The 121896-nt window shown below is 49.2% G+C and overlaps 1 long non-coding RNA gene and 1 other non-coding gene across 3 annotated transcripts; one reads left to right on the top strand and one right to left on the bottom strand.

The window, feature by feature from the left end:
• The first annotated feature begins 234 nt into the window (after positions 1-234).
• On the top strand, positions 235-98160 carry LOC140425192 (uncharacterized). 2 transcript variants are annotated; one of them, XR_011947784.1, is made up of 4 exons: positions 235-331; positions 83549-83656; positions 90205-90325; positions 96803-98160. It is a non-coding gene; the product is annotated as an uncharacterized lncRNA (long non-coding RNA). The 2 variants fall into 2 exon arrangements; XR_011947785.1 differs by having other exon boundaries at positions 96367-98160.
• Positions 90029-90133, bottom strand: LOC140425917 (U6 spliceosomal RNA). Its single transcript, XR_011948070.1, has one exon. It is a non-coding gene; the product is annotated as a U6 spliceosomal RNA (small nuclear RNA).
• Positions 98161-121896: the final 23736 nt, after the last annotated feature.

The following is a 121896-nucleotide window of genomic DNA, read 5'->3' as shown; positions in this document are numbered from 1 at the left end:
GCTGTCAGACCCTGCAAACTGCTGAGAAAGCTACTTGTAAAGTACATATTGTGGCAAAGAGCCTGCGAGTGTGGTGGGAGTTTCAACAGCTCCAACACCTGGTGATGATTATCACTGATCCTTACAGTTCAGGAATGGGCTCAACCTTATCATTGGCTGTGTGTGGGGGTGGGGTGGGTGATGTAGAGAATAACGCCCAGCAAATGCCTCCTGAGTATTTGCACATATGCCCTCAGCAAAAAAGCAACTACAGTTATCGAGCAGTATTGGGTTTAAAAGGTTTCTGTCAGTATGTGTTTCCATGAAATTTGTGGTGATCCTAAACCTCAAGGTAATTATTTTTTTAAAGTGCATGAACTCGCAGCAGCAACTCAATACATATTACTTAACTTGCAAAACTGTAGTGACTGAAAGGTAGGGTACACGATAAAGTCAATGCGTTGAGCCAAAACTAGTTATTTGCAATCTATGTTCGAGATGCAGTGATCTGGTACCCTGGCTTCAATTGTTGCCAGCAAGATTAAGTGTAATGATAACCGAAATTGAAAATTGATATTCATTTACAAAAGAGAAAGGTCATGAAACTGGACATGGCTCCAAACAGATATGGGGATGTCAGTGCAGTATACCCCACGCCCATTCCACCTAATGCAGACGGTATGCATGATTATAGCATGCGGGTAATGCTAAGAGCACTGTTGATTGCCTGCAAACCCAATAAGGGGAACAAAGCAAAGAGAGGCTAGTTAAAGCTAGCCTGAACGATATAAAGTCAGCCTGTGCTTCTTAAAGGGGAGATGCGTTGTGGCTAGAGTAGGTAGTGAAAGTAATCTGAAAGTGATTTGATGTGGGGGGCATAGCTGGTTCCAAGAGGGTAGCAAGGTAGCATAGTGGTTAGCACAGTTGCTTCACAGCTCCAGGGTCCCAGATTTGATTCCCCACTGGGTCACTGCCTGTGCGGAGTCTGCACGTTCTCCCCGTGTCAGCGTGGGTTTCCTCCGGGTGCTCCGGTTTCCTCCCACAGTCCAAAGACATGCAGGTTAGGTGGGTTGGCCATTCTAAATTGCCCTTAGTGTCCAAAAATGTTAGGTTGGGTTACAGAGATAAAAGGGATAGGGTGGAGGTGCGGGGCTTCAGTAAGGTGCTCTTTCCAAGGGTCAGTGCAGACTCGATGGGCTGAATGGCCTCCTTCTGCACTGTAAATTCTATGACTTTCTATGACTAAGACTACAAAATATTATATTGGGGGGTTGGTACAGGAGGTGAAGGCCAGAAGAGGTATTATCTATGTGCTGTGGCCCAGGAGCCCCTCCAGACAAATCAGACATGCATAGTTGCTAATGCCGGGGTCCTGGGGAACCTCTGACTTCTCTTCCTCACAGGACCCCCTGCTGCGGTATCAACAGTGGCAACTGCTCCCAGTCGAGCTGCAGGACTGCAGAGCTGTTCGCCCCCACTTGGCCATAAGGCAGGATGTCCTGGTGGAGAATGATTGTCAGAGGTGGACTTATCATGAAACACACAGCGCTGCAGCACAGGGCCCCAGCCATTGGGAGGGCCCCATTATGAGAGATGGCTGTGGTGCGGCAGTAGGAGCACCAATCAATGTAAGTCTGCCTCGGCTGTCGCTATGTTTTGATCATGACTGAGTGACTCTTGAAGTAAGCAGTTGACCACCGATTATAAATTTAAAACCAAAGTTACATGGTTATTAAAACATGCCTTACAAGCAGGTTCTTGAGCTTTGAAATGAATCAATGCTTTACTGAGTACCCTCTCCATGCAATTACAGTCAAATGTTATAAATTAAAGATGCACATAATAATGGCTGCTTGAGGATTCAAAACTGTTGCGAGATTGAGGTCAAGGAAAAGAATACAAACAGGCTGGAACAGCTCGTTTTTTACACGATGATCCAGTGAATTAACACAGGCGGGAAAGAGAGCTGCAACCACCAACTGCCACCTCGAACGGGAGTTGAATGCCAAATGTGTATTTATTTACACAATATTTTTATTTTAAACCATAGAAACACAACGGGATCAGTTTTAAATAAGGGCTAAGCATCTTGCCGAACGACAGAAAGTTTATGTAATATATACACATTTATAATGTTTTTTTACACGGAGAGTGAGACGGTAACCAAGATGTGTCTCGGTCACCAGGTGGGAGTTTTAAAATTTTTCAAATTTTAAATATTACACATGCAAAGAAAAATATATACATTGGGCCTTTTATTTATTTTTTGTTTGTTGTGGCGGAAGTGCTTGGCCCCGAGGTTTTTTTGTGTGTGTGTCTGTGTGTATCTTGCTTCTAGGCCCCAAAGCTCAAATGATTATAAATCAATGTGAAGTGAGAGAGATATTTCTTTTAATTTTATGGGATGGCTGCGGGGTGGAGGTGGGGGTGGATTTGTCCTTTACTATTATTTATTTTGTCAGGTGACGATTATTTATTCATCTTTTCCCGCCCTCGGCGTACAATGGCTGGATGGAAAGAAAAAATCTCTCAGTCAGGAATTTCAATTCACAATGTCAGTAAATAGAAGTCCACTTTTTAAAGTTCTTACCGGCTTGTAACGCTGAGGTGTGTGTGTGTACGTGCATATCTGATGGGGAGATGGGGAATGTTTCATTTGTGTGTATGTGTGTGAGGAAAACTCAGGAAGGCCTGTGAAGCCTCCCCTTGGGCGCGATTCAACTAATTGGGAATAAAGTCCCATAGCAAGCGCGTTTAGCCACATGTTTCCTGGCGACTTGCGTTGTATAATGGCCCTCAGCTGGGAATACGCGGCAGAGGCTGCACACAGCCCCATTTTGTACACTGGGAGTGCCGCTCGCTGGAACTCCCCAGTGTAGCAAGAGATCGGACCACCATTTAGGATCTTGAATCAGCCCACTACTCCCCGAAGCCGAACACACTATGGGAGGGTCCCTGGCCCCCAACTCAAACACCCCTGTCCTGATTGAACATGCGCAAAATATGCTAACTTGGCACCATGGCAGTGCCAGGCTAACACCCAGGTGGCACTGCCAGGGTGCCCAGGGCACCAACCTGCCCAAAGTGCATGGGGCTGGGGCCCCCCAATCCCCTGGGAGACCCCCACAAGTGCTGTGCCATCAGGTCCCCATTTGTGGGGCCCAGCGCTGAACAGCACTCACCCAAGATCTTCAAGGTTAAGAAGATGAATCCCAAAGCTTCAGGTACCTCGGGAATCTGCACTTGAGTGAGGCTTACTGTCTCACTCGAATATGCAGATTTGCCAAAAAGTGATCCCATCCACAATGGCCGGCATTTACATTGCAATGTATCGTGAGATTGCGGTAGATTTCGCGAGGCTTGCGAGCCCGGTATATCTGAGGGGCGGGGTCTCCCGGGTTTTAATGCCCACGCTGCGCCGCACTGAACTGCTTTTCGGGTGCGGCATGGCTGTTGGATCACGTTCTCTGTCTTTTGGCGGTTGAGCAGCCGGCGCTCACACTGACGGTTTGAGTTCTGACAGGAGGATGTTTTGACATTTTAAAACCTCCCACTCAAGTGGGCTCCTCAACAATGGGGTGTTGGTGTTGTGGAATTGTAGATGTCAATTTTTCCACCCTCGCTTCTACATTTTTCTGTCTTCCTAGATTCACAGAATCCCTACAGTACAGAAGGAGGCCATTTGACCCACTGAAAGAACACCCTACAAATTTAGCATGGCTAATCCACCTAACCTGCACATCTTTGGACTGTGGGAGGAAACCAGAGCACCCGGTGGAAACCCACACAGACACAGGGAGAAAGTACAAACTCCACACAGGCAATCACTCAAGGCCGGAATTGATCCCCGGACTCTGGCTCTTTGAGACAGCAGTGCTAACCACAGTGTCACCGTGCCGCCATTCTTATTGTTGTGTGATTTCTGTTGCTGCCAGGTTGGGCCAGGTTGTAATTAGTAAATGATATTTGGTCCTCAGGTGTCTGGGTGGGTGGGATCAGGAGGGCATCGATGTCATTGTGGGCAGGGCTTGACATAATTTGGTGCGTGACACCACCTCACCAGAGGGCGGGGCATGATGAAGGGGCCCGGCAAATAGAGAGGGGGCAGGGTCTCCAAAAGTGTAAGCCCTCCTCTAATGAAGAGCCCTTGCAGCCTAATAATTAAAGGCCTATCAGCCAAAAAATTAAAGCAAGTTGAGCTGGCTAAGTAGAGGCAGGTTTGCAGATCCCTGCAACCCCTGATCTTTACGCTGGGATGTGGGGGAGCTTGCTCTCAGAGTATAATCCAGCTCAAGGGCACTAATAGGTGTGCCTCAATATACTATGAAACTGGCTAGCAAATACAAATGAAGTCGATAATTCCATTCTGTATATTTTTTAAGTCACTTTCAGTTATTTAGAATTGTGTGACTCAGATTATAGACAAAGTAATCTTATCAATAATGCTATTTTTGTCCTAAACCCTTTTTGAGCTGTGTCAATAAAACCGCTCTAGGTATCAAGGAATATTTTTTAATGCAACAAAATTATGTTCCATAACACTGCCCAACCTACAACGTCTCAGGGATGATTTTAAATGCAGGATTGTGTTAATGAGTTTGATCAGAAATTTTAACCATGAAATCAATTTGGAAAATTAGTGGAGTTTTGACTGCAACTTCCATCCTTATTGCCACCTCAACTTAAAGCAGAAAGATGATGTTAAAACCTGAAGCTGACTTTGAGTTCTGACAGTCCCGAAACTGACCGAGATGAACTCGTTACTGAACAGGGAGTTATTTTCAACCATTACAAAATTCTTCAGCCTATCACAAAAGGACTTAAATTGCTAAAAATACATCAAAGACACGAGGAAAATGAAGATGTGAAATAGCTTGCCAGCGATGTCCCATATGGCAATGCAAATTGCTGATGTGGTTAGTCAATGTCTAATACACAGAAAGTGTTAAGAGTCAATGAAAGTACATGATAATCCAGTTTGTTGCAAGATATGACATAGTTGATATTGGCTTACTCCGCTGAACTGCAGCAATGCATGGGACAAGATAAAATCAGGTGCATTGTCTGACTGACCTGAGGTTACCTCCAATCCACGCAGGGCTATTTTGTCTTTGTCACTTCAGTGCTGTGCATTTAAAACAAAGCAGAACAGTTTGTGTGCCATTTCAACTAAAATCACTGTTTCAGCAGCGACATATGAATTAGGAGCAGGTCATTCAGCCCCAAGGGTCTGCTCCGCCATTCAATAAGTTCATGGCTGATCTGATTGCAATCTCAACCCAACTATCCCCGACAGGGACAGAACTTGTACTGCATCCGACAACCTGCCATTCCTGTAATAGTCTAGTAAACCTTCCCTGAACTATTTCTAACACATTTACATATTTCCCTAAATAAGATGAGAAATATTGTACACAGTGGATGGGATTCTGTACTACATCCAATGAGCTAACCAGGTGACTAGAGGGTGGAGCTTCCTCCCAATGCGGGGAGTGTAGAGGAGTGATTGACGTGTCTGATGTGAGAATAAAGAGAGTTGTATCCTGTCAACTTGGCCTCTTGTGGAGTCTTTGCCTCCATCTACAACAGTGTTTTTCAAACTTTTTTTCTGGGGACCCGTTTTTACCAACCAGCCAACCTTCGCATCCTGCGCTGGCCGACCTTCTCGACCCACCATTTTCACTTACCTTTAATGCGACAGATGAGCCTGCTTGGTCCACACGACATCAGTTGCTTTGTTATTCAATGTTACATTTCTGTATGGGTTGTTCATCAGAGGTCCTGGAGCTCACACCAGCACTGCTTTGTCCTGTTGTGGACTCTCCTGAACAGCTCACACCACCACTGCTTTGTCCTGTTGTGGACTCTCCTGAACAGCTCACACCACCACTGCTTTGTCCTGTTGTGGACTCTCCTGTACAGCTCACACCACCACTGCTATGTCCTGCTGTGGATTCTCCTGAGCCACTCTCCAATAGGTTTAATTGTGAGATCCTGGCCTGTTTGTGACTCTGGCCCTCTCTTCCTTATTACAAAACAATCCATTTTAAATTTTACAGTCCTGTTGCTTGCTTGCTCCTAACAAAATGGAGGAATTGCAATCGCGCCCAGAGCATGTGATGTCAGTGTTTGGAACGTCTGACCTGCTCTCTGCCGTCGCTTGAGGCAGGAAGTCTGCATCAAATTTTTTTTAAAAAATCTTCTCCTGGGTCAGTGCACTGATGTCAGGAGGAGGCGGTCTTGCCCACTGGGCTCCAGGCCTGCGCACTGATAAGCGGGCAGGCATGCGTGGCACGGCCAGCATTCTGAAAGCCGGTCGCAGCCGTTATTTTTTAAAGCTGATCGCAACCGACATTTCTAAAAGCCGCTGTGGTCGCTGGGCACTGCTTCCCACAATCGGGAACGCATGGTCACACGACCCTCCGGACACCAGCCCAGGAATCTATCTAGCTCTGCCTCAAAAATATTAAAAGACTCTGCTTCCACTGCCTTTTGAGGAAGAGAGTTCCTGAGACTCAGGACTCTGTGAAGGAAAGAATTCTCCTCATCGCCATCTTAAATAACTGACCCCTTATTTTTAAGCAGTAACCTCCTAGTTCCAGATTCTCTGACAAGAGGAAACATCTGCTCCACATCTACCCTGTCAATACCCTCCCGGATCTTATAAGCTTCGATCAAGTTGCCCCTTACTCTTCTAAATCCCAGTTGATACAGACCAATCCTCTACAACCTTTCCTCATAAGACAACCTGCCCATTCCTGTAATAGTCTAGTAAACCTTCCCTGACCTATTTCTAATGCATTTACATATTTTTCTAAATAAGATGAGAAATATTGTACACAGTGAATGGGATTCTCCGGCCGCGTGCACCCGGCGACCGAAGAATCCCACCCGACATCAATGGATTTTTCCATTGTATCCGTCTGCCTGTGGCGTTCTTGTGGCAGGCAGGGCGGGAGAATCCAGCCCAATACTCCAGGTGTGGTCTCACCAATGCCCTGTACAACTGAGCATAACCTCCCTATTTTTGTAATCAGTACCCCTCACAATAAATAATAACATTCTATTAGATTTTCTAATTATTTTTTGTACCTGTATACTTGCCTTTTGTGATTCATGCACAATGGCACCCAGATCTCTTTGCTCTGTGATCTCTCACCATTTAGATAATGACTGGAACTTTCTGCCCGTTGGAATTCTCTATTGATGCCGTGTCATGAGAATGTCGCTTTAAGAAATGTCTGTTTGCTCATGTTACTGCAGTGATGTCAGATTGTGGGTGGAGCTGAGCTCTGGTTCTGCTTTTTAGTTTCACTTTGAGAAAAGTTTGGGTGTGTCTGACTTTTTGGTTTCGTTTTTGAGTGTGTTGCAGCTGAAGTCAGCCAAAGCAGCTGTATTGTTAAGCTCTCTGCCATGAAGGACTATCTCTTAAACATTTGGTGAATTCAGAAGTATAAATGTTTTCAGTATTGAATGTAAGCTCTGATGTGCTTCTGTTTAAAGGTTTGTTATGTCTTTTGTGTATAAAAGGACAGCATACAGATTACTTAATGTTGTATTCTTTGGGGGTTATCTTTGAATTAATGGTTGCTAAGATATTCACTGTTTGTTTTAAAAAGGTTAACTTGAGTTCATAATATAAACACTGTTTTGTTTTTAAAAATACTGGTCCATTTCTGCTGTACCATACCTGTAGAGTGAGCCGTGTGCTCCCCATACCACAATCTATTAAAAGTTGTGGGTCAGGTGAACTCCATGATACACTTTGGGATTCTCTAAACCCTGACCCATAACAATTGGGGGCTCGAGGGGGATACAAGTCTATCCATTGGATTGGCTCAGTGAACGTGAAGACAGTGAGGAGTGAGCATATTGTGGTTGCTTTTCAGGTGTGGTATTTTAGTTTAAGTGCAGATGTGTTGTGGACAATGGCTCTTTCAGAGGCTCAGAAGTTTTTGGGGGTGGAGATGGTCACACGCAGTACCTTACGGACAGAGACTAAAAGCAGACTGTTAGATTTGGCAAAAACATTGCAGTTAACATTACCTGACAAAATGTGAAACGGTGAGGTAATTATGGCGGTGGCTAAGCATTTAAAGTTGCCTGAGATACAGTTTGACTCATTGGAAATGGCAAAAATACATTTGCAAATTAAATGGAACATGAGAAAGAATTAAAGCAGCTTGAATACGAAAGAGAGAGAGCGGAAAGAGAAAGAGAGAGAGAGGAAAAAGAAAAGGAGAGAGAAGAAAGGAGAAAAGAAAGAATAACCCCAGCAGAACAAAAAGAAAGAGAAAGGTAGATACAGATCAGGAAAAAAGATAAAGAGAGAGAGTTTGAACTTCAGAAAATGGCCATGAAACATGACAGTCAGTTAAAATTGGCAGGCGTAAAGGGAAACGTACAGTTGGATGATAGTGATGAGGATAGTGCGAAAAAGCGTCAAAGTCGAAGGCTTGGTGGGAATCTATTTAAATATCTCCAAGGTTTGACGAGAAGGAGGTGGAAGCCTTTTTCATTTTACTTGAGAAGGTAGCTAAACAAATGAAATGGCCACAGGACATGTGGGTGTTACTCATTCAAACAAAGCTGGTAGGTAGAGCTCGTGAAGTGTTTGCATCACCAACGGAGGCGGTATCTGGGACGTATGAGGAGGTGAAAAAATCCACCTTAGGTGCATATTTGCCTACAGGCAAATGTTTAGAAATTTAAGGAAAGAATTTGGTCAAACATACATGGAGTTTGAAAGGATCAAACAGAGTAATTTTGATAGGTGGATAGGCTTTGAAAATAGACCAAACATGTGAAGCTCTCAGAGAAATTATACTTTTGGAGGAGTTGAAAAATTCATTTCCTGATGTAGTGAGAACACATGTGGAAAAACAGAAGGTTAAAACTGTGAGATTACCAGCAGAAATGGCAGATGATTATGAATTAGTTCATAAATCAAAGCTTGGTTTCTGACATCAGTTTCAGCCTGTGAGGGATAGAAACTGGGGACATGAGAAATACTCAGGTGGTAAAGGTAAAGGTGATCTGATGGTAGATAATAAGGAGAGTGTAACTCAGATTAAAAAAGAAATCCAGGACAGCGGAAAAGAAATGAAAAGTTTCAAATGTTTTCACTGTAATAAACTGGGCCATGTAAAGTCACACTGTTAGTGGTTGAAGAAAAGCACTGGGAAGGCTAATGTGGTAAAACAGGATAAGACAGTGGGGTTTGTTAAAGTGGTAAAGGAAAGCCCAAGTGAAGTGAAGGAGGTGCAAAAGATTGGGAGTTATGCAGTTTGGGAAGAATGTTGCCAGAAAAGGTGGTAATATGTGGAATTCAGGGTGAGAGGAGTAGTGTTCCATTATATAAGGTAAGGTTGGAAAGTCCAGTGAAGAGTGGTGAAGTGGTAGTAGGAGTAATCGAGAAACTATCTTGTCCAGGAATACAGTTTATCTTGGGTAATGATATAGCTGATTCGCAAGTGGGAGTGATGGCTACTGTGGTTGATAAGCCAGTGGAAAATCAGACAACTGAAGTGCTGAAGGATGAATATCCTGGGATTTTTCCGGATTGCATGGTAACACGGTCGCAAAGTCACAGGTTAAGACAAGAGGAGAAATCAAAGAATGAAGATGAAGTGGAAGTGCAATTATCAGAAACGATTTTTGATCAGATGATTGAAAAAGAACAAGAACAGGTGGAGGATCAGGCGGATATTTTTAGTGCAGGAAAATTGGCGGAGTTACAACAGAAAGATATAGAAATAAAATGGATGTATCAGAAAGCATACATGGAAGAGGAATCTGCGTGTATACCAGAGTGTTATTACCGTAAAAGTGATGTCTTGATGACAAAATGGAGACCTTTACATATGCAGGCGGATGAAAAGTGGGCAGAAGTTCATCAAGTAGTATTGCCGGTAGGGTAAAGAAAGGAGGTGTTGCGAGTTGCAACAGGAGGTACCAGTGGGAGGTCATTTGGGAATAAGGAGAACTCAAGCTAAAATACAAAAACATTTTTATTGACCTGGACTACATAAAGAAGTAGTTAAATTTTGACAATCATGTCACACATGTCAAGTGATAGGGAAACCTCAAGCAGTGATAAAACCAGCACCCTTAATACCCATCCAGCATTTGGGGAACCTAAGGATGTGTCTACTAGGTTTCCAGAGGCCATTGCAGTACGTAATATTACAGCTAAAAAGATTGTGGAGGAGTTACTTAAATTCGTTACGAGATATGGACTACCCATAGAAATACAATCGGATCAAGGATCAAATTTGACCTCAAGGTTATTCAAAGAAGTTATGGCTAGCTTAGAAATAAAACAATTTAAATCAACTGCGTACCATCCAGAATCGCAGGGAGCATTAGAAAGGTGGCATCAGACATTAAAGACAATGTTGAGGGCTTATTGTCAAGATTATCCAGAGGATTGGGATAAAGGAATTCCATTCGTACTGTTTGCAATTAGGGATGCACCGAATGAGTCAACCAAATTTCGTCCTTTTGAACAAATTTTTGGTCATGAGGTTACAGGACCACTTAAATTGATTGAGGAAAAATTGATGGGTTAAAAATCAGAACTTACGTTATTGGATTACGTGTCAAATTTTAGGGAATGATTAAATTGAGCAGGTGAATTGGCGAGACAACATTTGAAAGTTGCACAAAATGTGATGAAACGGGCCGTGGACAAGAAATCCAAAGTTCGTAGTTTTGCCAGTGGAGATAAAGTTTTAGTGTTGGTACCAGTGGTAGATGAGCCTTTAAAGCTATGTTTTGTGGACCTTATCAGATTGAAAGGAAATTAAGTGAGGTGAATTATGTGGTAAAAACACCAGATAAAAGGAAGACTCACCGAGTGTGTCATGTGAATATGCTTAAAAGGTACTTTGAAAGGGAAGGAGAGAAAAAGGAAGAGGTTTTAATGATTGTAACTCAAAGTGATGAACCAAATCTAGATGACTGTGAATTTTACATACCTCAAATTAAATTGGAAAATGAGGATGTTCTTAAAAATTGGGATAAATTGTTGAGTTATTTTCCAGAGGAAAAACAAACTGACCTGAAAGAGTTATTGATATCACATGGGCAAGTTTGTGGAGATAAATTGGGAATACTAAAATGGCTCTCCATGATGGAGATGTGGGAAATGCTGTTCCTATCAAACAACATCCATACAGACTTAACCCTTTAAAATTGGCACAGGATAACAAAGAGATTGAGAGTATGCTTTGGGATTCTCTAAACCCTGACCCATAACAGCCAGCAGCGACCCCCCGCCGTGGGTTTCCCTGCCGCGTGGGGTGGCTACAATGGGAAATCCCATTGACAAGCAGCAGGAGTAGAGAATCCCTCCACCAGCGAATGGTGCTGACGAAAAACATGCAGCTGGGGGACCAGTGAATCCAGCCCAATAAGTTTATTTTTATTCTTCCTGCCAAAATGGACCATTTCACATTTATCCACATTATACTCCATTTGCCTGATTTTTACCCACATACCTAACCTATCGATGTCTCTTTCTAGCCTCCTTAGGTCCTCTTCATAAATTACTTTCCTACCTATCTTTGTGTCATCAGCAAATTTAGCAACCATGCCTTCATCCAAGTAATCTAAAGAAATTGTACAAAGTTTAAAAAAAATATTTAGAGTACCCAATTCATTTTTTCCAATTAAGTGGCAATTTGGCGTGTTCATTCCAACTACCCTACACATCTTTGGGCTGTGGGTGTGAAACCCACACAAACATGGGGAGAATGTGCAAACTCCACACGGACAGTGACCCAGAGCCAGGATCGAACCTGGGACCTCGGTGCCGTGAGTCCGCAGTGCTACCACTGCGCCACCGTGCTGCCCTAAATTGTACAAAGTTGAGGCCCTGTGGCATACCACTTGTTACATCCTGCCAACCACAAAATGACCCATTTATGCCATTCTCTGTTTCCCATCGGCTAGCCCATCCTCTATCCATGTCAATATGTTATCCCCGACACCATGAGCTTTTATTTTACTCAATAACCTTTGATGTAGCACCTTATCAAATGTCTTCTGGCAATCTAAATACAGTACGTCCACCAGTACCACATGTGGAGAGCCTGGTGCACAACGTCAGCAGCATGAGGGGTGGCGTCCAAGGCGTGGCTCAGTCAGTGACTGCTGTAGCTAAGTGTCTCGGCAGCATGTCCGACTCACTGGGAGACGTGTCCCAGTCCAGGGCCTTTCTGAGTGCTGTGCAGCATGCTCCAGTCCCAGTGGGCATTGCTGAGGCACTCCAAAGCATACCCTGGTTGGTGGAGGATTTGTTCTTGTCACAGGCGGACCTTGCTGGGGCGCTCCAGAGCATGTCCCAGTCACTGAGGAGCATTGTCGAGAGTGTCGACATCTTGGTGCAGACATAGGGGAGCCGCCAGGGCGGCCAGAGCCAGATGATGCAGGGGCAGCTGGACTGAGTCCCACTGCCCCTCCATCCCTAGGTGAACCCCAGGACGGGCAGCACGGTAGCACAAGTGGATAGCACTGTGGCTTCACAGCGCCAGGGTCCCAGGTTCGATTCCCTGCTGGGTCACTGTCTGTGCGGAGTCTGCACGTTCTCCGCTTGTCCGCTTGTGGGCTCCGGTTTTCTCCCACAGTCCAAAGACGTGCAGGTTAGGTGGATTTGCCATCATAAATTCCCCTTAGTGACCAAAAAGGGTAGGAGGGGTTATTGGGTTACGGGGATAGGATGGAAGTGAGGGCTTAAGTGGGTCGGCGCAGACAGGATGGGCTGAATGGCCTCCTTCTGCACTGTATGTTCTATGACCCGATGGGCACCAACTGGGAGGAGGGGGGTGCTGAATGCCAACCTGGAGCTATCCTATGGAATGGCGACAGCGACCACCAGTTCCCCCGAGATCCTCCCCCTGACAACGGCACGTCTCGGAGTTGGCCCCGAACAGGGTGACGCAGTGAGGCATGTCAGCTGGCAAGTGGGCCAGGACCCTCTGGCCCCAGGGCTCCCAGAGGATGTCCACCAGGGGCATCGAAGGCTATGGGATGCGGTAAGTAGCAGGCTGCTTCTACCCCTGATGTGCATCATGACGACACACCTGGACGCAGTGGTAGAGCACAGAAGTCTAAGCAGGTCAAAGATGACTGGGAGGGCATGGGGAGAAGCGGGTGGGGGTTGAGGGAGGAAGGGGTCAGCAGACAGCCAGGACACAGACTATGGCATAGATTGATGAGCGCTAGCACTCAGCTCCCAGGTGTTTATCATTACCCTCCCTGCCTTCAACAATGACCCATTAACAGTGCAGACACTGTCCCGTCACCCTGGGGTGACGTTACATAGAATCTGGGAGGGTGGAATAGAGTGGTGGGGGTGGGGTAGGGGGTGAGATGTCAGACAAAGCTACATCCTGTGTGAAGTGGGAGAGGATGAGAGTCTCTCTGGCCTTCTGGGCTTGCTGGATCCTCGCTGCTGTCACCTCCGACTGGTCCTGCGGGTCCTCCTGGGGTTCGTCCTCCAGCCCCTCCTGATCTGGTGCCTCATCATCCTCCTCCTTGGCGGTGGCCGCATGATCCTCCCACTCCACCTCCAACACGTCGTCCTGCTGCTGTACCAAGTTGTGGAGGGCACACCAGACCACCAGGAAGCGGGTGACCCTCTGCGGCGTGTACTGGAGTGCACCACTAGAGCGGTCGAGCCATCAGAACTGCATTTTGAGGAATCCGATGCACCGCTCAATTATAGACCGGGTGGGTGCATGGACCTTCACATCAGTCACCAGCCTCCGTACTGGCGTCATTGGTCAGATCCTGTGCGCATACTGCTTATCCTCTCAGAGTCAACCGGTCTAACTGGGGTAGTCCTTAAAGAGGCCGGGGTTGTCCGACTGCCCCAGGATGTAGTTGTCGTGTACGCTCCCCGGGAAGCATGCACACATGTGCATGACCTTCATGTGCTGGCCGCACATGAGCTGGACGTTCAGGGCGTGGAACTCCTTCCTGTTGATGTACGGCACTCCCTGATGCATGGCGTGTGCAAGGAAACATGCGTGACATCTGTTAGCGTCTGGACCTGGGGCATCCTGTCGATGGCGGAGAAGCCCGCTGCCCAGACATCTTGGTGGACCTGGTCAATGTCAAAGTTTATATAGTTCGCTGCCCGGGCAAATAGGGCATCCATGACCTCATGGATGTATTTGTGGGCTGCAGCTTGTGAAATGTCGCACAAGTCCCCACTTGAGCCCTGGAATGAACCTGAGGAGTAAAAGTTCAGGGCTGTGGTGACCTTGATGGCCATCGGGAACGGGTATCTTCCTCCTCCATGTGGAGCCAGGTTCGCGAGGACATGGCACAGGTGCTCACCATCTCCTTGTTGAGGCGGAGCTTGCTTCAGCACGAGCTGTCCTCATCTGTTTGAAAGACCAGCGAAGCCTGTGCACCTTGGGCCATTACCGGTCTCCCCTGTGGATCCCTCCCTGGCCTGATGGGTGGCTGGGTCCTCCTGGGCCCTGAAAATGGGCCGCTGCCTCGAGCCTCTGTCGACATTCCTGTCACTGTCTTCTCTGATGTCTGGCCGCCTGGGATGACAACAGCACCGTGAGAGATGCCTCCACAGAGTCCAAGATATCATCCGTCCCGTGTAATATCTGTAAGGAATTGGAGAGGGTGTTAATCTGGTGACCAGCCCGGCACCCTCCATTCCCTTATGGTTCCCCTCCTCAATCCCTCCCATCTGACACACCTTGATCACCCCCTCCCCCCAGCCCCCGATTGATGCCTTCCCCCATGGTGGCTTTTCCCCCGCCCTGAGAACTGGGGAAACAACCCCAGTGCCTCTGCCCGGGGTCGAAGATGGCTACTCACCTGCTCGGATCCCCAAAGCAGCCATTCCGCCAGCTTCACATATTTAAAACGATGTACTGATTGCGGCCTGTGCGACCAGTGAGGCGTTTCAATCACGGGAGGCCAGCCGTTAGATAGGGGGTCGTTCCCGTTAATTTGGAGATTTGTTTTAAAAGATGATTATTGATTTCACAACACGCCATGGCAGGGTCCTGATTTTGCCAATGGGAGCTGGCCAGTTAGATTGCAAACCTAGCGGCGCCCTGCAAGGTTCCTGATTTTGGCCTCTCCCATGATCTAACGGCCTCATCGCGCTCTTGCTCAAGCGCAACACGGCGGTAAAATCGCAGCCTTAGTGATTTGTGTAAGAAAGAGTACAACTCTAATTGAATCAAGTTTAACAAAAGTGTTTGCGTGTATGGGGGTTTTGGTTTCTGTTCAAAATGTGTTTTTGTTGTGCTGAGAGAGAGTTTACAACTGGAAAAGTAAACATGAGCTTGGCGAAAGAATGAGGGCCCGTAAATTCCGCAGAGTTGCAATCGCAGTCTGATTGCCACTCTGGACGGACTTACCTTCATTGGGATTCCGAAGCCCCTGTCTCACCCAACCTTCCGATCTCAGGCTGGGTAAGACAGGAGCATCAAAGAATATCCGTGGCTGCATCGGTGTGAAGTAACTAGGGCACAGAGAAGTAAGAAATGCCCCCTTTGTATGTTACTAGCTGCCATAAAAGGAGGTGTTTAAAGGTACAATTCAAAGGTAAATGGTTCAGACAACAACGAGGGGACAGGAGAGTTCGTGTCAGATCTCAGAGAGGGAGGGAGGAGATGGGGCAAGTGGGACCAGAGAGAAGAGAGTGGGGTGGAGTGGGGGTCTCACCAGAGGTAGGGGGAGGGGGTGTCAGGTCGGACAGGAGAAGCGGGTGGCCAGGTCAGACCGGAGAGTGGGGGGGGTTTCAGTCTATCCGGAGGGCACGTGGGGCGGCGGCGAGGGTGGTCTGGTCAGACTGGAGTGAGGAAGTTGTCAGTCCGGAAGAGGGGGTGGGTTTGACCTGGAGCGGGGGAGTCATCGGATAAATGTCAGTCCTGAAAGGGGCAGGGATGTCAGTCTGGGGGTGGGAGGGATCATTCCGGGGAAGGGGGGGGGGAAATCGGACCAGGAGGAGGGTGTTCAATTCAGGAGGGGCGTTCAGTCCGGGAGGAGGGGAGGTCAGACTGAGAGAGAGGTGTCAATCTGGGGAGGCATCTGACTGGGAGAGGTTGGGATAGCACTGGAGAGGGGTGGGGTCAGTCCAGCAGAGGGGAGTCAGTCCATGAGGGAGTGGGTTCTTTTTGGGAGAGGAGATGGGAGGTGGAGTGTTCAATCCGGGCAGGGGAGGGGTGGCACCTTGTCACAATGGGAGGGAGGATGGGGCTGGACCAGGTCTCACTGGAGGGGAGGGGTGGGCTGCAGGTTGGTCGGGTCAGGTGATGGGTTGAATCGGGCTGGGGAGGTGTATGTGGGGGGTGTCCCCTGCGATTGAGGACTCTGGGTTTGTATTCGTTGGAGCTTAGAAGGATGAGGGAGGATCTTATCGAAACATTACAGGATACTGTGAGGCCTGGATAGAGTGGACGTGGAGAGGATGTTTCAATTGGTAGGAAAAACTAGAACCAAATGGCACAAACTTAGACTGAAGGGACGATCCTTTAAAACTGAGATGAGGAGGAATTTCTTCAGCCAGAGGATGGTGAATCTGTGGAACACTTTGCCGCAGAAGGTTGTGGAGGCCTAATTACTGAGTGTCTTTAAGACAGAAATAGATAGGTTCTTAATTAAGGAGTTATGGAGAGAAGACAGGAGAATGGGGATGAGAAAAATATCAGCCATTATTGAATGGCGGGGCAGACTCGATGGGCCGAGTGGCCTAATTCTGCTCATATGTCTTATGGTCTTATGCGAGGCTGCGTCGGGATTTTAAAAATATTTGCTCTGGAGTTAGAAGTGATTCTTTTCCTCTAACTGTTTCAAAGTAACTAGCATGGTAGAATTGGAAGCACCTTCCGAAGTAATGATTTAAATGGCTTCTGCCGGATGGTTCACAGCCCAGTGTAATTTCTAGAGGAAGTTAGCACCTCTGAGCAATTGCCATGTAAACCCTTACGTGGAACTTCCGAGAGGGATTCCCCAACACATCATTGGGGCATCCCCTAAGGGCGACGCTGGGGAACCAGGAAGGTATGGGTCGAGATGTTGTTTAGCAACAAGGGCCATTTTTAGAGAGAAGGCCTGTTGAGTTTTATTGTTTATCTGGATCAAGGCAGTTGGGAATAGGAAGCTAGAGAGGGATCATCTCTCCGCACTGCCAGAAGCAGAAAAACTATACAACGGAGTAATGGGCACAAAGGAAAGCCTCTAGAGAAGCTAAAGGAGAGTTAGTTTTAGAAACTAGGACCCAATTGAACGGCCTTGATTGTCCGATTCGGGACCCAACGACGCCGTTCAATCTCACGAGATTTGCAATCTAATGTGATCTCACAAGGTGTCACAATCTGGATCTCGCCGTCACTGGGGGGGATCGAGATTTGCATTTTTAAGTGAGCAGTTAGGCTCTCTCAGATATATCTCCATCGGAGTCTCCCAAGGCTGGGTATTGAATGCCCTGCCTGGGAGACATCGTAATGGCTCCATTTAGCACTTATCCACACAAACATGGACCAGGCATAATAGAAACTCGGGGTTCTCCCAGGCTATCAGAGGCCCCCGGGTGGTCAGGCACTGGGGAGGGTGGTACCCTGGCACACCTGCTGGGTGCCACTGCCATGATACCGGGTGGCACTGGCAGGGGCGCTGCCACAGTGTCAGGTTGGCAGTGCCATTGTGCTTGGGTGTCAGGTTGGCACTGCCAGAGATCAGGCCTGGGGGTGCCCTGCCCTTATGAGATGGGGTGATGGGGAGGGGTCTGGAGGTTGGGGTGTTGGGGAGGGGTCTGGAGGTGGCAGTGGGGTTGTATAGAGATCAAGTTGATCAGGGTGGCATTTTTAAATGCTCATCAGGAAATGAAGGTAAGTGCAGCCTTAGCAGAGCGTTCCTCGCTGAGGCCCCCCCAAAAAATCAGAATCCTGTTCGCTAGCGGGGTTCATCTTGGTGTTGCAGGTGGGGAGAAACACCCCGCTAAACGTGCCCAAAACCGGACTCTTTTTTTTCCCGTTAAATTGCACCCTCGATGTTTCCAGGAAGTTTGAAGTTAAGAAAAAAAAGATGAATTGGCATTGGAACAGATTACTGGTCACTGAAGCTAAAGACAGAGCTGAAAGTGCAGACCTGGGTGAAATTGGCCAGGAAAAGCCAGAATCTGAGGCAATCGTAAATTTAGTGTCCTTATTTCCAGCCTTTAAAAACAATGCTATTCAGTTGTGGACTGAGTACTGGAGCTTTATGTAGAGGTTTGAATGCACGTTGCAATTCAAGACAAAGGAATACTGAAAGGAGGGTTGGAAAAGGGTTGGACGTTGATCTTTGTAAAAACAGCTGAGAGAAAGTATTGTTTGAAAGGATAATTGTAAACCTGGAGGTGGATCCTTAATGAAAACAACTGAGGGAAAGAATTGATTGAAAGAAGACATTAAAGCATGTTTCTTTGAGAGTGGAGTTTAGAAGCACTCATGTGACAATCATTTGGGGGAAACTTGAGGAGAAATCCACAGAAGATCGATAGGATGGCATCAACCACTTGGCTTCAGAGTGGGCTGTTGTCTGACCACAGGTAGTCTGTTGCGTTACAGGGACTGTGTGTTGAGAACATTATAGCATAAGATATGTCATGTAGCCTGTGTTATCGTTGAAATCTGGGTACATTTGTGAAGATAAGGGGTGAGTGAAGGAATATTGTATTGTTGTCGAACTTTTCATGTTTAAGAATTTCCCCCCCCTGTTGTTAATAGCTAGTGGGCAGGAGTGGGCAGGAACATGTGTCGGCATGGGAATTGGGTGGAAGGGGGGGGGGGGTGCGAGGGCTAGAGGGCCAAATTCTCTTTATTACAACTTGGACAAAATCTCAAAGCACCAAAGTGCACGTTTTAAACAATCTGCTTCAGCAGACCCTGTCACTGTTTCTCGGGGGGCAGTGGTGGGAGAGGGGGCACTCCAGCATGTACCAGCTCCCTCAGAATTAAAATCTGGCCATTCAAGGTTGTTTCTCCCGAGGCAGATGCACCAAGCCAGGAACTCTGGCTACCTGCCTCAGGAGCACATTTCCATGCCAATGTCCCTTTACACAAATCTTATTCAATAATTAGATACGCTTTTTTTCAAAAAAGAGTAAAAAGAAATTGCAGCAAGCTGCAATCTCAAAGTCGGGTTGCAAGATAGTTGGTTATTGTTTTATTATGAGGTTGAATAGCTATTTGTTCCAGATTAGTGTTATCAGATTGAACGGTTCCATTCCTTGACGTTCAGTGAGTGATGGGATTCCCTCCACGTCCCCGTCCCCCCCACCCCCCCACCCCCCCAAGAGCATTTTCTTTGCAGAGTAATATGGACAGTTTGCCAGAAAGCAAAGCAGGAAATCAAGGAAAGCCTGTTGTAAATTTGAAGGGAAATTTGATGTTTGCTCTGCTGTAAAATAGATAATTATCCAATGATTATGGGTTTATATTTAATTAGAATGTGGTGTCTCATGCCTGTGCTGGAAGGGGCTAGTGTGACTGCACATTATATCAGTCACCACATTGTGCCAGGCGTTTTCAATCTGCTGCATTCAGAGCTGTTTTACCACAGGAGAATTTAGCCGTCATTCATTCACCAGTGGAAAGTTAGAATTTCTGATTTCCTTTCTCACTGTGTTTACTGTGCCTCCCCCGACCCGCACCCCACCTCACCTTAAATGTTTAAGGACTGTCTGTGATGGGAAGTTTAAAACATGTTCATTTTTTTCTGAAAAGCATGGAGGACGTCTGAAATGCTAACTGTTCACTATAAAACATAAATAGATTAATACTGTTATGGGTTAGGTTCACTGCAGAAAGATACAAAGTTTGTAAACTAGTAACAAAGTTTTGTTGGCACTAATTAAAATATGTGTAACCCTTTCCTGGTAACTTATTTTTGCTTGAAAGGGAGAATAACAAAATACTCCCAAGAAGCATCAAGTGTCAACAGTCAAAATATTCTTCGAAGGTACATGTCGCCAGACTGCCACAGAAAATATATCTGTATCTGCAGTACGGGTATTTCCCTTTTGAAACTATGGAACCAGAATGGTTGCAGAACTATTTTTTGCTCCACGTTGAAAGTTGAGTAATATCAACTCTATTTAAGGCCAGCTCATATCTCGCAGTGCTGTCAGTATAGTTAATAAGGCTGCAGATCCGGGAGGGCAGAACATGATAGTGGGAGAAGTCTTAGAGGGGAAACCTATGGTACTGGTGAACGTATATGCAACAAATTGGGACAATGTATCATTCATGAAAAGGTTGGTAGCAGTGGTGCCGGACCTGGACACACAGCAGCTAATTTTTTGGGGGGGGGTGATATGAATTATGTGCTAGACCTGAAGGTAGATCGACCTAGGCCGAGACTGCTGGCCCCGGTTGGGATGGCGAGAGTATTGTTCATGGAAGAGGTAGGAGGGGCAGACCTGTGGAGGTTAGCCTACCCAGGGGAGAGGGCATTCTTGTTTTTCTCCACGGTACAGAAAGTGTATTCGCGGATTGATTACTCCATTATAAATACAACCCTACTGGCTGGAGTTAGGGTGGCTGAATATTCAGTGGTAGTGATTTTGGATCATGCCCCACATTGGGTGCAGCTGGCGCTGGGAGTGGGCCAAGAGCGCCGCAAGGGTTGGCGGTTAGATGTTGGGTTGCTGTCGGATCTGGGGTTCTGTGGGAGGATTTTGAGGGCCATACAGGAATGAATTACGAATAATGACAATGGAGAATTCTCTCGATTTTATGGGAGGCACTGAAAGTGGTGATTAGGGGAGAGATTATAGCAATGAAAGTATATGCAGATGCGGAAACTAGGGAAGAGCGACAGAAATTGGTGGATAAGATTTTAAGCGTGGATCTTCAGAATGTGAGGGATGCGACCCCTGAATTGTTGATGTGCAGGAGGCAAACTGCAAATGCAGTTCGACCTGATGTCAATTGCCAAAGCGGTGCGGCAATTTAATCGAGGAAAAGCGGTAGTAAATGAATATGGGGAGAAGGTGAATCGGCCTTTGGCTTATCAATTAAGGTGACAGGAGGTGGATAGGGAGATTGTTCAGGTTGAGGACTGAGAGTGTGAGTTGGTCTCAGATCCGGAAAAGATGAATGGGATGTTCAAGGCTTTTTGTGAGAAGTTATATCGGTCGGACCCACCTAAAGATGGACGTGGGATAAAACCATAAGACCATAAGACATAGGAGCAGAATTAGACCATATGGCCCATCGGGTCTGCTCCGCCATTCAATCATGGCTGATAGTTTTCTCATCCCCATTTTACTGCCTTTTCCTATAACTCTTTAGTAATCAAGAATCTTTCTATCTCTGTCTTAAAGACACTCAGTGATTTGTCCTCCACAGCCTTTTGCGGCAAAGAGTTCCACAGATTCACCACCCTCTGGCTGAAGAAATTCATCCTCATCTCTGTTTTAAAGGATTGTCCCTTTAGCCTGAGATTGTGCCCTCTGGTGCTCGTTTTTCCTACAAGTGGAAACATCCTCTCCACGTCCACTCTATCCAGGCCTTGCAGTATCCTGTAAGTTTCAATAAGATCCCTCCTCATCCTTCTAAACTCCAATGAGTACAGACCCAGAGTCCTCAACCATTCCTCATACGACAAGCTCTTCATTCCAGAGCTCATTCTTGTGAACCTCCTCTGGACCCTTTCCAAGGCCAACGCATCCTTCCAAAACTGCTCACAATATTCCAAATGGGGTCTGACCAAAGCCTTACATAGCCTCAGATGTACATCCCTGCTCTTGATTTCTAGCCCACTCGACATGAATGCTAACATTGCATATGCCTTCCGAACTACTGACTGAACCTGCACGTTAACCTTAAGAGTATCTTGAACAAGGACTCCCAAGACCTTTTGTGCTTCTGATTTCTGAGCACTTCCCCATTTGGAAAATAGTCTATGCCTCCATTCCTCCTTCCATTGTGCACAACCTCACACTTTTCCACATTGTATTCTATCTGCCATTTTTTTGCCCACTCTCCCAGCCTGTCCAAGTCCTTCTTCCGCCCTCCTGCTTCCTCAATACTTCCTGTCCCTCTACATATCTTTGTATCAGCTATAAACTTAGCAACAGTGCCTTCAGTTTCTTCCTCCAAATTGTTAATGGCGGAGTTTCTGGGAGGTTTCCCAGAGTGGATGGTGGGTTGCGGCAGGAGCTGGAGCCCTTGCTTTGTTTACAGGAGTTTCAGGGTGCGTTGAACCCTGGAACTCCTGCAGATGCAATCAGGGAGGACACAGGGCTGGATGGGTTCCTGGTGGAATTCTATAAAAAGTTCATGGATCAGTTGGGCCCATTGTGTTTGAACATGTTTAAGGACACTTTTGAGTGTGGAGCTCTCCCGGGGGCATTGAGTCAAGCATTCATTTTGCTGCTTTTGAAGAAGGACAAAGGCCCCAAAGAGTGTGTGTCACACTGCCCGAACTCCCTGCTGAACGTAGATGCCAAATTGCTGGCCAAGGTGCTGGCTTTAAGACTGAAGTCGATCTTCCCTGAGTTGACCGGGGAAGATCAGACGGGGTTCATGAAAGGGTGGAGGCTGTTGGCGAATGTGCGTCAGTTGTTTAATGTGGTGCGATCAATCCAGCACCGGAGATGATTGTATCTCTGGACGTTCAACCAGGTGGAGTGGGGATACCTCTTTACAGTATTGGAGAAGGTTGAGCTGGTTCTGGGATTTGTGTCATGGGTGCAGCTGCTGTATGCGGCACCATTTGTGAGTGTTTACACTAATAATATGACCTCTTAGCCCTTTTGGTTACATCAGGACGCGAGGCAAGGATGTCCGCTGTTTCCTATGCTGTTTGTAATGGCAATTTGTCATAGCATTGAGGGCCTTGAAAGAATGGAATGGGATAGGTGGTGACGGGGGGGAGCACAGGGTATCGTTATATGCTGACGTTTTGCTGTTATACATAAGGATTCCGGACGCATTTATTGGGAACATCATGGCCGGGTCGGAGAATCCCCAGGGGGATTCACGGGCACCCGTGGGATTCCCGCCGCGCCAGTCAGGGGTTGCTGTAAGCGACCCCCCCTCCCAGCGATTTTCCGGCCCCCAATGGGCCAAGTGGCCGCCGAATTCAGCCGAGTCCCGCTGGCATGGGGTACTCCGGTCCCACACGGCGGGACCTGGAAGGTGAGTCTGCGGGGGCATTCCTGGAGGGGGGGGGGGATCTTGTAGCCACCTGGGTTGGCCACTTCCCGACTTAAAATGGAGAACCGCAAAGACTGAAGGGAAATTCAGCCAACACAGGCAAAATTGAGCAAGTGCTGAAATCATGTGTATCGAAACTTGCAAAAACCAGACAGCACTGAAACCAGCAGCCATCTACATAGTAATGAGCAATTCCAAGGCACAATTGCAACACTCAAGGTGAATAAATCCAAGCCAGACTCCTCGGCGCCAGCAGGAGCCACGACAAAGGAAGGCCAACGGACATTTAGGGACCGCCCAGTGATCAGGGAACAACTCCAGTATTGGAGAAATCAATCCAAATGATCGGAACGCTGTCCAATCATTTGGACCAGGTACGGGGTCCGCCCCGAAGGGCGGGAAGCCACTGGGGACTATAAAGTTAAGCCCCCAAGTTCAAATCGTCCTTCTTGGCAGGGTCACTCAACAACGCGAATCAACCCCTGAGAGTGAACTGCCCAAGCGGCCACGCCAACCAAGTAAGTCTCCAGTCAACGCTCGCTATGAGATAGGTGCTCCTAGCTACAAGTCCACACCAGCTTTTGAATCCTGCAGACTCAGGACCTGAACGAAAGGCCATTTGTTCCCCTGACCTGGTGGGCCAATTCCGAAGCTAAGTATAGGCCTTTTAGTGATAGAAATAGTCTAGAAAGTAGAGTTTAAGCATGAGTAGTGATTTACTGTGTATAATAAATGTGTTTTGATTTGAATCTTACTAATTGGTGTGTTGAGTTATTGATCATTACTTGAACTTGAACCTCATGGCGGTATCATAAAGATACCTGGCGACTCTAGAGCAAAGGTTAAACAAACAGAGCAAATTACGATTTAAGAACCAACCAAAAGTTAGCAACATATTACTGGCGATATCCTGACGGGACCCGACTTAGAAGTGGCTTAACCACTCTGGGAGAACCCAACATTTGTTTTAGAAATCCAATTGGGAACAGAAAACACCACAAGTGTTCAAGCAGTTCTGGTCAATCCTCGTAATTTGGAAGTGTGTTAATGCATGCGGAACTAACAATGTATAAGGTAAAACTGATAGATTTTTGTTGCGAAAAACTGTCGGGAGTTTGTATTCCGGAAAATAGCGAAAGCGGTACCCGTAATTACAGCACCGCCTTAGTACCCCTCGTTCCAAATTTTAAGAGAGTATTTAGAGAGGAAAGATGGCAATGCAGGCAATGCAACGCCTCATGAACCCTGAAGAATTCGTGGTCGCAACGACCAGCAGTAGAGTAGGTCAGTGACCCGTTTGGGAAGAGGAAATCAGGAAATATCTCAAAGGGAAGGGATGGCCTCTTTGGAGTGAGTTCTGTGACAATGAGGAAATAGGACCCGGGAGTATAGGACACACTTGGTGGGAGAATCTGTCAGAGATTCATAAGAAAAGCTTGGGAAAAGCTCGCAAGCTGATGGCAATCGTGTCCTGTCTGGCACAATTGCGAGGCACAGAGGCGGTCGTTCGGACGCTCCGGAAAGAGATAGGAGTACATCGAATGAGCAAGGTCGAAGTAAGTGAGGTTGAGAAAGAGAACATAGAGTTGAGAAGGAAGTTAGCAGCAAAGGACGGAGAGGTGGATGATGCCAAGTGGGCACACCAGTCTTGTGTGGCGCATTTAAGCAGCTTCCAGACACAGTACGAAAAGGCCTATCAGGACACGCAACGTGCAGTCCTGGTAAGAGAGGTAACAGAGAAACAGATAGAGGCATTGCAAAGGCAGTGTAGCGACCTGAAAGCAGCATTATGAGCACTCCATGCTACCACCACGGAGCACAGACAGAGCTTACTAGATCATGCGAAGTGCAGGAAGCAGATTGCAGAACTGCAGTCTTTGCTTTCAGTTCAGAATGGATTCCACAGCACCTTTGGATCCCAATTAGATACAGAAGACGGCCCGGATTGGGAAGAATTAAATGAGACCACGCATAGATATGTTCAGGGAACATGTGCGCAAGGAAAACCCCAGAAGAGAAAAGCGCCCCAACCCCCACAGAGCAGATAATTCAGGCACCAATGAATCCAGTAACCACCCACCGCACCGTCACATCGGACGGAGATACAGAATTTCTTTATATCACCCCCTTAACCGTGACCCAATTACGGGATGCGTGCGAGAAAATCACACCGTTCCTCCCCACCTCAGAGCCCCACCACTTTTTTTGCCAGAGTAAAGCAGCAGGCGACCATGTACGGCCTGGATGAGCGTGAGCACGTGAAGCTCACAGTTTTGAGTTTAGACCCTTCAGTCGTAGCAGCTCTTCCCGACCCACAGAATGTAGGAGGAGACACCCTTGCAGAGATGCATGCAGCGATCCTAGACATGATCGGCTGCAACAGAGGTGACCCAGTAGAAGGCCTGAATAAGTGTAGGCAGAAAAAGACGGAACACCCCACAGTGTTTGCTGGACGCCTGTGGATTCATTTTACAGCCGTTTTCTGTAATTTAGACCGCGCCCATTTGTCCCAAGATGGTATGGCCAAATGGACCCGCACCCTTATCTCCCATGACACAGAGGCAGGAAAAAAAGCCTGTACCAACTATGACCCCTCAGAAGAAGCGCATAATGAGAAATGGGTTTTAAAGAGATTGTCCCGCACCTGGGAGCAATATGTCCAAAACAAAGCCGCAGTTAGGAAACCCGAGGAACAGCAGGCAGGAGCAGACATCCAAATGGAGACAACACACCAGAACCCCGCATGGGTGAACGAAGGCAGGAACAGCCCCCTACAAAAACCACAGGAGTGTTACAACTGTGGACAGTTGGGACACTTTGCACGAGAATGCAATGCCCCACGAAAGCCACAGAGAGCCCAGCAGGCAGGCACTCTGAATAAGAATAGGACAGAGCCCATACATAGTGTGAGCACCCGTTCAGACCAGACAGACATGAACGGAACGGACTGATGGTGTTCGGGCTCCCCCAGTTGGGTCTGCGACACCCTTTGGGATAGGTCCGGACGACCGGTAGTTGCAGCAAAGATATGGGGACAGCCCATCGAATTTCTCTGGGACACAGGAGGGTCCCGCACCACAATACATTCCTCCACCATATTCCAGAAAGACACGTGGCCTGCTACAGCCACGATCACCCTCAGCGGCTTCACAGGCCACTCACAGCAGGGACACATCACAGCCCCTGTACCCATTCAGATTGGCAATATAACAACAAAGCACCACATAGTCTTAGTCGACCTACCCCACACAGCAGAACACATTTTGGGAATTGACTTTTCAACTCCCACCACCTTTCATTTGATCCGTTAAACCAGTGTGTTTGGAGAATGGCAAAATCTGCAAGAGTCCCCGCAACGCTCACAATAGGTGAATACGCAAACAAGATTAACACAGTCGGCGATTTCTGGTTTGACCCGACCACAATTAGCACAGACAAGCAGGTGAGGGCAGTTCTGCAGAAGCACAGGACAGCATTCGCGACCCACAAACACGACTGTGGCCGGATGACTGGTTCCGTTCAAATCACAGGACCCTGACCCTAGACCCCAAAAGTAATACGGATTTCCCCAAGAGGCAGAGGGAGAAATCGCAAAAGTTATCGACAGCTTATTAGAGCAGGGCGTACTCAGATCAGTAGCCTCCACTATTAATGCCACGATTTGGCCAGTGAGAAAGCCCGATGGATCATGGCGACTGACCATCGATTACCGGGAAATCAACAAAGTCATACCCCACAGCAGCCCCCACGGTAGCCACAAGTCCCAAGACCATGCTCAAACAGGGACTCAACTCACGATATTTTATGCTTTTGGACATCAGTAACGGATTCTGGTCCATTCCATTGGCAAAGGCGTGCCAATACAAATTTGCCTTCACTTTTAAAGGTCAGCAGTACACGTGGACATGCCTTCCAGAAGGATTCCACAACTCCCCCTCCATTTTTCACCGACAGCTGGCAAATGGATTATCAACATTTTCTCGCCCCGAATGTCTGGTCCAGTATGTGGACGACCTATTACTGCAGACAGACACCAAGGCAGAGCACATCGAGCTTCTGTCCGAACTCCTGGAACTCCTGCAGAAAATTGGTTGCAAAGTAAACTCCCGAAAGGCCCAGATTTTGGAAAACAAAGTGATATATTTGGGTACGATTATCACGCACGGCAAACTCGAGATCGAGCACAAAAGAATTGACTCGATTGCCAAATTGCCCCTTCCCCAGAATGTTTCAGCCCTCCGGTCGTTTTTAGGACTGGCTGGCTACTGCCGAAACCATATTGATGGTTTCGCCAGCAAGGCAGCACCCCTCTCGGAACTCCTAAAGAAAGGAGCCCCTTGGGAATGAGTCCGCAGCATACGGATGCTGTGAATGCTTTGAAAAGAGCCCTCATTGCAGCCCCTGCACTATAAGTTCCAGATCCGCTTTCCCCCTACGCTATAGAGATAGCTAGCACCGACCGCACCCTTTCAGCCGTGCTCCTCCAGGAATGGCATGAACAGTTAAGGCCCGTGGCTTACGCCTCCAGATGTTTAGATCCTGTGGAGCAGGGATTTTCGGCCTCTGAAAGGCACCTGCTCGCAGTTTTCTGGGCAATTCAGGATTTTTCCTGCATAACCGGACTAAACCCCATCACAATCCTCACGGAACACACCCCCACCCAATTTTTACTAGACGGACGACTCAAGGCCTGTACAGTTAGCCAAATTAGAGCAGCTAGATGGACCCTTCTTTTGCAGGGACGGGACATCACCGTTAAAAGAACCAAGACCCACACTTTCTTAGCCGATAACCTTCAGTACCCAGGCACGCCCCACGAATGTGAAATCATCTCACCACACCACAACACAGGCCCCTTTATCGCCAAAACACCCCCCAGAAAGATAGGTAGTTCACCCCAGAGCCCCCAGCACACAGACACGTGCACACCTTTAAGGATTTATGTGGATGGTTCTTCCACAGTATTAGAAGGGAAGCGCATTACAGGATGCGGCATATATGCCGAGGAAGCACAGGGTCGTGCCCTAGAAGAGATCTCCTTAAAGCTACCAGGCCACTTAGGCGCGCAGGCGGCAGAACTAGCAGCCGTTGCGTATAGCATAGATCACCCAGATTCCTTCCCCAGCCCAGCAGACATATACTCGGACAGCCTCTATATCTGCAACAGCCTTACAGAATTCCTACCCCTGTGGAAAGCAAGAGGGTTTGTTTCTGCAGACGGAAAACCCCTCCCTTCAGCCCCATTGCTCCGCCACATTTTAGAGAAAGCACAGGACAGGACCTTTGGTATTGTTAAAGTTCGCAGTCACCACCATTCCTCCCCACCTGGAAATGTAAAAGCTGACGCACTGGATAAAGCAGGTTCCAGGCATGGATATTTTTGGACACCCCCCGAAAGCGCACCAGTGAATGCAGTTCCGGTCTCGCAGACTAATATCGAGGATTTAGTGTAGGCCCAGAAGCAGGATAGCAATCTCAGGGAGATTTTGAAAGGAAAATTTACGGCACCTTACGTTAGATTTAAAAATGCACTAACCACACATGACGGTGTGGTCCTAAAAGACACCCTTTATGTGGTTCCTGAACAGGACAGGAATCAACTTATTTGTTTATTCCATGACAGTCATGGACATCAGGGAATTGATCCCACTACAGCCCACCTCAGGCAGCTCTGTTGGTGGCCAAGTTTCAAAGAAGATATAACCCACTATGTTGAGAATTGCCTTATCTGTGCCCAGAACAATCCGGACAGATACGCAAAGAAGGCTCAGCTTAGTCACACCCGCCCCGTTAATGGCCCCTGGACTAACTTCCAGATCGATTTTATAGGACCATTGCCCCCTTGCAGGAATGGTTACAAGTACGTATTAGTCGTCATAGTCACTTTTACGAAATGGGTAGAGGCATTCCCATCCAGAACGAACACGGCAAAGACCACAGCCAAGATCTTAACCCACCACATCTTTACGAGATGGGGACTCCCCCGCAGCATTGAATCCAACCAAGGTTCCCATTTTACGGGACGTGTCATGAAGAACGTCCTCACGATATTTGGCATTTACCCAAAAATTCCACATCGCATACTACCCCCAGTCGAGTGGTATCGTGGAGCGCATGAATCGGACCCTAAAATCCACCCTCAGAAAAATGGTCCAACCAAACAAAACCACTTGGGATTCAGTCCTCCCTTTTGCACTGATGTTTTTGAGAAATACTATCTCAACTTCCACAGGTTACACCCCACACACAATCATGACCGGACGCCCCATGAAAGGCACAGAATTTTTATTAGGATTGGACTTGACCAGCCCCGAAGTGATGGCCCTCCCACACAAGAACGCAGTCAAACAGTTAGTGGAGAATGTGAAAACGGCTCAGCTAGCAGCCGTAGTAAGATTAGGCACAAGGAAGAAACAGAGCAAGGCCTGTTTCGACAAGCCAGTGCATACGACTGAGTTTGAGGTAGGACAGCAGGTCATGCTCTCAATTTACGACCCCAGCAGATTCCTGTCACCAAAGTATTTGGGTCCGTACTCCATTGCGGACAAAGTAAGCCCCTCAGTGTATAAAATTAAGTACCCCAATGGAAAGACTGCGTGGTTCCATGTTAACCAGCTTAAGGCATATGGCCCACAGTCCAATCACGCACATCACGTCATGCTCGACGCAGCAGACCACACCCTGCCCACAGCCAACCTATCCCTACCCTCCCCAACACGCCCACCACATCCACGGACTCGCCCTCGACTCCACCCCCGACCTCTAGACTCCACCCCGGAATGCCCACAGACAGCAGCAGCAGCGACAGCGACTGTGACTCAGACAATAGCCACAGCACGCCTCCCTACTATCCCCATGCAAGAGGACCCACACCCAGCGAATCTGACCGCGATTCGAGTGATCCCTTCCTCATCACTTTCCTCAACAAACCCCACCAAAGACCACCGCCCTACAATGACAATTCCGTCCCCACAGAACTAGCCACCACCTTTTGGCACCGCGATAACTCATACAGGCTCGTCCGGAACGACGAGATGGACCCCAAATCGCACCATGCAGCCCTATCAGCCCCTATACATTCGAGAGTATGGCATCCGGGAGAAGATGACGACTTTGAGTCTGACTCCCAAAGCGAGAACCCCTTTGCAACCCTCTTCGCAACTGATAACTGAGGTGTCCAGATGATGTTTTAAAAGGAACTGCTTGGGAGAAACGGTGTTCTTTCTGATGGAACCTGCAGCATGTTGTTTAATGTTGTTTGTTACTGTTATTGTTATGTATTGTATGTAAGATCAGAAATTTTTTCCACGGCCCCACGCCATATTTGTCGGTCGAAACCTATAAGAACTTGCCAGCACGCTTATCGGCAGAAACCGCTGAGAGCTTGCCAGACCCCCGTTCATAACTGCTCTTCTGGTTCGAGGTTGAACCAATACGGCAACCCCCCACGATGACTACATTGCTTGCCCATTCTTGCCGGTTGCTCAGGCAGTGGAGAAATGGCATTGGTCTCCACCCTGCCTGAGGACCCCCATCTGGTCAGCTACGTTCGGGTAGAGCACATACGCCATTGATTACCGTCCTACCTGGGGATCCCATCCAATTCTTACCCGTCGCGGCCCATACGCACCTCATTCCGGCACTCTTGGTTCAAAAAGTTTTGTTTTGTTTTCCGGCAACCCTTAGGTCGCCATCCCTATGCTATATTTACATCCTCAAACATTTGGATGGTAAATTGCACAGCCTGCGAGACGGCTCGCACTGTTTCAGTATTTTTAAGTGTGTCTTGTCCTGAATATTCGGTTTAAAAAAAAAATGAGGGAGTCACACATGGTGACAAATTGTAAAGGGACAATTGGCACTAAAGGACAGACATACTAACGCACGAGATATTAACCAAGATAGTAACAGACACTATGCTTGATCCATAGAACCCCAGAAGCTCTAGGAAAAGATACGAAACAGAAAGGAAGAGACAAAAAGAGACAGGAGAAGAACAATGAGGACATCCTCCGTGTTGATCACCACCATTATGATGTGTATTCGGTTGCGCACGAACGCGAACCCCCTGACCCCAACCCACCCCCCCTCACCCCCCCCGGCCATTAATGATTCACTTTCCCAGAGCACCCAGAGCCCAGTAACAGGCAACACCACACTATCATGGTGTGATAAGCTCATAACATTGTCCGCCCTTTCCTACGTAGGCGAATCCCTATTAGTGTTGGCGATACTCTGCAGCATCGTGCAGACTATCCGCATGAGGAAATGGCGAAGGAGAGCCTACCGCTCTCACACCCCGGTATACAGAATGAGATCCCCTATTTTCGGTTTTCACCAGGCCTCCGAACCCCTTGATCAACAATAAAGACCATTTGTGTTGCATCTTTTGTAAATAAAGAAATGGAAATATTGTACACCCCTGTGCTTGACTGCCAAGCCAGGAAAAATGTAAATGCTGCTATTATTTTGTATTGTTTAGGAAGTTAATATGACTGAATGTTTAGTGAGTGTAGTTTATTGAGGACGGTTAGAGGTACCGTTTTTTAAATTTTGTAATGCATGTTCCTGTTTTGACATAGCGCCACTCAGAATGTTAGTTAAAAATTTTCATTGCATAGTTATGGTCAGTGTAGAGGCCATGGAAAAGTGCTCGCCGGGTCAGGGAATGAAGACAATGCAGTTATGTGATCCTTCACGCTTGGCGTCAGGGATCACAAGGAGGGAGTGTAGCCACCTGGGTTGGCCACTTCCCGACTTAAAATGGAGAACCGCAAAGACTGAAGGGAAATTCAGCCAACACAGGCAAAATTGAGCAAGTGCTGAAATCATGCGTATTGAAACTTGCAAAGACCAGACAGCACTGAAACCAGCAGCTATCTGCATAGTAATGAGCAATTCCAAGGCACAATTCCAACACTCAAGGTGAATGAAGCCAAGCCAGACTCCTCGGTGCCAGCAGGAGCCAAGACAATGGAAGGCCAACGGACATTTAGGGACCGCCCAGTGATCAAGGAACAATTCCAGTATTGGAGAAATCGATCCAAATGATCGGAACGCAGTCCAATAATTTGGAACCAAGTATGTGGTCCACCCCAAAGGGCGGGAAGCCCCTGGGGACTATAAAGTAAAGCCCCCAAGTTCAAATCGTCCCTCTTGGCAGGGTCACTCAACAACGCGAATCAACCCCTGAGAGTGAACTGCCCAAGCGGCCACGCCAACCAAGTAAGTCTCCAGTCAACGCTCGCTATGAGATAGGCGCTCCTAGCTACAAGTCCATACCAGCTTTTGAATCCTGCAGACTCAGGACCTGAACGAAAGGCCATTTGTTCCCCTGACCTGGTGGGCCAATTCCGAAGCTAAGTATAGGCCTTTTAGTGATAGGAATAGTCTAGAAAGTAGAGTTTAAGCATGAGTAGTGATTTACTGTGTATAATAAATGTGTTTTGATTTGAATCTTACTAATTGGTGTGTTGAGTTATTGATCATTACTTGAACTTGAACCTCGTGGCGGTATCATAAAGATACCTGGCGACTCTATAGCAAAAGTTAAACAAACAGAGCAAATTATGATTTAAGAGCCAACCAAAAGTTAGCAACAATCTGACCCTGGGGGGTCCCCCACGGGGCCTTCCGATCGGCGGGCGGGCTGGCTCCGTGGGACCTAAGTTCCTCCGCACGGGGCCCCTGTAGGGCTCTGCCATATTTCTTTGGGGCCAGCACGGAGAAGAAAAGCCCCGCGCATGCGCAGATCTACAGAGGTGAGATAGTCTCCCACTATTACTGGCGAGTTGAGTTCAATCGCTTGGAATGAATATATTGCCTAGTTTCCTATTCCTGTTCCACTGCCTCCCAGTATTTCCCAGAGGGGCCCTCTGGGTAAGGATGGAATCAGAGTCAGTTAGGGAGATGAGCTTGGAGGCGCTGGTAACGGCGCCACTCCCAGTAGTGCCGATGAAATATTCAACATATTCTGTGGTGGTGGCCACCCTAACAATTTGGAGGCAATTCGCCATAATTTTGAATTGGGGACAACATCATGGCTGGTTCCCATCTGTGCCAATCACTTATTTGAATTGACAAGGCTGGATGCCATATTTAGTGTTTGGCAAGAGAAAGAGTTGGAGTAGGTGGGAGATCTATTTTTGGAGGGGCGGTTCGCTAGCTTGGAGGAGTTAAATGGGGAATATAGGCTTTTGGACGCAGGCGGATTTCGATATCTTCAGGTGTGGAGCTGGGTTAACCAGTTTTTTCCGGCCTTTCCGGTTGTTCAGCCGTCTACCTTGTTTGAGCGGATTGTATCCTGCGCAGGTTTGGTGGAGGGTAGTATGTCCGGGATGTACCAGCGTACAGCAGGGGAGGAGTTGGGTTCGATTGAGGGGACGAAGGCAAAATGGATGGAGGAGTTTGGGCCGATACTAGGGGAAGGGGTATGGTGTGAGGCATTGAGGAGGGTGATTGTGGTATTGTCTTGCGCAAGGCTGAGCCTCATTCAGCTAAAGGTAGTTTTTCGAGCTCACCTCACTAACACGAGGGTGAGCCATTTTTTTGAAGAGGTTCAAATGTTGTTCAAGAGGGACCTCACATCACATTCACATGTTCTGGTCATGCCCCAGGTTGGTGGAGTTTTGGATCCTTTTTTGACAGCACGTCGGCCATCCTCAATGTGGAGGTGAAACCCTGCCCACTAGTGGTGATTTCTGGGGTCTCCAAAGTGCCGGAACTGCAGATGGGTGCAGGGGCTGATGTCCTGGCCTTTGCTTTGTTCGTGGCTTGGAGGAGTATCTTATTGGGCTGAAGGATGGTGGCACCACCGAAGGCTTCATCATGGCTAGGTGATTTGATGGAGTTTGTGTGTCTCAAGAAGGTCAGGTACATCTTGAGAGGGTTGATTGAGGGGTTTTATCAAAGATGGCGACCGTTAATAGTATATTTCAAAGATTTGGTCACTGCTGCAGTTTAAGGTGTGAGGGGGACTTACTTGTTTATGGGGGTGGGGGGGGGGCAGCCTGGGTGGGGCAGGGGGAGGTGGGTGGAGGTGAGAGTCTTTGTAAAAAGTATTTATTGATGGAATCTTGTTAAAGAATCTTTGTTATGGCTCATGTCTTTTGTATTTTGTATGAAAGGTTACAAATTTAATAAAAAATCATTTCTAAAAAAAAGAAGGCTGCAGATTTGAGATTAACATCAGAATGGGGAAGTTGGAAAAAATCTTTCACACAGAGGATTATTGGAACATGCAACATTTTACCACAAGTGGTGATTGAGGCAGAGACTATTGTGCAGCATATCGGTGTGAGCTGAAACATATTTATGCTTCAGATGCCGAGGCTTCTTTTGATCACTTCCCGAACGTTAGCCTACATCCACTAATGCAGGACCACTGTGCTGGAAGTACACAGTGCACAAGAATGCAAGCCTCAAAAAATCCCAGTACAAGGAATGAGCCCAAGGCTCATTAAAGTTTCAGATATAATAGGGATAAATGGAATGCCCCATAATATTGCTGCAACACTTGAAAATTGCTCCTGTCTTTCAGTGCTTATTTAAACAGGTGCTTCAAGGAAATTAGAGAATAACGTTTACTTTCTAGATGATTCTCTCAAACCCTTTCTTGCTGGTTTTGCTGCAGCTTCATTCACTAATCCAAGCTAGGGCCATTCTTTCCATAACCACTTCAATCCCACTAAGAGACAGTGTTGGAGATTCCTGAACAAAATGATGATTTGATATTTGACAGCTTGGTGCAACATCATGCCCGTTTATCATAGATTATCATAGAATTTACAGTGCAGAAGGAGGCCATTCGGCCCATCGAGTCTGCATCGGCCCTTCAAAAGTGCACCCTACCCAAACCCACACCTTCACCCTATCCCCGTAACCCCACCTAATCTTTTTATTTGGAAACTAAGGGCAATTTAGCATGGCCAATCCACCTAACCTGAACATCTTTGGACTGTGGGAGGAAACCGGAGTACCCGGAGGAAACCTACACAGATACGGGGACAACGTGCAGACTCCGCACATATAGTGACCCAAGCCGGGAATCAAACCTGGGACCCTGGAGCTGTGAAGCAACGGTGCTAACCACTGTGCTACCGGCCGCCCATCAATTTGTAACAATGTTCAAAATAGAATTTGATAGCGAATCAGAGCATGTCGAATGACTAATGCAGCACAAGTGAAATAATAAGAATCTTTTATTGTTGTCACAAGTATGTTTACATTAACACTTAAATGAGGTTACTGTGAAAATGTGAATGATCATTTTCTCATCGACATTTTGGACTTAAACTGTTTTGGGGTTGCCTTTTGCTAGTTTTCAATCTGGTCATGTATGGTGAGATTTATAGGGAACAGTGGAAATCAATCTCTTTACTTCACTGCCTTTCTCTTTTATTTGTCCAATAAGTGCCATGGCTATGATTCATCGGTCCACTAGTATCTAATTCAAATGGCAAATCTTCAAGTACAGGCCCTATCAATTATAATCCGCAGGCCACTACAACCCATCCGCCAGCTTCAACACCCACTCCCTCCACCACCAATGCACAGCAGCAGCAGTATGTACTATCTCTAAGATGCACAACAGCAACTCATCAAGGCTCCTTAGACAGCATCTTCCAAACCCATAACCTCAATTCTCTGGAAGGGAAGGGCAGTGGGAACACCACTACCTACAAGTTCCCCTCCGAGACACACAGCATCCTGATTTTTTGGAACTCGGTCACTGTTCCTTCATTGTCGCTGGGTCAAAATCCAGAACTCCCCCCCCCCCCCCACCTCCCAACAATACTGTGGATGTACGTACACCATATGGACTGCAATAGTTTAAGAAGACAACTCACAACAACTTTCTCAAAGCCAATTATGGTTTTGCCAAGTTTTTCATAATAAATAGTAATAATCCTAACCCAGCAAAATAGAGTGAACATTAACATAGTGTAAAAAGAGAATATACAATAGCAATTGACTAGACGTGACCCCACGCGCCTCAGTCTTCCCATACCCTTCCAACGGAGCACTCACCCCCACTCCCCTACGGGTCGCTGCTGCTGACGTTTTAATTTTCCCTGAGAAGCCATTGGACGGTATTATGCCCCCGCTCAACAGCAGCAGCTCTTTACACTTGGCAAAATTATTTACACACATAAGTAGGCATCTGTTCGTGGTGTTGTCGTCCCTTGCTTCTCCCAGACGGAGTTCGCTGCCGTTGTCCTCTCGTTCCGCTTCTGCGCACTTCCGCTTCTGCGGCCCTCACGTCTTCCCCGTTTTCTCTGTTCCTGTGCACGTTAAGTTTGTTAACGTTTCCCTGCCTCCCCCTCCCCCTCCCTGGCTCTCCTCTATTGTTCCGTCTCTTCCCTCTACCCCCCCCACCCCTCTCCCAGTCTATCTCTCCCTCTCATGCTTTGGCTACTCTCCCCTGTTTCTTGGCTACCTGGCTATTCTTCTGCTTGTTTGTTGGCCACAAACAGGTCCCGGAACAATTGGGTGAATGGCTCCCACGTTCTGTGGAAGCCGTTGTCTGACCCTCCGATGGTGAATTTGATTTTCTCCATTTGGAGAGATTCCGAGAGGTCGGACAGCCAGTCTGCAGCTTTGGGTGGTGCTGCTGACCGCCAGCCGAACAGGATTCTACGGCGGGCGATCAGGGAGGCAAAGGCAAGGGCGTCCACCCTCCTCCCCAGGAATAGATCTGGCTGGTCTGAAACCCCGAAGACCGCCACTTTCGGGCATGGCTCCACCCTCACCCCCACCACCTTGGACATTGCCTCAAAGAAGGCTGTCCAGTACTCCACAAGTCTGGGGCAGGATCAGAATATGTGGGCGTGGTTGGCTGGGCCTCCTTGGCACCACTCATATCTGTCCTCCACCTCCGGGAAGAACCTACTCATACGGGCTCGATAAGTGGGCTCTATTTACCACTTTTAGTTGCGTCAGGCTGAGCCTTGCGCACGTGGAGGTGGAGTTGACCCTATGCAGTGCTTCGCTCCAGAGTCCCCACCCTATTTCAATCCCCAGGTCCTCCTCCCACTTCATTCTTGTTGCGTCCAGTATGGTGTCGGCCCTTTCTACCAGTCGGTCATACATGTCACTACAGTTTCCTTTATCTAGGACGCTTGCGTCCAGTAACTCTTCCAGTAGTGTCTGTCGTGGTGGTTGTGGGTATGTCCCTGTCTCCTTTCATAGGAAGTTTTTTAGTTGCAGGTACCTAAGCTCGTTCCCCCTGACTAGCTGGAATTTCTCTGTCAGTTCGCCCAGTGTTGCGATCCTGCCATCTGTGTATATGTCCCTGACTGTCAGTGTCCTTCTGTCCTGTCCCTACCTTTTGAAGGTGGCGTCAGTCAGCGCTGGCGTGAACCTATGGAATTGCAGATGGGAGCTTTAGGTAAAGGAGAGAAGGGAGGGGAGAAGAAAAAGGGAAAGGGGGGGAAAGGAAAGGAATAAGAAGGGGGGAGGGAAAAAAAAGGGGGAAAAAATGCCAGAAGGGAGCCAAAGCAGAGGGAGAAGGGGCACCAAAGGCAGATGGGGCAATGGATGAGCCAATCAGCGAGCAAAGCGGCAGAACAGAAGTATCGCCGCATCAAAAAGAGCTGGGCAGACAGGTGTAGTCTCCCCCGGGGCCAGGGGGGAGCTGGAACTGGAAGGCAGCCTTTGCCGATGGGGTGATGGAACATCAGCAGGTAAACAAGGCAGAGGCTAGGGCAGACATAGAGGTCGCAGTGCAGGCAGCAATGGCCAAGGCCCTGGCAGAGGTGTAGCAGGCCCTGGGCAGGGCAGAGGAGAAATTGGACGCCCAAGGGAAGAAACTGGAAGCCCAAGAGGCGACCATCAAGGAGCTGGAGAAAGCAGCGACTGACGTGAGCGACCGGATCACGGCCCTGGAGAGGGAGGGAGCGAGACTGGGCACAACATAGGGGAACCTGAAGGGCAGAGTGGATGACCAGGAAAACCGCTCGAGGAGGCAAAATGTCAGGATAGTGGGCTTACCAGAGGGGATCGAGGGTAGAAACCCCACGGCATACGTGGCCGAGATGCCTATGATCATACCTGAACATAAATGTAAAGTAAATCAGAGACAATCTGGTTTGTATGGCTTAAAGTTGCACCAAGTAATGCCACTTGGCCTAATCTAAAGATAGGTATGAATTGAATGAGTTTTATAATTTAATTTGATGCAGTTGGTGGAAGTACCCAGGGCGAGATTCTCCATTCCCGCGCCGGTTGGGAGAATCACCTCGGCCGCCAAAATTTCCCGTGACGCCGGTCCGACGCCCTCCCGCGATTCTCACAAGCGGCGGGAATGGCCCCGTCGAGTTCCGCGGGCCGCAGGGCGGAGAATCGCCGGAGACACCCAAAATGGCGATTCTCCGGCACCCCCGCTATTCTCAGGCGCGGATGGGCCGAGCGGCCAGGCCAAAACGGCGGGTTCCCCCCGGCGCCGTCCACACCTGGTCGCTGCCATCGGGAACAGCGTGGGAACGCTGGGGGGGCGGCCTGCGGGGGGGGGGGGAGAGGGGGGATCCTGCACTGGGGGTACCTCAAATGTGGGATGGCCGGCGATCGGTGCCCACCGATCGTCGGGCCGTCCTCTCTGAAGGAGGACCTCCTTCCTTCCGCCGCCCCGCAAGATCCGTCCACCTTCTTCTTGCGGGGTGGACTCGGAGAGGACGGCAACCGCGCATGCGCGGGTGACGCCAGTTATGCAGCTCCGGCCGCGTCATGTATGTGGCGCCGCCTTTATGCGGCGACAAGGCCTGGCGCGTGTAGATGACGCGGCCCCAGTCCTAGCCTATTATCGGGCCCTGAATCGGTCGGGATAGGGGCCGTTTCACGCCGTTTTGAACCTCGACGGCGTTCACGACGGCGTGGGCACTTCGGCGCGGGAGTGGAAAATCCCGCCCATGATGTCAGGTGTCAATGGAGTACAAATTAGAAAGTTAACGATGAAGAATTGCTTAGTGTTGTGTGTGTATGAATTCTCTTGCATGCAGGGATGGCACGGTGGCAGAGTGGTTAGCACTGCTGCCTCACGGCGCTGAGGACCCGGGTTCGATCCCGGCCCAGGGTCACTGTCCGTGTGGAGTTTGCACATTCTCCCTGTGTCTGCATGGGTCTCACCCCACACAACCCAAAGATGTGCAGATTAGGTGGATTGGCCATACTAAATTGCCCCTTAATTGGAAAAAAATAATTGGGTACTCTAAATTTTTTTTTTAATTCTCTTGTGTGCTCACAATAGGCAATGCTTGGTGTCTAAACTGTGCAAATGGACGATTTAAACCTCAACTGAGAAAATAAATCTAGTAAAAGAAGAAAACCCTCTTATGTGTGTCTGTTCGTGGTGTGAAAAGGTAGTTCTGCTGAAAATGCAGTCACATAAAGATAATATTGGATACAATTAGTCAAATAAGGAATAAGAAAACAAGAGACCTCTGTTAAAAAGCTGGAACTTTACAAAAAGGCAGAGCAACCAAGAAGTGACAAGACAACATTACAGCTGAGTTCCAGTTCACTACGTGAGTTTACTACTAATTGAAATATTTCAGTGCCAATGGAGGCACCCAATTGGGAAGGACTGAAATGAAGAGATTTTGTATAAATTGGATCTCACTGCACCCATTTCCTATTATTCTACCCATCAAGGTCAGAGATATTAATGGCAGTAAATTAAACATTTGGCGGGGGAGGGGGGAACTTAAGGAGCCTACATGAACAGGAAACGTGTGAGTTGAATCAACTGGGCAGGAGCTGAAGTTTTGATTTCCAAACAGCAGGTTGAATGTAGGGATGAAGTCAGCAGGTTGGGCCTCATACCATCCTGTGGTGGGTTCCCACTTGTAATTAATTTGTATGCCATGAAAACTCATTCATTGGGAATCACACCAAATTCAGTCCTATTTTCAAGATTAAGTCAGTGGCACATGGGAAACTTGGGCCTCCTCTTTCCTGATAGCTTAAAGGTGGTGTGTACTAGGTGAGTCTGTGCACTCTTTTGATTGGAGGTGAGGTTTTGCCTTTGTCTAATTTAGCAGCACAGGGCACATTAGCAGAGGAAGATAGAAGAAAGGACGGGATGCGGGTGGAAAGTGTGGTTCTGGGAACCGCAAACAATGCCGCAGTTAGGATATCAAGGCATTGATTGCATGAGCAGCACATCGCTTCTAGCCAATGAGCTTGGCCAACCTTTTTCACAAGTCAATTATGGAGAGGACAGGAGATGCTGCATTTTCAGCCATGTCGCTTTGCCTTGAGAATATAAATCACATCACATGCAATACCATTCAATAAAGACTGAACTCTAACACACTACCACATTGTTCTCTGCACAGGTGAGATGTCCCTTAACCCAATTCATTCAGCAACCACTGCCAAATATGAAGCATGACAGTACAATATTCCCTCCAAAGGAGGACGTTCCAACAAATGCACATGATGCATACAATATTCAAGTGACCTTTCCTTGATTGCCACCTTGCCATGGTGGAGAGGCTTGAATGTTATGTTGATCCTGAGAGCAATGCCGTTGGGAATCTTAAACTCCTGGCAGTGTCACCCATGATGGTAAGGTCAGAGAGGAGGGGCCAGACAAAGCACAATCCAAAACAAGTCCTCAAGCGGAATGATTGAGTTGGGTAGGATTTTAACTGGGAGTGGGGGTGAGGGTATCCAAACATCAAACACAATTCATCAATTTGGAATTCAGATTCTTTCAATTCATGTACTACACAATTACACCCTCCGGCAAGCTAACTGCCTGAAATGGGCAGAAAGAGATGGCTAGGTAGATGCTAATTTATATAAATTAGGGAGTCCAGAAGCTTCCAAAAAGTCGCAGAGCTCTGAGGAAGTGAGGCAGCCGCAAGCTGAATCCAGCTGCAAGCTCTCCTGGTCTCAAAAAGAAATGTTTAAAATGTACCTTCGGGTCTTACTAAGCAAGGTGTTTGCAGTGGGTGCCACTCTCAGTCATTGTTTAAAATACTATCAGAGTCCTAATGACATCATAAGGCCTCAATTTTCAAGCATTAACGAGGCTTCTGCCCAAGTCAGACAGGGCACCTTGGCCACCTAAAAAAAACAGGTCAGTAATTCAACAGATACCCTCTGACATTCAACTCAAAAAGACACTTTACTTCCTCTGGCCTCAGATCACAGACAGTTTATGACTTACAACTCATCCTTTCAAGGAGACACTTCACCAGATCAAGCTAATAGTTCATGCAGTCATCTGCCTTCCCAATCTCCCAGTCAACACTGTATTTGTCTCCCCTCTTCTCCTCTATTAAGCACTATTACAAGTTAACTGTTATTCACAAACTCCAAGCATTACTCCCAGCTTCAACACCCTTTCCCCTCCCTTTCATTGGCATATCTTTCACTGCTTCCCATTCTACCATTGCACTGTCATCAAGGTACCTCTTTCCCCTTTTCATTGCCATTCATAACACATTGCTCATTCTAAATCCAGCTGCTGATCCATCAGATCAGGTCCCCTTCTTCTCCTCCTTCTCTCCCTCCCACCCTATATTACCGCTGCAAGTATTTATGGAAAGGATGGTTGCCCTTGAATGCTACTCCTCAAGCATTCATGCATCAGTACAGAGAAGCTGCGTTACGTGCAATTAGTGCTACAAGTGACTCAGAGACGCATAATGAACTGGTACACTGATCTCATCGCCTCTGGAGATCTTCCCTCTACAGCTTCCAAACTCACTGCATCTGTAAATGCTCATGATTGGCACATTTGCAATGTTATTTTGTATTAACTTCAATCTTCAATTACCAATAGATAACATTTGTTTATTTGCTGTTTTTTCAGAAAAAGCCCTCCTCCCACTCAAGGTTCTCAAACTCTTCCTGCCCAAAAATCCCAGACTTACCTTAGTCTGGCATCAATGACATTTCCTCCTGGAGACTCCCTTGTGGTCCCAGTGGTGGCCTCTAGTTCCTTCTGGTACATATGGAACTACTCAGTACTGGCCAATTGAGGGTGGGACTTCCTTTCCTGAGGGACAAAAGTCCCAATTTCACTTCATTTAGGCCGTCCCAGGGGGCAGCTTTTTTTTTAAATTCAGGCAGTTCCTGATTAACTTTCTACCAAGTGGAGGTGGGGAGGAGGGGGGGGGGGGGGGGGGGGGGGGGGTGGAGGCGGAGGTTCTGGGAGAGGGTGGGAGGCGATTTCCCCAGACAATCCAGCCCTATATGATTTTTGCAAAGGACAGCAATTTGTTATCATGAATCACGATGCAGTCCAAATTGCTCCAGGGTTCCTCATTTTCCCTGAGACTTCACCTGCTTTGCTGCAACTGATGTCAAGCCAGCTTTTTTAAACCTTTTGTAATGATTAACCCTCATGTTTTTGCCAATAAATTGCTGACAGAGGAGTAAGCTCATCAATCAGATTAAAAATGTCATTCTGACATTGGTATTGAGATGAAAAGAGAGCATGCTCGGTTTACATTATTCTGAAGCAGATACCAGCATTAAACCAGTACGAGCTGTATAATGACAGCAACAATGAACTGGTTACACTAGTTAAGAACATAAGAACTAGGAGCAGGAGTAGGCCATCTGGCCCCTCGAGCCTGCTCCGCCATTCAATGAGATCATGGCTGGTCCTTTGTGGACTCAGCTCCACTTTCCGGCCCGAACACCATAACCCTTAATCCCTTTATTCTTCAAAAAACTATCTATCTTTATCTTAAAAACATTTAATGAAGGAGCCTCAACTGCTTCACTGGGCAAGGAATTCCATAGATTCTCAACCCTTTGGGTGAAGAAGTTCCTCCTAAACTCAGTCCTAAATCTACTTCCCCTTATTTTGAGGCTATGCCCCCTAGTTCTGCTTTCACCCGCCAGTGGAAACAACCTGCCCTCATCTATCCTCTCTATTCCCTTCATAATTTTATACGTTTCTATAAGATCCCCCCGCATCCTTCTAAATTCCAACAAGCACAGTCCCAGTCTACTCAATTTCTCCTCGTAATCCAACCCCTTCAGCTCTGGGATAAACCTAATGAATCTCCTCTGCACACCCTCCAGTGCCAGTACGTCCTTTCTCAGGTAAGGAGACCAAAATCGAACACAATACTCCAGATGTCGCCTCACTAACACCTTATACAATTGCAGCATAACCTCCCTAGTCTTAAACTCCATCCCTCTAGCAATGAAGGACAAAACTCCATTTGCCTTCTTAATCACCTGTTGCACCTGTAAACCAACTTTTTGCGACTCATGCACTAGCACACCCAGGTCTCTCTGCACAGCAGCATGTTTTAATATTTTAGCATTTAAATAATAATCCCTTTTGCTGTTATTCCTACCAAAATGGATAACCTCACATTTGTCAACATTGTATTCCATCTGCCAGACCTTAGCCCATTCACTTAGCCTGTCCAAATCCCTCTGCAGACTTCCAGTATCCTCTGCACTTTTTGCTTTACCACTCATCTTAGTGTCGTCCGCAAACTTGGACAAATTGCACTTGGTCCCCAACTCCAAATCATCTATGTAAATTGTGAACAATTGTGGGCCCAACACTGATCCCTGAAGGACACCACTAGCTACTGATTGCCAACCAGAGAAACACCCATTAATCCCCACTCTTTGCTTTCTATTAATTAAACAATCCTCTATCCATGCTACTACTTTACCCTAAATGCCATGCATCTTTATCTTATGCAACAACCTATTGTTTTGCACCTTGTCAAAAGCTTTTGGAAATCCAGATATACCACATCCATTGGCTCCCTGTTATCTACCGCACTGGTAATGTCCTCAAAAAATTCCACTAAATTAGTTAGGCATGACCTGCCCTTTATGAACCCATGCTGCGTCTGCCCAATGGGACAATTTCCATCCAGATGCCTCGCTATTTCCTCCTTGATGATAGATTACAGCATCTTCCCTACTACTGAAGTTAAGCTCACTGGCCTATAATTACCCATTTTCTGCCTACCTCCTTTTTTAAACAGTGGTGTCACGTTTGCTAATTTCCAATCCGCCGGGACCACCCCAGAGTCTAGTGAATTTTGGTAAATTATCACTAATGCATTTGCAATTTCCCTAGCCATCTCTTTTAGCACTCTGGGATGCATTCCATCAGGGCCAGGAGACTTGTCTACCTTTAGCCCCATTAGATTGCCCATCACTACCTCCTGAGTGATAACAATCATCTCAAGGTCCTCACCTGTCATAGCCTCATTTCCATCAGTCACTGGCGTGTTATTTGTGTCATCCACTGTGAAGACCGAACCAAAAAAACCTGTTCAGTTCCTCAACCATTTCCTCATCTCCCATTATTAAATCTCCATTCTCATCCTCTAATGGATCAATATTTACCTTAGCCATTCTTTTTTGTTTTATATATTTGTAGAAACCTTTACTATCTGTTTTTATATTCTGAGCAAGTTTACTCTCATAATCTATCTTACTCTTCTTTATAGTTTTCTTAGTAGCTTTCTGTTGCCCCCTAAAGATTTTCCAGTCCTCTAGTCTCCCACTAATCTTTGCCACTTTGTATGCTTTTTCCTTCAATTTGATACTCTCCCTTATTTCCTTAGATATCCAAGGTCGATTTTCCCTCTTTCTACCGTCCTTCCTTTTTGTTGGTATAAACCTTTGCTGAGCACTGTGAAAAATCACTTGGAAGGTTCTCCACTGTTCCTCAACTGTTTCACTATAAAGCCTTTGCACCCAATCTACCTTAGCTAGCTCTTCTCTCATCCCATTGTAATCTCCTTTGTTTAAGCACAAAACACTAGTGTTTGATTTTACCTTCTCACCCTCCATCTGTATTTTAAATTCCACCATATTGTGATCGCTCCTTCCGAGAGGATCCCTAACTATGAGATCATTAATCAATCCTGTCTCATTACACAGGACCAGATCTAGGGCCGCTTGTTCCCTCTTAGGTTCTATTGCATACTGTTCTAGGAAACTATCGCGGATACATTTTATAAACTCCTCCTCAAGGCTGCCTTGACCGACCTGGTTAAACCAATCAACGTGATAACTGCTGTACCATTTCAACACGCGTCCGTTATTTCTTTGTTTATTGCCTGCCCCACCTGAATGTTACTATTTGGTGGCCTATAGACTACTCCTATCAGTGACTTTTTCGCCTTACTGTTCCTGACTTCCACCCAAATGGATTCAACCTTATCCTCCATAGCACCGATGTCATCCCTTACTATTGCCCTGATGTCATCCTTAAATAACAGAGCTACACCACCTCCCTTACCATCCACTCTGTCCTTCCGTATAGTTTGATACCCTTGGATATTTAACTCCCAGTCGTGACCATCCTTTAACCATGTTTCAGTAATGGCCACTAAATCATAGTCATTCACGATGATTTGCGCCATCAACTCATTTACCTTATTCCGAATACTACAAGCATTCAGGTAAAGTACACTTATGTTGGCTTTTATACCTCTGTTTTGAATCTTAACACCTTGATCAGTAACCTCTCCTAAGTTATTTTTCCTCTTAACTTTTCTCCTAATTTTCCTTGTCGTTGAACCCATATCTTCATGTAACAACCTGCCACGTCGCTTTCCATTTATGTTTTTACTTCCCATTTTATTCCTTTTAGTATTACTGGGCCTATTCACTGAGCTACCCTCAGTCACTGTACCTTGTACTGTCGCCCTTTTTGATTTTTGATTATGGCTTCTCTGCCTTACACTTTCCCCCTTACTGCCTTTTGTTTCTGTCCGTTTTACTACCTTCCGACTTCCTGGATCGGTTCCCATCCCCCTGCCATATTAGTTTAAACACTCCCAACCGCTCTAGCAAATAGCCCCCCGAGGACATCAGTTCCAGTCCTGCCCAGGTGTAACCCATCCAGTTTGTACAGGTCCCACCTCCCCCAGAACCGGTCCCAATGCCCCAGGAATCTGAAACCCTCCCCCTGACACCATCTCTTCAGCCACGTATTCATCCGATATATCCTGTCATTTCTACTCTGACTAGCACGTGGCACCGGTAGTAATCCTGGGATCACTACCTTCGAGGTCCGATTTCTTAACTTCCTTCCTCGCTCCCTGTATTCTGCTTTTAGGACTTCATCCCTTTTTTAGTTGGTAGTGTAAAGTATCAGCAACACTTGTTTGAATTTTTATAAACCAATCGTAGTCGGGATTGATCTCAGAATAGATGAGAACATGGTTTCATTTCTGGTCTACTGTCCCAAATCTTAGAGTTTTCTCAACAAATATCTTGAAATTGAAGGTGTCGTCCAGATCCAGTGTTGCTACATGTCCATAATCATCATAAACAGCTTAATTCAGGTTTGCAAAGGTACAAGCCTGACATAAGACTGACTCCCCTGTAAGGGAGCACCCACCTTTCCTGTATCTACCTCCCTCTCTGGATACACACACACCTCATAACTGAACTTGAAAGTCAAACATGGGTCAGAGGAATCTCTTTTGCTGCATGCCGTGTAGTTCAGGATGATGAGTGAACTTTATTAAATCCTGATCGATAACATAATGGGCAATAATTTCCAAGCTCCGAGACGTCATACCCAGAGTGTACCCCAAAGGTGAGTTGGGGGACTTCCCCCACCGCCGAAGTCCCCACATAAGGATTGCATGGCAATTACCCGGGAAGTTTAAACTTTCAATTGGTAATTGCCGTGCACTGGGAGCTCTGATTTAAATCGTTCAAATGGTTCTTACTGTCACACAGTCATTGTTACCTCGAAAAGGGTAGAAGAATTAAGACCACTTCTATCTTCTCGATTGACCCACCTGATCCTCCACGGACGCCCAAATACTCCCAACCAGACTTGGCTAACCCAGGCTCCAAACCGACTTCCTGCCCTGCCCTCCCAACCTCATATTAACCAGCCCCTGACCCACCGCCTTCCCCCACCTCTGACCACCTGGCTTGCTAATGCGCCCCACTGATAAACCCCTTGATCACCCAACCCCCCTCACTGAATAACCCCTACGAACCAACCCCCACCTCCTGACTAACCAATAACACACCTACAACCCACACACACCTACTGCTTCCCCCCCCCCCCCCAATCCACCCTACCCCCCAGCCTCCAGCACCCCTTACACCCTGACTTCTCAAAGTGACTGGACCTTTAAACGTATCTCCTTCACAGCAGCTAGTGCCATGGAAATAGGGACGTATCTTTCTTACTTCCGCCTAATCTGCCCTCAACAGAAGGTCGTGGGATCCTGCTGCACTGCAGCCTTCTCACCTGGTCTGAGTTGAGGAAGGTTGAGTGAGAAAGCTGAGGCTGCATTTCAGGGTAGGTAGCTAGAAACAGAGTGGCAATTCAACTGTGACAGCCACTCCATTGAAGTTTCGGCCCAATATCGTGTACAAAAAACAAGCACTGGAATACTTCCAGAAATCCTGTGACTAGGCAGACCCGTCTCCATGTAAGTGACCTCAGAATGCATGAGTATTTCTCTGAGCAGCAAGGGTGTGATCGAGCCAGGCCTGATTCCTCCGGAGGCGGCCCACAGAGGCAGGTGAGTGCCATGCCAAGCAGGTCAGAAAGCCCAACTTGTTTTTTTGTGACTTCAGCAGGATCGGACAGTCAGCATGGATTTCCAAAAAGTAAATCACGCTTGACAAATATACTGGAATTTTTCAAGGATGTAACTAGTAGAGTAGCTGAGGGGGAGCCAGTGGCTATGGGGCGGGATTCTCCACCGGTGTGATTCTCCGTTTTGCCGGCGCCCGGGGGTTTCCCGATGTGTGGAGCTGCCCCACAATGGGAAACCCCTTTGACCGGCCAGCGTAACAGAGAATCCCGCCAGCGGATCGAGGCTGAAAAGTGGCGTGGCGGGGCAGAGAATCCAGCCCATGGTTTATTTGGACTTTCAAAAGGCTTTCGACAAAGTCCCACAGAAGAGATTAGTGTGTAAAATTAAAGCATATGGGATTGGGGGTAGTGTATTGAGATGAATAGAAAACTGGTTGACAAACAGGAAACAAAGAGTAGGAATAAATTGGTCTTTTTTCAAATGGCAGGCAGTGACTAGTGGGGTACAAGAGGGATCGATGCTAGGACTCCAGATATTCACAATATATATTAATGATTTTGATGAGGGAACTAAATGCAACATCTCCACATTTGCACAAGACACATGGCTGGGTGGGAGGGTGAGCTGTGAAGAGGATGCAGATACACTTCAGTGTGAGTTTGATAAGTTGAATGAGAGGGCACATGCCTGCCGCTGCAATATATTGTGGATAAATTTGAGGTTATCCACTTTTGTAGCAAAAAGAGGAAGTCAGATTATTATCTGAATGGCTATAGATTGAGAGAAGTGAATGTGCACCAAGACTTGGGTTTCCTTTTACACCAGTGTGATGAACGGTTACTGCCTTATCATCATGTAAGGTGATGTCCCCTTTAAGACCGGGCTTGGAACCCTGGGGACTCCGCCTCTGGCTCCGCCCATCTGTGAGCCATATATAAAGGGCTGCCTCATGGGCTGTGCAGCAGTCAGCACATGTCTCAGCTCTAGCATAGTTCTTAGTCTAATAAAACCTTCTTTACCGTTTACACTCCATGCGTCGTTATTGAGGGTATCTCAACCAGTCACTGAACAAATACATACAGGTGCAGCAGGTGGGAAAAAGGCAAATGGTATGCTGGCCTTCCATGCGAGAGGATTCGGGTACAGGAGCAGGGATCAAAGAGAAAATGCTGGAAAATCTCAGCACGTCTGGCAGCATCTGTAGGGATAGAAAAGAGCTAACGTTTTGAGTTCAGATGACCCTTTGCCAAAGCTAAAAGACAGAGAAAGTGAGAAATATTTATACTGTGGAGTGAGAACTCACAGGAGCAGGGATGTCTTGCTGCAATTATACAAGGCTATGGTGAGACCACACCTGGAATCTTGTAAAAGAGGGAGTGCAGCAAAGGTTTACCAGACTGATTCCTGGGATGGCAAGACTGACATATGAGAAGAAATTGCGTCGGGTGGAATTATATTTGCTGTAGTTCAGAAGAATGAAGGGGGGATCCCATAGAAATGTATAAAATTCTAACAGGACAAGACAGGGTAGATGCAAGAAGGATGTTCCCGATGGTGGGGGAATCCAGAACCAGGGGTCACAGTCTAAGGATACGGGGTAAACCATTTAGGACTGAGACGAGGAGAAATTTCTTCACCCGAAGAGTGGTGAGCCTGTGTAATTTGCTATCGCAGAGAGCAGTTGAGACCAAAACATTCTTTATATGTTTTCAAGGAGGAGTTAGATATAGCTCTTGGGGCTAAAGGAATCAAAAGATATGGAGGGAAAGTGGGACTAGGTTACTGAGTTGGATGATGAGCTGTTATGATAATGAATGGTGGAGTAGGGTGGCATGTGGTGCAGTGGATAGCACTGGGACTGTGGCGGGTTCGAATCCCGGCCCTGGGTCACTCTCCATGTGGAGTTTGCACATTCTCCCCGTGTCTGCGTGGGTTTCACCCCCACAATCCAAAGATGTGCAGGTTAGGTGGATTGGCCACACTAAATTGCCCCTTAATTGGAAAATTAATAATTGGGAACTCTAAATTTATTTTTAAAAATGAATGGTGGAGTAGGCTCGTGGAGCTAGTTGGCCTACTTCTGCTCTATTTTCTGTTTATAAATGTTGTTAAACCTTCTAGCCCTTGTCCTTCAACTCTCCACCCACCTCCCATGCCACCCCATATTTCCATGTCATCTCCCTAGACACTTATACCATCCATGCCACCTACATGCTACCTCATACTCCTTTTATGCTACCTCATACCACCATGCCATCTCCATAGCATCTCAAACAATATGCACTATGGAGAGATCTGAGGACACATAGAACAAAGAACAATACAGCTCAGGAACAGGCCCTTCGACCCTCCAAGCCTGTACCGGTCATGATACCAACCCTTAGCACTTCCTTGTGCCAGAGAGATGAAACAAAACGTTCTAACCATTCCATCCCATCCCCATTTATTTAGATTTAAAAACACTTCTCATTCATGAAACCCTCAGGTTTTAAATCCCCTCAAGTTATCAAGCTGTTATGAAAGCAAACACTCTTTGATTCAGTAACCAAAACAACTAATCCTTTAATAACTACTTAAAGTAGTCAATCAACACAGCCCCCAAGATAAGCAGTTTTTGGGATTTTGAAATTCAGCCAAGTATTCATGATTGGCTTAGCTATAACCATTACCTTTGCTAAATGTCAGCAGTGGGGTCCATTGAATGTGCAGGGAAATATGTTTTTTTTGGCTCTTCACAATAGGCAGAATATTAACTGTACTCAACCAATCCTTACTTGCAAAACTCAAAACATAGTGTCCAACATTAGATGTGATTCCGCAATTGGATGGTAGTGACTAAACAATTCCATGTGTGCTGAGAGTAACTCTATTAATCAATTTAATATTATCAATTGAGCTAGTGATTGGACCACTTACATTAGCCTGAAGCTACATATATGCATGTGCAGGCCCCTGTTCTCAGGAAACAATGTCCAGACGTTGTACCTTTATCAATTAAACAAAAGCATTGGGCATAATAATTCCCCAGTTCATCCCTCGTGGCAATGACTTGATCAGAGTTGACTCACTTTTTTGAACTTAAAATAAAAGCTTCAGGAATAATGTTTCCCTGGTGCATTCTCCATGGGAACACCATAACCAGAGTCTACATGTCAACCAATCAGCATCATTTTCTCATGCAGTATAAATTGTTCTCATGGAAATTTCAGATTCTTGCGTCTATCCTGATGAGTAAAAACTGAAAAGCTTTCACAACTTGTCTCATTTTTCAACAAACTAATATGTTTTCTAAGCCAGGCATTGTCAAACTCGGGGACGCTACCCGCAGGTGGGTCGCGGGCAGGTGTCGGGAGGGTCGCGGAGCTGTCCGTTGCGGTGCTCCTGATCGCGCAAATCTGCGCGCAACAGCCGCAGCAGCCGGCTGTTAATAACGCCAGCTGCAAGCGGCCTTCAAAATGGCCACGAACATGTAAAACAAATGCGGCGGCACTGCGCATGCGTGCCAGATCATCGGCGCGCATGCGCAAAACTTTTTAAAAATAAATTTAGAGTTCCCAATTATTAATTTTCCAATTAAGGGGCAATTTAGTGTGGCCAATCCACCTAACCTGCACATCTTTGGATTGTGGGGGTGAAACCCACGCAGACACGGGGAGAATGTGCAAACTCCACATGGAGAGTGACCCAGGGCCGGGATTCGAACCCGCCACAGTCCCAGTGCTATCCACTGCACCACATGCCACCCTACTCCACCATTCATTATCATCACAGCTCATCATCCAACTCAGTAACCTAGTCCCCCTTTCCCTCCATATCTTTTGATTCCTTTAGCCCCAAGAGCTATATCTAACTCCTCCTTGAAAACATATAAAGAATGTTTTGGTCTCAACTGCTCTCTGCGATAACAAATTACACAGGCTCACCACTCTTTGGGTGAAGAAATTTCTCCTCGTCTCAGTCCTAAATGGTTTACCCCGTATCCTTAGACAGTGATCGGGCACGCATGCACAGTGCGGCTGCTTTTTTTTTAAACGGTCACAACCTTTTGTTTTACAAGTTCGGGGGGGTTTTATTTATTCTATTCATTTATTTTATTCATTTTATTTTTAATTTTTTCATTTATTTTATTCATTTAAAAAAAATTTTTTTTTTTACAAGTTCGGGGGGGTTTTATTTGATAAAATTTTACAGGAAAAAAATGCAGAACTTTGGACAGATGGAGACTCCATACTTTCCGACACCGGAAGGCTTCACCTTCATCCAGCAGGTTCCATTGGAGGAGCATGTACGAGGGCCAAAGGGACCCAAAACCATTTCCTCCATTTTTGTCAGCAGCAAGGTAAGAGAAAATGGTGGGTCGCGCAGGTCAGCCGGCATAGGCCGTGAAGGTCGGCTGGCGTGGGTCACAAAGAATGGCCGGCGTGGGCCACGAAGGCCGGCCAGCATGGGTCGCAAAGATCAGCTGGGTTGGGTCCCGAAGGTTGGCCGGTTGGTAAAAATGGGTTCCCAGAAAAAAGTTTGAAAAACACTGTTCTGAGCTACACCAGAAGACCTGTCAATCAATGCACTTCAGGAATGCAGGTTTGTTTTGTTACTCTAACTAACAGCTCCAGATATGTTTTTTTTCATATTTGAATGTCTGGGATTTAAATATTTTCAGATCATGACACGTTACGCACTTTACAGGTCTTAACCTTCAAGAGCGTTTACATCTCTTCCATCACACTGCAGGTTAAGGCCCTTGGAACAGGAAAAATGCGGCCTGTTTGAACTCAGCACCAACTTCAAACGGCCCTGCTGCATTTGTGTTACCCGTTTCTCGTTTGTGAGATTCTAGCCCTGCCTTTTTCCACAGCTGGCAAAAATCAGATCAGTCAGAAATAGGGCAGGACTTCTTCACCAGGGCCCATTCACAACAATCTAGCCGATCCACTCCATCTCGATGCTGCCACACAATACATCATTGAAGAAATTGAATTAAATGGGTGACAATGAAAATTTTCATTTAATTTTAAGGAGGTATAATCGCTGGGAAGGACGCAGTGGTTCGCACTGCTGCCTCACAGCACCAAGGACCCGGGTCCGATCCCAGCCCCGGGTCACTGTCCCTGTGGAGTTTGCACATTCTCCCCGTGTCTGTGTGGGTCCCATCCCAATAACCCAAAGATGTGCAGGGTAAGTGGATTATGCACTCTAAATTGCCTTTAATTGGAAAGAATTAGGTTCTCTAAATTTTTTTTTAATCATTGGGGAAGACTGGATTAGGCTCAGCATAAGGCATGAGGATCGCACTGCTTTCGTCTGCACCTCTTAAAGGGGAGTTGCATTCACATTACAGGAACTATTTCAACAGTCATGAGAAGGTGTTGGTAAAAGTTACAGGACAGCAACAGGTCAAAGAGAGGGCCCTATGTTTCCACAGGAGGGTCAAAAGACTTAGAATTTCATAGAGTTTACAGTGCAGAAGGAGGCCATTCAGCCCATCGAGTCTGCACCGGCTCTTGGAAAGAGCACCCTACCCAAGGTCAACACCTCCACCCAATCCCCATAAGCCCGTAACCCCGTAACCCCACCCAACACTAAGGGCAATTTTGGACACTAAGGGCAATTTATCATGGCCAATCCACCTAACCTGCACATCTTTGGACTGTGGGAGGAAACCGGAGCACCCGGAGGAAACCCACGCACACACGGGGAGAATGTGCAGACTCCGCACAGACAATGACCCAAGCCGGAATCGAACCTGGGACCCTGGAGCTGTGAAGCAATTGTGCTATCCACAATGCTACCGTGCTGCCCTAAGGCACTTGTAAGGCACATCCCGAGTTGGAAATGGGAGCAAGTGATAAGGTGGTCAATTCCGAGTGTCTAGATCAGAGGACTTGACAGTGGTGTCAAAAGAAGTCTAAGAGGGGCTCATATGATCTTCTACCCCTATTACGCCAGTCTCGAACACTGCACTACAACCTCAACCATCAGTAATCAAGAGTTATGTCTAACATTCGGAGACTCTCCCTCACCCTCATACACAGACTAATGTTGCCAGCCTTACACTCACCACAGGCTACTTCTACAAAGCTCTAACTGTTCACCAATGCAGACATGTTAAGCTAAACACAATGGAACAGAGTCACTGACATTCCAAATCTCTTGAGGAACAAGGTGGCTCATAACCACAGGGCATAACAAAAAGGTGACAAGCAACAGCCACATCTGAGCCATTTAAAAGAGGATGTGGTGATGGTCTGTAACAGAGGGTTTACAACGTGGGAAAATGTGCAGCAGGAGTAACTGTGATGTAGGGTGAGATCTCAGGGAACCGGAGTCAGATTACTGGCCCACAGATAGCGGGGGCGATTCTCCGATATGGAGCCCAAGTGTTCACGCCGTCGTGAACGCCTTCGAGTTTCATGACGGCGCGAACCGGGCCCTGGTACGACCGATTCTGGCCCCCATAGAGGGCCAGCACGGCGCTGGAGCGGTTCACACCGCTCAAGCCTCCTTTAGTGGCGCCAAATGGGCACCGCGCCACTTCTTTAGCGCGCCAGCCTCGACTCAACACGGAGTCGGTGTTCAGGGGCCGGCAAGCCAGAAAGTAGGCCAGGGGGAGGAGATGCCAGCCCGCCGATCGGTGGGCCCCGATCTAGGGCCAGACCCCATCGGAGGCCCCCCCCCCCCCCGGTGAAGGAGCGCCCCCCCCCCCCCCACAGGCCACCCCCCGACCGTTCCCGCAGAGTTCCCACCTGCAGTGACCAAGGGTGAACGGCGCCGGTGGGACTCTGTCGTATTGGCGCGGCCGCTCGGCCCATCCGAGCTGGAGAATCGGTGTCCCCGCCGATTCCAGGGGCCAGCGGCCGGCGGCGCGCCAAACGCGCCGGTTCAAATGGCGCCGATTCTCCACATCGCGGAGAATCGCGCGCCGGCGTAGTGGCATGGTTGCGGCGATTCTCCGGCCCGGTGCGGGGCTCAGAGAATCGCACCCAGCATGTCTGGAGCAAAGTGGTCCCAGATATCTTCTTTCTTCCTCCTCCTTCTTCCTGCATTGTCCTCCGAAGGCCTGGTGAAATGGTTGTTCCCTCTCGATAGCAAAGTTGTGGATAACGCAGCAATTACCATGAACTTGGGAGACATGCTCTGGCTGGTATAGCAGCGCTTCCTACTTATATTGCAGGCAGCAGAATCATGGTTTCTGCACCCTAATAGTCTGCTCCACGACATTTCTGGTCATTAGATGGCTCATTGTAGGCACACTGTCCGAATGTCTACAGCTGGTGGAGGGGAGCTATTAGACAGGTGTAGGGTAACTCTGGTCACCAGCAGCCAGCCTCATGGTGGACTAAAAATGGCAGGCTTGGCTGATTGGTGCAGGCTGAATGCGTTGTGGTTACTCTTAGGATAACCCTCCCTTCACTGACAAATGTTCTGGGCATGCTGGCATATCAGTTAACAAAGTGGTTGCCCTTGCAGTTCCACTATAATTCCCTGTTAACATGCAAGGCCCACAGAGCCAGTGAATTCAACTGCCTGGAAGGAACCACTGGTGTAGAAATGTAGGGTCACAGTGGTGTAAATGGCCACTATCAGTGCCATCCTCACCCTGCTGTGCAGCTGTAGGTCAGGTTATAAGAGATGGCACAGTTTCGTCACCACCATGGTGAACTGTAGGTGCCACAGTCCCTGCACCTGGTTGAGATGGAGGTAGAATAAATGCTTGGGGGGGTAGGGTCTTCTCTTGACAGCCCTTATCCTTTTCTCTCTGCACATCACTTCCCCTCTCTGCTGCCTGAGCCCCATTTCCCATTCATGTTGCAACCAATATGAGGAACTGCAACCACAACCCATATTACTGAAGCACGCTTTCTCCTATTAGGCCTTCCAACTTCCCTGACTTCCTTGTCCTGGATCAGGAACCTCTCCCTTGTAAACCCAGCAAATTTGCAAAACAATACTTTTCCAAACTCTAAGAGGAAAATAAAGTCACGAGCACCTCACCTGAAGTATGGTTAACCCAGTGGTAACTGGGACGAAGTTGGGGAGGGGATGCCTTTTGCACAGTTCAGCTGATCAACAGAAGACGTTAAAGGGAATTACACAGCCCCAAATCACAAATCTTGTACAAAATAATAGAGGCCATGCCGCAAACCCACCCACTCTGAAGGTCTCCACCAAAGAAACACTACATGCCTGTGTTAGCACTTTTATAGTCAGGGTCTGCCACGTGGGCTCTGCCACAAGAGGTCAGAAATATTTTGTCTGATGTTTTTTGAGTTTCAGGCATCTGTAGCACTGGCACCACTGGCACGACAGGGTTAATTTTGTGGCCATTGGGTTTCTCATCCAATCTTATGCAAATCTTGGAGTTGGAGATAAAGTCCAAGGGGGGCGATTCTCCGATATGGAGCCCAAGTGTTCGCGCCGTCGTGAACGCCGTCGCGTTTCACGACAGCGTGAACCAGGCCCGGGTACGACAGATTCTGGCCCCCACAGGGGGCCAGCACGGCGCTGGAGCGGATCGCACCGCTCCAGCCTCCTTTCGCAGTGCCAAATGGGCGCCGCGCCAACCCGCGCATGCACAGTTGGGCCGCGCCAACATGCGCATGTGTGGGGGACTTCTTCAGCGTGCCGGCCCCGTCTCAAGATGGCGTTGGTGTGCAGGGGCCGGGCGTGCCAGAACGTAGGCCCGGGGGAGGAGAGGCCGGCCCGCCGCGGGGCTCGGAGAATCGCCCCCAAGGTTTTGCCATGCATGTTTCAGCTTACAGTTATTTTTGTGAGGGATGCATGAGGTTTTCGAACTAAATCTTATAAAAAAATCAGTGGAAACAATGTAGGTGAATTCCTTCAGTCTTACGACACTCCTGAACAAACCAATAGGGTGGCATGGTGGCAAAGTGGTTAGCATCACAGCGCCAACGACCCGGGTTCGATTCCGACCTTGGATAACTGTCTGGGTGAAATTTGTATGTTCTCCCAGTGTCTGTGCTGGTTTCCTCCGGGTGCTCTGATTTCCTCCCACAGCTCAAAGGTAAGCAGATTAGGTGGATTGGCCATGCTAAATTGCCCCTTTGTGTCCAAAGATGTGTAGGTTATGTTGCGGGTTTGTAGGAATTGGGCGGGTAGTGGACCTAGGTATGGGTGCTCTTTTGGACGGTCGGTGCAAACGGATGGGCAGAATGGCCTCTTTCTGCACTGCAGGGATTCTATGATGCCCGTTTTATACATTTCTCACTATCCAGTTTTTCCCTTTCTTATGACTTGGTTGCAATTCAATTTGCAGATTGATATAAACTAAATTCTCAGTAACACATGGAAACGTTTCGAAGTATGGTAGTGAGCGGGAACTGCCGCGAGCCTCTCGATGCTCGGCCTGGCGAGAGCGTCACCACTATAAAATGTTAATTGGTCCATTTAACGAGGCGCCAAGGGCATCACACTGCAAATGACGGTCCGGCCGGCTGATTCGCTGGGACCGCACTCACCAGCCCTCTGCTTACAAGGGGAAGCTGCACTTAAACTGCTCCTGCACAGCCAACCACACACAGCACGTAGCCATGGCACCGAGGAGACCGGCCCCACGGTTTGGGGATGTCAACCTGGTCAGACTGTTGGATGCTGTAGAGGTCAGGCTGGATGCCCTGTTCCCCCAAAGGTCTCAGAAGTCAGCCACAGATGTGTAGCTCACAATGCCCCCTCTGTGCCCCGCAAAAGTTGCCCCACAAAATATGGGACAGGGCCCAGATGGGCGGCGGGGTGCTGGATATCAGAGTCCTCACCCCCTGGGTGAAATGGGCAGTGGAGGTCGTGGGGGTGGCAGAGGAGAAGTCTGTCACCAATGTAGAGGTTGGTATACGGCACAGAGATGTTGTTACAAAAGTTCCCACCCAGATGACCTGTCACACATGAGTTGTTAATGCCAGACAGACTGACCCATCCCTCCCACAAACTACATGTCCATTTTCCCACAGGATCCTTATTCGGTGGCTCGTGGCTCTGACCCCCCATGCCTCCCATGAGAACACCTCAGAGGGGACCTCCAAGGAGACCACCGTATTCACGGCACAGCTGTCATCTCCCCCACCTCCACCAGCGCAGAGACACACACCTCGGTGGGTTAGAATCGTGGACAGTTGTCTGGGGCACATTCTGCAGTGCACCAAGCAGTTGCTGATGCACATCTGGTGGAGGCAGGAACACCCAAGCGATACAGCAGTCGAAGGCCTTTGGATCCCAGGACCAGTTGCATCCCAGTCAGAGACTGAGCCTCTGGACCAGGTTGACCTGGAGCTGATGCAGGCGCTAGGATGCAGCAGTGATATTCAGAGGGGATGTCAGCGACACTCCAGCAGGTCCATAACCGACTGGAGGTGTCCCAGAGGCTACGGGTGCAGGAGACGGTGCCGACAATGCGTGGCACCGAGGCCAACACTGATAGGGTAGCAACCACTTTCGAGAGCTTGGTGCATGATGTCAGCAGCATGAGTGGAGGTGTCCAAGCATGGCTCAGTCAGTGTCAGCCATGGCTGAGCGCTTCGACAGCATGCCCCAGCCACTGGGGGACATGTCCCAGTATGAGGTGGACCTTGAAGAGCACATCCAAGTCTCAGGTGGGCATTGCTGAGACCCTCCAGAGCAAGGGCAGCACGGTAACACAGTGGTTATCACTGTTGCTTCACAGCTCCAGGGTGTCAGGTCCGATTCATTGCTTGGATCACTGTCTGTGCGGAGTCTGCAAGTTCTCCCTGTGGCTGCGTTGGTTTCCTTCGGGTGCTCCAGTTTCCTCCGCCAATCCTGAAAGGCGTGCTGTTAGGTAATATGGACATTCTGAATTCTCCCTCTGTGCACCCGAACAGGCGTCGGAATGTGGTGACTAGGGGCTTTTCACAGTAACTTCATTGCAGTGTTAATGTAAGCCTACTTGTGACAATAAAGATTATTATATTATTATGTCCCGGTCATTGGGGGAGGTGTCCCAGTCTCAGATGGGCATTGCTAAAGCACTGCTGTGCATGTCCCAGTCACTGAGGAGCATGGCCAAGGGTGTCAACACCATGCTGCAGACATTGGGGAGCCGCCAGGGCTGGCAGAGCCAGTTGACGCAGGGACAGCCGGGGATCTATCCAGCTGCCCTTCCATCCCGATGTGAACCCTAGGGCCTTATGGGCACATATTGGGAGAAAGGGGTGCTGGGTGTCAACCTGCAGCCAACCTACGGAGTGGCGACGGTGAGCACCAGCTCCCCCTGAATCCCAGCCCCCTGACTGTGGCGTGTCTCGGAGTCAGCACCCGGAATAAGGTAGCATGGTGGGTCATGTGCCACCAGCAAGTGGGCCGGGCCCTCCAACGCCAGGACCCCCAGAGGGCATCTGCCATAAGCATCGAAGGCTACTGGACACAGTAGGCAGCAGGCTGCCTCCACCTCTGATATGCATTCTGGGGAGACACCTAGACACAGCGGGAGAGCATGAGTGGAGACTGGAATTAAGTGGGGAGGAAGGGGTGGGGAAAGTGGAGTGGCACCACAGGGGGACTGGGGGAGTTGGAGACACATATGTATAGCATTAAAAAATGTTGCACACGAGAAATGTGATGCCTCTGGCATTTTGTTCCGCAATGCGTTCCGTGCACCAATCCCCAGTCCCAGTTCCCTGGACCTGGATGCCCCTTCCCCCTCCCCCCAGCCCCCGCTACCTAGGCACATCACGTGCAGGTGATGGGTGTGAGTGAGCACTCAGCGGCCAGGCAGGAGTCAGACTATGGCATAGATTGAGAAGCACCTGTAAGGAATTGGAGCGGGTGTTAGACAGATGACCAGCAGTGTCTTCCACCCCGGGAACCTCCATTTCCACATTGATTCCCCCCCCACCCACCCTTGTATTCCCTGCCATCCAACCTACCCTCGCAACCCCTAGCCACAACAGGGGCCCTTGCTCACCGGTTCTGGGCCTGTCCATGTGGAGTCTGCCCATTCTCCCAATGTCTGCGTGGGTCTCACCCCCACAACCCAAAGATGTGCAGTGTAGGTGGATTGCCAATGTTAAATTGTCCCTTAATTGGAAGAATTTCATCTTGGGATCAAATGTGGCGTGAAGGTTTCAGACTTAATTTTTTTTCACAAATTTAGAGTACCCAATTATTATTTTTTCATATTAAGGAGCAATTTAGTGTGGCCAATCCACCTAGTCTGCACATTTAATTACCTAATAATCTTTATTAGTGTCACATGTATGCTTACATTAACACTGCAATGAAGTTACTGTGAAAAGTCCTTAGTCGCCACACTCCGGCACCTGTCCGGGTACACTGAGGGAGAATTCAGAATGTCCAATTCACCTCACAAGCACATCTTTCGTGACGTCGTTGGGTTGTGGGAGTGAGACCCACGCAGACACGGCGAGAATATGCAAACTCCACATGGACAGTGACCCGGGGTTGGGATCAAACCCAAGATCTCAGTGCCGTGAGGCAGCAATGCTAACCACTGTGCCACCCTAGGTTTCAGACATTTCGGCTTAAACTTAGACTGTTGCCAGGGAAAGGAATTAAGTCAATAGTGAACCGAGTTTGGAGCACGGACAGAAAAATTGGTTTCAGTCTTCCTAATATTTAATTGGAGGAACTTTCTGCCGACAGGCCCTCTCTGCCTCGATGGATGGAGGTCACTTTGCAAAGGATAGAGAGTGGTGGCTGGCTACTTTCACTCATTTTAAAACAATGTTTTGAAAAAGAAGTAGCTAAAAGGAGAATTTCCTGTTGAAGTATCCTCCTAGTTACTTATATTACAGCCAGGTACTCCTCTGAAGCCAAAAGGCCTCCAGCTCTCCAGATTCGTGAGCTCATCACCACCCTTAATTGAACAGGGAACTTGTCTCTGCGTCTATTAAGGGGGAGCCTCAAAGAAAATTCCAACACGAATTACCCCCAGGGTTGGATTTGGGGTTCTGCAACATGTCCTGGCCCTTGTTTCCTGCTTCCAAAGAGAAAATTCAACCCTGTCATTTAAACTGACTCAAAATCCATTCACTTGCATAGAATTAAAATCAGGCCCAATTTGTTGCTTAATCAAAAGATATTGGTGAAAGAGGCTCAAGATATTAAAAATTGGCATTGCAATTTAAACAATGCTGATCTACACGAACAGCTATCTAAGCCCAAACAGCTATATAAACTGGTGTTTTTCTGGCCACCAGCTTGCAAAAATTGCCATTGTGTTAAACGTACGGCCTGCATTTTGTGGTCAGTCGTAGGACACAAGAGGCTGGATTCTCCAAAAATGGGGCTATGCCCCCACACCAGCGTAAAACCACTGGCGTTTCACTCTAGACTTTCTTTAAGTGGGCCCTGCACTTCCGGTCGAGAGTCCACGTATGCGCACGGCTGCGGCCTGCGGCAGCTGCCCCGTGCGACATGGCGGACTCGCACCGCGGATCGTGATGGAAGAAGTAGGTCCCCCCGAGATCGCGCGCACCTGAGGATCGGTGCCACTTGATCGCTTGCCTGGCCATCATTGAGGCCCCACCCCCTGATGAAGGATCCCCCCGCCCCTTTCCAGGGCGGCCGCGGATTGAGTCCGCAGCCGTCACCCGAGCTTCCCAATCAGCCGATATGTGGTTAGAATCACGCCGTCGGGAACTCGGCCAGCTACCCTTAGTGAATCGCGGGAGGGGGATGACCCCCTACCCGTGCCGAGTAGACCGCATGCGCGCAATTTGCGAGCGATTCTCCGGGGACCGGCCACGTGTCCCGCGTGAACGTCCATTCTTCGCCTCCGTGCCGAACGCGATTTTGGAGCAGAGGCTCGGGGAATCCAACCAGGGAGTCCACACGAAGTTAAAATAAGAACAAAGTTTTATTTACAAGTGATATATATAGGGGGCCGATTCTCCGATATGGAGGCCAAGTGTTCGCGCCGTCGTGAACGCCGTCGCGTTTCACGACGGCGCGAACAGGGCCCGGGCACGACTTATTCTGGCCCAGACAGGGGGCCAGCACGGCGCTGGAGCGGTTCACGGCACTCCAGCATCCTTGCGCGGTGCCAAATGGGCGCCGCGCCAACCCGCGCATGCGTAGTTGGGGTAGCCCAATCCTGCGCATGCGCGGGGAACGTCTTACGCATGCCGGCCCCTCACCAACATGGCGCCAAGTGGAAGGAGGTAGGCCTGGGGGGGGGGAGAGGCCGGCCCGCCGATCGGTGGGCCGAGATCGCGGGCCAGACCCCATCGGAGGCTACCCCGGTGAAGGAGCCCCCCTCACTCCTCCATAGGCCGTCCCCCCAGCGTTCCCGCAGAGTTCCCGCCAGCAGCGACCAGGGGTGGACGGCGCCAGTGGGAACCTGTCGTGTCGTAGCGGCCGCTCGGCCCATTCGGGCCGGAGAATCGCTGCTCGCCGGTTCTCCGAGCGGCCCGGTGCGAATTGTGCGCCGCTGGTTTCCGAGGGGTGGGAGAATCGCGTGCGGGCATCGGGGCGGCGTGGCGCTATTCGCGCGCGCCCCGACGATTCTCCCACCTGCCGTGGGGGAGGGGGAGAATAGCGCCCCTACACTTCCTGGTAAATCCCAACTGGGTTCCTCTCAGTCGGTGCCTTATTTACCGACCAGATATATACTGGGTAATTGAGACACCCTGTCCCTAGAAGGGGAGCTCGTACTCGACAAGGAGAATGGGGAAGACAAACATTCCCATCCCGGACGTCCCATGCGGGATATAGCATTTTTCCCCCTACAAAGACAATAGACCCCTTCGACGAGTAATGGGATGGAGAAGGATAAGCAGATGGAGGACATTGGAGACTCTTTGGCTCCTGTAAGTCCTCATGGAGCTGATGTGCAGTAGCTGTCGGCATATACTGCACCGGTCAATGCGTCTGCGGCAGGAACGACGTGGCGGGCGATCGCTAGGAGGCAGCTGAACTATGAAGTCGGCGTCCGAGACCTCCGAGTTCTGCATTGGGGCAGCACGGTAGCATTGTGGATAGCACAATTGCTTCACAGCTCCAGGGTCCCAGGTTCGATTCCGGCTTGGGTCACTGTCTGTGCGGAGTCTGCACATCCTCCCCGTGTGTGCATGGGTTTCCTCCGGGTGCTCCGGTTTCCTCCCATAGTCCAAAGATGTGCAGGTTAGGTGGATTGGCCATGATAAATTGCCCTTAGTGTCCAAAATTGCCCTTAGTGTTGGGTGGGGTTACTGGGTTATGGGGATAGGGTGGAGGTGTTGACCTTGGGTAGGGTGCTCTTTCCAAGAGCCGGTGCAGACTCGATGGGCCAAAAGGTCTCCATCTGCACTGTAAATTCTATGATAATCTATGATAATCTCCAACTCAGAGTCAGAAGACACAATGCCAGGCATGTTGGCATCGAGAGAGACTGGAGGCGTCACAACAGGCTGGTTCAGCAATGGAGCAGGAAGATCTATGACCGGCTTCTTTCGAGGCACTTCACGTGTGAGCAACCTCCATGAGCGAATGTGACCCAGGCGTAGTTTCATTAATTGCCTCCGGACCCGAACTTGGTAAGAGCGAGCACCATCGTTCAAGTTACAAATGAACACCGCATTGTCAGGTGCGAAGCGGCGAATAGGTCGATGTCGACCAACTGCAGCTGGTGTAGTCAATCATGGCCCAACAGGCTGGGGTCATTTCCTTGCACAACAATGAGGGGAAGGCACACTGATTGATGCCCATAATCCACTGGAGTGAGGCTGGACCCCACAGCATTCAGTCTTTCCCCTGTATAAGTGGCCAAACGAGCTACCATGTCAGCCAAGGACAAAGTATGCACTCCTTGTATGATAAGATCAAAAGTGCTCTGTGCCTCTACAGAAATGGCCGCTTCTGTATCCAGCTCCATTTGAAGCATATGACTATTCACTAGTATCGGAATATCATTAGGGGTCACACTGCCAAACAGTTCAGCTGCATCTCAGCCTCATCCTCGGCCCCTTCTGGGTCATCCAAATGCAAGGCCCGGCCCCGGGGTTGATGCCTGCCTCGACCGGGGCACCTGGCATGCTGGCCTATTGCTGCCAGTGGGTACTCCTAGACTGGCATCCACATGTAGCACACAGGTCGCAATCGCCTGCTGCCGAGTCCAGGGATGTTCCATGTCTCGACAGCCTGCTCTTCGCCCAGAAGCCTGAGTCACAACAGCGTTCAATTCGGGCCATGGAGATGCCACATGAGGGGTGATTCCCCAAAACGTTCACCTCCATCCCTTGTATCTCTTGGGTGCCACCTTCTTGGGACAGGGAAATCTGCAACACTTGCTGAAAAGTTAGGGCGACTTCACCCAAAAGCTTTTTCTAAGTTTCCATATCATTGTTACCGCAAACCAAGTAATCGTGGAGCATATCGGACAAAACAGTTCCATACTCACAAAACTCGGCAATCTTCCATAGCCGCGACACAGACTTGGTGATGGACACACCGGTGTTCCTCTCCCCCGTATTAAACTGATTTAATCATTGAATGATTATTGACGGGGTTGGGCTAAAGTGCTGCGCCATGAATGTTTATCTATCCAGCGTCACTGGCTAAGTGAGACTCCGGATCACCCTGAACATATGCGATCCACAGGCCGTCAACAGTATGACCGTTTGCAGCTCATTCTCCGTGACAATGTTAGCCCGGAAGAAATAATGCATTCATTCAGCGTATTGGTTCCAGTCTCAGATATCTCCAAAACTGGCGTTGAATGTATCTAACCACCCAGGCAGCGGTATGACGAATGAAAGAAATCCAAACCTGAGTCTGGAAAATGGTGGAGGTGGCTCAGCTGAGTAGGTTGCAGTGTGGACAGCAAACAGTTTACTCCTCGTCGCCAGTTTAATTAGGACACGGGGATTCTGCACCAAGTATAATAATAAAGAAAGTTTTATTTACAAATTATATATATGCACACTTCCTAGTAGAACATAGAACGTACAGTGCAGGTGGACTTCCGGTGGCAGCTATGAAGGAGTAAGTCGCACATTTGGTGGCTCCCGCTCGGGTCGGACTTTTGGACCTTTTCCCCCGATTTCCTACCGGACTTGAACTGTAAAATTGATGACAGAGGCAATTGTGTACTGAATTCCCACATCAGTGCATGGAGAGAAGGACTAGAAGTGCTCGGAAAGGCAGAAACAAAAAGACAGAAGGCTTGGGCTAAAGCTACAGCGGGAGACAGCATGGCGGAGGACCAGCGGTCAACGGAGCAGCTGATGCAAGTTATTCAGGAAGGCTTTGCTAAGCAGAAACGGGACTACTTGGACCCGATAAAAGAGTTGATTGAGCGGCTGGAGCTTAGATTGGACGCCCAAGATCGGGCGATCCAGAAGGTGGAGAAGGCGCTGGCTGAGCAGGAGGAACATCAAACTGCGGTGGAGTTGGAGGTGGGGATGCTGAGATACCAGCAGAAGAAACTCCTGGAGAAGGTGAAGGACCTAGAGAATAGGTCCTGCCGGCAGAACTTGAGAATCGTTGGGCTCCCGGAGGGGTCCGAAGGAGCGGACGCTGGGGCATACATCGCAGATATGTTTGAGAAGCTGCTGGGGGATGGGGCATTCTCCCGGCCCTTGGAGGTGGACAGGGCTCACAGAGCACTCGCGAGGATGCCGCGAACGGGAGACCCCCTGAGGGCAATGGTGATGAGATTCCACAGGTACTTGGATAAGGAGCGCATTCTACAGTGGGCCAAGCAGACACGGAGCTGTAAGTGGGACAATAGTATCCTGCGGGTCTAGCAAGACCTGAGTGTGGAGGTGGCCAGGAGAAGAGCAGGCTTCAACCAGATTAGGTCGATCCTTTTTAAGAAAAAGGTGAAGTTCGGATTGTTGTATCCGACCCGTCTCTGGGTCACGTACGAGGAACAGCACTTTTATTTTGAGTCACTTGAGGACGCGCTGGACTTCGTGAAAAGGAAAGGACTGGTGGTGGACTGAGAGCTTTTGAACTTTGCTGCAACGTTCATGTTTTTTTTTCCTTTTTGTTTCTCTGTTCTTTTAAAAAAACATTTTTTGTTTTGTGGAAGCTGTTTGTAATGCCTTCTGCATTGATTTGGGATCAGTGGCAGAACTGAGTGAGTCAAGGTTTTCATTTGCACTGTTGGGGGATCGAGGTGTGCATGTTTAGATTTTGGTGTTTTTCTGTCGGGCAATTGTGTGGGGATTGTTTGATGTTGAAGTATGTTTGTATGAGCAGGGGGGAGGGTGGGGAGGGAACAATAGGTGGGGGACTATCCAGCTCCAGGGATGGGGGCCACCAAGCTAGCTGGGCGGGCTAGCTCACGGAAGCGTAGTGGGGGGTGTGCATATGTTTGGTTTATCAAAGGGGTTGGGTTACAGAGTGTTGTTACTAGCGGAAGGGAGGGGGGAAAATGTTCTGCTGACGAGGGAGGGACTTGGGCCAAGGGACAGAGAGGAGGTTGGGGGCGGAGGCTGCCTGGGGGCGTACCAGTGGAGGCACGGAGCATGGGCTGGAGGCGGGCCCAAAAAAGGGGATGGCTGATCAGCGAAGGGAGGGGCAATGAGCCCCTTAACTTGGCTGATCACCTGGAATGTTCGAGGCTTAAATGGGCCGGTCAAGAGGGCACGCGTGTTCGTGCATCTGAGGGGACTGAAGGTGGACGTGGTAATGTTGCAGGAGACGTACCTTAGAGTAACTGACCAGATTAGATTGAGGAAAGGCTGGATCAGTCAAGTCTTTCACTCGGGACTGGATTCAAAGACTAGAGGCGTCGCGATCCTGATCAATAGCAGGTGGTTTGAGGTGGGTAGCATAGTTTCGGATGTGGGAGGTCGGTACATTATGGTGAGTGGGAAACTGGAGGGGGTGCAGGTGGTATTAGTAAATGTGTATATGCGCGAAATTGAGATGATGTGGAGTTTATAAAGAGGATGCTGGGGAAGATACCGGACCTGGACTCGCACAGGTTGGTCATGGTTGGGCCTTCAACACAGTTATTGACCCTGGCTTGGACCGGTCAAGCTCAAAAACGGACAGGGTGCCAGCAATGGCAAAGGAACTAAAAGGGTTCATGGAGCAGATGGGAGGTGGGGGGGGCGGGGGGGGGGGGGGGGGGGGGGGTGATCCATGGAGGTTTGGGCAGCCGAGGGTGAAGGAGTTCTCCTTCTATTCACACCTGCATAAAGTGTACTCCCAGATCGATTTCTTCATTTTGAGCCCGGCTTTACTGGCAGGGGTGGTGGACACGGGGTACTCGGCGATCACAATCTCAGACCATGCTCCGCACTGGGTTGACCTGCAGGTTAGTAAAGACAGTAACCAGCGCCCGCACTGGAGGTTAGATGTGGGACTTTTGGCTGACAAAGGGGATTGCGAGCGGCTGAGGAAATGTATTCAGAACTACCTGCAGGTCAACGACACGGGGGAAATCTCAGCAGCGATGGTCTGGGAAGCACTGAAGGCGTTTAGGGATTTCTACAGTAGGCTGTATAGGTCGGAACCCCCTACGGGGCCGAAGGGGATGAGGCACTTCTTGGGGGGGCTGAATTTCCCAAAGGTGGACGGGGAGCTGATGGAAGGGCTGGGGGCCCCGATCAGGTTGGAAGAGATAGGGGAGGGTCTGAAGGCCATGCAGTCGGGTAAAGCCCCAGGGCCGGAGGGGTACCCAGTGCAGTTTTATAAAACGTTCTCTGGGATATTGGTGCCAGTGTTGATGAGGATGTTCAATGAGGCAAGGGAAAGAGGGGTGCTGCCCCCGACAATGTCACAGGCCATGATTTCGCTGATTCTGAAGCGGGACAAGAAGCCGGAGCTGTTTGAGTCCTACAGGCCGGTATCCCTGTTGAATGTGGACGGCAAACTGCTGGCCAAAATCTTGTCCTCCAGGATTGAGGATTGTGTTCCAGGCGTTATTGGGGAGGACCAGATGGGGTTTGTTAAGGATAGGCAGTTGGTGGCCAATGTAAGAAGGTTGTTAAATCTGATCATGAAGGTAGGGAGGTGGAGGTAGTGATCGCAATGGATGCAGAAAAGGCTTTTGATCGGGTAGAATGGGATTATCTGTGGGAGGTACTGGGACGGTTCGGATTTTGCGGGGTTTTATTGACTGGGTCAGGTTGCTGTATCAGGCTCCTGTGGCAAGCGTACGGATGAATAGGGCAACATCGGACTATTTTGGACTGCACCGGGGGACGAGACTGAATGCGCCCTCTCCACACTGTTGTTCGCGCTAGCTATAGAGCCGTTGGCAATTGCTCTGAGAGCCTCAAGGGGCTGGAAGGGGCTGGTCCGGGTGGGGGGTGGAGCACAGAGTCTCGCTCTATGCAGATGACTCTGCTTCTGTATGTACTGGACCCATTAGAGGGGATGGAAGAAATCATGAGGAATTTGGCCGGGTTTCGGGGTATAAGTTAATATGGGGAAAAGTGAGGTGTTTGCGGTGCAGGCGAGGGGGCAGGAGAGGCGATTGGGGGAGCTGCCGTTTAGATTAGTAGGGGGAAGCTTTAGGTACCTAGGCATTCAAGTGGCGCGGGAATGGGACCGGCTGCATAAATTCAATCTGGCCTGGCTAGCAGACCAAATGAAGGACGCTTTTCGGAGGTGGGACGCGCTTCCGTTGTCACTAGCTGGGAGGGTGCAGACGGTGAAAATGACGGTCCTGCCGAGATTCCTGTTTGTGTTTCAATGTCTCCCCATCTTTATTCCGCAGTCCTTTTTTAAACGGGTCAAGAAAGTGATCTCTGGCTTTGTTTGGGCGGGCAAGACTCTGCGGGTAAGGAAGGTAATGCTTGAGCGGAGTCGTGCAGAGGGCGGGCTGGCGCTGCCAAATTTTAGTAACTGTTACTGGGTGGCGAATATAGCCATGATCAGGAAGTGGGTGGTGGGGACGGGGTTGGCATATGGAGGCGGCTTCATGCAAGGGCACAAGTTTGGGGGCGTTGGTAACTGCGCCTCTGCTGTTCCCACCGGCACAGTATTCCACCCTGGTGGCGTCCCTGAGAGTCTGGGGGCAATGGAGGAGCCATGTGGGAGCAGAGGGAGCATCGGTCTGGTCCCCAATCTGTAATAATCACTGGTTTGCCTTGGGAAGTATGGATGGGGGGTTCCGGATATGGCGGAGAGCAGGGATTGAGAGGATAGGGGATATGTTTATAGAGTGGAGCTTTCTGAGTATGAGAGCACTGGAGGAGAAGTTTGGGTTGGTGAGGAGAAACAAATTCAGGTATCTGCAGGTGCGGGACTTCCTACATAAACAAGTGTCAACCTTCCCGCTCCTACCGCTAAGGGGGATTCAGGACAGGGTAGTTTCCAGAGGGTGTGTAGGAGAAGGGAGCATCTCGGACATTTACAAGGAACTTGTGGGGTCAGAGGAGACGCAGACTGAGGATCTGAAGCGCAAGTGGGAGGAGGATCTGGGAGGAGAGATAGAGGATGGTCTATGGGCTGACGCGTTGAGTAGAGTTAACGTGTCCGCAACATGTGCCAGGCTCAGCCTGATACAATTTAAGGTCGTTCACCGGGCTCACATGACAGTGGCCCGGATGAGCAGATTCTTTGGGGTGGAAGACAGGTGTGCGAAATATGCGAGAGGACCAGCGAACCATGTCCACATGTTCTGGGCATGTCCAAAGCTTAGGGGATTTTGGCAGGGGTTTGCAGATGTCATATCCACGGTGTTAAAAACAAGGGTGACGCTGAGTCCAGGGGTGGCGATTTTCAGGGTGTCGGAAGACCCGGGAATCCAGGAGGAGAAAGAGGCAGACGTTCTGGCCTTTGCTTCCCTGGTAGCCTGGAGATGGATACTATTAGCTTGGAGGGACTCCAAGCCCCCAAAGTCATAGACCTGGCTATCGGACATGGCTAGCTTTCTCTGTTAGTAGAAAATCAAGTTCACCTTGAGAGGGTCACTGTTAGGGTTCGCCTGGAGGTGGCAACCGTTCGTCGACTTCTTTGCGGAAAATTAATCGTCAGCAGAAGCGTGGGGGGGGTGCGGTGGGGTTAGTTTAGCTTAGAGTAGGGGGTTAATAAATGTGGGACCTGTAAGGGAGGCAGACGGCTTTTGCACAATGTTTATAGTTACATGTACATTGTTTATTGTCTTGTTATAATACCCAAAAATACCTCAATAAAATGTTTATTAAAAAAAAAAGAACATACAGTGCAGAAGGAGGCCATTCAGCCCATTGAGTCTGCACCAACCCACTTAAGCCCTCACTTCCACCCTATCCCCGTAACCCAATCACCCCTCCTAACCTTTTTGGGAACTGAGGGCAATTTATCATGGCCAATCCAGCTAACCTGCACGTCTTTGAACTGTGGGAGGAAACCGGAGCACCCGGAGGAAACCCATTCAGACACGAGGAGAACATGCAGACTCCGCACAGACAGTGACCGAGGGAGGAATCAAACCTGGGACCCTGGCGCTGTGAAGCTACAGTGCTATCCATTTGCGCTACCGTGCTGCCCTACCGTGTAGGCCTCTATTGTGTTCTTCGCAGTCAGTGCCTTACTGGCCGATCAGATATACACTGGATAATTGAGATACTCCACCCCCATGGTGGAGTTGGTACTCCGCAAGGATATCCGGAAGACAAGCATACCCACCCCATAGTCCCGTGCGGGACTTTTCAGTACTGGTACTCACATTTCATTACACACACAGCTGTCCATAGATGCATCTTTCAGAATGGGTCGCCTGCAAGCCCCAAAACTAGCACTCTTCACTGCTTTTGTGCCTCTCCCATCCAGTCAGCACATAAGGTTAGCCCTCAGTGATGTAAGCTCCCATTTGATTTATTTTAGAAAGGCAATTATCCCCATGATTCCAACTTTGGTAAGGTTAACACTGGAGGTCACCAGCAGGCATGTACTGACGTTTATACTGTGATCAAAGTTTCAGGGCCAGATTTCTGATGATATTTCTGAAGATAGTCAGAGGATAGAGGGCATTATAACTTTCCAATGCAGACCTAATTCATTGCTTTTTAACTTCTACAAGTTCCAGATAGGATCTGTAGATGTAAATAAGAAGTTGATTGTTAAGCATTGCTTCAACAAATCAACATAAAAATATCTGTGGTGTCTCATTAAGCTTCATGATTTAAAACATTTTCAATCTTTTACACCATGCTAACATTCAGTCCTTTCTGTATGAACAGTGTGTCCTGTACACTGGGTATTTTGGTGTATGACTACTGCATTGCTGAAATGCCTTAGCTAGGCTCTGCCTGAAACTCTCTGCTGCTTGCTGATCCTTTGAGCTTATGAGATATTCTGGTACAGTAGACCATAGCCAAGGGCATAATGTCAAATTAGATTTCAGTTTTAGAAACATTTTTAAACAATTGAAATATATTACCACAAACATATGAACATCAGAAACGATTCATTACATTGGCACAGATTTTGCATTGTGAATAATGGTGAGACTATCAGTGTTCACCATTATTATGCAGTATATTGGACAGCAACTTTCAACTTGTGCAGTTACATGCAGAAATTCAGAAGTCGATGTGTACAAATTGGTCAATGTTTTTTGACTGCACTTCAGAAATAATTCCTTCGGGTGTTGTTCATTAGGCCTTTCGAAATACATGAAAAGTTCTACAAGCGTAAGCCCTTTCATTATATGGTCAGGAAATTTATCGTAAAGCTCCACAAGCTAGCTAAACCATTCACTCACAAGCAGAAATACCCCACCCACTGAACAGAAATTTGGTCACCAACACCCACAAATTGAACAGAAATCCAGCCATTAACTTCCAGCTGAGCAGATTAAAGGTCCCTCCTAGACCTTCTCACGCATCAGCAATTAGGCCAAAGCCATTCATTTCGCAAAGGTTTGGCCACATCTTTCCCCTGCAGGCTGAGGACAATGATATTTGACCCTGTTCCACTGAGCATAAGGATGACCTCAATATTCCCAGTCAAAATAATATTCAACTTTCCTTCCAGGACCTCTCACCCCACCATACCACTGGGTCCAAACCTTAACTTTCCACTCATCCCCCAGTAAAAATATAAAGTTGAAGATTATTCCTGCGGTTCCAGCTTTCAACAAATTTAAGGCCACGCGGTGGGCGAGATTCTCCGACCCCCTACCGGGTCGGAGAATCGCCGTGGGCCGTCGTGAATCCCGCCCCAGCCGCCCGCCGAACTCTCCAAAGGGAGAAAAGTCGGCGGGGCGTCAATCGCGCCGCACACCTCGGAGAATGGCACGGGTGGGTGCAAGGCAATGGATTTCGGGGCTGCCGATATTCTCCCGTCTGGATGAGGGGGACGGGGACGGGGGGGTCCGTGCCGGGGAGGGACACGGGGGGGGTCCATGCCGGGGAGGGGGCAGGGAGGTGTGTGCCGAGGAGGGGGACGGGTGGGGGGGGGGGGGTTCGTGCCGGGGAGGGGGACGGGGAGGGGTTCCATGCCGGGGGGGGGGACGGGGGGGGTCCGTGCCAGGGAGGGGGACGGGGGGGGTTTCCGTGCCGGGGAGGGGGACGGGGGTGGGGTCCGTGCCGGGGAGGGGGGTGAGTGCCGGGGGCGGGAGGATGACTGCCGGGGAGGGGGACGGGGGGACGTGGGGGTCCGTGCCGGGGAGGGGACGGGGGGACGGGTCCGTGCCAAATAGGGGGACGGGGGGGTCCGTGTCGGGGAGGGGGATGGGGAGGGGGACGGGGGGGGTCCGTGCCGGGGAGGGGGGCTCCGTGCCGGGGAGGGGGACGGGGGGATGTGGGTCCGTGCCGGGGAGGGACGCGGGGGGGGGGGGGGGTCCGTTCCGGGGAGGGGGGGTGCGAGGGCAAGTGAGTTGGTCCACCTGGCCAGGTGCCAGCCTCCAACAGTCGGACCCATGTGGTCCATACCACCTGGCTGGGGGGGAGGAGGGGGTATGGGCAATGATGACATGTAGTTGTTCCCCCCCCCCCACCCCCACCCCCCCCCCCCCCCCCACCCCCGCCCGCCCTCGCACAGGCCGTCATGTTTTCCGGTCAGCCAGTGATGTTGGCCGCCGTGGTGGCAGCCGCTAATGTCCATGTTGCCCTCGATGAGGAGGAGGAGCATGCCAGAGAGGCTGCGCAGGCTGCCGCAGAGGGGCAGGCGGCAGCTGACCAGGCTGGAGGGACACCAGACCGACAGGACGAGGAGGGGGAGGAGGACGTCGCGGCCCCACGGCAACGGAGGCACCCGAGGACGCCCCGTGTGTACCGGCCCCGGCTGTTATACCAGGACCTCACGGACCGGGAATGCAGGAGGAGACTCCGGATGAGCCGGGAAACCGTGGCACACATCTGCCACCTGCTGGCGTACCAGTCACCGCGTGGCACTGGCGGGGGTAACCCTCTCCCCATGTCCGTCAAGGTTACGGTGGCCCTGAACCTTTATGCAATGGGGTCATTCCAGGCACCATGTGGGGATCTGTCTGGCATATCGCAGACATCTGTGCACTGGTGCATCTGGGCAGTGACGACGCCCTATATGCCATTGCGCACCGCTACATTTGCTTCCCTGTGGACGGGGCCGGCCAAGATGCCCGGGCCGTGGGCTTCTCTGCCGTGGCCGGGTTCCCCATGGTCCAGGGCGCGATTGATGGGATGCACGTCGCCGTGCGGCCACCTGCAGATAACAGGGACCTGTTCACCAATAGGAAGGGGACCTATTCGATGAACATACAGGTGGTCTGCGACCACCGCATGATGATCCTGCACGTCTGCGCCCGTTACCCGGGCAGTGTACACGACTCATACGTGTTGTCGCGGTCATACATCCCCGGCATGTACGAGGGACGCCATCCCCGGCTGGGGGGCTGGTTGTTGGGCAACAGGGGCTACACATTGCGATCGTGGCTGATGACGCCTATACGGAGGCCACGCAATGAGGCGGAGAACCGCTGCAATGATGCCCATGTAGCGACAAGGGGAGTGATAGAGAGGTGCTTTGGCGTGCTGAAGATGCGTTTCAGGTGCCTGGACCTCTCTGGCGGCGCCCTCCAGTATCGGCCAGATAGGGTCGGGCGCATCATTGTAGTGTGCTGCGTTCTGCACAATATAGCCCAGCAGAGGGGCGATGTGCCGCAGGCAGAGGAGGGCGGAGGGAAGGAGCAGCAGGAAGAGGCGCAGACCTCCCCAGATGAGGGGGATGGGGGCAATGGTCAGGGCAGACGGGCTAGACACGGGCGGGTGGCTGTCCACCGTTACCGGCTGGGCCAGTGGGCACGGGACAGGCTGATAGCCGCCCGCTTCACTGACTAGATGGGCATGGGAATTGGGTAGTATGGGCACAGACCGCACACCATGGCAACACCCGACCACCCACACCCCCCACCCATCCACCCACCCAGCACCCTCACCCCCCTCCCCAACCCCACCCACCCCACCCGCCTGCACACCACCCCCCATTGCCGATCCACCTGCGGCACAACGGCCGGGCTCACACAGTTGCGGGTGGAAGCCTGTCTATTGCAGGCCATGGAGGATGATGACAACCCGCCCTGCGATGAGCTCCTGGCTCCACATCGTTGGACTATGTCTGACCCATGGCCACAGTACCACCATCCACCCGGACCATCCCTGCATGCGGCTGTGACACTGCAGCGCACGGTCCCGTCCTCTGCCGGGGGGATGTTGATGGCGGCTCAGGGGGAAGGGGGCAGACTCACCTGGGGCTGAGGTAAGACCACCCCTCACACTTGCGCTCAACGTACATGACACCCCCTCACACTTTGGACAGAGCACAAAGGCAGCTTCTGTCGGTGTAACATTGACTTTAATAACAAAAGGAGTTCATGCGCGTGCCCAAGCCCCTAAAACTCATCTGTGCCCTGCACCCGTGCCAACTTACTCAGTGTCTAATTGTTTGGCCTTACGGGCCCTTTGACTACGCCTAGGTGGTTCCCCAGACGGTACAGCAGAACTGGAGGTGGACTCCTGCGATTCCTGCCCTCTGACACTGGATCCCTTTGGCGGCCGTTTCCTGGGGCGTCCTGGCCTAGATGGGCCAGGCTGCGGCCCGGGCGACTGGGATGGCGAGCTGCCAGCCTGTCCTGCCCGTTGCCCACCCGATGCACCTGGGACGGAAGGGGGGGGAGCCCGAGGTGTTGAGGTGTTCCGGGACCTCCCCTACAATGGGACCCGGAACGGGCCCCAGCACCTCCTCCTCCCTCGGGGTGCCCGATGGCCCCCCGGCCTCTACATGGGTGGGGGATGCGAACGGACTGGCCATCCGACGCCCGCCCGACATCTGCCGCTGCCAGTCCTGGAGGCCTGTGCTGGTATCGACAGGGGTCTGCAGGTTTGCAGCCATGGAGCTCAGGGGGTTGGCAATCCCTATCTGTGACTGTGCGACGCCGGCTCGCACATGGGAAATGGCGCCGATGCCCTCAGCGATGGCCTGCTGTGACTGGGCCATGGCCTGCAGAGATTGGGCTATGGACTGCTGAGACTGGGCCATGGCCTGCAGAGATTGGGCTATGGACTGCTGAGACTGGGCCATGGCCTGCTGAGACTGGGCCATGGCCTTCAGAGACTGTGCCACGGAGTTGAGCCCCTTTGCCATCTGCCGCTGGCGCTGGCTCATGGCATCCTGTGAGAGGGCAGCCATGTCCTGGGCCACAGATGCCGCCTGCACGGAAAGCCCCAGGCCTCGCAAACCGCTCCCCATGTCTGACACCGTCGCACCCATTGCCTCCACCGCGGACGCCACCCGTGCGGTGTCGGCCTGGTTGGCATGCATGACCGGCACCACTGCCAGCTCCTGGACGCGGGTGGACTCCTCCACCTGCGACTGCAGCCGCTGCAAGCTGGCCATCACCCTCTTCTCTCGTCTCAGGTTCGGTGGTTGCATCGGACCTATGGGTGGGTGTGGTAACTCCAGGAACCCGGGATCCATCTGGGCGGCTGATGCTCGCATGCGCCGGGCTGCCCTCCGACCGCCCGGCCCCTCTGCTGCTCCTATCTCCACCTGCTGTACCGGGACGGCGGTGTTGTGCGCACCAGTGAGTGTACCAGACGCCTCATCACTAAAGTGCCCAACCGAGGTGAGTGTCTCTGTGATGGTGGAGCGTTTTGGTGACAGCAGTGGCGTTGTGTCATGCACATCGTGCGACTCTGAGTCCATGGCACTTTGGGGTGGCGGTTCGTCTCCGCCCATCCAATCTGTGTCACTGTCCCGTATTTCAGTTTCCTGGGTAGGGGTGTCCTGGGTCGGGGCGTCCTGTGTTGTGGTTTCGTGGCTCAGCTGTGACGGGGGCCTGTGGTTGCCCCTCTCGTCGCTGGGTGGCACACGCCTGCGTCGCTGCACCCACATGAGACGGGGGCAACGTCTCCCTGTTGCTCCAGGTCTCTCCGTCTCCCGTGGTCTCCGAGGGGCATCGTGCGGGCGTCGCATGCCAGAGGATCCGGGTTTCTCCGTCTCCCGTGGTCTCCGAGGGGCATCGTGCGGGCGTCGCATGCCAGAGGGTCCGGGTCTCTCCGTCTCCCGTGGTCTCCGAGGGGCATCATGCTGGCGGGCTGCATCTGCGGGGATGGGTGCCTCGACGCTTGCTCCTGCGATACACAATGAAGCATGCATGGTTAGACATGCAGGCAGTGATCAGGTGATATGGGGGAGGGGGGATATGGGGGAGGGGGTATATGGGGGAGGGGGGATATGGGGACGGGCTGTCGGTGGCTCACTTGCTGGTGGGCACCCGACCTCTGCATCAGCAACCTCCCGGTCCTCAGGTCCGCCAGCCAGTTCCAGGGCCCTTCCCTCATGTTCGGTCAGTGGCCTCTCATCAGCTGGGCCTCCTCCAGTCCTCACATGCTCCCTGGTGTTGTGTGTGCGCTTCTCCTGTGGGTGGTGGTGGCAGGGGCAAAATGGAACAGTGTTAGACAGGTATATGAATTCACGCCATCGGGTGCACGTGTATTGCAGAGGTTAAGGTTAGGGCTGGATTCACTTGGGGAAATGGGGGAGGGCGGATATGGGGGAGGGGGATATGGGGGAGGGGGGATATGGGGGAGGGGGGATATGAGGGATGGGGGATATGGGGGAGGGCGATATGGGGATGGAGGATATGGGGGAGGTGGGATATGGGGAGGGGGGATATGGGGGAGGGGGGATATGGGGGAGGGGGCATATGGGGGAGCGGGGATATGGGGGCTATGGGGGAGGGGGGATATGGGGGAGGGGGGATATGGGGGATGGGGGATATGGGGGAGGTGGGATATGGGGAGGGGGGATATGGGGGATGGGGGAGGGGGGATATGGGGAGGGGGATATGGGGGAGGGGGATATGGGGGATATGGGGGAGGGGGGATATGGGGAGGGGGATATGGGGATATGGGGGAGGGGGGATATGGGGGAGGGGGGATATGGGGAATATGTGGAGGGGGATATGGGGGATATGGATATCGGGCAGGGGGGGTGGGGGGGGGGCTCACACTGGCTGCCCTGACGAGGTCGTTCACCTTCTTGTGGCACTGGGTGCCTGTCCGTGGTGTCAGGGCCACAGCGCTGACGGCCCTGACACCTCCCTCCACAGACGCCGGCTGTGGCGTGGGGCGACTGTGCGGCCGTGTCCGGGATACAGGGCCTCCCTCCTCTGCTCCACTACGTCCAGGAGCACCTCAATGTCGCGGGACTGGAACCTCGGGGCTGAGCGGCGGGCGGCCATCCGGTCGGGTCTTCTGGTCGGTTGGGGGGAGCAGCGCGTCTTTTGAGCTGTCACGTCGTGTGGCGTGTATGACGCCGCACAGCGTGAACCACGTGAGCCAGCGCAGATACCGTCACGTCGCTGCTAGCCCATTCCGGGCTGGAGACTTAGCGACGTTTGGGGCGGCGTGATGCAGGTGGGATTTGCGCCGTTTTTGGTGCCGGTCGGCGGACATCGCGCCGATAACGGAGAATTTCGCCCCATGTGTCCAGTGAGCAGTAAGTTAACCCTGCTTAATTCTCCACCCACTCAGAAAGAATTCCACTCCTTCTACTGTCCTGTTTTACCCGCCTGTCACTTTCCTTTGCCCTTTCAGTTTCTCGCCCAAACCACATTCCCCTTCTTTTTGCTCTGTTTTTTCTCCTTCCCTCACTCTTTCCAGCTTTACTTGCCCTCCTCTTTACCTTCCACCCATCCACTGATGTTGCCTCCCCTGCTTAGGCGGCAGTACTCTGTCACTTTCTTTTCAATTTCATCTGAATACTGGATTTGGTCCAATTGTTTGCTATGCCACAGGAAATCAATTAAAGTTCTGTGAGAAGAAAAATTGCACCAGAGAACCAGAGGATGGAAAATGTGACTTTCCTCTGGAGAAAAAAAGAAGGCAGAAAAGAGATAGAACATAGAGTGCAGAAGGAGGCCATTCGGCCCATCGCGTCTGCGCCGACCCACTTAAGCCCTCATTTCCACCCTATCCCCATAACCCAATAACTCCTCTTAACCTTTTGGACACTAAGGGCTATTTAGCATGGCCAATCTACCTAACCTGCATCTCTCTGAACTGTGGGAGGAAACCGGAGCACCCGGAGGAAACCCACGCACACACAGGGAGAACGTGCAGACTCCGCACAGACAGTGACTGTAGCACAATCAATCACTCACGAGACAAGATGAGAAAGAGTCGAACGATGGCTTTATTACGCAGACTTGTTCCCCAGCAGCACAGTTACAGAATGCGGCTGCTGGGAGAACTCGGGCTCTTATACTCCACCTTACTGGGTGGAGCTAGTAGGTGGCTGATCCAATCGGGATCCAGTGTCTATCCACCAATAGCCTCTCGGCATCCCAGGGTACCTTAATACCCCTAATACATACCACCACAGTGACCCAGTGGGGAATTGAACCTGGACCCTGGCGCTGTGAAGCCACAGTTGCTATCCACTTATATTACCATGCTGCCCCGATGGGGGAACTATTGGCCAGTTAGGTTACTTCAGTTGCTGCTAAACTACAAAGGGCTGATTATCATTGATATGTTCCAACAACCCCCAACTCAAGACCTGAAGCCCCACAGCCTAGGTATCAGTGAGGCAAAATGCATTTGCACTTCCTGTTTCAAGTCAGATATGAGTTCCTAGCATATTACAGGCACAGACGCACTCTTTGACTAGCAGTGGGAAAACAATCACCGTTCCTAGCCCGAGGGGTAATGAGCAACAATGACTCATAGTTCCAAAGCCTTTACGTCAATATCCAAAAGCATGAGCCAGAAGGTTTCTTGGCCTTGGAAATCCTTTGGATGAACACTTTTTAAGATTCTCACCATCACCACCCCCTTTCCAGAAGTGAGGGTTTTGCCTGGATAGAAATAAAAATTGCTTTCTTGAGTCATCAATTTGGAATTAAGTTCCAAACTCTTGGAGAAACAAGAATGAATGAAGACCAATCAGCAATAATGTCTAAAAGGCAGGTCATACGCTTGAACAACTTTCTAGAATAGAAACAGCAAAAAAAATCAAGGAGATGAGGTTTATGTCAATTTTTATAAAACAATTAATGAGGTGCAATGCAAGAAAGTTATGCCAAAGACAACGGTACTTTAACGAAGGGGAATGTGAGTGGTTGAGGGTGGGAAACAAAGAATGGGGTAAAGGTTTTTTTAAGATCAGCGGGTTGTGATCACTGTTGCCAAGGTCAGCACCAATTGTTTATTCCTCGAAAAGTCCTGGTGAGCCGCCTTCTCAAACTGCTGCAGTCAATTTGTAGGTACACCCATCATGCTGTTAGGGAGAGAGATCCAGGCTTTTGATCCAACAATACTAAAGAAATAGTGGTACTGTTCCAAGTCAGGATGGATGTGACTCAGAAGGGATCTTCCCACCCGTTTGCTGCTCAGCTATTCTGGTGACAGAGATTGCAGATTTGCAAGGTGCTTTCAAAGGAATCTTGACAATCTTGTAGATGGTATAAATTGCTGCAATGTGCATCAGTTGTGGGGAGAGTGAATGTTTAAGGTGCTGGATAGGGTGCAAATCAAGTTGGTTGCTTTGTCCTGGATTGTGTCAAGCTTTTTGAATATTATTGAAGCTACACTCATCCAGGGACATGGAGGGCATTCTATCATTCTTCTGACATGCAGATCATAAATGGTTGACAAGGTTTGGGGAGTCAGGAGGTGAGCTGCTCTCTGCAGAATTCCCAGCCTCTGACCTACTCTTGTAGCCACAGTATTTATATGACTGGTCCAGTTCAGTTTCTGGTCAATGGTAACCTGCAGAATGTTGATGGTGGGAGATTCAGCAATAGTAATGCCACTTATTACCAAGCAGAGATAGTTAAATTCTCTCTTGTTGGAGATTGTCATTGCTTCGCACTAGTTGCACAGCTGGCTGGAGCACAATTCTTCAGTACTACTGTCAGTATATAGTCAGGGCCCACAGCTTGTGTATCCTGTAACTTTCTCGATATCACATGAAGTGAATTAAATTGGCTGAAGACTGACATCTGGTCTGGGGGAGGCTGAGATGAATCATCCACTTGGCATTTCTGGCTGTACATGGTTGCAAATGCTTCAACTTTGTCTTTTGTACTGAAATCCTCAATGATGGAGAACTTTTGTAGTTCTTCCTCCACCAGTTTGTTGTTTAATTGTGTACCACCATCCACAACTAGATGCGGCAGGACTGCAGAGCTTCGATCTGATCCATTGGCTGTGGATCGCTCTATCTATTGCATGCTGTTTTACATGCATGGCAGTTCCTGTTGTAGCTTCATCAGGTTGGTATCGAACTTTTATGTATTCATGGTACCGCTGTTGACAATCTCTTTTTCACTTCTCATTAACCCAGGATTGATTCCCTGGTCTGATAGTAATGATTGAGTGAGGGTTAAATGCATGTCACGAGGTTGCAGATTGGTGGAATACAATTCCACTGCTGACAATGCCCTCGCGCCTCATGGATGCCCAACTTTGAGCTGCTATCTCTGTTCTGCAACTATATAACTTAGCACAAATGTAGAACAACACAACATGATGGACAGACCTCAGCATGAAAGATGGGACTTGGTCTCAACAAGTACTTAGAAATGGTCACTCCTACCAACACTGCCTTGGACAGACACAACTGTGACGGGTGGATTGGGGAGGTAGATATTTTCCCCTGGCTCTCTCACTATCGGCTGCAGATCTAGTCTGGCAGGTATGTCCTTCAGAACTTGACCAGCATGCTCATGAGTAGTGCTACTGAGCATATATATAAAAAAGGATAGCAAAAGCTTCTCTAACTGTATAAAAGGGAAGGGAGTAGCTGAAGTGAATGTTCATATCTTGGAGGATGAGACCAGGGAGTTAATAGTGGGGAACACTGGAATTGTAGAGACACTAAATCAACATTTTACCTCAGTTTTCATGGTAGAGGACACGAGTACCATCCCAATAATAACAGGTCATGCTGAGGTAATAGAAACGAAGGAAATTAGAACAAATATCATCAATAGCGAAATGATACTAAACAAACTATTGGGATTGAAGGCAGATAAGTCCCCAGGGCCTGATGGTCTACAGCCTTGGGTCATAAAGAAAGTGGCAACAGAGATAGTGGGTCCATTGGTTATAATATATCAAAATTCCCTGGATGCGGGAAAGGTTCCAGTGGATTAGAAAAATGCTACTGTAACGCCCTTATTCAAAAAGGGAGGGAGGCAGAAAGTAAGAAACCATAGACAAATTAGTTTAACATCTGTTATTGGAAATTGTTTGAATCCATTATTAAAGAAGTAATGACGGGACATTTAGAAAGTCAAAGCGCAATCCATCAGAGACAACATGTTTTTATGAAGGGTTTGAATCATTTGCTAGAGTTTTCGAAGATGCAACAAGCCAAGTGGATAATGGACATCCGGTACATGTAGTATAACTGGACTTCCATAATGCATTTGATAAGGTGCTGCACAAAAGGTTAATACACAAGGTAAAATCACATTGGATTAGGGGTAATTTATTAGCTTGGATAGAAGACTGGCTAATCGACAGAAGGCAGTGAGGATAAATGGGTCTTTTTCTGGTTGGTAAGATGTACCCAGTGGGGTGCCACAAAGCTTGGTCCTCAGGCCCCAACTATTTACAATATATATTAATGACTTGATTGTAGGGATAGAAAGTACTACAACCTATCTTGCAGATGACACTAAAATAAGTGGGATAGTAAATTGCAATGAGGAAATAAAAATTTACAAATAGATGTGGATAGGTTAGGTGAGTGGGCCAAAATTTAGTAAATGGAAGTTAAAGTGGATAAGTATACATTCTCCCCACGTCTGCGTGGGTTTCACCCCCATAACCCAAAGAAGTGCTGGTTAGGTGGATTGGCCATTCTAAATTGTCCCTTAATTGGAAAAGAAAAATAATTAGGTACTCTAAATTTATTTTTTAAAAAGTGGATAAGTGTGAGGTTATCCATTTTGGTCGGATAAATGGAAAGGCAACTTATAATCTAACTTGGGAGAAACCTCAGAATGCTTCAGTGCAGAGGGCTCTGGGTGTCCTTGTGCATGAATCGCCGCAAACTAGCATGCAAGTACAGGAAATAATAAGGAAGGCAAATGGAATTTTAGCCTTTATTGCTAAGGGAATAGAATATAAAAGTGGGGAACTGTTGCTGCAACTGTGTAAGACATTGTTGAGATTGCACCTGGAGTACAGTGTGTAGTTTTGGTTGTCTTATTTGAGGAGGGATGTAGTTATATTAGAAGCAGTTCAGAGGAGGTTCACTAGGTCAGTCATTTTCAAACTTCCTGATCGCTGGAAGAAGTACCCACTAGCTGCACCCGGCTTATAAAAATGCCGGCTGTGACCTCCTTTCAGAATGCCGACCCTTCAATGCATGTGTGCCCCTCATGCACGCTGACTCAGGAGCTGGGGCGAGATTCTCCTACCCCCCCGCCGGGTCGGAGAATCGCCGGGGGCTGGCATGAATCCCGCCCCCGCTGGTTGCCGAATTCTCCGGCACCGGATATTCGGCAGGGGCGGGAATCGCGCTGCGCCGGTTGGCGGGCCCCTCCGCCCCCCCCCCCCCCCCCCCCCCGCGATTTTCCTGCCCGGATGGGCCGAAGTCCCGCCGCTAAAATGCCTCTCCCGCCGGCGTAGATTAAACCACCTACCTTACCGGCGGGACCAGACGGCGCGGGCGGCCTTGGGGTCCTGGGGGGGGCGCGGGGCGATCTGGCCTTGGGGGCGTACCCCCACGGTGGACTGGCCCGCGATCGGGGCCCACCGATCCGCGGGCGGCCCTGTGCCGTGGGGGCACTCTTTCCCTTCCGCCTCCACCACGGTCTCCACCATGGCGGAGGCAGAAGAGACTCCCTCCAATGCGCCTGCGCGGGAATGCCGTCAGCGGCCGCTAACGCTCCCGCGCATGCGCCGCCCAGAGATGTCATTTCCGTGCCAGCTGGCGGGGCACCAAAGGCCTTTTCCGTCAGCTGGTGGGGCGGAAATTCGTCCGGCGCTGACCTAGCCCCTTAAGGTTGGGGCTCGGCCCCCAAAGATGCGGAGGATTCCGCACCTTTGGGGCGGCGTGATGCCCAACTGATTTGCGCCATTTTGGGCGCCAGTCGGCGGACATCGCACCATTTCCGGAGAATTTCGCCCCAAATTTCTTTTGAAAATCGATGGAGTCTTCTCTCTAGAAATGGTGGCAGGGAGCAATTCACACGCCCGTACACTGACCTCACATGCTCTGGGCGCAAGAGAGATTCCTCCATTTTGTAGATGCCAGCAGTGCTGGTGTGAGCTCCATGGCTTCTGGTGAACAACCCACTAAGAAGAAGCCAAAATCAGGAACAAAACAATATAAAGAAGTTTTCTTGAGATATCGGTTTATTAATTGTGCCAATGCATATCAGGATGCAATACCCATGTGTGTTTTATGCAGGGAAGTACTGGCAAATTAAAGATTAAAACGAGCAAAACTTCAAATGCATTTGAAGACTAAGCACGGCGTGTTCGAGGAAAAAGCTCTTGATTTTTTCAACAGATGCAGAGAGAACTTATAGCATCAGCTGAAGTCGTTTGCAAAAATGTAACATTGAATGAAAAGCAAGTGAGATCGTGAAGACCAAGCAGGCTCAGCTGTCACATAAAGGTATGCAAAAATGGTCGGTCGTGAAGTTTGAGAGGTGTACGTCGCGAACGTGGGCCGGTGAGGCATGCTAGGTCGGCCGGCATGGGTCGTGTGGGTTGCGAATGTGGGCCAGCATGGGTTGCAAAGGTGGGCCAGCATGAGTCGCAAATGTCGGCCGTTGTGGGTTGTGAAGGATGGCTGATTGGTAAAAATGGGTCCTGGGCAAAAAGATTTGAAAAGCACTGCATTAGATCGATTCTAGAGATGAGGGATTATCTTATGAAGATAAGTTGAGCAGTTTAGGCCTACACTCTTTCGAGTTTAGAAGAATGAGAGGAGATCTAATTGCGGTATACAAGATGTTAAAAGGTGTTGACAAAGTAGAGTGGATGTTGCCTCTTGTGAGGCAATCTAGAACAAGAATTCACAGTCTTAGGATAAGGGGTAGCAGATTTAAAACAGAGATAAGGAGAAATTATTTCTCTCAAAGGGTCATGCATCTGTGGAATTCACCACACCAGAGTGTGGTGGATGCCGGGACATTGAGTAAATTTAAGGATGAGACAGACAGCTTTTTAATTACTAATGTGGACAACAGGCAATGTCAAGATATACATCAGCATATCATGGTGCAATCACACACACATTGACACACTGATGGACATACAGTAGGACCAACCAGCATACACAACATCGCAGCCAATCACCAGTGAGAGCACATGCACTATAAAGACAGGGGACACCAGAGTTCCCGTTCATTCTAGCAGCAGCCAGCTCAGAGCACAGAACTCGCAGCCTGCCTCTCAGACATTCACCATGTGCTGAGTGCCTCACCTAGATAGTGATAGGACAGGGTCCACAGATAAGCTGGTAATGCACGTACTCAAGCTTACAGTATGTTATTACAATTGAGTTGTTAATAAAATAGAGTTACACCATCTCCAGCCGTGTTGACCTGTTTGTAGACCAGAACACCCAACACGACATGGTTCCAGGAGTGATGCATACTAGCCCCTGTGAGACCTACCTGCAACTTATCAGCAATCCACCATCCTGCAGCATGGAGAACATCAACCCGCCGCCACCGCTATGCATTGCTGGCAATCTCGGGGTGAATTGGAAGCTTTTTAAACAGCGCTTCCAGTTCTTCCTAGAGGCCACAGACATTGAGAATGCATTAGACACCAGGAAGATTGCCTTTCTTCTCTCCACAGCAGGGCAACACGCCATCCACATCTTTAACTCCCTTACATTCGCGGACGGCGAGGACAAAACCAAAGACAAGACGGTGCTCCTAAAATTTGATGAACACTCCAGCGTTGAAGTCAACGAAAGCTTCAAAAGGTACCGGTTCCAGCAGCACCTGCAGGGTAAGGATGAACCTTTCCAGTCTTATTTAAGGCACCTCTGCAACCTTGCGCAGTCCTGTGGCTGTGGGCCCACCTCTGACTCCATTATACGCGACCAGATAGTTTTTGGGGTCATGTCGGACACCCTGCGCCAGCAGCTCCTTAAAATCAAGCAACTCACCCGAGCGACGGCCATCGAGACCTGCGTCCTGCATGAGAACGCCACCAGCCGGTATTCACACATCCAGGTGGCTGAAACGGCGCGGCAGGGGGCCCACGAGGCGGAGCGGGTCCAGACGATCGAGTACCTCCCGGCCCACGGCCCGGAGGAGGGCGGCCGTTTCGCGCGCTTTCCGAGGCCTCCCACGCTTGTACGCGCCAAAAGAGGGGACGTTGACACAGAGGAACGCGATGCACAGGCGCGCACTATGCAAGACCGCACCGCGCATGCTCGGTGGCGCAACGAACGCACTGACGTCATGACGTGCGGAAACTGTGGCTCCACCCATTTAAAGTGGCAATGTCCGGCCAAAGCGCGACAATGCCTACGGTTTGGCAGGCTTGGCCACTATGCTGCCTGCTGTCGAGCACCTCACCTGCCAACCCGCAACAGTTTAACCAGCCTCGCAGAAATGTTCGGGCAATTCTACCTACGTTCACCGAGTCCGATCCCGATATCATACAGACCAGTGACACTGAGGACAGGGAGCCTTTCCACATTGCTTTCATCAACAAGAACAAGCTGTCCCCGAGTCGAACGCACCAGCCGCTGTCGGTGCACAGCATTGATCCGGACGACAAGTGGTGTGCCACCCTGACGGTCAACCTGAATTTGTCGCCCACCCCAAACACTTGATTTATAAACCTTGCACTATTTGACTCACTGACTTGTTCTGCGTACTGTTTAAGAATTTTTCATCATTTGTCAATAGCATTTGTTTCGTTCTTGGTGTAACATAGTTTTCCTCTGCACCTGGCACCTTCCAGTGTATACAGCATAGCCACATGTACATATTGATGTAAATAATGCACACACATGATCAGACACACTTACTACACTTTATTTATTCTCATGTACGCATATATTCTTTGCGAAAAGGGGGGATGTCATGATACACATTAGCATATCATGCTGCAATCACACGCACACTGACACACTGATGCACATGCAGTAGGACCAGCCAGCATACACAACATCGCAGCCAATCACCAGTGAGAGCACACGCACTATAAAGACAGGGGACACCAGAGTTCCTGTTCATTCTAGCAGTAGCCAGCTTAGAGCACAGAGCTCACAGTCTGCCTCTCAGACATTTACCATGTGCTGAGTGCCTCACCTAGATAGTGATAGGACAGGATTCACAGATAAGCTGGTAATGCACGTACCCAAAGTTACAATATGTTATTACAGTTGAGTTGTTAATAAAATAGAGTTACACCATCTCCAGCCGTGTTGACCTGGTTTGTAAACCAGAACACCCAACACGACAGGCAAGAAAGTGGAGTTGCGGCCAAGACAACATCAGTCATGATCAAGAGGCTGAATTGCCTACTCCTTCATTCTTATGTTCTTAAGTTCTTGGCGGTGAAATCCTTCACCAGAATGCATTGCTACCCTGAGCGCTTCTTTCAAGTGATATTCAACATGGAGGAGCACTGATTCAGTAGTTGAGTGATTTTAACTCATGTCTCTAAAGTATTAGTCCAAGCCTCTGGCTTACCAGTCCTGTAATGTCACCACTATGCTATTGTTCCCTTGACTGGAAGGATGTGGTGAGTGCTGTTTCTGCTGCTTTTTACCACAAACATAAATAACTTAGAGTTACAAATTGAGGGAGCAATACTGAAATTTGCTGATGCCACCAAATTGAGGGGTATGTAACGAGGATTATAAAAAGCTGCAGCATATAAACTAATAAATGTGGTGGTAAGTGTAATCTAGGTGCGATACAATATCAGAAAATGTGAAATAATACATTTTGGAAGTACGACAAGGAAATGACCTCATATGGTATGATTTTAAATAGTGTCCAAGAGGGACTTTGGTGTTTGATCACATACTTTGATTCTCCATCCTAGATGACCCGAAAGTAAATGGAGGTAATTGAAACCTCGACAGCGTCATACAGGGTATTGGGTGTCCGTGTTCACTTTATACTGATTTGATTAGCTCCTGATCCAGTTCAGTCAAATTCCTGATGAATTAGTTCCAAAGCACTCCTGTGTTTGTACCAGCTAAAAGTCTTTGCAGGGGCTGTGGAGGGTAATGAGTCATTCTGTGATTTCTTTTCACAGAACATGCAGCTTCTTTGTTGGGATGAGCAAGTTACCACTTCATAACTTCAATCAGTTCTTTGTTTGCTTGCAGATCAGCACAATTATAATTCGAGCTGAATTTCCTTTGATAAGGAAAGCAGGTGTATAATAATGTTCAGTCATTTAGAATGTTATATGCCACATCCTGCTCCTCTATTCCCATATATGGATGCAAAACAATCAGTTGTGACCTGGTTAAAAAAACTCTGCTACCTTCCCACTGGATTCTAATCATGATGACTCATGTTGAAATACTATCATTCCTTCAAGGGTACTTCCCGTATATTAACTTCAACAATAAAGGCTTTATCATTGCTCCATTTCTTTATACAGAGCGGTGACAAATAGTATTCATTGTCCCAAGGACTCTGACAAAATCTTACTGTGCTGTAAAACCAAGCATTCTTTGTTGCCTATTCAGAATACAAGCTCTTGACTGACCTTCAGTCACTTGCCATTCCATTTTACTGAATTTAGCGTGAATCATCACTATCCCAACAGAAAAGAAATTGCTCAAGTACTTTAAAAACAAAGCTGTTAAGCACCCTTTCAATTTTATGATGCAATGATGGGGAAGGAAAATTCACCTCTGATATTTACAAACTGTGTAGGAGAAAATATCCTCTTCATTTGGCGTGGAGATTTCCCCCATCACGTTGAAGTAAATGAAAGACACCCAATAACATCATGACTCAAATTGATACAGCACCTTTAGTGTAATAAGATTCCAAGGCACTTCACCAGCGTGTTATAAAGCACAATTTGACACTGAGATAGGGGATATTGGATAGTATGTTATTGGAATAGACCTGCAGGTGGTAGGGGCACTGGTAATGACTTCAACAACAGGATCAAGAGCGAAAGCTGGGAAGGTTGTCTTCCTGTGCCCTGGACTCTTAACTGGAGGTTCTCCTCAGGATCTGAGGAACAGTATGGACAATGTTTGCCACGGACGGGGGGGAGGGGGCCAGCTCCTCCAGTCAAGTAAGTGCGGATAGAAGTAGGCGACACAGTGAACAACAGGAATGTAGACCTTTGAACCCAGAGGCCATGCCCCAAGGATCTCAGGGAGGCAAATGGTGCACTTGACAGGTACTGAGCCCCACACTGACTTTCTCAGCCTGCACAGCACATCTCTCTCTCTCTCTGCAATCACTTTACATCCCCAGCTGCTCAGGAAACACAGGCTCGCAACTTCAATTTTGTGCCATCATACACCAAAATTTGAGAATGATACAAAACTTGGAAGTATTGTGAACCTTGACATGGACAGGTTGATGGAATGGGTGGGCAAGTGGCAGATGAGTTTATTACAGAAGTGTTAACTGATTCATTTTCAAAGGCAGAACGTAGAGACAACATCAAATAAAAAGTACAATTCTCAAGGGTGTATGGGCAGAGGGACCTAAGTGCATAAATCATTGAAGGTGGCGGGACAGATTGAGAAAATGGTTAATAAAGCATACTGCTTTATTAGCACGGGCATAATGTACAAAAACAAGGAAGTTATGTCAAACCTGCATTAAACACTGGTTCAGCCTCAACTAGAGTATCATATCCTCTTCTTGTGCAGGGTGGCAATGATGGTGATGCTTCAGTGCGAGACACCTGGTCATTCATTGGCAATATGTGCCCATCTGATTGATTGGGAAAGAGGTCTTGTTCCAGGATGCTGCAGGTGGCAGCAGTGATCTTTTGCATTAGACTGGCTCCTGAGGCACCGATGCTCAGATATGTCAAGAAAACTGATCCTCTGGCTTTAGTCCCTGTGTTGGGATCTTACCTCCTTTGAACCAAGGTGCCTTGCCCATCCACTCTGCTGAGGAGAAGGCAGCTTGTGCTGCTGCTGGCATTGCTCCTGTTGTTCTTAACGCTGTAGCTCTCATCAGCTTAGGGCCTTGGCAGCTAAAGGCACGGCAATTACAGGAGCAATTAAAATTGGCATACTCATGAGGTCAGAATGAGAGGAGTGCAGGTATCTCAGATAGTTGGAGAGCTGGGGGAGATTCCAGAGTTTCATCAAGGTGAGGGATTTGAAAACAAGGCTGAGGATTTTTAAAATCGAGATGTTGCTTAATCGAGAGTCAGTGGGAGTACAGGGATGATGAGTGAAAAGGACTTGGTATTAGTTAGGATGCTAGGAGCAGAGTTTTGGATGACATCAAATTAATAGAGGGCAAAATGTGGCAGGCTAGCCAGAAGTGTATTGGAATAGTTATGTTGAGAGGTAAAAAAAAAAGCACAAATCAGGGTTTCAGCACCATGGTGATCTGAGGCAGGGATGGAATCAGGTGATGTTGTAAGGAGATAGTCTCAGTGATGACCTGGATCGTGTGGTCAAACTTCACACCAAGGCTGCAAAAAAATCTGATTCAGTTACAGACTGTTGCCAGGGAGTGTGATGGAGTCAATGCATAGTTGGCAAAAATAAATCTGTAGCATTATTTCCATAACCATATAATAATGCAGATTACTTGTAGGATAGATTGTAAATGTTTAAAACACCAGGAATTCTTTGTTCTCCTCCACATACCATAAGCAATGAGCTAAAGCCAGTGCAGCCCTCAAGGGAGGTATTCAGGATGTTAGCTGTTTTAACAACACATTGCATCATTCCTTCTCATAAGCATCCCCTTTCCCACAGCCTGTAGTGCGCCCCCATACAATCACTGTTCATTTCTTTTTCTCACATTCTGTACATCACTCACATTCATGTTATTCTCATAAGCATTAGAGAGAACACTTCACAAATTTGACTGTCATTCTTGCACAAGGGCCATGCTACGTTTCTCTGTCGTGTTGCACTTTTAGCAAATGTGCTGAAGAAATGCAAGAAGAGGAAGTCTTGATCCAATAACTCGGCCTAAACTCAATCTCACATGCAGTATCATGTCCTAGTTGCAGGAAAACCTACCAGTCGCAGTTCGGCCTTTGCCGGCACCTATGTACCCACCTGAACCCTATAAAACAGCCCAGATGAACAACATGGTCATCTTCATCTTGAAGCACAAACAAGAAGATACAAGTGAGAGATACTCTACAATATCACTATTGGCACAAAATTTAATTTGAGTATTAATTACATTAAATCAAAGAACATTGGGAGGAGAAGGGGATTAAGACACTAAAAGATTTGTTTCTTGGGGGTTGCTTTGCAGGATTGAAGGAGTTGGGTGTGAAGTGTGGGCTGGAGCAGGGGTAAATATTTAGATACATGCAGGTTCGAGATTTTGCCAGGAAGGAGATACTGAACCTCCTGGTGGAGCCGGCCTCCACATTGCTGGAGAAGATGCTGACGACAGGGGGACTGGAGAAGGGGGTAAAATCGGCGGTTTAAGAGGCTATTTTGGAAGAGAAGAAGGCACCACTGGAAGGGATCAAAGCAAAGTGGGAGGAAGAGTTGGGAGAGGGTATGGAGGAAGGGTTCTGGTGTGAGGTGCTCCGGAGAGTGAACACCTCCACGTTGTGCGCGAGGTTGGGGCTGATACAGCTGAAGGTGGTATACAGAGCACACCTCACAAGGGCGAGGATGAGCCGGCTCTTTAGGGGGCAGAAGATGTGTGTGAACGTTGTGGGGGCAGCTCCGTGAATCACGTTCATATGTTTTGGTCCTATCCAAAGTTGGAGGATTACTTGAAGGAGGTTTTTAGGGGAATCTCTAAAGTGGTGCACGTGAAACTGGACCCGAGCCCTCGGGAGGCCATATTTGGGGTGTCGGACCAGCTGGGGTTGGAAACGGGCGCGGAGGCAGATGTTGTAGCCTTCACATCATTGATCGCCTGAAGGCGGATCCTGTTGGGATGGAGAGCAACCTCTGCACCCTGTGCCCTGGCGTGGCGGGGGGACCTGTTGGAATTCTTGACTCTTGAGAAGGTTAAATTTGAACTTAGGGGAAGGATGGAGGGGTTCTACAATTCATGGGCGTTATTCATTATGCACTTTCAAGAATTGGATAACATCGAACATTGGGGGGGGTTGTTGGGAGGGTTGCGGGGAGGGGGATTGTATGTCTTAATGGTGACTATGGATGATTCCTAATTCCTTTTAGTTATTTGTTTATGTTAACATGCGGGCTCATGCTTGGGTGTTTGGTGGGAGGATGGGATTGTTGTTGTTGATATGGGGATTGACATTGTATACGTTACTGCTTATTATTATTTTTTTAAATATTTTTTATTCTCCTTCTTTTTCACATTTCTCCCAAATTTACACCAACAATAAACAATAATCAGTAACAAATCAGTAAGTGCTTCCCAACGCTTCAATTTTGACGTGATCCAATTTTGCTTAGACTAGTAGACTCGTAGACATTGGTGGCCGGTCATGGCTTATGAAATGAAGCTAACCTTTGGATAATCTCCTTTCAGTTTGATCTCTGCAACTCAAAAGGGTTGCTAGAGTATTTTCAGAGATAACAGGTGCAAGATTCTGCGATACTGCCAAATATTTCTTATTGATCGAGGGTCACAGTCAGACATAACTTGAGTCATTGTCCACTTTTAAAATTTTAAGAAGTAGCTGCTGGAATGTGCCGACTAGGGGCTTTTCACAGTAACTTCATTTGAAGCTGACTTGTGACAATAATCGATTTTCATTTCATTTCATGTATATATTTTATACAAATATAATGGGCCGGATTTTCCACAAATGGGGCAATGTCCCCACTCTGGCGTTTCACTCCCCAGTTTCCTGCGAAAAATAAAGGTCGATTCACTTACCTTCGAGGGGCTGGCAGGGACCCGGGGAGCTCCACGCAGCTTTGGTTGCGGATACGGGCTCCCGCACTTCCGGTTCCGAGTCCGTGCATGCGCACGGCACGATGGCGGACTCGGACCGCGGGCCAAGACCAACGAACAAGGCCTCCCCAATCGGCCGCGCACCGCTGCATCGGACTGGCCCGATCGCTGCCCCGGCCGCCCATAAGGCCCCCCCCCAGTGCTTGACCCCCCCCCGCCCCCCACCAGGGCAGCCGTGGACTGAGTCCGCAGCCGTCGCACGAGAGTCCCGACCTGCCATACCATATTAGTTCCATGCCATCGGAAACTCGGCCGGTCGGGATCGGATTATCGCTGGGAGGGCCTCTGGCAATGGCCCCCCAGCCACACGGCATATTTCGCGGACAAGCGATTCTCTGGCCGGAGCGGCGCCGGGCCCCATTCGGTCGGGAACATCGATTCTCCGCCCCTGCGCCGAACGCAATTACGGCGCGGGGCTGCGGAGAATCCAGCCCAGTGTGTGAGGCCTGAGACACATTATAGATGAATGAACCTCAATTCAAGGTTCCAGGGAATTAGATAAATGCAAATCTAACAGCCTTATTCAAAAAGGGAGGGAGGCAGAAAGTAGAAAACTATAGACGATTTAGTTTAACATCTGTTATTGGAAATTGTTAGACTCCATTATGAAGGAAGTAATAACGGGACATTTAGAAAGTCAAAACACAATCCATCAGAGTCAACATGGTTTTATGAAGGGTTTGAATAATTTGCTAGAGTTTTCGAAGATGCAACAAGCCAAGTGGATAATGGACATCCGGTACATGTAGTATAACTGGACTTCCATAATGCATTTGATAAGGTGCTGCACAAAAGGTTAATACACAAGGTAAGATCACATGGGATTAGGGATAATTTATTAGCTTGGATAGAAGACTGGCTAACCAACAAAAGGCAGAGAGTTGTGATAAATGGGTGTTTTTCCCGTTGGCAAGATGTAACTAGTGGGGTGGCACAGGGTTCGGTCCTCGGGCCCCAACTATTTACAATATATATTAATGACTTGGATGTAGGGATAGAAGATACTATAACCAGATTTGTAGATGGCATTAAAATATGTGGGATAGTAAGTTGCAATGAGGAAACAAGAAATTTACAAATGGATGTGGATAGATTAGGTGAGTGGTCCAAAATTTGGCAGGTGGAGTTTAACGTGGGTAAGTGTGAGGTTACCCATTTTGGTCGCAAAAAGTGAAAGGCAACTTATTATCTGAATGGAGAGAAATTCAGAGTGCTTTGGTGCAGAGGGATCTGGGTGTCATTGTGCATGAATCACTGAAAACTTGCATGAAGGTCCAGGAGGTAATAATGAAGGCAAATGGAATTTTGGCCTTTATAGTTAAAGAGGTAAGAGTATAAAAGTAGGGAAGTGTTGCTGCAACTGCATAAAGCATTGGTGAGGCTGCATCTGGATTACTGTGTACAGTTTTGCTCTCATAAATTATTCATACTTGAGCCACCTTACATGGCAAATAACATATCTATTATATATAAAAATCACTGAGCTAGTCAAAACATTTCATTCTAAATATATCCTAGCCTGGAGACTCCACGAGGTTGTGCTTGAAATTGGGAAAGAAATTGTCCAGACTCAAAGGATCATAGATGATAACATTTACAATGCAGAAGGAGGCCATTTGGCCCATCGAGTCCACACCGGCCCCTTAACCCTACCTAACCTCGCACCTTCATCCCAGCAACCCCACCTAACATTTGGACACTACGTGACAATTTAGCGTTATCCAATCCACCTAACCCACACATCTTTGGACTGTAGGTGGAAACCGTTGCACCCGGAGGAAACCCACACAGACACAGGGAGAACGTGCAAACTCCGCACAGACAGTGACCTAAGTCGGGAATCGAATCCGGGTCCCTGGTGCTGTGAAGCAACAGTGCTAACCACTGTACTGCCATGCTGCCCAAATGTTCCTGCTGATCATGCTCTTTTATGTGCCTTTGAAGAGTCTCTTAAAGTTAATGTATTTTTTTTGGCCACATGAACACTAACAGATACCTTTTAAAGGCCTCTGATTTTCTTTGTAATTTGCTGAGATACTGACACCGATATAACTAGTAAATGGTGTTATGTGTTTTTTAAAGTCCGTTTCAGTTATTTAAAATCAGGTTTCACATGGATGGTGGATGAGACTCTTATGTAAAATACTTATATCTAGTTGGTTTCTGAGGCTAGCCTCTCCCTTCCACCCACATGGAACAGTACTTCTCTGCAGGTCCTCATAGTCCGCAGCATGACGTCCAGGATAGGGTCAGGTAACTGTGGAGCAGAAATGGAGGAGCCTTCCCACATTACGTAATCATTCTTCTAGTTGCTACATTCACTGATAGATCGGTTTTGGAGCTATTAGGGCCTCTACTGGAATCCTTCCAAAAAGGAATCTTTCCATTGACAGATGTGGGTCATCATCACACCCCCACCCTTTAATCAGGTAGGTTGCTACAACTGGCAGAGTTAAAAGGTCATAGCAAATCGTGCCCAAGCAACAGTCGGGCTTCCTACCCAATGCAAACAGATAGGTTTCACTAAATTTCTGTCCATTTGGTGGAAATATGAGATCTCATATTAATAACAATTTCTTGTTAATCACCCTGTACTGCCACATACCTGACACCTGGTGGCTCTGCAATTAACTGTTGATTCTACCAGATTGTATCTGCAAGTTTAATACATTTAACAAACCCTGTTGACCATGTCAGAAAACATAGGTGATAATTCGAGATAAAGCGATGTGATGCACAATCAAAAAGCAAGTTTCTCCCTTCCTCTTCTGCCCTCCATTTCAAACAGACAAACTTGTTATGAGGCCTGAAATATATCTTGTTAAATCTTTCTACCCCCTCAGGACACTGCCAGTGCTTAAATTTAAAAGCTAACATTGGTTGATTGTTCTTAGTGGAAAATTAAGTAAGAAGTCTTCCAACACCAGGTTATAGTCCAACAGGTTTGTTTCGAATCACTAGCTTTCGGAGTGCAGCTGCTTCCTCAGGTGAATCTCCGAAAGCTAGTGATTTTAAACAAACCTGTTGGACTTTAACCTGGTGTTGTAAGACTTCTTACTGTGCCTATCCCAGTCCAACGCCGGCATCTCCACACCATGAAAAATTAAGGTGATGGAAGGTTCCCAAATGTTTCAATAACTGAGAAAAAATTTGAGGCGGAGAAAAGGAAGGACAGCTTTCCATGCACTGAGGTGAAATAGGGAGACAAATACTGGACCCTCACAATCAAAACTGGAATCCTCTGTAAGATCCTGACATCACCTCCCATATAAAGTAGACTGCCTCCCACACTACGGACTGCCTCCTACACTACTTCAGCATCAATCATTTCAATACTGAATAAATGCAGCTGGAGATATTTCCTACACATGTTTTTGCCTCAGATACGGAAACTTTCCAGGAACTCCCACATGCTACAAGATTCCCACAACACAGGTTGCAACTATCTTGCCATTGTAACCCCATTAAATATTATCTCACTTATGTTCTGGAAAATATGTGAAAGAACCATGTTATAGTGTTATGAAATTCCAGACTCTAATTACAGGCAATCCTATGTTTTACCCAGAATAAAGTAAACTTACTCCACAATCTTTCCTTCTTCTCCACTCTTCTGTAGCTGCTTTACTAGAATCTTAAACACGTTCACCAATGATGATGTAAATGAGGCCTAATATAAGGTGTCAGATTGTTCTCTCGGGTCTGGACTCAATTCACTCTAGCAGATCAACACAAACTGATCAGGAGAGCAATGTCTAATGGTCTGTTGACATTTATGGAACATTCCATTTGTCAAAAACTATGTCGGTGAGGAAGATTGCTCATGTAAAAGCACAACAGTAGCCAGTACCTTTAAGCCATGACAAGAGAAAAACAAAAAAAAACAAAAATGAAATCTTGACTTGTTACTTCACCAGGGTTGATATGTTGGTCCACGAGCAATTCAGACTGCAAAAGAACACCGATGACTGAGTGCTGATTTAAGTCAACCTATAGCTCACTGACTAGCACCATCACCAACTTTTGTATTTCATGTCTTTCAAGAAAATGATTAGATCATTTTTAGCTGTGTTTTCATTCTGACTCATGCATTGTTCCTGCATCACAAAAATCGAGAGCTGATCAGCATTGCCATCGGAATCAATGTCCAACTCCAGCTACCACCAGTACACCGCGGCTTTAGAATTGTTCTGATGAAATGCCATTGTCTTGAAACATAGTTGCTAGCTGACCTGCTGAGTACTTTGAGCATTTTCTGTTTTTATTTTAGATTTCCAGCATCTGTAGAATTTTCCTTTTGGATGAACCCAGAAATCTAGGATAATGTGCCAGTGAGTGCTACACTGCTAGAGGTGCTGTCTTTTGGATGCAATGTTAATCTGAGGGCCCACCTTCTTGGGTGGATGTAAAAGGTCCTATGGCAGTGTTTTAAAGAGGAGCAGAGATGACCTGGCAGAGAATATCTGGTCATTATCACATTTTCGTCTGTGGGATCTTACTGCGTGCAAATTGATGACCATGTTTTCTACCTTACAACCATGACAATACTTAAAAGCACTTAATTGGCTTCAAAGCTCTTGGAGGTGGCAGTGGTCATGAACAGTAGTTAATAAATGGAAGTCCTTTTTTTCAATGTTCTTCACCACAACTTTTCGTGTTAAGTTCCATGTTCTAACCATGCTTTGACCACTATTTATTTCTTCCAGATTTGGACTCACTTGACATTATCTCCATGTTTAAATCATTTCACAATCTAAATCAATGTCTAAAAGGTCATCTCAAAGTTTTCCCTTTGCTGGAAAAAGACCTTTCCTTGAAATGCCTTTTCCAATTGTTTCATCATATGCTTGAGATCAAAGGAACGTGGATTAAAGAAAATCAATTTCCTTCTTATCTGCTACGGATGCTGAAGCAAACAAACATCTGACAACAACTTAACACCTTCAGATGGATCCTTCCTTCGAGTTGAGCTGCGTTGACACAGATTCACAAACACAATCGAGCCTGTGCCCAATGCTAGTTGAAAGAAGCAGGTACAAATATCACTGCTGCTCAGGGTAGTGACAGTGTGGCAGCATTAATGCTGTAGAAGGGAACTTCTGGTCTGCGTGTGGTAAACATTGGATAGCCGGGCAGTGGGGGTTAAAACTAGAGCCTAGTTTTAAAACACTTGGAAAGTTTTTAGTTACAGAGCCACATTTTACAAACATACACCTCAAAACCCCACATACACACACACTCTTGTTGAACCCATAAACAAAATAACTCAATCAAGAGCCCCTTTGAAAGGGGCATTAGTGCCCAAGCATTGAAAAAACAAAAGCTTTAAAGGAAACGTATCAACCTAAATTAAAACATAGTGACATTCTTGGGGGGTTCTGAGATATATAGGTCCACAAGTGAACCCCCAATTAATGCCTACCCCGAATATAAATAAGCATCAAATTAATATACAATTAACACTGGATATATAAGCAATTTTAGAGGAAAATGCAGGCTTTTTTGACATCCTTACATCAATCTGAGTCTGCATCTGATCATAGGATCATAGAATCTGTAGTTCGGAAGGAGGCTATTCGGTCCATCAAGTCTGCACCGGCCCTTGGAAAGAGCACCCTACTTAAGCCCACACCTCCACTTTATCCCCGTAACTCGACCTAACCTTTTGGACACTAAGGGGCAATTTAGCATGTCTAATCCACCTAACATGCACATCTTTGGACTGTGGGAGGAAACCGGAGCACCCGGAGAAACACACGCAGACACGTGGAGAAAGTGCAAACTCCACACAGACAGTCACCCGAGGCCGGAGTTGAACCCGGGAGCTGTGAGGCAGCAGTGCTAACCACTATGCCACCGTGCCGCCCATGCTGAGGATAATTATGCAAATGAGTGGGCATCAGAGAATTTAGTGCAGCTTAGATTGGACCTATGAGAGAGAAATTGGGAAGAAGGGCAGGATATATGTAGCACAGACAGATACAAAGTGTTCCCTTTATATTTAATTTTTTGCTGTGTTTATTTTAATTGTATAGCGTTAACATTACAAGAATAATAAAGCTGGTTCAGCAACAGATTGATTCTTTCGGTGTCATTTTGTGATCTAAAAACTAAAGAGAAAAAAGAACAAATGGGTTAACTTTGGTCAGAAATCAGATTCTTTGACCTGTCTTTGTAAAGCTAGGTAGGACTGTTGTTCCTTTCACAGCCTATCTTTAAGAATGAGGTGACAAAATTATGCTTTCAACTTTGCATGAATCCTAGTTCTTTAGTTTGCATTCTGTCATCAGTTGAACATTATCTCTTCTATAGTGCTACGAGACATTGATTGCCAAGAGTTTCATGTTACACTATGGAGGGGGACTTTCTCCCAATCATGCACCTTTTTATAGCATGTGAATTGCTTTGCTCCCATGGATAGCATTACAATAAGGGTAAAGGTTAACTTCTACACATCACTCTGTCAAACTGGAAGAATCTTGTTTAAAATACCATGGTATTACTATTATTTTTATATAGTAATCCCCTTATTAAGTCTGGTAAGGATAGAAATGCCATTCATCCCTGGAGCACAAAAACATTTAGTGCTGATATAACAACTTGCATTTGGTCCAGAGAATTCAGTGACATGGAGGAGTGACAGCAATAGAAGTTCATTACCTATATTTTTAGCTGTGTAAAAATAGCTCTTTCCAGTGATCAAAACAGCAGTAATGTAATTAGTGCAACTCATGGCCTTACACCAAAAAATTGTATGTTAAAAAAACAGGAAGGTTGATGATAGAATTTTTTAATCCCCCTGCCACCCACAAAAAAATTATTTCACTTCCTTTTCTGGGGATACTGAGATTTCGGGAACAGGTTATGATTTCAAGGTAGAGATTATGGTTTCAGGATAACAGTAACCTATTGGAACCTCACTCAAGAACCAGACTTCCTATTTCAACTTCAGGAAGCTATTTGTCCTTAAAAGACAATCAAGCCAAACGTTTTTAAAATAAATTTTGAGTACCCAATTCTTTTTTTTCTCCAATTAATAGGAAATTTAGCGTTGCCACCTACCCTGCACATCTTTGGGTTGTGGGAGTGAGACCCATGCAAACACGGGGAGAATGTGCAAACTCCACATGGACAGTGACCCGGGGCCAGGAGCGAACCCGGGTCCTCAGCGCCGTGAGACAGTAGTGCTAACCACTGTGCCACCATGCTGCCCATACTCAAACCAAACATAACATCCTTTAAATAGAACACAGACACAAAAACAGAGACAAAGGGCTGAATTTTAAATGAAAGAAACATGCAGGTTAGTGGTGGAAGGTTAAACTTTCAAATTTGTTTTCCTGCCCAAACCTGCCTCCAACCTGTCCATTTCTTGCCTTAATCAAAACATGAATATCGGCCGGGAGCCAACCTGATCGAGGGCGGCAACTTCAAGTATAATAAGAGGCTGCTAATCTCATTCTACTTCTGAGCTTTTCCTGCTGTCGGCCGGATCATCAGGAACTCTGGCAGCATCCTCGAGGCAAAGACTTGGTGGATCGAGAAGATACATTCTTTTTCACTGAGACCTGAGCTCCAGGTTCCTACTTGAGGAGCCTCCGTGATCGGGAACCTCCTGAAGAACCTTACACCCAAACTGCCCGCATGCGAACAAGGTGCTGATTCCTCAGCTCAACCTTCAGGGCCCATCAGGCCCCTATCTTCCCCTGAAGCCCACATTGCGAAAGAGTTGCCAGTTGCCAAGATCTTCTGACTGACCAAATCCATGCCGATGAGGTGAATAAAAATTGTGCAGACACAGAAAAACAGATACATACGTAACCACATGGAGACACAGTCATTGAAACATAGACACACAGTCATTTAAAAAGGACACATATACCGACATGCCCAGTGACACACACAACCATAGATATAGAGACGCACCAGAGACATGTACAGTTGTACTACACAGAGACCAACACAAAGACACACCCAGTCTTGGACACAGAGATACACCAATGGGGACATGTATAGTCATGCATATGGAGACACACACACCCACATTCTGAAACGGCATGCTAAATATTAATTTAAACTGGAGTCCCGCTTAACACAGGATTGCTAGAAGTGGGATCAACATCAATTATTTTATCGTTCTTAATTTGAAACACTAAGCAGTATCACTCTGACTGGAAACTGAAACATTTCCTGTAAGTGGGAGTAAGAATTAGTATGTAATGCAATACCAAAAGCCTTGTAGCAGGTGCATGTAGGCTGCTGGTTCTTTGAGAGCAGACTTAGTAGAAAGTCTTATGACAGAAGAACAAAGTTCAGCTTTAAGAGAAATCGAGATCGTAAGTCATGAAAAATCAGAGAAAGTAAAAAATAAGACAATGTAAAGTTTTAGCGGCAAATCAGTCACAATTCAAAAAGTATCATCGAGCTTTCTTTATTTCTATGTTTAGATAAAAGTGAGATGATAACTGTTACTAACTGCAGCCGAATGAAGCCTGACCCCAAGGCTGGTTGATTTCATCGAACCAAGGTTTGGATCTTCAAAAACATTTTGTCCAGCTCCGAAATACACACTTAACAAATTGTGCCAAATGTTGACTTACTCATGAAACTGGAGGAGGAAAATATCTTCATGGTTCAAAACAGGTTCAAATTTCAGTACTTTGGCCAAATGAAGCAATGAATGTGCTTTTGTTCACTCATCGGAATTCATACTTTTTTGTAGTAACAGTTTTTTATTTGTCAAATAAAGCAGCTGGCTGAAGCAGAGATTCATTATTTAATTACGTTGCAGGATTAGAAAATGCAGTATTTGGGGCATATTTTAACTTTTTGATATTGGCAAATAGATTATAACTGATTCTATTTTGGAAATTGTAAAGATGCACTTTCAGAGACTCAATTAATGAATACAAAATGGATTTATTAATAAGAACTTGGGGCGGAATTCTCTCAACCCAGGCCGGGCCGGAGAATCGCCGGGCCAGGCACGAATCGCGCGCCGACGCCCCGACAGCGGTCCACCGATTCTCCGGAGAGCGGAGAATCGGCACTATCGGCGCCGGTGCGGTCGGCGCAGCTGGTCGGGGACCGCTCTACGCGGCCCCCCTGGCGATTCTCCGCTCGGGATGGGCCAAGTGGCTGCACAAAAAATCCAAGTCCTGCCGGCGCCGTCCACGTGTGGTCTTACCTGCCGGGGACTTGGCGTGCATGCATCTGGGGGCAGCCTGGCTGGGGAGGGGGGGCGGGGGCGGGGAGGAGGTCCGACCCCCAGGGGGGGGGCGCCACTGTGGCCTGGCCCATAATGGGGGCCCACGAATCGGCGGGGGCTGGGGGCCTCTTTTGCTTCGCGCCAGCCCCTGTAGCCCTACGCCATTTTGTGTCGGGGCCGGCGCGGAGAAGGGAGCCACTGCGCATGCGGCCATTGGCGCCGGTCGCAGTGCACATGCGCAGACCTGCGGCGCCCAGTTGACACTGGCATCGGCAGATGGCGACGCCGTTTACTTAGCCTCAGGATCAGAGAATCCCGCCCTTGGTTTCCTCCCACAATTCCCGAAAGATGTGCTGTTAGGTCATTTGGACATTCTGATTTCTCCCTCTGTGTGCCCAACAAGCGCCGTAGTGTGGCAACTAGGGGATTGTGACAGTAACTTCATTGCAGTATTGATGTATTGCCACTTGTGACAATAATAAAGATTATATTCTTATTATTATAGAATTGTTCAGCAGCTTCATGGCTGCAGCTAGCTCTCTGCAAGTACCCTGCCTAACAGGGTTCTACCTCTAGTGTGATTTCCTACTCTATTGATCTCCCAGGCCCGGTGACCCTTAATCTGCTGTCACAGAATCATAGAATTTACAGTGCAGAAGGAGGCCATTCGGCCCATCGAGTCTGCACCGGGCCTTGGAAAGAGCACCCTATTTAACCCCACGCCTACACCCTATACCCATAACCCAGCAACACCACCGAATCTTTTGGACACTAAGGGGCAATTTAGCATGGCCAAGCCACCTAACCTGCTCATATTTGGACTGTGGGATGAAACCGGAGCACCCGGAGGAAACCCACACAGACAGAGAGAAAAAGTGCAAACTCGACACAGACAGTTACCCGAGGTGGGAATTGAACCTGGGACCCTGGAGCTGTGAGGTAGTAGTGCTAACCACTGCACCACCGTGCCGGCTGTGTTGCCTTAAAGGGACAATCCCCACATCCCTCCCCCTTTAATTCCTTTGTACAATCTTCAAGAACTAAGTTACTCACTCTTAAATTCTAACTAAGCATTATACACATGAGTTGGACAATTATAAGATTTGAGAGTTTTTTCCATTTCTTGTAGAGCAGCGTAATTCTGTAATCTGAGGTGTTTCTACAGTATCGGCATTAACAGAACCTGTAATAATGGGTTCTGGCACAGGCGATTCATCACCACTTGCTTCCACAGAGACATCAGTTATAGCTACAACAGTTTGATCAGGTACTTTAGTTCTTACGAGTTCGAAAACATTTATTGATGGCGACACTGACTGCTGGAGTGTCTCTCTAATACTCAAGTAATCCACATGTTTTTAGAAAATATATTTTTTTAAAATTAAAGTGGCCAAATCGTTTTGTTCCAATTAGGGGCAATTTAGCGTGGCCAATCCACCTACCCTGCACAACTTTGGTTGTGGGGAAGAGACCCATGCAAACACAGGGAGAATGTGCACATGTGGGGGTCTTTCATTGCCCCCCCCTGGTGGGGTCTATGTTGTCTTTTCCTTGAGGTCTTCATTGCTTGTTTTATCTGAGAGGTGCCCTCTTTGGGGTCTTCTCTAATTTTTCTGTCCACAGCCTCTGGTTCATTCTTGTAGCTACCGCTTCAAGTACATTCCTTCTTTAAGAGGATCACCACTTTAAGACTGTCATTTTCTTTCCACTCAGCTGTTGGTTTTCTCTCTGTGTTTTCCCCATGCTTTGGGGTTTTTGGCATGAACCTGACTGCTCTTGGTTCCCCAGGCGAGGTGACCCTTAATCTGCTGGGACAACAACCACAGAAATTTGAGTCGTTCTGATGCATTATCCAAAAAGGTCACTTCAAAGTGTGAAATAAAACATGTGGCACAGCATTTTGGTCGCCAAATGTGGACAGGAACTGATCCAGGTGGACAGGGAATTTCACAACTTCAGCCAATCCGATGGCCAGAGATTTTCTGGGGAGTAGAAAGCAACTGCATATATCTTGCACCATCTGTGCCACTGAGCAGTCAATACTACACAAAGTGTTGCATACGTTCCTTGCATGTCAGTGTATTGTTCCTGCATCCACTCTAGTGTTTTCATGCATGGATCTCCATGAGGTTGGCCACTCTCGCTTTGGAGGAGCTTATTTTTAAAATAAATTTAGAGGACCCAATTATGTTTTTCCAATTGAGGGGCAATTTGAAGAGGCCAATCCACCTAACCGGCACACCTTTGGGTTGTGGGGGTGAAACCCATGCGGACATGGGGAGAATGTGCAAACTCCACACAGACAGCGACCCGGGGCCGGGATCAGACCCGAGTCTTCAGCACAAGAGGCAGCAGTGCTCATCACTGTGCCACCGTGCCGCCCTTCTTTGGAGGAGCTATGTGTTCAAACTCTGAGCCATGTTGGTGCATATGACTTGAATGGACTCCTCCATCCTCAGCTTCTGACTCTGTACTGCTTTGCAGATCTGCACATGAGCACATATCTTACACTGTTGGTCAAATAGAGTCACCTTGCTTATGACTCTTGAGGCTCTGCATCTGCACCCTGTAGATCGCGGCTGTTTCTGTACTCCATCCTTTAGAAGGACTTCTCACAGCTGCCTCTGCCTTTATCATTTTGTCCTGTTCACCCATGACGTGCTCTTCACCCACTGCCATCATGTTTAATGGTTTCCAAGGACCCATTATTGTGAGTGTATCTACATTGGGGGAGGGTGTGCTTGAATGATGTGATGGTCCTGGCTTTCATGCTGTTGGAAGTGGTGATGCTGCAATGGCATGCTTCTCCTCCATAAGGCCAATGAGAGACATCGGAGGAAGATCATGAGAGCATGCCTCTGCAGCATATTTCTCCACAAAGCTGAGGCCCCTCGCTGCAGCTTAAGTTTTGGTATGTTGGCTCATGAGAATGAGTGCACACCACCCCCTTCATCTACAGGATTCAATATAAGGATAATCAGGATTCACCCTTCCTCCAGGTATTTCCATTTCTCCATCACCCATTTCCCATTGTGATGCCACCCTCATAATGTAAAGGGCATGGGAGTCCTGAGCCGCCTTGTGCTGTGCATGAGACAGCTGCATTCGTTGAAGGACCGGAACGTGTTCAAGGTCTGGGACATGAATGGACAGCACCGTCGTCCTCAGGGTGTGACCCATGAGCAGCTGGGCTGGCGACAGGCCAGTGGACAGTGGGGCCAAACGATAGGCCAGTAAGGCGAGGTAGAAATCGGACCCAGCATCGGCAGCCTTGCAGAGGAGCCGTTTGACTATGTGGATGCCCTTCTCCGCTTTGCCGTTGGATTGGGGGTACAGGGGACTGGATGTCACATGCACAAAGTTGTACCTCCTGGCAAAGTTGGACCATTCCTGGCTTGCGACATCACAGTGAGTGGGATGCCGTGTCGAGCAAAGGTGTCCTTACAGGCACGGATGACTGCAGACGATGTGATGTCGTGTAAACGTACCACCTCCGGGTAGTTTGAAAAGGAGTCTACAATCAGGACATAGTCCCTGCCCAGCAGGTGGAACAGGTCGATGCCCACCTTGGTCCAAGGGGACGTGACCAACTCATGGGGCTGTAGGGTCTCACGTGGTTGGGCCGGCTGGAAGCGCTGACAAGTGGGGCTGTTGAGCACTGTGTTGGCGATGTTGTCATTGATGCCGGGCCAGTACACTGCCTCTCGGGCCTGTCGGCGGCACTTTTCCACGCCAAGATGGCCCTCGTGTAGCTGTTCCAAGACGAGCTGGCGCATGCTATGCGGGATGACAATACGGTCCAGTTTCAGGAGAACACCATCTACTACCGGCAGATCATTTCTGACGTTATAGAACTGCGGGCATTGGCCCTTGAGCCACCCGTCTGTTAGGTGGCGCATGACACGTTGTAGCAAAGGGTCAGCCGCCGTCCCGCAGTGAATTTGGACGAGGCGTCATCCGTGGCAGTTAGATTGGAGGCCACGAAGGCCACATGGGCGTCAACCTGGGAGACGAATCACGCTGGGTCACACAGAGTGTTGACAGCCCTGGAGAGAGTGTCGGCAATGATGAGGTATTTGCCTGGGGTGTATACCAGCTGGAAGTCATATTGCCGGAGCTTGAGAAGAATACGCTGGAAGCGAGACATCATGTCGTTCAAGTCTTTCTGTATTATTTTGACCAGCGGGCGATGCTTTCATGCTGTTGGAAGTGGTGATGCTGCAATGGCATGCTTCTCCTCCATAAGGCCAATGACAGACACCGGAGGAAGATCATGAGAGCATGCATCTGCAGCATATGTCTCGACGGTGAATTGAGGAAGGCCGTACACATAATCGTGAAACTTGACGACACCGGTCAGAAGGCCCAGGCACTCCTTTTCTATCTGCGCTTAGCGCTGTTCCATGGGGGTCATGGCGCGTGACGCATATGCAACGCAGGCCCATGGTGAGGCCACATCGCATTGCAGGAGCACTGCCCCAATGCCGGATTGGCTGGCATCGGTCAAAGTTTTGGTCTCTTTTGCTGGATCAAAGAAAGCTAAGACCGGGGACGTGGTGAGTTTGGTTTTGAGTTTTCTCCATTCGCGTTCGTGGGCAGGAAGCCATTGGAAGTCTGTCGTCTTCCTGACCAGGTTCCTGAGAGCCGTGGTATGAGAGGCGAGGTTAGGGATGAACTTCCCTAAAACGTTGACCATGCCCAGAAATCGGAGGACCGCCTTCTTGTCCTCTGGCGTTTTCATGGCTGTGATAGCAGCCACCTTGTCCGCATCCGGCCGCACACCCAACTGGGAGATGTGGTCCCCTTGGAACTTGAGTTCCGTCTGTTGAGGCATAGGCCCTGCTCACGTATGCGTTTGAACACGTGCTGGAGGCGACTGACATGCTCCTGCGGGGTGGTGGACCAAATGATTATGTCATCGACATAGACGCGAGCACCTTCAATGCCTTCCATCATTTGTTCCATGATCCTGTGGAACACTTCTGAAGCAGATATGATCCCAAACGGCATCCTTTTGTAACAATATCTGCCAAAGGGGGTGTTAAATGTACACAGTTTCCTGCTGGATTTGTCGAGCTAGATTTGCCAGAATCCTTTCGAGGCATTGAGTTTGGTGAAGAGCTTGGCGCGAGCTATCTCGCATGTGATCTCTTCGCGCTTGAGAATTGGATAATGCTCCCTCATGATATTGCGATTCAGATCCTTGGGATCAATGCAAATTCTCAGCTCGCCGGAAGGCTTTTTTACACACACCATGGAACTGACCCAGTCGGTTGGTTCCGTAACCCTGGAGATCACTCCTTGGTCCTGGGGGTCCTGCAGCTGCTGCTTGAGGCGGTCCTTAAGGGGTGCTGGGACCCTGCGAGGTGCATGCACCACAGGCGTAGCGTTCTGTTTGAGTAGGATCTTGTAAGTATATGGGAGCGTGCCCATGCCTTCGAAGACGTCGCGGTGCTGGTCAATGATGGCGTCGAATTGCGCCCCAAAGTCAGCGTCCTGGAAGGCAGACGTGTCATCAGGAGAGAGAGAGTGAACTCCCTGAACTAGGTTCAACAGCTTGCATGCCTGTGCGATAAGCAGGGAGTCTTTCGAGGAGCCCATGATCACGAAAGGAAGGATGGTTTTGCGTGACCTGTGCGTCACTTCAAGTTGGCACGAGCCGCTAGCAGGAATGACGTTGCCATTATAATCCAATAGCTGGCAGCCTGATGGAAGGATGGCTGGTTTGACACGAAGGCTTTGGGAGCCAGACCGCGCCATAAGATTGGCGGAGGTGTCCAGGCGGAATCGTATTTGGGACCGGTTGACCGTCAGGGTGGCAAACCACTCATCGTCTGGATCGATGCTGTATACTGACAGTGGCTGGTGTCTTTGCTTTGGGGACAGCCTGTTTTTCGTTACGGCACCGATTCGAAAAGGCGCCTTCGGGTCCTCGGTGTCACTGCTGTGTGGGAGGTCCGCATCGGACTCGGTGACCATGGGTTGAATTGCCCGAACATTTCCGCGAGGCTGGCTGAAGCGATATGAAGTGGCAGGCTGAGCTGCTCGGCAGAAGGCAGCATAGTGGCCAAGTCTGCCACATCGTAGGCATTGTCGAGATTTTGCAGGGCATTGACGTTTTAAATGGGCGGAGCAACAGTTGCCGCACATCGTGACGTCAGCACGTACGCTGTGCCACCACGCATGCGCGGTGCGGTCGTGCGTAGTGCGCGCCTGCGCATTACGTTCCTTCACGTTGCCGTACCCTCGTTTGGTGCGCACAAGCGCGGGAGTCTGTGAAAAGCGCGCGAAATGGCCGCCCTCATCCAGGCTGAGGCCCTGGAGGTGCTCAATCACTTGGACTCGTTCCGCCTCGTGGGGACCTTGCCGCGCCGTTTCAGCCGCTTGTATATGGGAATACCGACTCGTGGCGTTTTCATGTAAGACACAAGTCTCGATGGCGGTCGCTAGGGTGAGTTGCTTTACTTTGAGGAGCTGCTGACGTAGGGGGTCCGACTGATCACAGAAAACGATCTGGTCGCGTATCATGGAGTCGGAGGTGGGCCCGTAGCTGCAAGACTGCGCAAGGATGCAGAGGTGCATGAGAAAGGACTGGAAAGGTTCATCCTTACCCTGCAAACGCTGCTGGAACACGTAGCGCTCAAAACTTTTATTCACCTCTACGCTGCAGTGAGTGTCAAGCTTGAGGAGGACCGTCTTGAACTTCCTTTTATCTTCATCATCCGCAAAGGTGAGAGAATTGAAAATGTGGATGGCATGGTCCCCGGCCGTGGAGAGGAGAAGAGCAATCTTTCTGGTATCCGAGGCGCCCTCCCTGTCTGTGGTTTCGAGGAAGAGCTGTTTGAAAATCTTCCAGTTGGCCCCGAGGTTGCCGGCGGAGCGGAGCAGCAGCGGCGGGTTGATGTTGTCCATGTTGCAGGATGACAGGATGCTGGCGGAAGGCAGATCACTTGCAGGTAGGTCTAAGAAGTGCTAATATCCCTCAACTCCTGGTATCATGATGTGTTCGGTGTTCTGGATCACATACAGGTCATCAACACTTGAAATAGTGCAACACTATTTTATTGAATCATTAACTGTTTAAACATACTTTAACTGTGGGTAAATACGATACTAGTTTTAACTGCAGCGGCTGTTTAGCACAGGGCTAAATCGCTGGCTTTGAAAGCAGACCAAGGCAGGCCAGCAGCACGGTTCAATTCCCGTACCAGCTCCCCGAACAGGCGCCGGAATGTGGCGACTAGGGGCTTTTCACAGTAACTTCATTTGAAGCCTTCTTGTGACAATAAGCCATTTTCATTTCAACTAAAGACCTTTGCCTTGTCCTAACCAGTCGAAGCACTCAGCACATGGTGAATGTCTGTGCTGCAGGCTGTGAGCTCTGTCCTCCTAGCTAGCTGCAAATCAAATGGGCGGGAACTCTGATGCCCTCTGTCTTTATAGTGCGTGTGCTCTCACTGGTGATTGGCTGCGGTGTTGTGTATGTTGATTGGTCCCACTGTGTGTCCATCAGTGTGTGTCTGCACCATGATATACTGGTGTATATTATGACACCCGTGGCAACAAGATCAATGACCTCCTCCAGGCCGCACAGGTGAGTTGGCACTGGACCCCATTCCCCCCACCGCCCACCACGAGAATGCGTCTGGCGCCACCCCCGCCCAGCACCGTTCCGTGCCCTGGCCTACCCACGTCCAGCAGTGCCACCCATGCTGCCCCCCATATTCCCCATCCCCCCCTGCCACCCATACTCCCCAATTCCCCCCCATATGAACCATCGCCCTGCCACCCCCCCCGCCAAACCCCCCTCTCCCCCCACCCTTGCGATGAGCAGCGCATGTGGTTAACGAAGCCCCCTCAGTGTCCCCACAGGAGAATTTGGCCCATAATAGTTGGTAGAGAGCCTCGATGGGCAGCGAGGTGCTGGACTCACACCCTGCGAGGAACGGGCACTAGAGGTCGCAGGGGTGGCCGAGGACAGATCTGACACCGGCACAGATGTTGGCGTACGGCGTAGGGGTGAGCATCTACCGGCCCCCACCCAGATGAACTGTCACCCGTGAGTTGTTAATACCATACAGAATGACCCATCCCTCCCACTGACCACATGTTCATTCTCCTGCAGGATCTCCATCCTTCAGCATCGGTTCATCCAGGGTGGTCCACCCTGTCTCCCATGGAAACACCTCGGAAGCGAGCTCTGAGGATACCACTGTTGAAGCGTCACCGCTGACATCGCCACCCTCCAGCATCACAGAGATGTACACTTTAGTGGGCGAAGGCAGTGGATATTCTTCTGGGGCACAATCTGGTGGGCACCACACAGTTACTGCTGCACAACAGGTGGAGGCAGGAATGCCCAGGTGAGACAGCAGTCGGAGGTCTGCTGGATCTCAGTACCCAGCTGGGTCCAAGTTCGATGCTGAACCTTTGGAACTGGTTTACCTGGAGCTGGTGGTGCAGATGCTAGGATGTGGCTGTGATATTCTGAGGGAGATGTCAGCAACCCTCCAGCAGGTCCATACCCGATTGGAGGAGTCCCAAAAGCTGCGGGGAAGGAGACCGCACTGGCAATACGTGGCACCGAGGCCAAAACAGCTAGTGTGGCGACCGCAGTGAAGAGTGAATTTTGGGCCCCACACCTCAGGAAGGACATACTGGCACTGGAGTGGGTCCAGCGGAGATTCACACGGATGATCCCAGGAATGGTAGGCCTAACATACGATGAACGTCTGAGGATCCTGGGATTATATTCATTGGTGTTTAGGAGGTTGAGGGGAGATCTAATAGAAACTTACAAGATAATGAATGGCTTAGATAGGGTGGATGTAGGGAAGTTGTTTCCATTAGCAGGGGAGACTAGGACCCGGGGGCACAGCCTTAGAATAAAAGGGAGTCACTTTAGAACAGAGATGAGGAGAAATTTCTTCAGCCAAAGAGTGGTGGGTCTGTGGGATTCATTGCCACAGAGGACGGTGGAGGCCGGGACGTTGAGTGTCTTTAAGACAGAAGTTGATAAATTCTTGATTTCTCGAGGAATTAAGGGCTATGGAGAGAGAGCGGGTAAATGGAGTTGAAATCAGCCATGATTGAATGGTGGAGTGGACTCGATGGGCCGAATGGCCTTACTTCCACTCCTATGTCTTATGGTCTTATGTTCTTAAGAGCCTGGTGCATGACGTCGGCAGCATGAGTGGTGGTTTTCAATGTGTGGCTCAGTCAGTGTCGGCTGACAGTCATGGCTGAGCGCCTTGGCAGCATGTGTCAGTCGCTGGGGGAATCAGTACCAGGCGTACCCTGGTGAGGCACTGCGAAGCATGTGCCAGTCTCAGATGGGCATTGTTGAGGCCCTCCAGAGAAAATCATGGTCGCTAGGGGAGTCCCCTGTGGACATAGCCGAGTGGCTCGGCGATGGGTCCCAGTCACAGGTGGGCATTGCTAGGGCACTCCAGAGCATGTCCCAGTCACTGAGGAGCATCACTCAGGGCGTTGACACCATGCTGCAGACATTGGGGAGCTGCCAGGGCTGGCAGATCCAGATGACACAAAGGCATCTGGGCTTGATCCAGCTGCTGTTCCATCCCAAGGTGAACCCCAGGGCCCTCGGGGCACTGACTGGGAGAAGGGGACACTGGGTGCCAACCCAGAGCACTCTACGAAGTGGCGACAGCGGCCTCCTGCCCCCCTGAGACCCCAACTGAGGTGCATCTCAAACTCAGTACCCGGAACAGGGTGGCAAGGCGAGGAATGTGCTGCCAGCAAGTGCCCTGGGCCCTCCTGCTCCAGAGCCTCCAAATAATACCCACTCGGGGCATCAAAAGGCACAGGACGTGGTAGGCAGCAAGCTGATTCCACCTCTAATGTGCATCCTGGGGACACACCATGCAGTCGAGCAATGAAGTCTAAGTAGGTTGAGGATCACTGAGAGGGCACTGAGGGCGAGGAGGTGGGACGGGTAAGGGGGGGTTGGGTGCATTGTGTGGGGTGGGGGAGGGCCTGAGTGAGGGGGCGGCACCATTAGGGGATTGGGACAGTTGAGGACACATTTGTTAAAAGATAAAAATTGTTGACCTCGATCAATATGATGCCTCTGCCACTTTCCTCCACAATGCGGGCGGAGCACCAATCCCATGCCCCATCTCCCCGGACATGGAGGGCCTGGATGCCTCATCCCCCCCACTCACCTGGCATGCCCTGCCCAGGCACTCCGGCCGCAATGGGAGCCACTGTTCACTGGACCCCACACCCTGTAATCCACACACCCGCCCGTAACGTTACATGGACCGGGCGCTGGCCCACTCCCTAGTGCGCAGATCCAACCTCTGGTCACTGAAATGTCCCTGGTGCTGTGGCCCAGCCCCTGGGTATTCAGATGTTGGCCACTGGGTCCAAGCTGTTGCCTCCCGCAGTTCTCAGACACAATGTTCAGGCCGCACTGGCTGATTGGTATGCTGGCCAATAACCCCCACACGCCTATCCATGGGGATCCATTTGGGAGCTGTGAAGTTCTCACTTAAATACGATTGCCAATTCCCAATTAGCAAGAGCCTTCAGCAGATTGGCCAGAGGCCTCCACAGTCAGTGGGAGTTATGGGTGGTCAGTGGGGCAGGCGGGCAGGGGCTAGGGTTGACCTCGGAACAAGACCAGGGGTTGGCATGGAGGACTTGTGGGCGCTGAGAGACCCACTTCCTTCCCCGCAGCCCAGGCTATGGGCAGCCAGCCACTGCCATGCCCATCCCCTCTGATGGTGGCCCATCCTGACCAATGCTGTTCCCCTGGGGGCTCTCTCCCCCCCCCACCGCCCCCACTCTGAGCACCGGGACAGCAACTCTAGTGCCCCCGGGCTCATTGCTCGGGAGTGAAGATGGCTACTCGCCTCCTCGGGTCCCCACAGCAGCCATTCCGCCAGCTTCATGTGTTTAAAAAGGTGTATTAATCGGCACCCGCGTGATTGCTTGCTGGAGAGATAGTTAAATCACGGGAGACTGTTAGATAGGGGGTCGCTCCCGTTAATTGTATGAAGATTGGGCTTAAGTGGTGATTATTGGTTTCTCACCATGCTAAGGCGGGATCCTGATTTCTCCAACAGGAGCAGACCGGTTAGATCGCAAACCCATTGCCAGCCTGCACGGTTTTGATTGTGACCTCTCCCATGATTTGATGTCCTGGTCGCGCTCTTGCTTAAGCTCAATGTGGCCATTAAAGCGCAGTGTTGGAGACAAAGGATGTCCCAGAGGTGTAACAAAGGTGTAATTGCATTGCTCGGTGTAGTCGAGAGGCCACCAACTAGAGGGAAAGATGTAGAAGAACAAATTTGCAAGGAAATTACAGAGACGTACCAAAATTATAAAGTTGTAATAAATAATTGGACACTTTAATTGTCTGAATATAGACTGGGATAGTAGAAGTGTGAAGGGAAGACTGGGGCAAGAAGTCCCAGGGTGGAATTTTCTGATATTTTTTTCAAAGTGTTGGTCCTGGCGAGAAAACCAGAAGGATCCTATCGGCAGTGCCGATGGAAACAATCACCATATATTCAACCTCTTTAACAAAAACATTTTTCCCGCCTGTTTCATGCTGCGCTCATGGTGGCTTGCCTCTGATTCGCTCATCCTGGGAAAAATTAATCTCTGTAATCAATGGGGCGCTCCTCTTAAACCCAGCACTTGTTCCAACTCCAATCAGGGGGTGGCTGCCAGGAAGACAGGACCACGTTTCATGCAGGGAGCCCTCACCAAACCTCTGGATGGTCTCAAGCAGAGGCGTGGCATCCTTTACCCGCTTTTGGCCAACACTCCAGCAAACAAGGTCACCAACCCTGCCTGGGAGGCTGTGGCCGTGATACTGAGTGCCAGATCGCTCCGTAAGAGGATGGGACTCCAGTGCCAGAAGAAGATGAGTGAACCTCTTTGTGCAGCCTCCTCATGTCACCCGCTGCACCACTTCACCCACCCATCTCACGTCACGGAGCCCCAACATTTATCATGCCGTTCTCCCCCTCCCCCCGCCACCCCAATCCCCATGATCCTCCCCAGAAGCTTCACTGCTCCTCACATCCCCATTCCGACTCACATCCCACGCATGCCAGACTTCATGACCATCTGATCCGCTAGGACTCCTGCCTACACTCTCCCTATCTGTCTGATTGCAGGACAAACCTGAGCACAACCAGCACAGTCATACCCAAGCTGAAAGCTCTGACACCCTTTGAAGAGAGAGCCCTTGAGCTGGCCAGCGAGGAACAGGACTGCAGCTATGCAGAGGGCGAGGTGGGGGGCACCAGACAAAAATGGCCTGCTCCTGTTCCTATGTTCCTTTGTATATAAGGAGTGTGTTTTCTTACTGTCAGAGTGATTGTACCAATTAATTAATTCCAGGAGAAAGCTTTCTTTAATTTAAAAATGAAGAAGGTTGTTTATTATCACACACTTGTCCTGGAGGTTTAAAACATGACATCTCACTCCCTCGACCCACCCACACATCACTGACATAAAAAATAGATGCAAATGGGAAAACAAACAATAGAATTACAATTTATAATTATCTCAGTCTCTTTTGTAGCAGGTCTGGAGTTTCTTAGATGAACTGATCCTTTGGTCAAAGTGAACGTCTTGTAAAGCAGAGGATTTTCAGTAAGCTGTGAGGTTTCTTGTAGTTGAAATTCCAAGAGGCTAGTTCTCAGTTGAACTGAAAATTGAAAGAGGTTGGATAGAGCCCTTCTTCTACCTTCAAAGCTGTTGTAGATTGCCTTTAGGGGATATCAGAATGGCATCACCAGAAGGGAAAATGTCATATGGCTCAGTTTTAGTTTCACTTTTGGTTTGAACAGAGAACACACACATACACAGCTTTGATGTATTGAAGTCTTATAACTAAGTATAACTGTTTTCATGTGCCTAATTTTAATAAATTAATGCACCAAGTGTTTACTCAATCTCTTATGAGTGATTAGTGCCTTGTTTGATTTCATTTTGATTTGATTTATTGTCACATGTATCGAAGTACAGTGAAAAGTATTTTTCTGCGGCAGTGGGAACGTACACAGTACGTATTCTGCGCTGTAATGTTCTATGTTCTATGTTCTATGTATGTAGTAGACAAAGAGAATAATCAACAGAGAACATTGACAAATGGTACATTGACAAACAGTGATTGGTTACAGTGCGGAACAAGGGGCCAAACAAAGCAAATAAATGAGCAAGAGCAGCATAGGGCATCGTGAATAGTGTTCTTACAGGGAACAGATCAGTCCGAGGGGGAGTCGTTGAGGAGTCTTGTAGCTGTAGGGAAGAAGCTGTTACTATGCCTGGCTGTGGGGTTCTTCAAACTTCTGTACCTTCTGGCTTCCGGTGACGGCGGGCGGGAGGCTGCCGCGCATTGGAGGGCTCCCGTTTGGGAACGGCATTTTCCCGGAGTAACACCCAGTCCTAGGGCCAGCGACGGCAGGTATGCTGTCCTCCGAAATCCATCAGCGGCTGCTGGAGAAAGAGACACTAGGCCTCAAGGAGGCACGGGCCCTCGCTAGCTCCCTGGATGTGGCCTCCCGAAACGCCCCGCGGACGTCCCCGACCGCGCGGCAGCCCCTTGGGCAGCGTGGAACCCACCCGGGGCCAACCCCGATGCATCCCCCATCGCCCCACAGCATGTGCCGCGTGGCTACAAGGCAACCCCGGGGGGCCTCGCTGTTATTTTTGTGGTCGAGCCAAGCAGCCCCTGCAGCGCTGTCCGGCCCGCTGCTCCACCTGCAAAGGTTGTGGCAAAAAGGGCCATTTCGTGGCGGTATGCCAGGCCCGGGCGGTCGCCGCTGTCTCCAGGGGCGAACCGGGGCAGCCACCATAACTCTCTCCATGGGCCACGTGCGGGCCACGGGCGCCGCCATCTTCATTTTCCCGAACAACGTTCGGGCCCCAGGTGCCGCCATCTTGTTCCCCCGGGACCACGTGCTATGCGTGGGCGCCTCCATCTTGTCCACCCCCAGCCATGTGCGACCCCTGGGAGCCGCCATCTTGGCTGGAGTCTCAGGACCCCGATTCGGATGACCACACACCGCCCGAGGAAAATCTTCAACTTTTACCACGACTCGCCTCGGTGACCGATGGCCAATCCACCTAACCTGCACATGTTTGGACTGTGGGAGGAAACCGGAGCACCCGGAGGAAACCCACGCACACACGGGGAGGATGTGAAGAGTCCGCACAAACAGTGACCCAAGCCGGGAATCGAACCTGGGACCCTGGAGCTGTGAAGCAATTGTGCTATCCACAATGCTACCAAATTGCCCTAAGGGTTCCCTTTGGTGTCACAAATGGAGTCTTGGTCTTCCAACGGGAGATGGGCCGAATGGTTGACCGGTACGGTTTGCGGGCCACGTTTCCGTACCTCGACAATGTCACCATCTGCGGCCACGACCAGCAGGACCACGACACCAACCTCTGCAAATTCCTCCATACCGCAAAAACCCTTTACTTAACCTACAACAAGGACAAATGCGTGTTGAGCACCAACCGTCTAGCCATCCTCGGTGATGTAGTGCATGATGGAGTCATAGGCCCAGATGCCGAACACATGGAGTTTCCCCTCCCCCACTGCTCCAAGGCCCTGAAATGCTGCCTGGGACTTTTTTCATATTACGCCCAGTGGGTCCCCAATTATGCGGACAAGGCCCGCCCACTAATTCAGTCCTCGGTTTTCCCCCTGCTGGCAGAGGCCCGCCAGGTCTTCAGCCGCATAAAGGCGGACATCGCAAAGGCTACGATGCACGCAATCGATTAATCCCTTCCCTTCCAAGTCGAGAGCGACGCATCCGACGTAGCTCTGGCGGCCACCCTCAACCAAGCGGGCAGGCCCGTGGCCTTCTTCTCACGCACCCTCCATGCTTCAGAAATCCGTCATTCCTCCATTGAAAAGGAGGCCCAGGCCATAGGAGAAGCTGTGCGGCACTGGAGTCATTACCTGGCCGGCATGAGATTCATGCTCCTCACTGACCAACGGTCGGTAGCTTTCATGTTCGATAATGCACAATGAGGCAAGATAAAGAACGATAAGATTTTGCAGTGGAGGATTGAGCTCTCCACCTACAACTATGAGATCTTGTATCGCCCCGGGAAGCTAAATGAGCCTCCTGATGCCCTATCCCGTGGCACATGTGCCAACGCACAAGTGGACCGACTCCGGACCCTCCATGAGGACCTCTGCCACCCGGGGTCACTCGATTCTTCCATTTTATCAAGACCCGCAACCTGCCCTACTCCCTCGAGGAGGTCAGGACTGCCATCAGGAACTGCCAAATCTGTGCGGAGTGCAAGCCGCACTTCTACAGGCCAGAGAAAGCGCACCTGATGAAGGCTTCCAGTCCCTTTGAATGCCTCAGTGTGGACTTCAAAGGGTCCCTCCCCTCCACCGACCGCAACACATACTTCCTGAACGTGATTGACGAGTACTCCTGATTCCCATTCGCCATCCCCTGCCCCGACATGACCGCAGCCACCATCATAAAAGCCCTCCACAGTATCTTTACCCTGTTTGATTTCCCCACCTACATACACAGCGATAGGGGGTCCTCCTTCATGAGCGACGAACTGCATCAATTCCTGCTCAGCAAGGGCATCGCCTCGAGCAGGACGACCCGTTATGACCCCCGGGGAAACGGACAGGTAGAGAGGGAGAACAGAATGGTCTGGAAGATCGTCCTACTGGCTCTACGGTCCAGGAATCTCCCAGTCTCCCGCTGGCAGGTCCTTCCCGATGCCCTCCACTCCATCCGATCACTGCTGTGTACCACGACCAACAAAACACCTCATGAATGTCTCCTTGTCTTCCCTAGGAAGTCCTCCTCCGGGACCTCGCTCCCAATCTGGCTGGCAGCTCCTGGACCAATTCTGCTCCGCAAACACGTGCGGGCGCACAAGTCGGACCCATTGGTAGAGAGGGTCCACCTCCTTCACGCTAACCCTGAGTACGCCTACGTGGTGTACCCCAACGGCCAGCAGGATACGGTCTCCCTACGGGACCTGGCGCCTGCTGGTTCCCCCCCCCACCAACCCCACCCTCCTTCCCACCGGCGCACCCCACAGCTGCCCCATTCTCAGGTGGATCGGTTCTTCCACTGGTCCCACCCAGGGGTGATGAAGCTACCGAAGAAGCCAAAGTCACGTTCCCGGAGTCACGGATGCCCGAGCCGGCACCTGCATCACCACCGAAACTGTGACGATCACAGAGGCCCCCAATCGACTAATTGCTTCATTCTGATATGTACATGTAAAATAAATACTGTAAATAGTTGTGACATGTAATAAGGCAAAACACTGTACCACCGACGGGTTCCACCATAACCTCTACCACTGTATGACGCGAGACCACCCCCCCCACCGGACTCTTTTTTTTAACAGGGGGTGAATGTGGTAGTCGGTATTAGGGGTATTAAGGTACCTAGGTTGAGGCTGTAAGATCATTGGTGTGGGAGGTACCTGAGACAGGAAGATCATTGGTGAAGCCTGCCTGCTGGTTCCGCCCAGTAAGGCGGAGTATAAGAGTCTGTGTCTCCCTAGCAGCTGCATTCTGTACCTGCGCTGCTGGGGGAAACATCAAGTCCAATAAAGCCTTCAATTGTCATCCAATCTGGATCGCTTCTGGAGTCATTGATCGAGCATCAGGGGGGAAGTATGGGATAATGCCCATGTGTGTGGGGGGTGGCATTGCCTGTTGGGGGGGGGGTTGTGGAGGAAGCTCAAGCTACTTAGAGATTGGGGCACCTTTTCAAAATGGTCACTCGATCTCTGCAGTGCCGGTCTGACAAGTGAGTTCAGTTCCGCGGTGATGAAAAAAATTCTAAGGGCCTGATTCTCTTTTTCAAAGACTAAGTGCTGACTCTAGGACTGAATTGGTGGTGTTCTACGACCACGGAGGAAAGGCGGAGCATCCGGAGAGGAGGCTGCCGCCGCGGTACACTGGGCCTAGACGCAGGCGGCAGAGGCCATGAGTGTCGTGGGCCCAACACCAGGACTGGCCAATAGTGCTGGAAAAAGCAGCGCAGGTCCTGGAGAAATTCTGAATGCGCTAATGGGCTAGCACCACGCCACGTGGATCTCGAACAATTCCAATGAAAAACGCCGTCTAATTCGCCAGGGTTGGGATTGGCACACAAGAGGCCGACAAGCTGCAGCTGCATATAAGAACTCCACTCCCCAACATACGCTCAATGACAGCCGTGTGGGCTCATGGGTCTCTGCATCGGTCACTGGCCTCCACGTTAGCGTTATTAGCTAGGTCCTCAGCGGGTATCCCTTACCCCCAAGAGCCATCCGGTCGGGGCTGTCTGACTGCCCTTGAATGTAGCTGTCGTGCACTCTCCCCGGGAAGCGTGCACACATGTGCATGATATTGAGGTGGTGGTCGCACAAGAGCAGGGCTTTCAGGAAGTGGATCCCTTCCTGTTGATGTAGGGAAATCCCTGACGGCCTGGTGAGCGCAAGGCAACATGCGTGCCATCTACTACCCCCTGGACCTGGGGCATACCGGCGATAGTGGAGATTCCTGCCATTTGGTCATCTTGTTGCATCTGGTACATGATAAAGTTTATATAGTTAGCTAACCAGGCAAACAGGGCATCTCCCATGATCTCACGGATGCAGTTGTGGGCTGTAGCTTGTGAAAGACCACATAAGTCCCTGTTCGAGCCTTGGAATGATCCTGAGGTGTAGAGATTCATGGCTGAGGTGACCTTGTGGCCATGGGGAGTGGGTATTCTCCTCCATGTGGTGCCAAGTCCGCGAGGACATGGTACAGGTGCCACACTGTCCCCTTATTGAGGCTGAGCCTTGTGTGGCACACACTGTCTGTCATCTGTTCGAAAGACCAGCGATGCCTGTACATCTTGGGCTGTGGCTGGCCACCACCTCTGGGTCCCTCTCTGGCCTCATCGGCAACCAGGTCCTCAGGCTATGGGGTGGGGCCCTGCACAGAGGCCGCCTTCTCTGGCGTCTGGCCACCTGGCCTGCCAGCAGCACCACGAGGGCAGCTTCTGCGACATCCAAGATATTATTCATCCCATGCAATATCGGGAAGGAATTGGAGAGGGTGTGAATCTGACAGCTATCGATGTCTTGCACCCCGGGACCCTCCATTATCCCATTGCTCCCCCCCCCTCCCCCACATCCCCTGCCTTCCGACACACTCTGCGCATGCACCCCTGGCCACAGGGTGTGCCCTGGCCACCAGACCCCAGGTCCTATACCCCAGACACCCACACGTAATGTTACCTGTACCGGGCGCTGGTCCCCTCAACGGTGTACACACCCATCCTCTGGTTGTGCAAATGTCCCCGGTCGTGGGGCTCAGCCCATGGTTTTCAGATGTTGGCCATTGCGCCTGTGGTGTTGCTTCCTGCAATGCTCAGGCACAGTGTCCAGGCATCACTATTTGCTAGGCAATAACTGCCACATGGGAATCCCCTTCAGAATTCACTCAACTACAATTGCCCATTCCCTATTCGCAATAACCCTGAGCCGTGCGGCCAGAGGCCTCCACGATCAGTGGTAGTTATGGGTGGTCAGTAGGACAGTCAGGCAGGTGCTGGGGTTGCTCCCGTAACGGCTACACGCAATCCAGGGGATGGCGCTGAGACACCTACCCACAGTCCCTCCCGTTAATGCATGGGGTTTGGCCTTAAATGGTGATTATTGGTTTCTCGCCACGCCAAGGCAGGTCCTGACTTCGCAAACGGGAGTGGGTCAATTAGATTGCAAACCAATCAATGCCCGGCGCGGTTCTCGATTTTGGCCTCTCCCATGGTCTAATGGCTGCGTTGCACTCTCACTCAAGAGCAATACAGCCATTAAATCGCGCTCTTAGAATCACGAGATCGTGCCCCCTGTTTTTTTCTTGAGGAGAAAGTGGTTATCGCCTTGTTACAGGAGACTGTAATTTGGATGACAAAAAGCATTTAAAGTTAAAGCAGGAATGGGTGGGGCAGGTCTTTTTTCCTCATTCTTGACTAGCAACAGGGGACTAGCAATTTAGAGATAGAGGTATTTGTAGGCTGGGAGATATATTCACTGGTGCCTCCTGTCATTCTTTCGGCAGCTTTGCCAACAATTTGACATCCTGAGACATTCCTTTTTTAAAGATCTGGAACTTAGAGACTTTGGCCGGGATTCTCCAAGTTCTGACGCTGCCGTGAAAAGCGGCGTGAGCCACTCTGGCGTCAACAGGCCTCAAGTGGCAGCTATTCACCCATTCCTAGGGGGCTAGTACGGCGCCGGAGCGATGTCCGCAGCTCAGGCATCCGAAAGACTGCGCGCAATGGCCAGCGCGAGGCCGCGCATGCGCGTGGGTTTTCCTAGGCCCCGATCGTGGGCCAGGCCAACGTGGACCCCCCACCCCGGGGTCGGATCTCCCTGGAAGGCCCCTGCAACCAGAGCTCCGAGGTCCCGCCGGGTGGGACCATACATAACCTACGCCGGCGGGACTCGGCCGAACTTGGCAGGCACTCGGCCTGTCAAGGCCCGGAGAATCGCCGGGGGGCCGTTTTCACGCAGATACAGGGAGAACGTGCAGACTCCGGTTTAGAGCATATTAAAATGATAGTCATGAACTGACCTCAAACACCTGTCAAAGCAGGCTTGACATTCTTCTGATGTAGAGCTCAAGCCTTGCAAAATAATCCCGCTGCTGGTCTCTTAGGTGCGATTTCTGAATTTGCCATATACTGTAGTGTCACTTTGACTCAGTTGGTAGCAATTGCAGTTCTAAATTAGGAACTTGCAGTTGCAAGTCCGATTCAATTATGTAAGTATGTAATCTAGGCATTCATTCTATTGAATTACTGATGGAATATTACAGTGTCCAACATATCATCTGCAGTATGAAGCATTAAACCAAGGCCCCATCTGTGCCCTAGGGAGACATTACAAATCTCATGACACTCCACAGAACAGAGGGCAGTTCTCCTACTGTCCTGCCTGATCTTCCTTCCTCACCCAATAACACACTGATGCACTAAGCGTCAAGAACCACAAAGACATGTGAGACTTTAACCAAGGCTTTAATACACTACATAGGAAGCTTACCCGACACATCCGACCCCAGACAAAATGGGTCAGGTTCTCAGAAGCTGGGTCTTATACCTAACTCCCGGGGGAGTGGCCAAGGCGGAGCTCTCCGTGGCCAGGTCAGGTTACATACAGGTGACCGAACCTCTACGGAGCTACAGTACAATACACAGTACAATACACAGGATTACAGGGCCACGTTACACACAACTATTATATAACTATGTACAATGCTAGGGAAGTACAGTGGTGTATCAGCACACACACCTCATTGCAGGTACAGCTGTGGTAACTTTATGTCGGAATTCAGTCATCGGACACAAAGTGCTTCGGGATATTTCCAAAAAAACATGATAGAACATTATAAACCATTGCAAAAATGCAGGTTTTATTTAAGATTTTTACCATTGAACTTTTTCAGGATCATTTTCCCAATACGTGCCAGTAACAATGTAACTCGGACTTTGGGAATGTGAACGTTCTCAACAACTTTCCTATTTGGCTTGTGGTGAGCATACTTTCTTGTTACTGCAGATACCTGGA

This window comes from Scyliorhinus torazame, chromosome 6 (genome assembly GCF_047496885.1).
Source record: "Scyliorhinus torazame isolate Kashiwa2021f chromosome 6, sScyTor2.1, whole genome shotgun sequence".
In the NCBI taxonomy this organism is placed as follows: Eukaryota; Metazoa; Chordata; class Chondrichthyes; order Carcharhiniformes; family Scyliorhinidae; genus Scyliorhinus; species Scyliorhinus torazame.
This window is presented reverse-complemented; position numbering and strand designations above follow the sequence as displayed.